This window comes from Urocitellus parryii, chromosome 4, assembly GCF_045843805.1.
Source record: "Urocitellus parryii isolate mUroPar1 chromosome 4, mUroPar1.hap1, whole genome shotgun sequence".
Lineage (NCBI taxonomy): Eukaryota > Metazoa > Chordata > Mammalia > Rodentia > Sciuridae > Urocitellus > Urocitellus parryii.
In genome coordinates, this window is record NC_135534.1 from 49,256,068 (window position 1) to 49,400,246 (window position 144,179).

Genomic DNA, 144,179 nt, shown 5'->3' on the forward strand with positions numbered 1-144,179 from the left:
TCTCTTGAAAAGCAGTCATTTGCCTTCAACACGTTCTCAACAAACTGGAAAGTTTATTTTGTTGGTACAGCCTAATGCCAGATCTTAGAAGGTAAATAAGAATAGGTAAAATGAATGGATAACAGATTCTCCCATATGAGGAAGAGGATTGTTTGTATAAAGCTAGCAGAAATGATGCTGAGCATGAAACTGAGTCATTATCACTGAAGTCATCAAAGGGGAACAAAAATATGGAAAATACAATCAAATCCTTATTTTTGCAACTGTAAAAGTACTTCAATTTTAAAATTGTTACTCTGCGTTATTTTCTTTTTTAAAGAAAATGTCATGGAAGTTTTTAAAAACAGATTGGTTAGGTCTTTTTTCAAAATTTATGAAATGATCAATAGATAAATAATTTGCATTTTTAGAAGATTTAGCATCAAGTTTTATAAGCCATTTGATCATTGTCTGTTGCACTGCAATTCTTCCTAGGATCTATTTCTACACAGTAGAATAATGATGATGATAATATGTATGTTTGGAAAATATATGTTTACAAAAGTTCCATTAAATATGGAGTTTTTAAAAGACCATGGGATAGTTCCAGAAAAGATAGCATGGTCTCCTGAGGTTTATGAACTAGCTACTCTAATGCATAGACCATACTCACTTCTACATTTGCTCACAAATTTTCCAAGCCATGTGTTGACATCCTTTTAAATTAATAGTCCATCCTTTTTATGAGTGGAGATGGGGAGGCAGATCCTAAGAGAACCCAAAGTCAAGAGTCCCACTTTTCTCTCCCTTGTGCTTATTTCTCAGGTTTTTCCCTGTTCCAAGAGGTACCAACACTGTGGGGAAGAAGAGGAGCAAGGGCAGTGAAGAAGCAGAGTCACAGCTTATGAGCCCTGCCAATTAGTTAAAGGTCAGCTCGGAAGGAACTGTCAGTGAAAGGACAAGGAAGCTGAACAGCTCGCTAGCCAGCTGAGCTGGCTGGCAGCCAATCTCTATCTCCTTATTGGGCCAGAGAGGAGCTCTCCACAGTTCTGTGTATCCCTGTACCAGTGCAAAAACACTTTGTAGAAACAAGGTCATTTTACCTTTTTAGGTGAAAAAACTGAGCCAGGTTTCAGCAAGGGGTTGAGGGACAGAGGACAGAAAGGACCAAACTGGTATGTGTTTTGTCAGAAACTTACTAGTTTATTTGGAATGACTAAAATTAAATAAAATCTTCTTATTAATATAGGAGCTGAGTTGTGAAATCTGGTCAAAGGGTTGTATGCAAGGATGCCATATATATTATTGTCTCATGGTGATGGAGAAAGTTGAGAAAAAAACAGTTGTCGTTGCTGTTTTTAATTTGGTATCAGGGATTGAGCCAAAGTGCTCAACTACTGAGCCACATCCCCAGCCCTTTTTAAAATTTTTATTTTATTTTTGAGACAAGGTCTCACTAGGATGCTTACATCCTTGCTAAGTTGCTGAGACTGGCTTTGAACCTGTGATTCTCCTGCTTCAGCTTTCTGAGGGAGGAAACTTGTTATATACTAAGTCGTAACTCTTCTCATACCAGCATTTTTTTTTCTTTTACACAATAACAAGGGAATGATGTATACTGTTTTGACACCCTTCCTCACAATGGGGGAAAAAAGTAAATTTATTTTCACAGAAATAAAGTGTACTTTTAAAAAAAAGAAAGAAAGAAAAGAAAAATATCAGTAAACCAATATTGGATGACTTATTCTAAAACAGTTTTCCTCTTTAACTGGGCTTTTCTTCAGATTTTCTAACAGGAAAAGTTGACGTCTAACTCTAAGTATTAGTTCCTTTTTTGCTTTCGTAAATTTTTTTATCACATGTTCTTTCTGGTGGGAATAGTATTTTATTGTTCTGTGAAAATCCAAAAGCAATCCATCAGGTATCAGTTATTAGTTAGAAAGTATGTGTCAAACTGAAAAACTTTTACATCCAGAAATGACACACGTTTTTGTTCTTTCTGCATTTGAGTGATCTCAGCTTGTTTTCTGGAAATGTGCATTGAACCATTAAGTGATATCATATCTCTCCTGAGAACATAATCTTTCCTAAATGCCTGTCTAGTTCACTGTTTTTCACAGAGGAAAGAATCCTGAGGACCGGGTCCAGCTGGGAGGAATGCTACCCCAAGTGGCCTGAAATACAATGTCTGGATGCACAGTCCCAATTTTCATAGCTGCAAGAAGACAAGGTCACAGCACAGAAGGCAATTCTGTGCACTTATGAATGAGGGGGAAAGCAGGGAAACACGTAGGGAGGCTGAAAACAAGGGAGTGAAGAGCTGATCAGAGCTGGGTAGGTGGAGAGGGTCAAGGGAAACGCGTCAGTTCTGAAGCCACAAATGAAGCCCGTGGCAGAGTGCCCCTTTAATGTTGGCCATTGAGAGAGGTTCAGCTGCTTAGCCTAGATGCCTGTCAATGACTCCAGGCTAAATGGTACAAGTCCATACATAGATCAGATTTTTATTTTTATTTTTTTGTATGTATTTCCTTTTTTTCTTTATCTTAGTGCTATATATATTTTTTATCCTTTAATTCTTCCTTCAATGGGTCTTGTTTTTAAGCCCTTCCTCACAGTTTTAGCTTCCTTTGGATTTTTCTTTCTTTTTTTCTTGTTCTTCAAGATCTCTCTAAAAGCTAGTACTTCATAGGGTTTTCTCTCTTTTGTTCACATAGTCTATAAAGCATCTGGATGCAGGAAAGGTCTTAGCCTGGATTTTTCAGGTCTCTAATCAACTCTGTAGGACGTAAAACAGCTTGGCAACAGGAATAATAATAATAATTAAAAATAACAGCGAGCACAGAAAAGTAAGAGAGAAAGTGACATGAAGTCAGGTTTTCAATTGGAAATTACCTATTCTGCTCAACTAAAATGCACCCTTGGAAATCAGTTACTAACATCTGTCTAGGAGGAGGAAAAAAAGCCATAAGAAAATTGTGCCTTCAAGTGTTAAGTTGATTTTTGTGGATTACCTTCTGTTGAAATTCCCACATAAAAACAAACTTTGAAAATAAAACTAAAAACAATGGCTGCCACTAATACGATTTCCTAGGGTACCTTTTACACAGAGCAGATTTGTTTTCTTATCACAACTGCTTCAGAGCAGTTCGCACTTGAATACATGTATGGCTATTTTATATCTGCCATTATGCATTTTTATTTGCTTAACCTAAGTCTTGTCAATGAGTTATTTTAAAAAAATACTTTTTGAAATTACCTACACCCCAAACAGCAGAAATGCTCTGTGTATACAAATGCTCTGGAAAGGCAAAGCCAGGTATTGGGTGTAGGCACAGGACAAACCGCATGGTCTGCTTGGCAGCCCTGTCCTCACCTGCAAGCTGCCCACACACACTCTCTTCCAAACGGTGCTTCTCTGATGCCAACTGGCTGAGCTACTGAGAGGAAGTCTACAGAGGGTGGGGGAGGTGACATGGATAAATATTTTATAAACTTAACTTCAAGCTTAAAACTTGATTTACCCTTTCAACCAAATTCACATTAGAAGTTACACCTCTTAAAAAATCTAGGACATTCAAGAGTTAAAGGGGTATGGAAACTGGTGCAGCCTGGGGCTGTCATCCAAGGCCAGCTGAACATGCAGCAGGAAGGGTTTGGTTCTGGCTAGGCTACAGACAAGACATCTGGATACAGGAAAGGTCTAGAACGCCAGAAGCAGCTTTGCTTTTTGGTGTTAGGCTTCATTGAGTCCAGCCTGGGAGAATATTTGGTTTAAGAACCAAACCAGAGATTCTTCTTTGAAGAGGGATTTGATATTTTGAGTTTTATATAAAACAAACATCCACTATATTTATATATATATATATATAATATATATGTATATATTCTTCTTGGTCAAGAAGGTTACAGGGAGCAACATATACACAATTAAATATATTTAGAAAAGGATACAGACTTCAAGCTTAAAACTTGATTTACACTTGGAGAGGTGGGGTGGATCGGGTGGGGATTTGTTAGACTTATAAGAAGCTATTGTTATCCTTAAATAATTTCGCTAGGAATCTGGTTGTCTGAAAAAAAAAAAAAGAGTTTGGTTTTTATATTGTACTTCTCATTACTCTTATGAAGAATTATTTTTTTTCCCTACAGGTCACTTTAAAAAGCAATTCTGCCACAATAAAATTGCTATTAGGTCTTTAAAATTATTTTCATTCTTCATTTTCATTTTATATTTAATTATATTTATAATTAGTTGTATTAGGCATAATGTTGGGCCAGTTATAATGCCTTTCACAAAAAATTTTTCTTTATTAAAACTAGAAAAAAAATTCAGGAAAATTATACCAACTTCCTTCTTTATATCACTCCTGAACATACACTCTGGAAACCATCCACATTAAAAGATAGGATCTATTCTTCTTTAGCTATAGCAGTCTATTTTTTATTTATACATGTAATTCTTAACAATTAAAGGAAAAGGCAAATGTAAATTCACTTAGACAAAACAAAGTAGAAAAAAAAAGAATATTATCCTTTAAAGAAAAGAAAATGCACATATCTTTCTGGGTGTGAAAATCATCAGTAAGGGAAGTGTTTTTTGGTTGTTGCTCCCGTCTCCACAACATCCCCCTCCCGCCCTACCCCACCTCTCCAAGGCATTAATTGCCACCTAGCAGCAAAGAAGGGAATTGCATACTTAGCTTTGGACAGAAATTCTAGAAAACATTAGTTAGCTGTAAAAAGGCACATTACTTTTAGTGTGAAGAATGTCTTAGAAATTATTAGCCTACTGGTAGACTAGGGATTAAATATTTTTTCTCTCATTTAAAAAAATTTTTTTTAATTCTAGATGGACACAATACCTTGATTTTATTTGTTTAATTTTTATGTGGTACCGGGGATAGAACCCAGTGCCTCACGCAAGCACTCTACCACTGACCACAACCCTAGCCTCTTTTTCTCTCATTTTGAGAAAATAAAAGGAAATAAAACAAATAAAAGTATTTGGCTTATGCATAAGAATACTTTCCACCACAAAATGTCTTCTCTTTTGTTACTTTTGCCACCTCAGCAACAGGCCAATGAAAAAGAAATTCTGAAGTCATCCTTGATGCTAAAAAAAATGCTGGTTGTGGCCCATTAGAGGAATAAATACTTGCTTTTAGTACAGAAAGCAGTTTTCCAAATAATCTCAGAATAGATTTCTATAAAAATGAAAGCAAAATATATTTTGTTGTGTAAGTACAGTAAGAGGTTTATTTTTTTAATGAGAAGATATTTTATAAAGAATAATTTCTAGACAAAATTATTATTCAAACTTATTAAACAAAGGTGTCCTTGTATTAAACTCCACCAACCATATTTTTATTTTTGGATCAGTCAGCCAACTTGAATGTTAACACTTTAAAGGGTATCTTCTATTATTGTGCTTCATAGATTGTGGCAGCTGACTAAAACTAAATAAAACTTGTCAAAAAATATTAAATCAAAATTAAATATTTAGGAAGATTTCAAAAGGTAGCAAGAGTAAAAGGTGGGTTTAGCTAAAAGTGTAACATTTAAGAGATGAGATTTGAAGGGGAAAATACACTTCCAGTTTGTCACTCTTTTATCTAAATAATAGGCATTGCTACTATTGTGATTGTATGAATATGCAATACCACTAAGGCAACCAGCAACATTTTGGAAGACAAATGCTTGTTCAAAAAGTAGCAACCATAACAGCTAATATTTATGGAGTATTTACCACATGCCAGGTAGTATACTAAGCACTGTAAATGAGAAATTCTCCCATTTATCACAATAATCATAGAACATACTTGCCAATGTTATTTCCATTTTACAGGTTTCATCACCACCACCACTACCACAAAGAATCAAAGAGGTAAACTAAGTCATCAAAGGCCTCAGAGCTTCTAAGTAAGTAAGCTCAAATATAAACCAAATTCTTCTTTAATATTGGAATGTCCCAGCAATCAATACTTGAAACTCTTTTCTATCTATTCTCATGGATCTAAATAATTTCTCTATGAAGGTGACCCCAATTCTGGATCTCTAGCCTAGATCACTCCACCAAACTCCAATTCATATGCCAATCAACTACTCCATATCTCCACCTGGATGTTTAATAATCATCTCAAGCTTGAAATGTAAAAGCCATATTCACCATCTTTTCCTAAAAAATCTGTTCCTCCTGTCACTTCAGTTATTGCAAACTCTATTCTTCATTTGCTCAGACCAAAACACTGGAATTTGAATTTTCTTTCTTTTTCACACCACATGCAATCCATTATCAAAAGACTGTTGGCCTTCAAAATATATCCAGAATCCAACTATTTTCTACCTCCCCACCATTACATCTCTGACCCAGGATATCACCAACTTTCACTTGGATTTCAGTAAGAGCCCTGATCTCCTTATGCCTGACCCCTAGTCTGTTCTTTAAAAAGTGTCAGGCATGACATTCCTCTGTTCAAAATCCTCTGTTAACTTTATATTTCAGTCTTTATTACAGCCTAAAGATCTACAACATCTGTAATACATAACCCATCTCCTCTCTGATTTCATCCTTTTTCTTGGGAATATTTGTCGGTTTGGTTTACACAGATATTCTTGGCATCTTGCTAATAATGTCTAGCATAAAGTAATCAAAAAATATTTGTTGGATAAATGAGAAATATGTTTCCAAATCCTACCCTTTTCAATACTTCTTATGCATATTTTGGAGGCACATGAGGAAAAGGCAGTGGGCTGGACTCTTCAGAGTGGCTCTTATATAAAAGCTCACTTGGGGACCAGCAAAAGAGACATTTGGTCTCTTGGGGTTTTAATGGCTTTCAGCTCCTCTAAGCATGACTTAGGAATTTTGGCTCAGGATACACCCTGATTCCACCAGTAGTTGCAAAATTGATCAATAGGGATATTTTATAGGAAGAATAATCCAGAAAAACACACTTCTTTTCCAAATTAGAGATCACTGTTAGCTATTTCAGGATTTTTTTTAAATTTAAAAAAAAAAAATCCTAATAAGAGCCAAGCTGAAAATCTCCCATGGACATGTTTTATTGTTACTCAACTATCAAGATGACATTCTGTAATAATTGCTTAATTTCTGGAAAAAAAAATTTCTAAACAACTCAAGTATGCCAATGGCTTTTGTACAGGCCTCACTTGGTCACACATACAGGGAAGGAAATTATACAACTTAGATACAACTCTAAATTATTATTCTTCCTAAGTATGTCTGTTAATTCTGATTTGCCCAGTTCTAAACGTTGCCTCCTACCAACGGAGACCATTAGCATCTGAATAACTGAGACCATTAGCATCTGAATAGCCAAGAAAAAAAAAGGCAGGAGTGGATACAGACAAGGTTAGTTTAGAGTGAGCTATGTAAGAGCTATCAAAGATTGGCCAGATAAATTATGAAAGTCATATGATGGAAAATCTTATAGATAGACATTTAAAAGTATGGGACATTGAAGAAATGCTTTTCGTACAATGTTATTAAATTAAGTTTGGCCTTAAGCTGCTTTTATAACTTTGGCCTAATGGTTTCATATGTATATAGTGAATTATTATTTAACCTGTAACCAGGTTGTAGCCTAACCTGAGAGTATTCTTTTAAATAGCAGACAAGTCTCAGCTAATCATAGCTGTTAAACCTCAAGCCAATCAGAGGCTGAAAGCTGCCAAAAACTGTGACCATATAAAGCAAATACCAACTACAACCAATCAGGCTGCTTTTTCTCTAGCTATAAATATAGTCTTTATATGTGGTGGGGTGGAGCATTGTGAACCATTTTTGATCCAGACTGCTGCCCAATTCATGAAGTCTTTGCTTAAATTCTGCTAAATTTAAAATTTTCCTTCAAATATGTAAAAGCAGGTTAAAAAATAATCATATGTCACTTGATAACAAGATTTTTTTGGTGGAAGTCTGTTTTATTGAGATGTTAATTCTGTTTATCCTAGCCTGTAGCCACTTTGCCCCATTCAAACAAGTATCCAGGCTTCAGATTTTTGTAAGACAAAAAGCAAAATCTGCTTATAGATAATAAGCTCTCCTCATTTTTTGAAATGAAAAGGGTGAAGTGGAAGAAAGATTTCTCAAAGTTTAGAAGTCTGAAACCTATAGTTTGAGCAAACAGCTAAAACTCCCATCTTGCTCTGTGACAGAGCCCATGATGACAGCAAAATTCTTGGGAAGCTATATCTATGTGCAGGGGCTGGCAGATTCACTCATTTGATTCCTAATTTTTCCCCTTTTTGTAATTCCTGATTCTTGAGTGCCAAGGGTAGTAAAGAAATAACAGTCACAAGATCATATAGGAAGATGGCACAGAAAGATAATCAAATAATTTGAGGTAGTTACTGGTATTTCCACAACAACTAAAACCTTAGAAATTTTGTACAACCCTGAATGGAAAGGAAATGCTCAATGATAATTGAGATTGAATTCCCTACCTGCATAGCAAAATGGGAAGTCACCATTAGATTCAAGTTAATCTAAAGAAATGAAATATTTCCATGGAATAAGAATCATACCCACAATATGTGCATGAGTATGCACCCAAACATACACACAAACAGAAAATATACTCTGAGGATAATTTTCCTTCCTTCTCTAGATTGATATTGGAGGGGGCAGGAATCATTAATATTTTAACAGTGATTTTTCTCTACCTCATGGATTATAGAGATATTTCATACTGTCTTTATTTGCAAAATATATGTATATGTATATATAAAAATAAAAAATATTTTAATCACAAAAAATATAATGCCAACTGTAAGCTGAATTTTTTTTCTTCTGAATATTTGAACAGGTAGAAAACATGGAAGGATATATGCCATTAACTTAGGCTCTGTCTTCTAGCTATTTCAAACCTACTCCTATTTTTTCCTAAAAATATAATATAATAAAGATATAATATCAATTCAACTTTAAGATAAAAGAGTATTATATACCTTCTGTATCCTGAGAAAATAAATAAGTGTATTAGTCCTTGTCCAAGAAAGAAATAGTACACTCAAAAAGGGAGCCTGAAGAAAGTATAATAAGAACATGGGCAGGCAAACAAGAAATGGCAATAGCCCTGCCAACCTGTGGCCAACATAGAAGGAGTACGGGTAAATAAATAATACTGATCTCTCTTTCCTATTCTCCGATTTCCTGCTGCTGCCTTCATTTGTTAAGCTTAACTGAAAGCCAGAGTGGAAGAGACTCTGCTGATGCAATCCCTAAAGAGTAAAGTACATCTTCAGGTGCAAGCAGGATTATTGAGTACAATAACTTTAAAGTGCAAACAACTCCATAATTTTGCTATAAATATTTCCAAATTTAAAAAAAATCTGCTAGAAGAGTACTAGAAACAAAGTTTTGCACTTTAATCTTTGGTACTATGTACCAAAACAGTAGTTTTTAAAATTATTACTACAAACTACTAAAGTACTTCTATCTATCCACTAACTCTTTTAACTAAAATTCACTGAGTACCAAGTTTGACCCATTCGACGTATACACAAAGGGAAATGTGATACAGTTCCTGTCTTCCTGTGCAGATAATATGTATATGTGGAGACACCATGCAAATAAATAAGCACAATTAAGTATTCTATATATGTAGAATAGTAGGATATTAAAATGGGACTCTGTCTCCCTTTTGCCAGTTATTCCCACATTCCACAGTAAAATGGAAAACCAAGGAATAGAAATTGTTAATAAAGGGGAAAGGGGGCTTCTTTTGCAACTTTAACTGTCCACTTTTAAGTCAGAAAAAAAGTTGGAATTTATAAGATTTTGAGTTTTTAATGTGCTGAGTGGTCATTGCTTTTGCCAAACCTCATGCTTAGGGAAAGAAGCTTTTTTCACCTCCTGGTGTTGCAGATTGAATCCAGGGCCTTGCACCTGCTATGCAGGTGCTCTACAACTGAGAGCCACTCCAACCCCAGAAAGAAGCTTTCAGGCTTTAATGGAACTTTCATGGTCCCTGGAGCTGGGGTTTGAGGGTCACAGTTGGACTCATCTACTAATCTGGCTCAAAACTGAGGAACTCATTCATTTGGTACTTATATAGTGAGGTCCTAGTATATGCCAGGCTTTGTTCCAGATACTAAGAATATTTCAGTAAAATTTTTTTAAAGTAAAAAATTCCTATATTTGGATATTTATGTGATTCCCCATTATGTATTTACAGCCACTTCCAGCTTTTACTCCAGCTAGCTTTGCTAGGTGGCTTTTCTTTATATTCAAAGAGTTCCTTCTACGTAACAACAATAAGAGATTACCATCCCTTTTGGCAGGGAACTCTTATAAAATGATAGAATGAGTAAAACAATAAAAAATTAAGAAAGGAAAATGACAATCCACTAAAGTAACAAAAACTCAATAAAAACATGAAAAACTTTTTTTTACTAGTAATCAAAAAATAAAATTAGTGGGCTTTTTCTTTTTCTACCAACTTAACAAAGGTTAAGAAGTACTTAATGTTCAATATTGGTGAAGGTATAATGAAAGTGAATTGTCAGGTACAGTTGAATATAAATTGATGTAAAACTTTTTTTGCATCTTAGATATATTTGTCATAATTACAAATATGATCCTTTTGACTCATTGTACTTCTATGAATTCATCAGAAGGTGGTAATCAGGAAAATACATAAAAAGTATACATGTACAAGAATAATCATTACATTTTTTAATAACTTTATTTTGTTTATTTATTTATTTTTTAATATGGTGTTGAGGATCAACCTAGTGCCTCCCACATGCCAGGCAAGCGCTATACCACTAAGCCAGAACCCCAGTCCTACATTATTTTTTTAACAGCAAAAATTTGGAGATATTTAATTTTTTTTATCAATAAGTAAACTGTTGTATTTTCACAGAATTGGCCACTATGAAAGTATTGAAAATAATATAGATCATTATTTGTAAACATAAGATGGCTATAACTTTTTAAATGTATTAGTTAAGATTGAGTACGTTCTTACTTATAAAAAATTTATTATACATATGTGTGATACACATAACTAAAGAAACATATGGGAAAGGTTTGTAAAGATATTCACATTACATGACAATTTTAAAATAAGCATTTAACCATTCATTCAATAGTCGTTTTCATTCATTCAGCAATATTCATTAAGCACATAATATGTGCTAGATGTGGGACAAACAAAAGAGAAAGTCTGTTTAATCTATTAATTTAATCCACTAAATTATCAGTATTTTTTTAAGTGGTAATAACCAGTGTTGGTGAATTTAAAGATAAGGGCAGTTTTATATACTATTGAAAGTCTAAACTGGTTAAAAAAATTTTTCTGAAAGGCAATTAAGCACTTTTTATCAAAAGCTTTTGAAATATTCATGTACTTTGACACAACAACTCCATTTTTAGGAATTTATTCTTTAAAAAATGAGTGTGAATTACACAAAAATATAAAGTAGTTCAGAAATGAATTTTTTTGGGGGAACCTAATATTAAACAATAGGGATCTGGATAGATGTCATATATTCATACTGCAGACAACTATGGAGTAGTATTTCCCCTGGAAACTGTTTAACACGGAAAAATATGTCCCAAATATAAACATGAAAGTTTTAAAAGATACTAATTTACTGTGGATTTGAGCAAATCACCCAAGTGATCTATTTCACTTACAAAGCTCAGAATCCTTAAGAACCCTTACCTTACCTGAGTCTAGGTACTCTTCTTCTTAACAGAAAATTAGCAGTCAGTAGATGTTAGATCAGCAGCTGTTTGCAGAGCTGTCTTAAGGTAGTTCACTTAAGGATTTACCAGATGCTCCCAAAAGAGAAAACAGATAATTCATAAGAAAATGTCAGTTTTTTTTTCTTCAGTGGCCTAATCTACCAGATATAGTGCGTGGTTTTGTGGACAGACTGTGCCCTTGAAGCTTGAACTCTGGCGGAAGAAACTAATAATCAGTGATCAACGCCAACAAAGCCTTGAAAGATCAGATCTCCCGGGAGTATAAAGAGGTGTATTCCAAAGTAAGGGAGGGAAAAAGCATGTACAGAAACAAGATACTCGAGGAAAGGTATGGTTGACATACACAAACAGACCATTATTTTGTGGCCTTTCTGAGCCTAGTTCTTTTTCCAAATCTCTGTGAAAAGTGAGATGCTGAGCGGTCCGTTCGTATCACCCAGAATTGCAGCTGTTGTCTGCAGTAATTTCAGGTTCATTCAGCCGGTAGGGTAAGAAACTGATGGGAATCTACAATAGACAGTGAATGTCGCTGAGGATCCAACAAGGGCGACGCGACAGGTCGAACCAGCAGCGGGAACTCCCGGACTAGGGTTTCCCGCCAATCTCAGTTCCTCGATCTTCAAGGCCTCGCCCACTCCCGCCGAGCGCGCCGGGAATTTTAAGGGCGGGGAAGTGTTGAAAGCCTATCGATATCTCTGGAATAGACAGCCCTACCCTGCGCCGCCGCCGTCAAAACGCCGCAGCCTTCTCTGTCGATCGCCGAGCGGTGATTTCGGCAGCGCTGCTTGATTCGCAAGCTTTGAGGGAGCTCACAAGCGAGGTCCGCGCCGGAACTATGGTGCGTTGAATCTCTAACTTCGGAAGGTTTAGGGCAAAGGTCCGGTGACTCGGGGAAGAGAATCTGCCGCTCTTGGGCGGTCTGAGGCCACGGGGCATGGGAGCCTTAACCACGGGGAGGGCTCCGGCCGTGATTCAGCATCTCCGGCCTGTCTGAAGGAGTGGCGGTCGGTAGTCCGTGAGGCCTTTTCGCCGAGGCTTGTTTCACTTTCCAGGGAGTCTCTTGCACTTCTTCCTCCATCAGTTAGCCGAGTTCGCCTGAAATTCCTTCAATAAAATAGATTCCGAGAGGTCGTGAGTGGCCCCTGGTGCTCTGTATGGGAGGAGAAGAGGGACTTCACTTGGAGGCCTCCCAGCACGGACTTGACTCTAGCATTTGTGGTTCTGGACCACGTTCACTTTCCTGGCGTGTCTTGCTTTACCAGTCATCTAGAGCTTCATTAGAAAAGGCCCGTTTCAATCACTTGGTCCAGTCACCTGGTTACAGATGAGGAAAGCTAGGCTGATAGAGAAGTGATGGAATCAGGGTTACAGTACAGGTCTCTGAGCTTCTACTGAACCTGTCGTTCCTGCACTCGACCTTCCTATCCCCACAGTTATTCTCCCAAGTATTGATAGACTTGCTTTTATAATGTCATTATGGGTAGTAATGGTTCAATCACTGTAGCTATTTGTATCCACCGCTAACTTCCTGAGAACATTTTTGTGTTCATTCAGTATGAATATTTAGATGTACATAGTGAGATTTCAAAGATAAGTCAGACAAGTGTGTAATCATAATGAGAGGTGTGTAAAGAACTGTGGGACTACGTGTTGGGGGAGTTTGGGTAGAAAACACAGGGAACACTTCAAGAGATAGACATTTGAGCTAATTTAAAGAAAAGAAATGCTTTTTGACCATTAGTGCCCTATGTAAGCATAAGCAAAGACAGGAGGAAAAATTGATGCATATGAACTTTAGTAATTACCCACCCAGAGGGAATGCTATGGAGAATGGCAGAGTAGGAAATTGGGAAGATAGGACCTGTCTAACTAATCTGTTCTTCCCTCCCTCACCAATTAAGGGTGAATGTAGTATTGGCTTTAACAGTATAGTAACAAAATTCCAGCCATGTTGTGTTAACAGAATTGCTTTAATGCTGAATGGAAACACAGGCAAGCACATTTCTTACTCTTAATTAAGATTAGGGGTTTATAAAGTTCCTAATAGGTCTTTTTTCTTTTACTTTCAGTTTCGCAACCAGTATGACAATGATGTCACTGTTTGGAGTCCTCAGGTAAAATCATGTTTTATGCCATTTCTATGAAGAGGCTTTTCATGGCTGCAGTAGGTTTAGAAACTTGTAAGATTGTAGACTGAAAAAATGGAATATCATTTTGGACATTCCTAGAACTTGAATTTATAATTAAAATAACTTTCCTGGTTTTCAGAACATCATTGGAGGAGCTAGGGCTGTAGTTCAGTGGCAGAGCACTTGCCTAGCATGTGTGAGGAACTGGGTTCAATCCTTACCACCACATAAAAATAAATAAAGGCATGCTATCCATCTACAACTACAAAAAAAAATTTTTTTTAATCATTTGAAATGTAACTATACTTGCTTGAGGTTTGAGAACTCTTGATTTTCAATTTGTAAAGGAACTTCTGAGATGACTCCAAGATATGTTCTTTTTTCCCTTTAGGGGAGGATTCATCAAATTGAGTATGCAATGGAAGCTGTTAAACAGGGTTCAGCCACAGTTGGTCTGAAATCAAAAACCCATGCAGTGTTGGTTGCACTGAAGGTAAGTAAAGCCAGACATGTATCTTCCTCGTTTAGAAAACAGAACTACCAAATGTAAATTTCACTGTATAAACAGTAAAGTTGTAAACTTATTTTTACATCTTATAATGTCTCTATTTAGAGGGCACAGTCAGAGCTTGCAGCTCATCAGAAAAAAATTCTTCATGTTGACAACCATATTGGTATCTCAATTGCTGGGCTTACTGCTGATGCTAGACTGTTATGGTAAGTAGAATCATGAAAAACAAAAGTATCTCTTGATCCATAATTTATTACTTTTCCAGAAAAATTCAGGTAAGGTATACTAACACTTGAGAAGCCGCTGAATAATGTGATACTTGTTAACATAATGTATTGTTTGAAGCCATGTATGTCTAAGAAGATCTTGACATTTTTATCTAATTTTTAGAAAGAGGTGAACCACCCTTACTTTCTTTAATACTTCAGTATTTATTAGATTTTTTTTTTCAAAGCTCAGTAGTGGATAATATAGGGTATAGAAAGGTGATTCAGACATGGATCATGTCTTCAAAGAACTTTAAATTTAACTAATCTTGGAAGGAAGTAGAGAGTAACAGGTAAATTTCTGTGAGCAATAGGAGGAGATAGAGATTGTGGATGAGAAGCAATGAGTAAATGAAGAAGTGGGGCTTTGAGATCAGACAGTTAACAAATTCTTATTTAATTACTAATTTCTGAGATTGGGCTAATTACTTATCACTCAGATTTTTCAGTATTTTTTTTTTCTCCAAGGGTGTTTTGAAGTAGGCACTTAAAACAGTGCCTTTCAGAAAGCATGTGAGTGTTTATATGTTGAGGGTAGGATGCAGTTAGCCAAAGCTAAACTTTTACTTATTTATATATAAGCTGTAGGTGGAAACAGTACCTTTACCAGTGCCTTCTCATGCATGCTAGCCAAGTGCTGTATCACTGAACCACAGCCCCAGCCCCCAAAGCTTAACTTTTAAATTTATGGTTTTATTAGTGAAGAAAGAATATAAATAGTAAAGGTAAATGGTAATGACTTTTGTTTAAGAGTTTTGAGTTATCCAGCCAGTCCCTTGCTATGTCAACAGTATACTGACAGTAATACGGGTTTCTGTTTGCTCCTAAAAATGTAGAATGTGCAATGTTGTCAAACATTTAACCCATTAATATCTAAAATATTGCTGTGCCAACATACATTTAATATAAAAACTTTATTAATGAGATATTAAATTTTTGAAATTTTGATGTGCATTGTATATGTACATCTCAATAAAGTGGCTTAATACCACATATCATTAGTGCCTGCCATATTGGAGAGTATGGTTTTAGACACCTTGAGAAATTTACTTTTAAAAAGTACTAAACAAATGGCTTGGTTCCTCTAATATACGTTTGATTATCAGGGACTAATTAAGTAGATCAGTGGTAGTGTACTTGCTCTAACATGCACAAGGCCCTGGGTTTGAGCTTTAGCACTGCAATAAATAAATAAATTTGACCATCAGATGTGACAAACACATACTGGACTAAGCAACGTGGAAAGAATGAGCATGTCTATTTCTTTCTATTTAATTCTCTAATAGGCATGAGTTCCTTTTTCCCCAATGTTAACCTTGCTCAAATCTTCACAAGTTGAGACTCAGCTGCCTAGTGTCTAATATCTAATGCAGTTTATGATGAGAAGTAACATTTGCAGAACATGTGAAAACATCCCCTGGATTCCATTTCTTGCCATTGCTCTATTAGGGAGATTTTAATCTGTTTTCAAGGAAAAAACAAAAAAGAGTAGGTACTTTTTTTTCTGGATCAAGACTTAGAATTAAAGACAAACTGTTGCTGGCTGGGTACAGTGTTACATGCATGTAATTCCAACTATTCTGGAGGCTGACGCAGGAGGATTGTGAGTTCAAGACTATCCTGGGCAACATCAAAAGACCCTGTCTCAAAATAAGGACAGACTGTTGCTCATAAAGATAAGAGAAGAGATGGCTATTTTCTCTTCAGTCAGCCTTCTGTATTCTGTAAGGGCTCTGAGACATAAAATTTTCAAGAGCTAAAGAATAGTTAGTTTTTTTTTTTTTTTTTTTCACTGAAGCAAAAGAAGTAAATTTATTGAAAATCGAGGAAAAATCAAACGGAAAAATAACCTCAAACAAGTAACAAAGCAAAGACTAAAAGGAAATAAGAGGGAAAAAATACCTAAATTAAGACAAAGCTCCAAACTATTTCAAAATGATGAAATTGTATTGGAGATGGAAACTAAAAGATGCAGGTGGGGGATGGGGATCTGATGTGGGTGTGGCTGTCAGCAGGGGACTATAGGAAAATCCTTGTGGGAAAGCAGAGGTCCTTCATTCCTGGAGATACAGGCAGCCGCTGCACTGGTCTACAGATGAAGATGCCCATAAATTAGGAAAGATAGTGATAAAATTGTCAAGGGGTGGGGGCAGCATCAAGGGAAGGAAGTGCTCCCAGGAACACCATTCCACTCCTAGACTAGAAACCCAGACACTCCCAGCTGACTCAAATGACAGGTGAGGACAACAATTAGATGGAATAGTAGCCAGAGTGAGGACCTATGGGACCTCTGGAATGAGGCAGGTGCCGAACCCTCATCCACTTAGAAATCTCCTGGACCTGATTTGTCTGCATCTTCAAGATCACCTTCTTCAGGCTCTACAGTGGAGAGTCTCTTCAAGGAGGCTTCTAGTTCCTCATCCTCTCCCCTGAGGGGCCAGGTTCCCACAGGTCTAGGCCTGAATAGAGAAGCTTCTGGGTCTTCTTGGGCTGGGGTAGTGGACATTTTTGCAGGATGGGCATGTACAACAGAAGCTAGACCAGGATGGGCCCGCCCAAGTTGAGTGTGCCCAGGATGAGCACAAGGGCTGGCCAAGGCATCATGCAAATGGGTGATAGCCTCGTCCAGAGTTTGGGTATATCTTCTGTTGCACAGTAAACCAATTCTGCACCATTTGCTCCTCTAGGCTGAGGCTAGAGGCCAGAGCCACCAGAGTACCATGGGATAGAAAGGGGTCCTTCAGGAAGTGTGCTTCCAGCTCCTGCATCTGCTGCTTTCCAGCATATTTCAAAGGCTTTCAATATCCATGGCAATAGTGCTCAGTTCAGAGGAATGGGTAGTTAGTCAGTTTTACGACCTCATATGGCCTTACAGTTTAGCACCAAAATGTGTCTTCTTACCTTACTGGTTTCCTTATATGAATATGATCCATGAAAATGTTTGGAAGTGAAATGAAACTGCTTTATTTGGATTAGCTCTCTATAATTTGAAATTACTAACTTTTCTTGTTTCTTTTTTAGTAATTTTATGCGCCAGGAGTGTCTGGATTCTAGATTTGTATTTGACAGACCACTTCCTGTGTCTCGGCTTGTATCTCTAATTGGAAGCAGTATCCTTTTTATGTTAACATTTATAAATGTGAACTTTAAAGGGCTTGGGTACTTAATCCCTATGGTATTCGGAATATGACTATAAAACATAGGTATGATTATAAAACTTTTAAGGTATTGGGTTGCTCTTTCATTAGCCATTATAAGCAATTTATATTTTCGAGACATACATAAACCCAGCTTTATGAAAACTATCCCAGCATCATTTTTGAGAAATTTAAAGTTTCTTATTAATTCTAGATATCCCCACAAGTCCTGCACCCCTTATATCCAAAACAAATGAAATTCTATATGGAAAGAGATTATTTTGCTAGTATGTATTCTTGGGTTTGATGGAAAGTCAAACAGGTAATATTGAGTCAAAGTAGTACTGTTCTATTTTATGTTCTTCCTACAGATTATGCAGTGATTAAGGAAGAAGTTAGAGGTCTTTGTTAATAATATTTTGTTTGAAAATAAAGATAGTACTTTAAGCCAGGTGCAGTGATGCATCCCTATAATCCTAGCAGCTCAAGAGGCTGAGACAGGAGAATTGCAAGTTCAAAGCCAGCCTCAGCAACTTAATGAGGCCCTCTAAATAATATATTAAAAGGGACTGGGGATGTGGCTCAGTGGTTAAATGTCCCTGGGTTCAATCCCTGGTACCAAAAATAAAGATAATACTTTATTCCTTGGTAGAATAAGCTCTTTAACTAGTTTAAGAGACCCAGATACCAACACAGAGGTATGGCCGGAGACCCTACGGTGTTGGGTTGCTTATTGCTGGATATGATGTAAGTTGATAGGGTATTGTTATATTTTAATGATTTTTTAAAACTAGAAACTTTTGTAATTTTTAGCTTAACCAAAGTCAGTAATTATGGGTTTTGTTTTTGTATTGTAGGATATGGGCCCTCATATTTTCCAGACCTGTCCATCTGCTAATTATTTTGACTGCAGAGCTATGTCCATTGGAGCCCGTTCTCAATCAGCTCGTACTTACTTAGAGAGACATATGTCTGAGTTTATGGAGTGTAAGTGACAGCTTTTTTTAGTTTGGTTTGGTTTTGCCTCCTCCAGTCTTTGTATAGTGAACAAAAGTAGTATCCTAAATAAGGAAAACTATCAGTCTTATAGAAAGAGTTTTTTTTTTTTTTTTGAAAAATTAAGCCTACGAAGTATTTATTATTTCTGTATACATCTACATTTTACTCCTGTTTACCACAGTCATTTCAATCACTAGAAAACTCTTTCAGGATATAAATGTGTCCCTACCCTTAAAAATTCTTGATTCACTGGATCTGAAATATGTCCCAGCCAAAGTTGGGAAACCCTGTACAAGTTGCTATTTGTAAGTTCTCTGTTTACAACTTTTCAGTTTTCTGTGATTCTGTTCCTGTTTTAAGCCATGTAGACATTTCTGCATTAAGTAGTTCACAAACAAGAAATAAAAGACAGTGTAGCAATGGCAAAGGAAGGTAAAAGATGTAAGATGATAGAGAAGGTTTTCAAGTGCTTTTCTTCATATTGGAAGGAGTGTTTGTCAGGGTTTTTAACATTTCTCTTGGTTGTCTTATAAGTTTTCTTGTGGCAGTAGTCTATGAAGGAAATATTTGGGGCTCAGTGAAATATAGAGGAAAATAATTAACACTCTGAAAGCAAGCTATTGTGAGATACAGGAGTTCTAGGGCCATATAAGCTTGAGAAGCACTGATTAAAGTTTAACATTTCAAAATATGATAATTGAGTTGTGAGTTCCTAAGATAGCCCTTAACATTTGGAGATTTTCTAGGGCTCAAAGGACTTAGTGTGTAGTTGTACTCATAGCTAAGGCTTACAGCAATATGATAAGGATATACAGCTGAATCATTAAAGAAAGAGTCAAGAGGAATCTGTGAGGAAGTTTCCTTATGTTCTCTCCCTTCTCAGAAGAGTTACAGACCATGTGTGTGATATTTTTGAACAGAGAAGCTCATTAGAAACTTGGGTGTCCAAAGTTTGAGATCTGGTCACATAAACATGCTCAGCATAACACATTCCAATCTGGATAAAAAGTTAATAAGGATTGCATTGAATCTATAGATCATTTGGGGACATACTGCTATTGTTATAATCCAGATGGTCTACCACTGAAATATATTCAGTACAAACTGAACTTTAGATTTTGAATTTTGATCTTTTTCTGGGCTAGCAATGTGCAGTAAGATGCTCATGATAAAATATCAGTGAGCCATAGGACTCAGTCAGCCACACAATTCTAAGGGTAAACAACTGATATCTATAGAGTACTATGTTGCTAAGCTATGAAATTTGGTAGGTTAGGTATATTAAATGGATTTTTTCTTACATTTCAATTTAAAATGTGTTTATCAGGTTGTACTTTGATCATAAGTAGCATCTATGCAAATCTGCTGACATCTGAGCATGGGTGTCTTTCCATTTACTTAGGTCTTCTTTAATTTCTATGATGTTTTATAGTTTTAAGTATTCAAGTCTTATATTCTTTTACATTTATTCATAAGTATGTTATTCTTTTTGGTGTTACTATGAACAGAATTTTTAGATTCTTGAGATCCATGTCATGTCACCTGGGATTGGAGAGTTTTACTTTTTCCTTTCCAATATGGATTGTTGGTGGACTTTTATTTATTTTTATATGGTGCTGAGAATCAAACCCAGTGCCTCACACATGCTAGGTAAGCCCTCCACCACTGAGCCACAGCCACAGCCACAGCCAATATGGATGCTTTTTATTTCTTTTTCTTACCTGATGTTCTTGCTAGACCCTCCAGTGCAATGATGAGTAGACATGGTAAGAGCAGACATCTTTGATTTGTTCCTGATTTTAAGGGGAAAGATTTATTTATTTATTTTTGGTTCTGGGGATTGAACCCAGGGGTGCTTATCCACTGAGCCACATGCCCAGTCCTTTTTTTTTTATTTTGAGACAAGTTCCTGCTAAATTGATGTGGGTCTCACTAAATTGCTGAGTCTGGCTTTGAACTTACAATCCTCCTGCCTCAGCTTCCTCAGCTGCTGGGATTATAGGAGTGGGCCACCACATCTGTCAAGGGAAAAGTTTTTTTTAAATATACTCAATATATTAGCTATGAGTTTTTGTAAATATTCCCTTCAATTATTATTATTATGCAAGCATTTGGGGTTTTATCATATGCTTTTCATGTATCTGTTGAGATGATCGTGCTGCATTTTTCTCTTCAGTCTTTGGTGTAGTGTTAAATTAATTGACTTTTCAAATATTAAACCAACTTTGCATTCTTGAGGGGGAAAAATCCTTTTTTGTCGTGACAAATATTGGGGTGGAGCCCAAACATCCAAGATAACCTTTTGTCTTCTTTAGTCACTTTCTAGGTGTGTTAAGAGAAGCTAGAATGCTGGGTCCTCTGCCACAATCTTTTCAATGTTGCTGGATTCCATTGGAATTATTTTGTTAATTTTTGTACCTGTATTCATAAGAAATATTGTTTTGTGGTTTTGTTATCAGAGTAATACTGGCCACATAAAATGAGTTGAATACTACTTTTATATAGAGCAAATGTAGCATCTAGCATTCCACAGAATACACTCTACAAAATTGTGAATGACATTTTTCAAATCATAATTTTGATTTAGCTTATCAAAATAACAGGTCATCTCATTAAATAAAATAATAGCAATAGTATTGCTATTCAAAGATTATATGATGAGCATTAGACACTTGGTTGTTATTGTTGTAATAACAATATTGCATAACTAACACCATGATTTCAGACTGTAAGCTTGATAAAAGAAGCCTAGTATGGTAATGAAACGAAGAAATAACTATTAATTTATTACATACAGGCAACTTAAATGAACTGGTTAAACATGGTCTTCGTGCCTTAAGAGAGACACTTCCTGCAGAGCAGGACCTAACTACAAAGGTAAATATTATGTTTTCCAATTGTAGATAATAATATTATAGTTTAATATTGTATAAATAGGTAATTAAAGTGTGTATGCTTATTTAATTTAGGAGACGGTTGCCTTGGTTCACACTTTCCCTTTAAGCTGTTCAGAAAGTGATCAGATTTTGAATGCTATTTTTTAATATTTCTTTTTGATATAAAGCAATAAAATCAGGAAGTCCAATGTAGACTGCCCTTTATTTAGTAAATAGTTATATCTTTGTATTATTCATGTAGTTAACAAATTTGTACACTTACCATATGCAGATACCTTCTAAGCATTTTAAATATAGTAAAGACAACAAATAGCTGGACGTTTATTGAACATTCTAGTGAGGAGATAAATCATATACATATACAAATCATACAGGATATTAAAAGATAATAAGCGCTGTAGGTTAAAAAAAATGTTTAAAAAGAGAAAGAATGTCTAACTGGGTGCAGGAAGATAGTGTGGTAGATATAACTTAAAGTAGGGTGATCATCTGGCACACACCTGTAATCCCAGCTACTTGGAGGCTTAGGCAGGAGAATTGTGCATTCCAGGCCAGCCTAGGCAATTCAGCAAAACCCCTTCTCAAAAATATAAATAATTATCGTATAATTCTCATTTAATATCTATGTGAAAACTTTATTGCCTGCATAATCTTTTTAAATCAAGTGTTTCCAGATGATAGACCTTTAAGATTAATCAAATAACAGTGAATATTAAATCTAGCAAGTGCCTACTAGTTTTCTTCACCCTACATATAAGTAGTTTTTAAAGTCTTAAATTCAAGTACTATATTTTTATTCTGATTTTTTTTCACCTAACATTTTATGATAAGAATTTTTCTGGCCTCAATGTACTCTATTTACTTATTTTTTTGTTCTCACCCCTCCCGCCCTTAGAATGTTTCCATTGGAATTGTTGGTAAAGACTTGGAGTTTACAATCTATGACGACGATGATGTATCTCCATTCCTGGAAGGTCTTGAAGAACGACCTCAGAGGAAGGCACAGGTATCCAATTAGTTGTAAGAAAAGAGGCTTTCATTTTGTCATAAACTGCTGTTCTTATCAACTGTGTAAATCCATCATTTTTCCCTTTAATTATAGAGATAGGCTCCCAATTCATATAGCAACAGAAAAATTAAGAACTAAGGAAAGTAAAATATTCAGGGGCAGAACTCTGTAAACACAAAAAGAGAAAAGATTTAATGATTTAGTTATCTATTGCTATGTAATAAGTTACCACCAAACTTATAAATTTAAAACAGCAAACATTACTTCTCACAATTTGGTTGACTGGGCCTCATCAATGATGGTTCTTTTGCTTGTGTCTCTTGGAATCTCATATGTGCTACAGTCAAATGTTGGGGTGGAGCCCAAACATCCAAGATAACCTTACTTTTGCCTTCTTTAGTCACTTTCTAGGTGTGGTAAGAGGAACTAGAATGCTGGGTCCTCTGCCAGAATGACTGCCTCTATCCCTGTAGTTTCCAGGCCTCTCCTTCAGCAGGACCTTTCTAGCAGGGTGGCAACCCAGAGCTTGCTAAAGGTCAAAAAAGTGCAAACTGCCATCATTCTTAATGCTGAGACCCAGACTAGCATGGCATCATTTATGCACATTCCGTTGTTTAAAGCAAGTCATGGGGCCAGCCTGGATTCATTGGGAGTAGATACTAGGAGAAGTGTTCATTGGAGACCAGCTTTGAACACTAGTTTGACTTTTCATAAATAGTGACAAAAACCAAATGCAGTGGCACACACCCGTGATCCCAGTGACTTGGGAGGCTGAGGCAAGAGGATTGCAAGTTTGAGGCTAGCCTAGGCAACTTTTGTCTCTTAAACAAACAAACAAAAAAAAGCTACTGGAATGTAGCTCAGTAGTATTGTGCCTCTGGATTCCATCCCCAGTACTGCAAAAAATTAAATATAAATGTAAATAAATAAGTGACAAACGCATCAAGAAGTGTTTGTAGGGGGGAAAAACTTTAATATGGATCTTGTTGCTGGATGTTTAGAATACACATTTGCTTTAATAGATGCTTATTTAATAACTGTGTACCTGAAGATATAGTGTCTGGTACATAAATTTCTTCAAACTTGAACTGTTGTGAAATTTGGGGGAGCAAGAATTGCATTATGTAAGTTGCGATAGCACTATTAAGAAGAATGCAGTGGAGTGCCATGCAGCTGGTTGGTTTTTATTTTTGCTTTGTTAGTTTAGGGGAAAAGGATCTCAAAAAAGGTCTGATTGTATCTTAAGCTTAATAGTAATAATATATGAAAGGCTTTTAATTCTTGAGCAAGACAGTATGATAAAATAGTGGAATTGTTCAATGATTTTTAGGCATTCAGAACTGAAATCAAATATATTCTTTAAAAGCTCTTAGAAATTTAGTATTCAAAATATCCCTTAACCCTTTTTTCATTAAGTTTTTATAATGTAACATTTGTAATTAGGAGTACATATTGACCAGATGTTCATTTTTCATCTTCTCTTTTTTTCTTCCCTATTAAGCCTGCACAACCTGCTGATGAACCTGCAGAAAAGGCTGATGAACCAATGGAACATTAAGTGATAAACTTAACTATATGTGTATTATTGAATATTTGAGAATGCAGAAACACATACTGATGACAGTAATCTATACTTTGAACCAAAAGACGCAATGGTGGAATGGTATAAGTCCAAATACTGATTTTAGGAATCAGTCCAAATGTGTTTTTTCCAAATAACTTCCCCGAACCATATAATGGGGTACATTTTTCTTTGAGAGGGTCTATATAATCATTTTCTAGAAAGTATAGGTATACCAGTGTTTTTATATAAAGAAAATAGTGTCTTTGGGGTTTTAAAGACAACTGTGAAATAAAATTGTTTCACCTCCTGGTGTATTGGGTTTTTGTTTTTTAAGTAACTTCAACTACGAATAGTAATTTGGGATTGCAATTACTTATTTGCCACATTTGCAAGATTATATTGCCTTGTTTTTAATGATATATAAAAATGCCTCATCTACCACAGGCTTGTAACAGTTTCTAGTTATGGGCTGGCTTCATGAAAATCCATGGAGATTTGGCTCCAAATGCAAATATCAGGATATAGATTATTCTGATTAAAATCAAAGAAACTGCTGGGTGCAGTTGCACACACCTGTAATCCTAGCTACTCAGAAAGCAGATGCAGGATTGAAAACTCAAGGCCAGGCTCAGCAATTTAGTGATAGCCTGTTCTCAAAATAAATAAATAGATAAAAGGGGTTGGTGCTCATTTGTATGAGCACTCCTGGGTTCAATCCCCATTACTGCAAAAAAGAAAAAGCCTACCTAAGAAACACCACTTCCCAACTAAAATAGTGAGATTGGACTGGGGCTATATAACTCCATGGTAGAATTCAGGCTTGCCCCACTCTAGGCCCTGGGTTAATCTCTAGCACATTTTTACCAAAAAAAAGCCAAGATTCTTAATGTCTGAACAGTTTTTCTATCCAATCAGCAGATGGCAATAGAGCTCTGGATTTTCTTGGGAATTTTTGCAAATAATCTCAAACCTCTAATCCTACACAAACCAACTCCAGCATAATTTGTATATTACCTTCTATTCCCTGGGTTATATACTCAGATGTTGCAGAAATTTTTAGCTTAGATCATACAAAATTAAATTAGGAAATCATTAAAAAAATCCAAAATTTCACTGCTCAAAAGCCTAGGTGTATTTTATTTTCTGAGATAGTACGTATTTTTAGAGAAGTTTTATTTGTGGATACTAACAAAAATTTTTAATCTAATTCTACTAATTAGCTGCTATTGGCTTTGGGCAAGTTACTTAGCCCTATTCTAAGGAAACCCATTGGAGAATTATTTTAAGAATAAATGAGGGCTGGGGCTGGGGCTCAGTGGTAGAGCGCTCGCTTAGCATGCATGAGGCATTGGGTTCGATCCTCACCACCAAATAAAAATAAAATGAAGATATTGTGTCCACCTAAAACTAAAATAAATATTTTGAAAAAAAGAATAAATGAGAAGGGGCTGGAGATGTGGCTCAAGCGGTAGCGCGCTCGCCTGGCATGCATGTGGCCCGGGTTCGATCCTCAGCACCACATACAAACAAAGATGTGTCCACCAAAAACTAAAAAATAAATATTAAAAAAATTCTCTCTTAAAAAAAAAAGAATAAATGAGAGAATTTATAATATCTCCTAAATTGAAAATGTTAGTTTTTTTTTTTCCTTTAGGTTTCCCAAAACTTAAAAAGTATCAGTTTAAATCTCTTTGTGACTTCTTTTGGTAAAGTAATGGTAAAAGAAACTGGCAACTCTGTTGAAGGAAAGTTCTCTAAGCATTGGAACCTGTAAGGAGTGAGGGACTCCTGCTCTGGAAGTAGCCTGAAAGTTCTGTCTGCCTTATTTAAGTTTGGTAACAGGCCACAGGAACCATGTGGCTATCTGAATCACAATGGCATTGCATCAAGTACCTGTAACTTTCATATATAAATAAAGTGAACAGAGGGATGCTAACCACCTACCTCCACCCTCAATGCATGTATAGTCTGGGGAGGGAACATAAGTGGGCAGTTTGATAAGCTGTTCTTTGCTTAGAAAAGTCTTTCTTCTACCCCCTGTGCCTTTCATTGGGTGAGTTGTCTGCTGAGTGATTCTGTTTAAATATAAAGATACTGTGTATGGGTTTTTTTTTTTTTTTTTTTGGACCTACCCCTTAAATGCAAACAACTAATAGTTGACTGGAACTCAGCAAAAAAAAAAAACAAAAAACAGTGGTCTTTATTTTACTTTGGGGACAATATCAGTTTTTTCAATAAGTGATTTTTTTAGTCTAGTACGCTGACTTTAGAACTTAAAATTCTCCACACCCCAATAAAACTTACCCCACTATATTACAAAGTTAATCATTATATCCTTTTGCTTTGTCTGGTCTATTGTACTCAATTATTCCATTTAGTGTGTGTCATATAATGACAAGCCATAAGATTCCTAATGTCTTGTAAGTCCTGTCACTTTGATATAAAGATAACAGTTTACCTAGTATTTATTAAGCATCTATATGTATAGCTCTTAAGAACTGGCATGGTTAAAGGCCACAAATCATAGATTACAGGATTCGGGTTCTAATTCTTTTTAGTATTTGACAATTACGTGATTCAGGGCAAATTTCATCATTAGGTCTTTATTTCCTAGACTTTTAAGTATTGGATTCTTAATACATAGCAAGGTCTTCACTCTCAAATTAGTTATAATTTGAAAGCATTCAAAATTATATAATTACATGATACAGTAAAAGATCCAAAGTTGCATTTTATACCAGTAGGGAAGAATTGGTGAGGCCATAAATTGTCTTTACATCTCTTCAGAAGTTCTTCCTTTAAAAATACATAACTAGATACTACTAGTGACACTCAGAGGCAAACTAAAATGCCTTCTTTTCATGTTTTAATAGTTTCCTTAACTCAGGGTCATAATAAACCCTGAAGTTTTAACACAACGTCTGGGATAACTCAAGTGGATATAACCATTAGACTTAGGACCATACTGTGTGGTCCTAAAGTATAATCTTTATATCTTGTTTGGCCTCATTTCTTGCTAACACATTTCACTTTTTGATAAGGCTTGGAAATAAGATAACTGCATTTGTAAAGATTCCATGAAAAGTATATCCAAAAGAAACAAACTGTTGAAGACATATCTTGGATTGATTTGGGAGAATTATGCTGAGTAAGCCAATCTTGAAAGACTACATTGTTTAATTCCATTTACACAACATCATTGACAATAAAACAAATTAGTGGTTTCCAGGGGCTAATGATGAAGGTGCTATGATTTGAAAAAGATGGCATTAGGGATCCTTGCAATGGAACAATTTGTATCTTTTTAAAGATGTAAATGGACACAATACCTTTATTTTATTTATTCTTATGTGATGCTGAGAATCAAACCCAGTACTTCACACATGCTAGGCAAGCTCTCTTCCATTGAACTACAACCCTACCCCCAGTTCTGTATCTTGACTGTGCTGTTGATTATACAAATCAGCTGTCTAGAGCTAGACATTGGTGAAATCTTGAGTAAGGATGGGTGAATTGTATTTTAGTTTCATGGATTTTATAGTGTACTATAAATACACAAGTTATTACCATTGGGAGAAACTAGATGAACAGTATATGGGACCTCTATATGTTCATGTCACTTCAATTATCGTGATAAAAGCTTTTTAAAATTGAGTGCAGAGGGGGCTGGGGTTATGGCGCAGTGGTAAAGCACTTGCCTAGCACTGGTTTCAATTCTCAGCACCACACAAAAATAAATAAAAACAAAGATTCGTCCACCGCTAAAAAAATTATATACATATATAAATATGTGAGTGCACCCGAGGAGGGCCTTCTTCAAGTGCTAAGCATGTGACTTAAAAATAAATTGTGGGAGCTCGAATTTGGTTCGATGGTTTCAAAATAAAACCTCAAAATAGCTGGATTCTATGTAGATGAAGTTCTATTTGTGTTATAGCCCCCTAAGTGAGGTGGCCCTATTAATAGCAACAGATTCTGTCAGATTCTGTCTTTTTTTTTGTTGTTTGTTTTCCTGGTGGGGAGCAGCAAGTGAGTTCTGGGACCTCGAATGGGCAAAACCTAAGGTACTAACTATAGCTATAACAAGTTTTCGGAGATAGATAAAATCCTTAAGAGGGACTGTCTCCCTTTATTCATTTTTTAAAAGTTTAATTTACTGGGTACTCATAAAGGATAACAAAGGAAATCATTACTAAATAGCAGAAATTACACCAATGCAACTTTAGATATTCAAGCAGCTCCAGTTCAATTGCAAAGAGGGAGATTTAGACTACTGGAGATGTTAACAGAAATGGGTCTTGATGTAATCCAGTGGGTTTATTTAGAGAACTGAAATTACTTTCCCAATGGTAAGTAGTTACTTCCTCAATTTATCAGTGGGAAAGCAAGAAAAGGGACTCCAGGTTCCAGTCCTGGGTTCCTCCACCGGATACAACTGGGCAGAATTGTTTGCCTTCTGTTCAAGCCCTTCCTCCCTTTGACGGTTTGCGTCCCTGGAAAAAGAATAATTTCCACGTAACCAATAAATGACTACAGAACTTAGGTTAGCGGTTGGCTTACAGGAAAAAATTTCACAAATACGTATTTCCACTCTTCTTTGCGGCCTATACCAACCTGGGATGGGAGAGAAGGAAAAAACCGGACGTGCTTGCAACGCGCAACAGCAGGACGGAGAAGACATGTCCTCTCTGAGTCGCCGTAGAGCTAGGTGGCTGTGGCTACGAACGTCTCCCCACCCCCTTCCACGTCAGCCAAGGACTCTGGAGCTTTCACTGCTGCCTCTGGTTGGAGCCGGGGTATACGGTCCCGCGGTTCACTCAACCGCTGCCCCTCGGAGCCAGGTAGCTGGCCAAAAGCCCCTAGCCTTGGAGGCGTGATGGGCTGCGCAGAGTCGGAAGAACTGGTTCTCTAGCGGGGAGACGCGGAGCGGGAGCAACTAGGCCGCTGGCGTCGGGGCCTGGCAAAGGGGAACGGTGGGGGTGGGCCCGAGAGCTCAGGGCCGGACGCCCCGTCCAGGCCTGCGTGCTGGCCAGGGGTCTTCTTTCTCGCTAGAGCCCCGGCCTCGCGCTGTGAAGTCCGGGCCTGCTTGGCTGGAGGAAGGGAAGGGGCCAGTGGGTGGGGCGAGGTGGGGTGCGGCGCTGGGTACCGGCTTTGAGGTACCTACTGCCGACCGCGGCCAAGCGCTCCAAGATTTTGACAAGAGTATTTGTGCATGGGACCTCTTACTCGAGCAGTTTTGTGAGAAATCACTGTTCTGTTAAAGGTGGGGGACTGTCACTGTTTTACAAAATATTCCCAACCCTCGGCCCGGGAAGAGGTATGAGGAGGTGAGAGATTTTAGACCTTAAACTGGAGTTGACAAGTGTGTTTTTTATTGGAATTTACTTTTATGGGAACGCAATATATATAGATTGACCTTCCCTTTATAAGACTTTAAAACTTATAGGCCGAACTGAATGAACTTTATATAAGAAGGATTACTCATTTGTGGGATTAAAAATTTTTTTTAATGATATCGCTATATTTGTTTTTATAGATTTTCTGGCATCTGCATTCCTTAAATCTTGTATTGGGGGTTGATTATAACCAGAAACCATGACGGCTGCTGAGAACGTGTGCTATACTTTAATCAACGTGCCAATGGATTCAGAACCACCATCTGAAATTAGCTTAAAAAATGATCTAGGTAAACTTTATAAAGCTTAAGTTAAACTTGATTTTTAGCGGATAAAAACAAATTTGCACATTAACGGAGTACCTGTTAACATTGTGTAATGTTTAAATAAGGTTAAATGTATCTCAGATATTAAGCATTTCTTTAGGGTGAAAGAAAACATTTCAAATTCTTTCATCTAGTTTTTTTTTTTTTTAAATCCAGTACTGGGGGTTGTGGATGTGGCACAGGGAGGCAGGGGGGGCCACTCCCCAGCACTGCAGTCAATCAATAAAATATGTAGTATTTTATGGACTACAGTTGTCACCCTGCTGTGCAATATAACATGTCTGAACTTCTTACCACTGTAAGGTATTACCCACTGATCCACTTTTCCCAGCCTCTGGGACTCAACTTTCTACTCTCAACTTTGTAAACACTGATAATATTTTGAGAATGAAATGGAGAAAAAAAAGCTCATTTACATTTCATTTTCCTTTATAATTAGAAATGCTTAATTTTTATCTAAATACTTTTTCTATAATGTCTTCAATAGTTCTTGAGAAATTGAAAACTTGCTACCTTTAGACTTCCAGTAATGGTTTATGGAAATAGAATAACATCTCAGTTTAGCTTAGGAAAGCTAAAGAAATGTAGTCATCTTTAAAAAAAAAAAAAAAAAAAAAATATATATATATATATATATATATACACACACACACACACACACATACACATATACATATATAATAGTTCAATTGTTAGATATTCTTCAAAATCAAGTAATTGCTTGTGCATTTTAATGTATTATACTTAAAGATAGCTGACAATTCTCCTTAGGTAGCAGGTTGAGAATGTGTGGTGGAATGTCACTTTGTTCAGGTAACTTCATATACTTACTTAGCTTGTAAAATCAAAAGAACTTTGTTCTTTTGTTTCTCTCCCAATCAGTGACGTCAACAGTGGAATAAACATGTATTTTTCCTAAAAGTTTAAGCTTTTCATTTTGAAAGCATTTTTTAAAAAATATTTATTCTTAAGTTTTAGGTGGACACAGTATCTTTATTTTACATTTATATATTGCTGAGGCTCGAACCCAGTGCCTCATGCATGCTAGGCGAACGCTCTACCACTGAGCCACAAACCCAGCCCCTTGAAAACATTTTTGCAAGAAGAAAACAAGAACTGTATTTCTGAAATTTAAAAATTGTATACTGTAACTACTTTAAAAGTGCATACTTATGTAAGTGATTCTGTCAAGGGAAAAAAAAAGTTTCCCCACAGTGCTGGGGATAAAATTCAGGGCCTTACACATGTTAGATAAGCACTCTACCACTGAGTAGCCACACACACACCCTTTTTTAAGTAATACACTTCCAAAGTAATGCTTCTTATTTAATTGAACTAAGAAAAAAATATAAGTTGAACTGATAGTTTTAAACAGAAAATTATTCTTACATTGTAAATATCTTTTAGAAGCCATTTATAATGAGACAGTGTTTTGCTTGCCTGTTCCCACCTCTTAATTAGCATAAATGGAATACCTCCTAATCTTACATTACTTAATATTAGATGCCTGTTGAAATCTAGTTTTACTTTTTACTTTTTGTTAGTAATGTGATCCAACCCTCTTGCATGCCATACAGATACTGAGCTATATACCTCTGCCTGAAAAGATATTTTTAGAGAAGGGAAAAGAAACCCTCTTTTATGGCATTTAATTGAAATTATTAGAACAAAAGCCATGTATATTTCACCCTTCACCCCTTTTCCCCCATATTCACATAAGATAATTGAATGGAATACAAATTAATAAATATACTCTTATTACTATTTTTTTCATAATAAATGATTTTTATTATTAGATCCCTAAAATGCTTATAATTATAGTTGGAAGGTACAGAACTAACTCTGTCATAATTGGAACATTACCCTTGTCTTAATTACAGTTGCCTTGACTGCCCTCTAACAATAAATAAACAGTGTCCAATTCTGTGTATATTTTTGCCTTTAAGAAAAGTTAAGAGAAAAAATAACTAGTTTCTAATTTTGAGTAACAACTTTTTTGTTTGGCTAAATACTGTGTTACTTCCACAATTTACTTTTTTTTTTTTTTTTTTTTGAACCTTTAGTTACTGAATCTGAACTCTGAGGACTGTATATTCCCCAGATTAGGAAGCGTTTAGTCTATTATTGTGAATTGAATTGATAGGTGAAATTTTGCATATGTTTTATACTGTTTATAGAGAGGAAAAGTTCTAAAAATTATGAAGATATGGAAAGAAACATATCCTTGTTTTATCTTTTTTTAATATTTATTTTTTAGTTGTAGTTGAACACAATATCTTTATTTTTATATGGTGCTGAGGACCGAACCCAGGGCCTTGCATGTGCTAGGCGAGTGGTCTACCGCTGAGTCACAATCCCAGCCCTCCTTGTTTCATCTTAACTTGGATTATTGAAATAAATGAAAATTGGGGTGGAGTTTCATAAGTTTACTGTTAAACTTTTTTAAAAATTTTTTGAAGTATTGTTACAAGTTGAATTTAACCTACTAAATTATATTTAGAAATTTTCTAATTTGTGAAGAATAAAAACACTGGAGCATAATTAGCCATGAAGATTATAACAAGGGGCTGGGGTTGTAGCTCAGTAGTAGGGGGCTTGCCTAGCACATGTAAGGCACTAGGTTTGATCCTTGGCACCACATAAAAATAAATGAATAAAATAGATGTGTCTATCTACAACTAAAAAGATACTTTTAAAAAGATATAGCAATATAGTTTTATGGCTTTTGGATTTTGTGTCCTTAATGTTATGAAACAGGATATGGAAAAAAAATTTTTTTAAATCAGGATGTTTGGAACAAAGAGGAAAAAAACTGCTTACACCCAGTGAATACAGCTCTAGCCACTTGAACTTTGCCTAATTAATTCAAATACCTGACAGTATTCTCTATTCTTAATTTGTGAAAATATCATATGAACTGGCAATAATTTTAAATAGCCTTTAAGAGCTTAGAAAGTCTTTGGTTCACCTAGTTCATTTCTTCTGGAGTTTACTTCCTTACTTTAACCCATCAAGTGGTCATGTATAGTTTCTGCCCCTTTGGCAATAGGAACTCTTTATTTAATAGCCACTTAGCGCTAGTTGTTAGAAATTTCTCACCAGGCATGGTGGTACATGCCTATAATACAAGCAACTCTGGAGGCTAAGGCAGAAGAACTGCAAATTCAAGGCCGCCCTCGGCAAGTTAGCAAAACTGGGGAAATGGAGCTCATAAATAGAGCACCCCTGGGTTCAGTCTCTAGTACAACAAAATAAAGAAAGAAAAGGAATAGATTTCTATCTCATATTTAGGCCCAAATCTGCTTCCCACTAATTTCCACCAATTTCTTCTTTTCTTTTTCTTTTTATTCTTTGGTACTGGGGATTGAACCCAGGGGCATTTAACCACTGAACCACATCCCTAGCCCTATTTTTTTTTTTTAAGAGAGAGGGAGAGAGAGAGAGAGAATTTTAATATTTATTATTTATCGGCAGACACAACATCTTTGTATGTGGTGCTGAGAATCGAACCCGGGCCGCACGCATGCCAGGCGAGCGCGCTACCGCTTGAGCCACATCCCCAGCCCCCCAGCCCCCCCAGCCCTATTTTTAATTTTTTTTCCCCAGAGAGTAGGACCTCACTGAGTTGCTGAGGCTAGTTTTAAACTCTTGCTCCTCCTGCCTTAGCTTCCCAAGCTCCTGGGATTACAGGCATGTGCCACTACACCCAGCTCTACTAGTTTCTTCTGATTATTTTCCTCATGATAGCTTTAGGCGTATTGATGTTTCACTGGACAATCTTCATCATCTCCTCTCCCATATATTTATTTATTTTTTATGATCTAGACAAGTATAGGACTGGGAATGTAGCTCAGTGGTAGAGTGCTTGCCTACCATGTATAAGGCCCTGGGTTCAGTCCCCACCCCCAAAAAAGTACAGTATACTAGTGACAATGTGTTTGTCTTATATTTCTGCCTTTGAATTTTGAATCGAAAAGATTTTTAGTACTATAAAATTTTTAGCATGCAATGGTAATGATGTGAAATTATAGATTGTTTTGTATAGAATATTTTATATTCCACAGTTTTTAGCCTAAGTAACAGTAAATGTATTTTATCCAAAATGTCATCCTTAATTCTAAACAGTTGTTACTAAATGGGACATTCTAATTCTCTTCTAGTTTTTCAGATGCTATCTTAAGAGTCTAAAATTGTGTTGTCTATAGAAATATGATAGGAGTGGAATTATTTACTCTGTTAGTTCTCAGACTTAATTTTGAATATTCAAGAACTCTCCTCCTAATATTTATAAACAGATCACTGTATTCACTCCATTTCGCATAGTAGTGGCTGTAACTTTGAGAAAATGCGCACAAAATGAGCTGCTTTGAATTCTGAAGCACATATCCTAACAATATCTGTTTATGTATTGAAAAATAGTTACATGTATGTTTGAAACACACCAAGTAGCCAAGAAGATTCATGAACTCTTACATTAACTCAGTTGATTAGGGACTAGAAATCTAATCCCTGGATTAGATATTATCATCATATAATATATTCATGATATATATAAAGAATTCACAATTCAAAGATAAATTAATTGTGCAAAAGTACCCAGTTTGGCCGGGTGCAGTGTCATACCCCAATAATCCCAGTGGATCAGAAGGCTGAGGCAGGAAGATCAGAAATTCAAACCCAGCCTCAGCAAATGCGAGGTGCTAAGCACTCAGTGAGACCCTGTCTTAAAATAAAATACAAAACAGGGTTGGGATGTGGCTCAGTGGTACTGTACCCCTGAGTTCAATCCCTAATACTCCCCCCACCCCACCCCCCAAAAAAGTACACAGCTTGTTTGTGATACAGCTAAGTAAAGAAACCTTGTCAGTTGGATTTGTGCCTTTATTACTATTGCAGCTAATAAAGTATATTTATTTTGTTAATTTGTTTTTAAAATTAGGAAACCTGGCACAGTGGTGCATGCCTGATATCCCAGTGACTCTGGAGGCTGAGGCAGGAGGATTACAAATTCAAAACCAGCCTCAGCAACTTAGGTCCTAAGCAACTTAGTGAGACCTTGTCTCAAAATTAAAAATAAGGGCTGGGAATCCTCAAATAAACTGGGTTCAAGCCCTGGTACCAAAAAAAAAAAAAAAAAATTAAGGAATTTTCTTTTGAAATAATTGTGCTTTTTTTTTTTTTAATGACTCAGAAAAAGGAGATGTGAAGTCAAAGACTGAAGCTTTAAAGAAAGTAATCATCATGATTCTTAATGGTGAAAAGCTTCCTGGACTTCTGATGACCATCATTCGTTTTGTGCTGCCTCTTCAGGATCACACCATCAAAAAATTACTTCTGGTATTTTGGGAAATTGTTCCTAAAACAACTCCAGATGGGAGACTTTTGCATGAAATGATTCTCGTATGTGATGCATACAGAAAGGTAAACCAAACTATAAGTATTTCTGAATATTGCTTTGATTTTTAAATAATTGTAAAGTTAGTGGAATGGGCCTCATTGATTTTTAAAATTAAATCTTTGATGTCAGTTGTAATATGTGGAATTGAAATTTTGAAGTGTTACAAAAAGTTCTGTTGTTACTTTTTTAGACGTTTTCTATGCATTTTATGTGTGTGTTGTTAATTTAAAGTGTATATATATATATATATATATATAAATTGCTCTTATCAAAAGAAATCTGATAGAAATTGTCTGATAAGCTAGGACTCTTAAACTAACTTCGACTTTTTCTGTTGAAAAATTTCACATTTAAAATTAATGTTTGTAAAAAAGCTGAAACTCAGCATTTCATTTTTTAAAATTTTTATACCAGGATCTTCAGCATCCTAATGAGTTTATTCGAGGATCTACTCTACGTTTTCTTTGCAAACTGAAGGAAGCAGAATTGCTAGAACCTTTAATGCCAGCTATCCGTGCTTGTTTGGAACATCGACATAGCTATGTTAGAAGGAATGCTGTTTTGGCCATCTATACTATCTATAGGTAAATAAAGATACTACTTTGGCTTAGTTCGGGGACAAGCTTTTAGTTTTTCATACTGGAGGTTTTTAAGTGTTTGCTTATAGGTTATATATAGCTTTTGCATTGACTAGCAAAATATTTTTTTCTTTATTAAGTTCAGCATTGGAAAGTCAAAAAGAAGGTGGCCACACTTGGCCCTGGTTTCTCCCTGACAATAATCTGCTGAAACTGAATGACACTGGCCCCCCCTTTAAAAAGATTATAGCGTAGCCCAGTGGTGGAGCACTTGCCTAATATGAAGGAGGCCCCAAGTTCATTCCCCACACAACCAAAAAATAAAGTAAAACAAATGTATACACTTTAGGGCTAAGGGATATAGCTCAGTTGGTAGAGTGCTTGTCTCAAATGCACAAGGCTCTGGGTTTAATCCCTAGCACCACCAAAAAAAACAAAAACAAAAAAATTTACAAACTTTCCAATTTAAGGCAGTGCCTCTCATTCTCAATTGTATTATTTCTGTTCACTTTTGATTGAAATATGTATTTGATTATCCCCTAAAGATTTTGAGCTGTAACTTGTTCACCACCATCACCTACCTGTGACTGAGGGTCAAACCTAGAACTTCATGTATGCTAGGCAAGTACTCTACCACTCAGCTACCTCTTCAGCCACCACTATCCCCCTTTTTTTAAACTTCATTTTGAGACAGGGTCTCACTAAGTTTCCAAGGCTGGCCTCCAGCTTGCTTCTGAGCCCAGCTTGAGTTTTTAACCTTGTTTTAGAATTCTCTTTTTGTGGCTGTGGGTCTTATCTTTTTATCCTTAGAGGCTTTGATGAGTGAACTTTTTTAATGAGAAGGGCTGCAGTTCTTAAGTGATTCCTATTGTTAGAAAGCTAAAGATATTGGACTTTTTTTTTAAAGAAACAATTGAAAGAGAGGTAGTTGGATAAAGCTGCAGTACTTGGTTTTTATAATCAACTGGTGTCACTTTATTTAGAATTAGAATATAATTTTATAAACATCTTTGTACTTTTGATATCTTACTTGATTGAGACATAATTTCACAGTTACCATAATATTGTAGTAGATTTTATCTGTTAAAAAAAGTGGTATTCTGATTAATAATATAATTTAATTCTTAGAATGTGAACATACAAACCATATAAAGTTCAGGATTTAAATTATAGGGCACACAAAAATGATGACATTTATAAGGCAATATTGGAAATTTGAATAATGACTGGCTATTTAATGGTATTAAGGAATTCATGATTTTTATGACAGTAGAATAATAATCATCTTTAAATTTTAGAGAAACATACCAATGTATTTACAGAAAAAAATAAATAAGTTGGGATTTGTTTCAGAATAACAGAAGGAGAGGTAGACAGGATAGGTAAAATAAAACTGGCTGAAAATTAATTGTTGAAACTAGGTGGCATTTTTGTTAATCTAGTGTTTATCATTCTGTGTGACTATAATACTTCTAAAATAGGAGGCAAGTTAGTAAATACAGTATATAGCCAATAAAATTCCAGATAATATTTTTTTCACTAGTAATTTTTTTTAATATTTATTTTTTAGTTGTAGTTGGACACAATACCTTTATTTTATTTATTTTTATGTGGTACTGAGGACCAAACCCAGGGCCTTGCATGTGCCAGGCAAGTGCTCTACCACTGAGCCACAACAGCAGCCCTCTAATCATTCTTAATGAAGGATTGTTCATTTATTAAGGAAAGATTTTTACTTTATCTTAATATATATTCCTGAAGTGTATGAAAGTTAATTATTAGAGACATCAATTAATAAAATATATATTGAATAAATCCATTCTTTCTACATTGAACTAGAAAACAAAATTTGATAACTTCATAGATGAAGGTATGACCTTTTGATTTCTTCCCCCAATTCTAATTGATTTAAACTTTGAGAAATTTGAAGAATCAGTAGTGCTATAAAGTTTAATTTTAATTTTGGTATGATCCAGAAAGCTGTTAAGTTAGTAGAGTATGTTTTTATTAAATATGTTAATGTTTTATTTAAAGAAATTTTGAACATCTTATTCCTGATGCTCCTGAGCTGATACATGATTTTCTGGTAAATGAGAAGGATGCAAGTTGCAAAAGGAATGCCTTTATGATGCTGATTCATGCAGATCAGGTGAGTATTTTTTTTTTAAATTCTTTTATGACTGTATTTAAATGAGAATAAAAGTTATATAAGTCTGATCATGTTTTCATTTAGTAATTTTGTTTCTATTACTTGAGATTTGAGTATTTTGATTTTTTTAGATTTTTGATTCAATTTATATAAATTTTTTTTCTTAACCCTTCTCTAAAATACTACTTATGTACTGTATATATTATTATTTTTTCTTTTTTTGCAATACTAGGGATTGAACCTAGGGATGATCTACCAACTGAGCTGTATCCTCAGCTCTTTTAATTTTTTTGAGACAGGGTCTCACTAAGTTACTAATGGTCTTGTTAAGTTGCACAGGCAGGACTCAAACTCGGAATCCTCCTTCCTCAGCTCTCCAAGTAACTAGGATTACAAACATGCACCACTGTCCCTGATTTATATTCTTTTTTTTTAGAAAGTAATAAAATAGCCACTTTACAGTTTTGGGTTATGGTCATTGAACTCACAACCTTGCACAGTTTAACATGTATTCTGTGTTTGAGTTATGCCATCAATCCCCACTTAATAGATTTTTCCAGATTGAAGTTGTTATGGCTATATTTCATGGCACACTATTCTAGAACTTGGCTGCCTATTTTTCTTTATATTATTGTAATCTAAAAATGTTTAAAGAGAAATAGTCATAGCTAGTATAGGTCCACCCTTGGCCATGTCTGTGGAAGTAGGGTGGTCTGCTATTTGATAAGAGTATACCAATTCCATATCCAGCTCTGCTAGTGGTGAAAGTATATGGATCTACATTTGATTAACAGTGATTCTGCATACCTTGGTGGCATATAATTTGGACAGTTTGATATCCAGTATTGGTTATCAAAATGTAGTAAATAATACACATGAAGACTGAAAAATATAAAGTCTGTCCATTTCCTCTGAAATCTGTATACTGTCATTTTCCCCCTAGGTCTTCCTTTATTTTTTCCCAGTTATTTTTACTGTGATGAAATGCATATAAAATTTACCATCTTGACCATTTTTAAGTGTGCAGTTTAATGGTATTAAATATATTCATGATGTTGCACAACCATCATCATCATCCATCTCCATAACTTTTTTTATGTTGTGAAACTGACCCATTAAATGATAACTTCTATTCCCATTTCTCCCTGCCCCTAATAATCACCATTCTTTTTGTCTCTATAATTTTTACTATTCTAAGTACTTCATATAAATGGAATCATTTAGCATGTGCCCTTTTGTGACCGACTTATTTCACTTTACATAATGCTTTGAAGTTCATCCATGTTGTAGCATGTGTCAGAATATCCTTCCTTTTAAGGCTAAATAATATTCCACTCTAAGTATATACACATTTTATTTACTCATCTATCAATGAACATTTGAGTCACTGCTTTTATTATGAGTTTATATTCAGAAGTGAAATTGCTAGATTATATGACAATTCTTTTAATTATTTGAGGAACAACCATAATGTTTTTCATGTCCATTGTATCATTTTACATCCCCACTAGCAGTACAAAATGGTTCTAGTTTCTCCATGTCTTTGCCAACCCTAGTTATTTTCATTTGTTTGATAGAAGCCATCCTAATAGGTATGTGGTGATATTAGATACTGTCATTTTATCTTCCTAAACAAAATTTTGAGAAAGCCACTTATATGAACCATAATATTTTGTTTTCTTATAGAATTGGTTTAACTAATCTGTACTTTTTATATTATAATGTTTACGTACATACATTATAAGGGATGTAATCAGAACTAGTTCAATTAAATTTATTGGTATTTTTACTGGAGAGAGATTGTCAAGGCCCTAGTTCCCCAAATCACATTATATATATATGAGGATCCACATGAAATTTTTCTTTTAGGTCTCAGTAATAAGAATAACTATGTTCGTAAATAGCTAGTTTGTTTTGATTGCATAAATACACTGAATCAGATAATGAACAGCATTTTTCTTCGTTTAGCTGCTAAAAAATTCAGACCCTAGATTTGTGGCCTACAAAAATGTATTTGACTTTCTGTCTTGTATTTTATGTTAACTTCTTTGTTGTTGTTGCTGATGATGATGGACACAATACCTTTGTTTTATTTATTTTTATGTGGTGGTAAATATCAAACCCAGTTCCTCACACATGCTAGACAGGCGCCCTACCACTGAGCCACAATCCCAGTCCTAAGTGTTAACTTCTTACTTGGTTTTTCATTTTATTTTATTTTTCAAATTATTTTCTCTATACTCTGATTTCTTCATCTGTTTTATATTTGAGCATAATATGTGTATTTTAAAAAGTTCCATCAAATAATTTTATCAAATGAGGTAGGGTATGATAAATACATTCTTTATTTCTTTAGGATCGAGCTTTGGATTACCTAAGTACTTGTATTGATCAAGTTCAAACATTTGGAGACATTCTACAATTGGTTATTGTTGAGCTAATTTATAAGGTAAGAATTATAGTTTGTGATGGATAAATAAACTCAACAGTTTATTTACCTTTAGCTTTTTTCTGGACACTATTAATTGCTAGGAGATTATGTTGTAATAATAACTATGTACAGTATACCCATATATGTATTTTTTTTCTTTTTCTGTTGGCTTATTGTATTTTTCAAGTGTGTGCATCCATCCTTTCTATACTTTTGTAAGGGATTCTATAAAAATTTATGGGTTGAGTCAGTAAAGTTGAGAAGAAATTATTGTGTATGATCCAACCACTGAATAGCTTTGAAATAAAATTCAAGATTTTTCTTGAATAAATACCAGATTACTTTGGATATCTAAAAAGACTCCCCCTCCCCTAAAAAAAAAGCCATAAGTGCTTTTTATGCTCTTTGTTTATGAAAGAGGGTAGAGAAACTTTAAATGCAGGCATACCTCTTTTATTGGACTTTGCAGATATTGTGTTTTTTTGTCATTTAAGGTTTTATGGCAACCCTGTGTTGAACAAGACTATCAACATTATTTTTCCAACAATATGTATTCTATATCTCTGTCACATTTTGGTAATTCTTGTAATATTTCATACTTTTTCATTATATCTATTTTAGTGATCTGAGATATTTGATATTACTATTATAATTATTTTGGGGTGCACTGAACCACACCCATATAAGACTGAAGACTTAACTGATAAATGTTAGGTGTGTTTTGAGTGCTTCACCAACCAGCCCTTCTACCACCTCTTTCCCTCTCCTTGGATCTCCCCAACCACTGAGATAATGATATTGAAATTAGGCCAGTTAATAATCCTATAGTGGCCTTTAAGTTTTCATGTGCAGGAAGGAGAGACATCTCTCACTGTAAATCAAAAGCAAGAAATGATTAAGCTTTGTACTATGGTTTGGATGTAGTTTGAGTGTGTCCCCAAAAGTTCACATATTAGAGAAGACTCATTCTATAAAGGTGGTGGTAACTTTAAGAGAGAGAGCTTAGTAGGAGGTTACTGGGGACACTCAGAAAGAACTAAGGTAATTCTAACAGTACATTGAATTAATTCTCCCACAAGGATTGTTATAAAAAGAGTAAAGCCTGACCTAATCCAGAGCAAGGTCCTCCTAACTGCAATTCTGTAAAGGTTGAGAGAGGTAAGCTTCAGAAGAAACTTTTGAAACTAGCAAAAGTTGCTTTTTAAGGTTTAAGGAAAGAGACTGTTTCCATAATACAAGGTGAAGCAGCAAGTGCTGATAAAGAATTGTAGCAAGTTACACAGAAATTTAGCAGAAAAGCTAATTAAGATAATTGATGAAGGTAGCTTAACTAAACAACTAATTTTCTGTGTAGATGAAATAGCCTGATTTTTGGAAGAAGATGTCATTTAGGATTTTCATATTACAGAGGTGGAGTCAATGCCTGGCTTGAGAGGTCAGACTATCTCTCTTGTTAGAGGCTAATACAGCTGGTGACTTTTTTTAAGTTGAAGCCAGTGCCCATGTACTATTCTGAAAATCCTAGGGCCCTTGAGAATTATGCTAAATTATACTGCTCTACGTGTGCTCTAAAAATGAAATAGCAAATACATCTGTTTACAACATGTTTCACTGAATATTTTAACACTAGTCCTCAGAAAAAAGATTACTATCAAAATATCGATTTTTATTGACAGTGCATCAGTCCTCAACACCTTGAATGGGAATGTATAGTGAGATTAATATTTTCATGCCTTCCAACATAACATCCATTTTCCAGCCTGTGGATCAAGGCATATTTAACTTTTATTATTTCAAGATTTATTCTTTAAGAAAACATTTTATCAGACTATAACTGTAGCTACCATAGATAGTGATTCTTCTGATGGATCTAGGCAAAGTGAATTGAAAACTTTCTGGAAAGGATTCATTAAGAACCCTTGTGATTTAGCCAGTGTGGTGCACCCTGTAATCCCAGCAGCTCGGAAGGCTGAGGCAGAGGCAGGAGAATCACAGTTCAAAGCCAGCCTCAGTAACAGTGAGCACTAAGCAACTCAGTGAGACCCTGTCTCTAAATAAAATACAAAATACAGCTGGGGATGTGGCTCAGTGGTTGAGTGCCCCTGAGTTCAATCCTTTGTGCCCCGCCTCAAAAAAAAAAAAAAAAAAAAAAAAAAAAAAAAAAAAAAAAAAAAAACCTCATGATGCATGGTTGGAGGTCAAAATAAACAACATTAATAGGATTTTGGAAGAAGTTGATCCAGCCTTCATGGATGACTATAAGGGATTCAAGACTTAAGTGGAGGAAGTAATGGCAGATGTGAAGGGAAATAAGAAAACTAGAATTAGAAGTAGGGCCTGAAAAGGTGGTTGAATTACTAAAGTCTCATGCTAAAACTTTAATGGAAGAAGAGTTGCTTCATATGAATGAGCAAAGAAAGTTTTCTTCAGATAGAATGTACTCCTGGTAAAGTTGCCATGAGTATTGTTGAAATGAGAACAGAAAATATAAATTATGGAAGAATGAATAAAAGAATGAGTAGTTGTAATAGATATTCAAAATAAAATTCTTTCTGAAATTACCCATGTTGTGTCGTATTATCTCACTCCATGTTAGCCAACATTTCTTTATGTCCTCGTAAGAATATTTTATAGTTTTCGCTGGGCATGGTGGCATATGCATGTAATCTCAGTGACTTGGGAGGCTAAAATAGGTACATCACAAGTATGTTTTCTTTTCCAGGTCTGTCATGCTAATCCATCTGAAAGGGCTCGTTTCATTCGTTGCATTTATAACTTATTACAGTCATCTAGCCCTGCTGTAAAATATGAAGCTGCTGGGACATTAGTAACACTGTCAAGTGCACCAACTGCAATCAAGGTACTGCTTATTTCTTTGGGACCAGATTAGATGATAGATATGCTGTCTTATTACTCATGACTTAGTAACCTTGCAATTCACTGTGTGTTTACATGGCAAAGAAAACAAATACAAATTTATAAAATTATTTGCCTTTTTACAGAATTCAATCTTCTTTTTTCCTGCTGTCATATACATATAAAGGATTATTAATCTTATATACTAAATTATTTTAATGACTCACACTGAACTTTAAATTCCTGTGTTTTTTTTTTAATGTGTTATAAAGTGAAATTTGCTTAATAGCTATACTTCTTGGGATTCTCTGCTTTTTTTCTTAGTTTCCACCCTTAATTTTTGGGATGTTAAAAGTATTAAAAAGTATTTCTGAGCCTGCCCTGATGGTGCACACTTATGTGCCTAACCACTCAAGAGGCTGATGCGGGAGGATCACAAGTTTGAGGCCAAGCCTAGGCAACTTAACAGACCCTGTCTCAGAATTAAAAATAAAAAGGACTGGGGGTGTAATTCAGTGTGATAGTGCATTACTGGGTTTAGTCACTACTTAAATTTAAGTACTTAAATTTAAATTTAAGTATTTCTGCCTGTAGCAGCCCCTTTCAGTCCACATGCCCTTTGAACAAAATGCATAATAAACTTGTGTAGGGGTTAATGAGTGTATTTTGGCTTCTTAGAGGTTTTTCAGATTCTATGATTTCTTAAAATGTATTTCTTTCTTTTTTTTTTTTTTTTTGTATAGGCTGCTGCTCAGTGTTACATTGATTTAATTATTAAAGAGAGTGACAACAATGTAAAGCTCATAGTTCTGGATCGATTAGTAGAATTAAAAGAGCATCCTGCTCATGAACGAGTCCTTCAGGTAAACACTGTCTCAAAGAGAGAAATTCTAAATATGCTATTTTTCAAATTTTAATCATTCCCTACCCTTGGTGTCTTAGATTACTTAAAACTTTGAAGACTGGGCAATTTAAGTTTGTTCAAATAAAGTGAAACTCTCAAATCGCCATATAACCTTCTAGGTTATTGTCTTTGCCATCACAATTTCTAAAATAAAGGCTCACTAAATGCATTGCTGATGTTTGATCAGAACAAGAAGAATGAAAAATTGCCATAAAGGATATTATTGGAAGAATTTGAGAAATGTGAATATAGCCTGTATTTTAGTTAAGAGTCTGAATAAGCGTTAAATTCTCTGAATGTGGTATTTATGTTTATATAAGAAATTATCCAGGAGTGAGTATTTAACTCAGTGGTAGATGGTTGCCTGTAATATGTGAAGCCTTGGGTTCAATCCCTAGCACCACCAAAAACTAAAGAACTTATCCTGTACTCTTAGGAGATGTACACTGAAATCCTAAGAGAGGAAATTTAAGAATTCGGGAGAAAATCCTAAAGGTAGTCAGATCCCTAGTGGTTCTTGTAGTGATGCTTATAGTGGCAACAGATTATATAATTAAATTACAATGGACAGCATTTTTTTAAGTTGTTGATAGATCTTTATTTTTTATTTATTTATATGCGGTGCTGAGAACCAAACCCAGTGCCTCACAGGTGCCAGGCAAGTGCACTATCGCTGAGCCCCAGCCCAAGCACCATAAGCAGCATTTTTCGAAGAGCTGTTTAAAAATCTATTTGGGAGCCAGGCACTGTGGCTCACATCTGTAATCCCAGCAGCTCAAGAGGCTAAGACAGTAGGATTGTGAGTTCAAAGCCAACCTCAGCAACAGTGAGGCACTAAGCAACTTAGTGAGACCCTGACTCTAAAACACAAAATAGGGCTGGGGATGTGGCTCAGTGGTCGAGTGTCCTTGAGTTCAATCCCCAGTACCAAAACAACAAAAGTATTTGGGAAAAAAGAGATGCAGATTCTTATGGTGGGTTTGGATGCAGCTGGAAAGACCATCATCTTTTATAAATTGAAACTGGAAGAGATTGTGACCACCCTTCCTACAATAGGTTTCAATGTGAAGATAGTAGAATATGGAAATAACAGCTTCACAGTCTGGGATGTTGGTTGCCAGGACAAAATCAGACCTTTGTGGCAACATTATTTCAAGAACACTCAAGGTCTGATTTTTGTGGTTTTGGTAATGACAGAGAAAGAGTCAGTGAGACCAAGAAAAAACTAACTAGAATGTTAGTGAAGATGAATTCAGAGATAGTTTGTTAGTGTTTGTAAATAAACAGAATCTTCCCAGTGCTGTGAATATAGCAGATATAATAGACAAGCTTGGCTTACATTCCCTTCACCAGAGAAACACATTCAGGTTACTTGTGCTATCAGCATAGATAGGCTTTACAAAGATTTGGACTGGCTCTCCAACCAGCTCAAAAACTAGAAGTGACCAAAGCAGTCCATCCCCTGCACATTGTGGCAAAGCCAGCTGGCCTCTGAGTGCATGTGTGAGGAACCTTGATGCTTGTGTGGCTGGGAGTGGGGGCAGCTTTCTCACTCTGCCTTATACACTCCACCCAGGATCTCACATGCTAGGCAAGTGCTTTACCATTGCACTTATCTTTCTTATAATACAAGAAAACCAGTATTACATTTTAAGTTTTAAAAAAAAAGGAATTTTTGAAACTTTTTTAACATCTTGAAAAAATTTTTAAACATAAAGCTTTAAAGAAGTAAAATCATTTGTAAATTAGATTTGTGCTATTTAAAATATTTATCAGGGCTGGGGATGTGGCTCAAGCGGTAGCGCGCTCGCCTGGCATGCGTGCGGCCCGGGTTCGATCCTCAGCACCACATACCAACAAAGATGTTGTGTCCGCCGAGAACTAAAAAATAAATATTTAAAAAAAAAAAAATTCTCTCTCTCTCTCTCTCTCTCTCTCTCTCTCTCTCTCTCTCTCTCTCTCCCCCCTCTCTCACTCTGTCTTTAAAAAAAAAAAAAATATTTATCATAGTTTTTTTGAAGTATGCATCTTTTAAATATTACATTTTCCTACAGAGCCAAGTTAGTAATATCACACTTAACACAGTTAATAGTTTCTTAATACTATTTGATACTAAGTATTGATTCAGATTTTTATAGTTGTCCCAAAAGTGCCCTTTTTATTTAATTTGTCCAGTTCATAATGATATATTATTCTGGTTATTATGTCCTTTCAGTCTCTTAATTTTGAACAGTATCTTTTTGCTTGATACTAATTTGTTGAAGTGACAAGACCAATTCTCCTTCCTATAAAATGCCCTTCCTGAATCTGGCTGGTTATTCTTGTGGTGTCATTTAACTTGTTCCTCTGACTCCCTGTTTCCTAAAAACTGTAAATTAGATGTAAAGTTTGATAGAGTAAACTTTGTCAGTTTGAATGCAACATCTGTGATATTAGTTCTATTACATTACATCAGGAGACTCAAAATGTCTAGTTCTTTTACCACTAGTAAATTTATTATTAATCAAAGAATTAAGTTGATGATAGAACCATTCTGCAGTTAAGCTTTTCTTCTTATAACCAGAAAAATTGGTGTTAATTCTTGATTGTTTGCTCTTTTAGGATCTGGTAATGGACATCCTAAGAGTATTGAGCACACCAGACTTGGAAGTACGCAAGAAAACTCTGCAGTTAGCGTTGGATCTTGTTTCTTCTAGGAATGTTGAAGAGGTAAAAAAAAAAAAAAAAAATGATGCCACTTTGTAAGTGGTCAGGCCAAACACAATGTAATTCTTACTTATTTCTACTTTGTTCGTAGTTGGTTATTGTCTTGAAGAAGGAAGTGATTAAAACAAATAATGTTTCTGAGCATGAAGACACTGACAAATACAGACAGCTCCTTGTACGAACATTGCATTCCTGCTCTGTCCGATTTCCAGATATGGCTGCAAATGTTATTCCTGTGGTATGTAATTCTGATGACCTTAATTTTTAAATTCTCTAGAAGGAATTTTTTAAAATTTTTAATTATTCAACAGTTAATCTTAAATGTCAACTTTCCGGAACCACAAAATTTCAAAGTAAAACCCCAGTCCTTTTTATGATAAAACCACAAGTTTTATCTCTAAAAGTTGAAAAAATCAGTTATGGGAAAAATTTACAGAACTAGAATATTTTGAGGTAGGTTAGTATAGTTGAAGATTTGCCTCTGAGTTTTACATTTTCTCTAAAATGATTTTTCTTATAATGGGATTTGTAGTGGGTTTTGTTGTTGTTGTTTTGTTTGTTTTTTGGTGGTACTGAGGTTTGAACCCAGGATCTCACATGCTAGGCAAGTGCTTTACCATTGCACTTATCTACATCCTCAACTCTTCATTTTATTTTGAGATAGTCTGATTCAGTTGCTGAGGCTAGCTTTGAACTTGCAAGTTTCCTGCCTCAGCTGAGTAGCTTGGATTATAAATGTGTGATACCAAGCCTACCTTGACTTGATTTCTAAATTCTCTTTGTATAGTGATTTTTATAATAAATTTAAGTGCATATAGAGAAACCATTGTGATTTTTTTTCATAATAGTACTTGTCTCTCTACTTACATTTTGTTTTGTATTTTAAAAGTTACATTCTTTTGAAATTTCTTAATTTTTTTTTTTTTTTTTTTTGATGGGAGGGTACTAAGGATTGAAAACAGGGGTGCTTTACCATTGAGCTATATCCCAGTCCTTTTTTATTTTTTATTTTGAAATGGAGTCTCACTAAGTTGCTGAGGCTAGCCTCAAACTTGGAATCCTCCTGTCTCAGCCTCCTAAGTCTGGGATTATAGGTGTGCACCACTGTTCCTGGATCTTAATTTACTTCTTTTCTTAGATCATTTTCTTCCTGAAAATCATATAATTGCTAATCTTATTCCCCTGCCTCTTTTTTTCCCCATTTAGTTAATGGAATTTCTCAGTGACAGTAATGAAGCAGCAGCTGCTGATGTCTTGGAGTTTGTTCGTGAAGCCATTCAGCGCTTTGATAGTTTGAGAATGCTGATTGTTGAGAAGATGCTTGAAGTCTTTCATGCTATTAAATCTGTCAAGTAGGTTTAAAATATATTTTGGTATAATGTCAAGTGAGCATTTTATCAATTTCTATCTTCAAAGAGCTAATTGATAGAAAGTATAATGGAGAGAGATGGGCTTAGTGGGGCACACCTGTAATCTCAGCTACTTTGAAAGCTGAATTAAAAGGCTCATAATTTGAGGTCAGTCTGAGCAACTTTGAGAAGCTATCTCAAAGTAAAAAATAAAAAGAGTTGGGGATATAGCTCAATGGTAGTGCTCCTAGATTCAGTTCCTACTTCTGGATAAAACATTATATAGAATGGAGAGGAGCTAAATTTATTTTATAGATTTAGCTAGATTTTTCTTTCTGATTTCTTCTAAAACAGTATGAATTCTAAAGTGACTAAGAAGCATATTTTTATATATTTTTAAATGGTGTATTTTTGAAATATTGTTGTTATTTATATCCCCATTTAGCATTTGTTGAAGAGAAAGATAGGAAATGCAACCCAAATCTGATGTGTGTTTCTCTTCAGATGGCCCTTACTAATGAGAAAGGATTATTTGTTTTTTATTGTTTGTTTGTGGTAGTTACTCAAACCTGGGACCTTGATGGTGTTGGGCAAATACTTTACCACCAGACTGTATCCCCAATACCAAGAAAGAATTGTTGAATGCAAATTCGGCTTCATTTTAAGAATCTGATGGCTGGCCAGGTGTCAGCACACATATAATTCCAGCTACCCAGGAGGATGAAGCAGTAGGATGGCAAATTTGAGGGTAGTTTTGGTAACTTAGTAAAACTCATCTCAAAAATAAAAAATAAAAAGGGCTAGGAATATGGGAATATAGATCAATGATAGAATGCTTGCCCAGCATGTGCAAGGCCCTATGTGCAATACCCAATACCCACCCCAACACACACACACACAAGAATCTGATGAGTACCCTATGACAGACTTGAGTTATATCTGCTTAGATAAGAAGGAAGGGACCCATACAAAATTGTCTTTATAATATGAAGTATTACATGGAAGTGAGTAAGATTTGTTTCCTTCCTGAGAGGAAAAAAAAATCATATCATTGAAAGCCATAAACTCTTAAAACTTCAGTTTCTAAATTGATTTTTTTTCTAAGTAAATTTAAAATCTTAGGGAAAAGAAGAGTGAAGACTTTAGCCACTTTAACATTTTTTTTCTTTTTTTCTTTTTTATATATGATAGCAAAATGCATTATAATTCTTATTACACATATAGAACACAATTTTTCATGTCTCTGGTTGTATACAAAGTATATTCACACCAATTCGTGTCTTTATACATGTGCTTTGTATAATAATGATCATCATATTCTACCATCATTTATAACCCCAAGGCCCCTCCCTTCCCCACTTTAACATTTTAAATCAGAGAATTTTTGCTATTTTTTCCCCCACTGAGGATTGAACGTAACTACGTTCAATGCTAAGCAAGCGCTGTACCACTGATCTGCCATTCCCAGCTCTTTTTACTTCACTCTAAAACAGGTCTCACTACATTGCCCAGGCTGGCTTTCAACTAGAGTTCCTCCTGCCTCAACCTTCCTGGTGGATAGGATTATAGTCATCATTGCTGTGTTTAGGTTTTGTTTTGCTGTATTTTGTTTAGTTTTTTCCTGTGCTTGGGATTGAACCCATGATCTCTCACATGCCAAAGAAATGTTTCACTACTGAGCTACACACCCTAGCATGTATGTTCTTGCACCTCTGTATATATTGTTCTGTTTGTCTCTTCAGTGACTACAGATAAGTAAATTAGTTTTTCATTAAAATAATACATATCTTATAGTAGAAAGTGGTAAAGCCAAATTTACCTTAACTGCCATAAGGGACACTTTCCTGGGAAGTGTTTTGGCATTTTATTTTTAATACTGGGTTTGTCAACTTTAGAAGCTTCCCATTAATGAAAAATGAGAAGAGTAATTTTTCTTGTGATTTCTGGAAAGAATAAAAACTTATTGTTACATTCTATATGAAACATTCTTCCATACTTCCTTGGAACTGCAGAATCTTATTTTTTTCACTTGAGCTTAAATTCACAAAGAAAGATTTCTGCTTCAGGATTTCTTTTTGAGGTCTGTGTTTCAGATTTTGTATTCTTATCCTAGGATTTATCGAGGTGCATTATGGATCCTGGGAGAATACTGTAGTACCAAGGAAGACATTCAAAGTGTGATGACGGAAGTCCGTAGGTCCCTTGGAGAGGTATGTTTTACTTTAGTAAATCCTGCTTGCTTATCTTTGGTACTGGAACTTGATTTCAGAGGTACTTTACCGCTGAGTTACATCAGTAGTCCTTTTTCTTTTGAGATAGGTTTTTGTTAAGTTGCTGAGGGTCTCCAGGAGTTACTGAGACTGACCTTGAACTTGTGATCCTCCTGCCTCAGACTTCCAAATTGCAGAGATTACAAACATGCACCGCCACAGTCAGTGTAAATCTTGCTTTATATGGTGATTAATGCTTCTGAAAAATCTAGTGGTCTAAGGACATAGTTCAGTGGTAGAGTGCTTGCCTAGCATGTGAGAGGCCCTGGGTTCAATCCCCAGCATCACCAAAAAAGAAAAAAAATCTTTTATGTGATGATTTACATTTGTGTTTTTATTTAGTAGTGACCAGATTGAAAAATATATTTAAATTAGCCAGATAATTGAGCCTTAAAGGCTACTTTGTATTTATTCCTTAAAATTAGGGGTGCCTTCTTTTGGTTCTGCCAATAATTAGCTCTGGAACCTTGAATTTAAGTTTCTGAACTGGATTTTAGTTTTTTCCTCTATAAAATAGAAAGTGTTGAAATTGGTAATGATTAAAGACTCTTGAGCACTCATCCCTCCCCCCTACCACCAGGGATTGAACCTGGGTGCACTTAACCACTGAGCTACATTCCCCAGCACTTTTTACTTTTTTATTTTGAGACAGGGTATCGATAAGTTACCTAGGACCTCACTAAGTTTCTGAGAGTGGCTTTGAACTTTCAATCCTCCTGTCTCAGCCTTTCAAGTTGCTGGGACTACAGAAGTGCCACCACAGTGCCCAATGAGAACTCTTAAATTAGACTAGTATTAAATAAATACAAAGTAGCCCTTGGTTAATTAAAAAGGATGGTTGATGAAGTGATTGGTACAAATGAGTCAAATTTATTTCTTTTTATAGAAAGATGAGTGCTGGTTTAGGTTAATTTTTCAAGAGAACGGATGAAGAATAAAGCCAATGCATTTTTCTTGAAAATAACTTGGTATGGAAGTGATTTCCACTTAACAAATTAAGAAACTGGGGCTCAAAGTAGTTTAATTAACTTTCCAGAACCATATACTAGTATAGTGGCAAAGAGAGAAATTTAAAGCCAAGAATGTCCAACTCCAGAGCCCCTGTTCTTCCCATTGCATTTCCTAAGAAGGAAGGAAAAATATGATTTTGTAGCTTGTTGTAGTGCCTACCTATTATCCCAGCAACTTGGGAGGCTGAGGCAGGAGGATTGCAAGTTTGAGACCAGCCTCAATTGTGAGAGCAAGATCCTATCTCAAAATTTTAAAAAGGATTGAGGATGAAATTCAGGGGTAATAAAGTTAAGGGGAAAAAAATCTATAGTATTGCAGATAATAAATAAACAAAGAAACATGATTTTGCTTGTTTTTCATATTACTATTAAATTGATTTTTCTAATTGATTTTTTAGATCCCAATTGTAGAGTCAGAAATAAAGAAAGAAGCTGGTGAATTAAAGCCTGAAGAAGAAATAACTGTGGGGCCAGTTCAAAAATTGGTTACTGAAATGGGTACTTATGCAACTCAGAGTGCCCTCAGCAGTTCTAGACCCACCAAGAAAGAGGAAGACAGGTAATTTATGGTCCCTGTGCCCTGCCAGCTGAACTATTTTTATTATAATTCTCATGTATAAAACAGTCACATGATTTCTTTTATTCATTTGTTTTTGTAACCAAAATGAAAGTCTTTGCCCTTTAAAGTACTTGAAAGGAGGAAGGTGTTTACTTTTTCCCCCATGAATTGTGTTGATGGTATTAATCCTCTGCTCTTCTGTTTTCACTGAAATGACTGTTTAAAATCATTTTTCTCACATGGAAAATGTGAAGTGGAGGTAAATATGATATTTGAGTTTGGTTGCCCATTAGTATCTGAAGAGATATTTTGGAGATTTCCATTTCTTCTTGTTTTTTTCCCCCCAGTTGATGGAATAACATTTTTAATGTTTTCTCCTTTATTTTACTCTCCTTTTTTGTAATGAAGATGATGAAAATTATGCCTAAAATTTATTGAATACTTACCATGTGCAAAGCATTGTGCTAAGTGGTTTGTCTCATATGGTCTTGACAAAAACCTTTTGAGATAGATTGGTTATATCACCTCCATTTTACAGAAGAGAAATTTGACTTAGAGAAGTTTGTAACCTACCCAATAAATAAATAGATAAACTGGGATTTGAAAGTCATTAGCTCCAGTACATACACCCTTTTCTTTTCTTTTTTTGTACCAGGAATTGAATCCAAGTATGCTTATTCACTGAATGACATCCTTAGTTCTTTTTATTTTTTATTTTAAGTCAGGGACTCATTAAATTGCTTAGGGTCTTGCTAAGTTGCTGAGGCTGGCTTTGAACTTGGCAATCCTCTTGCCTCAGCCTCCTTAACTAAACTTTTTTTTTACTTTCATTCATTTGACTCTTGAGTGATTTGAAGACAAGTATTAACATCATGTATTCTTTTTCTTTTTGAGAGCCAAAGAAGGATTTAACTGAAGGTTGGGAGTGAGGGTGATTTATGTAAATCATTTGTACAAAAGCTGCAGCTGCTTAAGAAGTTAGTGGTTTTCATTTTCCTTCATTGGATTGCAGACCTCCCCTGAGAGGATTCCTTCTGGATGGAGATTTCTTTGTTGCTGCCTCCCTTGCCACCACTCTGACCAAGATTGCATTGCGCTATGTAGCTTTGGTTCCAGAGAAGAAAAAACAAAATGTAAGTTAATTTATTCTACATGTACTCACCAATTTATTATTGAGCACCAATTATATGTATTGAACAGTGAGAACCCCATAAGATAATCCTATAATGAAAGAGCTCATGGTTTAATAGGAAAAATGGATTTATAATAGTACAATCTGAGTGAAAAATAGATGGAGCAATACAGTAATGATAACGTGTGTAGACTAGTGGAGGAGACAAGAGGGTTTATGAAGTTACTTCTGTTTGCTGGGATTAATCAAGGACCAGTAAAGGAAATGCCCCTCTCTCTCCAGAATCTTCATCCAAAAAAAATAAATCTATTATTTTTTCCCAGAATGTCTCTTGGATAATTCATATCTTTATCATAGTTTCTGACCATTGTCCTACATTCATACTCACATGTCAGGTTATGAACTCTATGATACATTGTTGTTTTTTTCTTTAAATAGTTATTCCTTTTTTTTTCTTTCTTTCATAATTTTTCCCCCATTTTCTTCTTCTTTTTTTTTTTTTTAAAGAGAGAGAGAGAGAGAATTTTTTAATATTTATTTTTTAGTTTTTGGCGGATACAACATCTTTGTTTGTATGTGGTGCTGAGGATCGAACCCGGGCCGCACACATGCCAGGCGAGCGCGCTACCGCTTGAGCCACATCCCCAGCCCCCCCATTTTCTTCTTTTGCCAGTGACTGGACCAACGTGGGGAGGGACAGCTGTTGAGAGTTGGGAACAGGGCAAAGTTCAAGAACCTTCCCGAGGGGGGTGGTGCTTCTTTTTTCCTTAATTTTTATTTTATTTTATTATTTATTTATTTTTTTGTAGTTGTGGATGGACAGCATGCTTTTATTTTATTTGTTTGCTTTTAATGTGGTGCTAAGGTTGAACCCAGTGCCTCACATGTGCTAGGCAAGTGCTCTGCCACTGAGCTACAGCCCCAGCCCTTTGCTTCATTTTTTTATTCTGATAAAATACATGTAACATAAAATGTTATAACCACTTTAAGTGTTTTAACCACTTTAAGTGTACAGTTGAGTGGCATTAAATTCATTCACATTATTGTGCAGCCATCCCTCTCCAGGGCTTACTCATCATCCCAAACTGACACTTTGTATCCAGTAAACAGTAACTCTCCATTCTTTCATGCCCCCTTTCTGTCTATATAAATTTGCCTAATTCTAGGTACCTCATATTAGAGGAATCATAAAGTGTTTGTTCTTTTGTATCTAATTTATTTCACTTAGCATAATGTCTTCAAGGTTCATCCATGTTGTAGTTTATATCAGAATTGCCTTGCTTTTTAATGCTGAATAATACTGCATTTTGTGTATATGTTTTTTTATCCATTTGTCTGTCATAGTCAGTTTTCTTTGAAAGATTTTCTGCTACTTTTTTTTTTTTTTTTTTTTTTTATCTTCTTTGCACTGCTGGGAATCAAACCCAGAGCCTAAAACTCCAACTCCTCAGCCCTTTTAATTTTTGAGATAGGGTCTTGTTAAGTTGCCAAAACTGGCTTTGAAGATCCTCCTGCCACCTGAGTAGCTGATGGTAACTGGGATTATAGACATGCACTGCCCTGCCAAAAGATTTTTTTTTTTTTAAGGGAGGAAAAGTCTTATATTTACCATTTATAGTGCTTTTCTTTCCTTTGTGTCAAAAAATTCAAATTTTCATCAGTCTTTTTTCTGCCTAAACAACTGGATCATTCTTATAATACAAATGTGCTGGTGAAAAACCTCTCAACTTTTATTTTTCTTAAACTCTTTGCTTTCATTTTTAAAATCTTTCCATGGAACAGGCATATTGGTGCATTTTCTTTAATCCTAATGATTCAGGAGGCTCAGGCAGGAGAATTGCAAATTTGAGGCCAGCCTCAGCAACTTAGTGAGTCCCTAAACAACTTAATGAGACTCTGTCTCAAAGTAAAAAATATAAAGGACTCAGTGGTTAAGCATCCCTAGGTTCAATTCCTGGTACCAAAAAGGGGGAAAAAAAAAAAAAAACTTTCATTAGTAAATTTATGGATGTTTTTATTTTATTTTTGTTCATTTCTTTTTTTTTACTTTATTGCTAAAATAATCAAAGAATGATATAATCAAAACTATGAAAGGGGCTGGGGATGTAGCTCAGTGGAAGAGTGCTTGCCTCACACATGTGAGGCTCTGGGTTCAATCCTCAGCACCACATAAAAATAAATAAAATAAAGGTATTATATCCAGGCAGTTTGGCAAGGGCATAGAGCATCTATGTCAGGATGATGCTACATGAAACTGAAAAAAATAATCTAGAATTCACTTGTGGAAGACTTTGAATGGCAGGCCAAGTAATGTGGACTTCAGTATGAAGGTCAGGGGAAATCACTGAAGGTATTTACATCCAGAGTAAAATGCTTGTGCCGTATAAAAATTAAGATAGCAATAGGTGATCACACTTAGCATCACTAGTAGTGGAACAACCAATACATGCTTCCTGATACATTGTATTTAGAAATATAAAATATAATGTATCTGGTATTTTAGCCATAATAATGAAACGTTCTATTAAAAAAAAAATAAGTTGGTCTGGCTTCTTTAAGAAAGTCACTGTAATTAAAAACAAACAGGAAACTGGTCTAGATTAAAAGGGACTAAACAGAATAATAGCCAAATTAAATGCATGAAGCTGATCTTGGATTTAAAAAGTAAAAACATTTTGAAACAATATAGGAAGATTTGATTTCAAAATATAGTAGATATAATTTGGGATTGTTAAATTTCTCTGGTAAGAAAATAATATTGTGGTTTGATTGGAAATTGTCCTAATTCTTAGATGATAGATGCTAATGAAGTTATGAGATAAAGAATCTTACTTTCATATATGAATAAAAAAATAAATGTATGTGTATGAGCAAATAAGAAAGCATATATAGCAAAATGTCAACAATTAGTGAAGTGTATCATTCTTTTAATTTTTCTATAGTTAGGATGAAAGCAGAAACCATTAAAAAGGCATTGCTGTTTTTCAATATATGATAAGGCCATATTTGAGGCTATTAATGGAAATCTCAAAAGGTGGCAGTTAGAATTTAAAAGGAGAAGTATACAAAAAGGATACTGTAGAGATAATGTAAAGGATTTGAAGTCTTATTCAAGTGAAATAAAAAATTAGATTTATTCTTGAGTTATGAGTTATTTCTTGAATTATGAAGTAACAGTACTGCAATTTGGGGATTCATGACATAATGACCAGTTTCTCTGTTTTTCTAGTCTTTTGTTGCTGAGGCTATGTTGCTCATGGCAACTATCCTTCATTTGGGAAAATCCTCTCTTCCTAAGAAGCCAATTACTGATGATGATGTAGACAGAATTTCCCTGTGCCTCAAGGTCTTATCTGAATGTTCACCTTTAATGAACGACATTTTTAATAAGGAATGCAGACAGTCCCTTTCTCAGATGCTATCTGCTAAACTTGAAGAAGAGAAACTATCTCAAAAGGTAAATAAATATAAGGTTATAAAAGTACTTTCTGGGTTTTTAATGTTGATTTTTCAGTCCCCATGTGATGAGGCTGTTCCTATTAAAGGCCTGTAAAAACTCTTTCCATATAAAGTCATGTGTCTTGTTTTCTCAACACAGAAAGAATCTGAAAAGAGAAATGTGACAGTACAGCCTGATGACCCCATTTCCTTCATGCAACTAACTGCTAAGAATGAAATGAACTGCAAGGAAGATCAGTTTCAGCTGAGTTTGTTGGCAGCAATGGGTAACACACAGAGGAAAGAAGCAGCAGATCCCCTAGCATCTAAACTTAACAAGGTAACAAAATATCAAATATACTGTAAATTGTTTAAAATAACTACTTAAGAAAGTAGTAATCAAGAGTTGGGGTGCGTGTGCACACACCTGTAATCTCAGTGGCTTGAGAGGCTGAGGCAGGAGGATTACAAGTTTGAGGCCAGCCTCGGCAACTTAGCAAGGCTCTAAGCAACTTAATGAGACCCTGTCTCAAAATAAAAAACAAAAAGGGTTGGGGGTGTAGCTCAGGGTAAGCATCCTTGCCTTAAATCTCCAGTACCCCCCCCAAAAAAAAGAAAGAAAAGAAAAAAGTAGTAATTAGCACATGCCTGTGATTCTAATGGCTTAGGAAGCTGAAACAGGAGGATCATAAGTTTGAGGCCAACTGTTTTGTTTTGTTTTTACAGTGCTGGGGGCAGGGTTGAACCCAAAGTCTCAAGTCCTAGGCAAGTACTCTAACACTGAGCTACATCACCAGCCCTGTCCTGCTGTTTTTTGGGTTTTGTTTTTTTTTTTGTTTTTTGTTTTTTTTTTTTAAATATTTGTTTTTCAGCTGTAGGTGGATACAAAATCTTTATTTTATTTTTATGTGGTGCTGAGGATCAAACCCAGTGTGTCACGCATGCGAGGCAAGTGCTCTACCTCTGAGCCACAACCCCACCTGCAGTTGTTTTTTTTTTTTTAATACTTTATTTTATTTATTTATATGTGGTGCTGAGGATTGAACCCAGGACCTCACACATGTTAGGTGAGCACTTTACCGCTGAGCCACAACCCCAGCTCCCACCAGGAGTTTAAAAAAAAAAACTATTCATGTGTTTATTGGCTATTTGTATAACTTCTTTAGAGGATTGTCTCTTCAAATCCTTCAAGTTCTAATTAATCTGTTTTCTCTTTTGTTGCCTATGCTTTTGATGACTATATGACTTTTTTTTTTTATATTTATTTTTTAGTTGTAGTAGGACACAATACCTTTATTTTTATGTGGTGCTGAGGATTGAACCCAGGGCACGCACATGCCAAGTGAGTGCTCTACTGTTGAGCCACAGCCCCAGCCCGAATATTACATTTTTTAAGTGCTATATCTTGGGAGTTTTTTAAATTTTGGAGAGGCATTTTAAATTTTATTTTGATGACATTACAAGTATCTCTTGCTGTTATGATCTGTTTACTTCATAGAGTTGAGTAGAAGAGACTACCACATTATCTTAATTTTATTTGGCTCCTGAGTTTCAGAGGGCAAATTTTGAGTTTAGATACTTAATTAAGAAATTTAAATGAAAATATATACAAATGTATACAGTTGTTGAGTTAGGACAATGTTTAATGTATTTGCCAAACATTGAACATCTTTCTGCCGCTGAACTACTAACTACTAATCAGCATTTATAAAATACCTTATATGAAGTCAGCTTAAAAAATAGATGGATTGGAGTTGTAGATCAGTGGTAGGGTTCATGCTTAGCATGTACAAGGCTCTGGGTTCAGTCTCCAACACTAAAACAAAACAAAAAAACCAATACATGCCTGGATATCATCTTTTAAATTAGAATTTTAAATTCTGTATTGTTTGGGTAACTTTTTAAGCTTTAGGACCTATTATTTCTAATTTTCCCTGTTTCAGTTTCCATTTCTGCATTATAGAACCATTTTATTACATCTGTCTCAAAATATCTTTTCTAATCTAAGCACATCTGTTAATCAAACTTAATCATTTGATTAAGGTATGTTTGGTTAAATTGTGTCATTTCCTTGATTATGATTACATTTATTTTTGTTTTGACAGGTCACCCAGTTGACAGGTTTCTCAGATCCTGTATATGCAGAAGCTTATGTTCATGTCAATCAGTATGATATCGTCCTGGATGTACTTGTCGTGAACCAAACCAGTGATACTTTGCAGAACTGCACATTAGAGTTAGCTACTCTAGGTAAGGAAATTTATCATAAGTGCACAGGTTTCAGTATAAGAATTCTTTTTTTTTTAAACTAGTTATACATGACAGTAGATTACATTTTGATAAAGTTATACAAGCATGGAATATATCTTATTCTAATTAGGAGCCCATTCTTATGGGTGGACACAAAGGTAGGATTCACGTAGGTATTTTCATATGTGTACATAGGAAAATTACATTTAGATTTATTCTATTGTCTTTCCTATTCTTATCTCTTTCCCTTCCCTTCATTGCCCTTTGTTTAATCTACCAAACTTCTAGTCTTGTCCTCCCTGCCTTTATTATGGTTTAACTTCCACATATCAGCAAAAACATTCAACCTTTGGTGTTTGGGGATTGGCTTATTTCATTTAGCATTATAGTCTTCAGACCTATCCATTTACTGGCAAATGTCATAAAGTCATTATTCTTTATGGCTGAGTAATATTCCATTGCTATAGTTATAGTATACATACTACAAATTCTTTATCCATTCATCTGTTGATGGGCATCAGGATGGTTCCATAGCTTAGCTTTTATAAATTGTGCTGCTATAAACATTGATGTGGCTGCATCACTGTAGTATGTTGATTTTAAATCCTTTGGATATATGCCATGGAGTGGGATAACTAGTGGGTCAAATAGTCACTTGACCCACATTTATTTTTTTGAGGAATCTCCATACTGTTTTCCAGAGGGGTTGCACTAATTTGCAGTCCACCAACAATATATGAGTGTTCCCTTTCCCCTCACATCTCACCAACATTTGTTGTTACTTGTAATCTTAATAATTGCCATTCTGAGTATGGTGGGATGGAATCTTAGTGTAGTTTTAATTTTCATTTCTCTAATTACTAGAGATGTTGAACATTTTTTTCATATATTTATTGACCATTTGTATTTCTTGTTTTAAGAAGGGTCTCTTCAGTTCCTTTGCTCATTTATTGATTGGGTTATTTATTTTTTTGGTGTTAAGCTTTTTGAGTTCTTTGTATATCCTGGAAATTATTTGAGGTACAGGTGGCAAAGATTTTCTCCCATTCTGTAGATTCTCTTTTCACACCTGTTTGCCCTGCTGTGAAGAAGCCTTTTAGTTTGATACCTTCCCATTTATTGATTTTTTATTTTACTTCTTATGCTTTAGGAGTTTTGTTAAGGAAGTCAGTTCCTGAGTCAATGTGTTGAGGTGTTCAGCCTATATTTTCTTCTAGTATGTACAGGGTTTCTGGTCTAATTCCTAGGTCTTTGATCCAGTTTTAGTTGAAGTTCTGGTATTATGATGCCTCCTGCTTCATTTTTCTAAGGATTGCTTTACCTTTTCTGGACCTCTTGTTTCTCCAAATGAATTTTGTGACAGTTTTTTGTATTTCTATGAATAATGTCATTGGAATTTTGATGGAAATTGCATTTGATGGGAATCTGGTAGTACTGTCATTCTGACAGTATTGAATTTGCCTATCCAAGAACACAGAGGTCTTTCCATCTTCTAAGGTCTTCCTCAATTTCTTTCTTAATGGTTCTGTAGTTTTCATTGTAAAGATCCTTTACAAAAGCCCTTTGTGATTTTTTTGAACTTTAATTTAAAATTTTGTCTTCAACTTCAATTTTCTGAACCTTTGTCATACTTAACCATGATTATGCTATTAACTCATTAAATAGGTTCAATTCTGAGTTTTATCTAGCAAATGTCAGTTTTTCTAGATATAATAAGAGCTGTTTAAGTGTATGTGGAGAAGTACTTTAAATATATTTAATTTCAGTGAATGAATACCTGTATCTCTCCACACACACACACTCCAAGTAGCTCACTTAATTTTAATTGTCTTAGTTCAGAATTAGGTATTTTATAAATCCTGTTAGTACACAAGCAGCTAAAATAGTGCATCATTATTGCAGTTAGCAACATGTGATGTCTTAATTTCTTCTTAATAAAGATACATGAGTCAAACTTGCTCTCACCACTTATACATCTGGTTTTGAAAATGTGAATTATATACAGGAACAGGGCACTGTCCCCGGCAAATTCCATTTGGCTTCTGTAACAGTTAGGGTTTTAAGGTATTGAGGGAACCATAATTTTGCCCTGTCTTCCTCAGCAAGCTTGATACCTATATACAAGGAACTCTGTCTCTAAGAATTTAAGTCTTTTTACAGATTGTTTTGTCTTTCATTGTAAAGGAGTATATACTTAGGACCTAAGCTTTTTGAGAAGTTTGTATTCTTTTACTGAAATCAAATGGTATATTTAAAGTACCTCTCCACATACACATATAATTAAATGGACTTAATCCTGAGATGCCTGTTACCTTTTAAAACAAAATGTGCAGATTGGTATGAATAATAAGAATATTAACTGATTTCTTTTTTTTTTTAAAGAATTTTTTAATATTTATTTTTTAGTTTTTGGCGGACACAACATCTTTGTTTTTGTACGTGGTGCTGAGGATTGAACCTGTGCCGCATGCATGCCAGGCGAGCGCACTACCGCTTGAGCCACATCCCCAGCCCTTAAATGATTTCTTTATTTTGTCCTAATATTTCAATCATAATTCTTCTCATGTTAGAAACATAAGTTTTATATATTTTAATGTTTTGTGGTTAATATATATACATATATATGTAATTTTTAAAAAAATGTTCAAACTCTTTCTCCCCCAGGGGATCTGAAACTTGTGGAAAAGCCATCTCCTTTGACTCTTGCTCCTCATGATTTTGCAAATATTAAAGCTAATGTCAAGGTAGCATCAACAGAAAATGGAATAATTTTTGGCAATATAGGTAAGAAACTGTTTTATGGCATGTGATGTTTGAATATTTTTATTAAAGAATTTCTGTAGGGAATAGCTGTGTACATGGCTTGAAGTTAGGACTTGACTCTATTTATGTATCACTTATGAGGTACTTTCCTCTTGTATGTATTGTATTCTAGATGTGCAGAAATGAACTGGATAGTGTCACTTTCCTCAAGAAACCACCAGACAAATGAACAAGATAGATAGAAAAATGTATAACTGGGATAATAGTATGATAAGCCTTAGTTGATATACTAAATGCTTTAGGTTCATATAGGAAAAAATTGCAAACAATGGAGAAAGCTTTATAAAGAAAGAGGGTGTTTTTTCAAAGGATAACATTTGAATTGAGTCTGAAACTTCATATAAGCACTTATAACCAAGCACATAGGTATTTCAAACCTAGTGGTTAGTTTGTACAGGAGCATTCATTTAGGAAGCATATTTTTTTTAAAACAATTTTAAAAGATCAGTGTTCTACAGATAGATAAGGAGCCAGCTAGAACAGATGCAAGTAACTTGATACACCTAGAGTTTAGTAACCATCTCCTTAACACCTGTTATTTTCGGTCCTTCTTTCCCTTTCAGCCATTTAACTCCCTTGGCTTAAGCCTTCTATCATTTCTCACCGAGGTTTCTGCAAAGCCATGCAGGAAAACAGTAATATTAAAAGTTTGGTCAGAGGAGGAGGAGGAGCCTATAAAGGATTCTCAAGTGTGGTTAGAAAAGTAAAGAAAAATCTTTCAGAAATATCTAAACCATAAGAGATTAAGTAACATGAAGTCAGAAAAGAGGGGTCCTTTGGATTTATCCATCTGTGACCTTTTTTTTTTTTTTAGTATTTATTTTTTAGTTGTAGGTGGACACAATATCTTTATTTCATTTTTATGTGGTGCTGAGGTTTGAACCCAGTGCCTCAGAGTGTAGGCCCTTGGCTTTGATAGGATTAAAAGAGAGCAATAACCAGAAAAGAATGCAAGGATGGAGTAGGTTTTTTTTTTTTTTTTAAATAATGAAAAGAGATCCTTGGATATATGAATATATGTATATAATGTAGGGGAAAATGTTGATAGAGAATGGGAAGGTAAAGACCAAGCCTGAAAGAGATAACAATTAAATGAGTAAAGTCCTGAACCAAAACAACGATCATAAATGATAGGTAGACTAATCTTGAAAAGAGGCAGCACTTCTGATATGAAAAGGAAGGATGTGAAAGTGTATTCCTTGAGAGGGAGATTTAGTTTTAGGAGGTTTTTCTTGGTACCTTTACTTTTTTCTGAATATAGAAAAAGTGGGGGAATGTTGACAGAAGAGTTCAAAAGAGAAAAGGTAGATTCCAATTAGATTATAACTTTCTACTATGGAAGAGGCAGTCATAGAAGCAAATAATCTTGTTTTAAATGCTATGGTTCAACAGTTTTCATTCAAAAATTTTAATTGGGACCTACTGTAGGTACTCTGTCCTACTCATGTATCCACTGTAGTGCCTTTTACATCTGCACAGTTAATTGAATTTTTTTTTAGTAGCAACCCCAAAAAAGCATGCTTGAATCCTGGCCTCACCACTGATCAGTTGGATGACCTTGAGCAACATATTTCTTCTGTGTTTTTATTTACTCATCTGTAGGATTGAAAACAATACTGTCAGGATTGTTTGTTAAACAGATAGTGTTTGTAAAGCACTTAGAATAGAGCCCAATATATGGTATTATATATATATATATATATGTGTGTGTGATTATGGTTCTTTTTATATATGTATATTACAGTTTATGATGTCTCTGGAGCAGCAAGTGACAGAAATTGTGTGGTCCTCAGTGATATCCACATTGACATCATGGACTATATCCAGCCTGCAACTTGCACTGATGCTGAATTCCGTCAGATGTGGGCCGAATTTGAATGGGAAAACAAAGTTAGTCTTTGGGAGATCTTTTGCCTCTTAATCTTTCTTTTGAGTAGTGCTAAAAGATTCTCTGATTAAATTAATTCCACTTAAAAAATGTCAAACATGAAAAACAAATAGTTCTTTATTAGCTGTTCTTATAAATTAGCTTTAATTAGAAATCATGTATGTAGTTTAGTATTTGCTGTTATAAATTGATTAATAATTCTATAATTAATAATAAATCTCATTGATTAAAACATTAAATATTCCATCCCTTCCATGTATGAATGATAAATTGAATCTGTTATCCAAAGGGGCTTGCAAAAAGTCTGTTGCCTGTAAGGAACTTTGCTTCTTTGAGCCTTGATACTTTTTTTAAAGTTTTTTTGGTAGGTTTTTGTTTTTGTTCAAGTGGTTATTAAACCAGGATACTTTACCACTGGGCTGCATCACCAGTTCTTTCTTTTTTCTTTTGAGGCAGGGTCTTGTGCATTTACTAAGGGTCTCACCAACTGCTGAGGCTGGATTCAAACTTGCATGCCTCCTGCCTCAGCCTCTCAAGTCACTGGGATTGCAGGAGTGCCACCATAACCAGCTCAGCCTCAATTTTTTTTTAATTAGAACTAGTCTATATACCTCATTGATCTTCTGTGAAGTTATCTATATCTAAAAGTACTAATACCAACCTGCAAGTTGTTAGATTTTGTAGATGTCATTTACTTTTTTGTTGTACCCTCTTCTCCTAAAGAGTTGAAGGAGGTTCTAAAAATACCAGTGATTCACAACTTTCTTATTATAGGATTTTGATCTCCTTAACTTTTTTCTCCTCTGTAGGTGACAGTTAACACCAATATGATTGATTTAAATGACTACCTACAACACATATTAAAGTCAACCAACATGAAGTGCCTCACTCCAGAGAAGGTAAAATTTGATTAGGAAACTTCAAAATTTGACAGAGTAGTAACAGTGAATTCCTGGTTATCTTATATTTCCTTTAATGTGTTTTTGTTATAATTCAGTTTGGTAAAAATAGTGTTGTTCTGGAGTATCTGAAACAAGTTACCTATATAATGTTTGAATCCACTTACCTGTTTCTTTTTAAATATATCATCCTACTTGTTCCTGGTGCAGTTACCCAACTGAATAGTCAGAATAGTCAAATTATTTTTTTCAGTTTTCTTCCCTTTTCAGATAGAGGCTTATTCCAAAATAATTTATTTGTATTACTGGATTAGAAAGTATCCATGACTTCCCCAGTGGACTCTGACTATAGGTCAGAATATATCTGCTTAAATTCAGGGTTCTTTTATTCCCCCCCCCCACAAGTTCAGAATTCTTATTATACTATGACTCTCTGTTCTATTTGTGAGTATATGAAAAAAGACTAGAAAAGAAAGGCAGAAATGGAGCCAGCACTCTAAGGAATTTTTTTTCTGTATAAAATTTGTGTTAATGTTACAATATTTATTTTATCAATAAAAGAATGTCTGCTGTCAAACTCTAAACTCAGTTTAGAGTGCTTACATAGCATGCAAAAAGCCCTGGGTTCCATCCCCAATACTGCAAAGACAGTAAAGAATGTCTGCTCCCAAGCAGGTAGGTTTTAATTCATGTAACAGTTTATTCAACACATACTGAGTCCAATAATATTCTCTTCCTTCATGGAGCTTAAGGTCCTGTGAAGGAAGCAAATGAATAAGGCAGAGATACATAAATACATATTGTAATGAGTACTATTTCTTTAAGTCAGGTTTGTTGACTAATAATGCACAGACAGTAAAATTCACACTTTTCATATGTATAGTTGTATGAATTTTGGCAAACGCATGGTCCTGTAACCACTACCACATAAGTACTACTTTAAATAATTCACTTATGTTGTCTGGTTTTGCCAGTATGTAGTTCTCTAGTAAACTACTGAATTTATCACAAATCTCCCCCAGGCCCTTTCTGGTTACTGTGGCTTCATGGCAGCCAATCTTTATGCTCGTTCCATATTTGGAGAAGATGCACTTGCAAATGTCAGCATTGAGAAGCCAATTCACCAGGGACCAGATGCTGCTGTTACTGGCCACATAAGAATTCGTGCAAAGAGTCAGGTAACAATTCCTTTTTATGAGAGCATCTCTGAACTAAATGGGAGGAAGAATTTGTTTTATTATTTCTCTAGATAATATCTTCTGTTATACTCATGTTTTATGCCTATTCACACATATATAAGGATAGTATTTGATGAATAGAAATGTAACTTTTGCTTCATTTAAAAGGCCCACCTTTTAGGTCTATCACTTTTGGATATTTGCTTAAAACAACTGATTTCTGTGGTGTATTTGTGAAATGGATTCTAGAGAGGATTTTGTTTGTTTTGAAAGTCAAGGTATAAATGTAGTGACTTGTAGATCTAGAACTGTAATATACTCAACACAGTAAAATTTTGGTGAGTCTGTTTTTATACTTTTGGTTTTATTTTTGATGTGGTATCATCAAATGGAGGCTTAATTCAGCTGGAATAACCTGCTGGTTGTACAGTTTCAATAATAATAAACATCTTTATTCTTCTTTTCAGGGGATGGCCTTATCTCTTGGAGATAAAATCAACTTGTCTCAGAAGAAAACTAGTATATAAGAATAATCAAAAAGTCCTGGAAGCTTTATAGTTTAAAATTTAGTTATGGGCTTATTGGACTTCAATATCTTTTGTACTCTTTCATGCTTTATGTTATGTAGAATCTGAGTTCATGCTGAATGCATTCCAGCCAATAATTTATAGCCTTCCCTTAAATCAAGATTGAGTTTAAAATTATGGTTTGTCTTTTGTCTTAACAGTTGAATGCTGTCCTCAAAGTATGTGTTTCTCACATGTACCAAGACCATTTTCATAGTACAATAAACAGATTTATTCATAAATTTTTTTGTTATTTTATAAATAAATAATTACATAATTTCAGTTATGTAGCAATGAATTTTTTTTAGTTGGGTTATAGATTTTCATTATAAATTAAAATTACTCTTTGAACTGTTGGTATATGCAACTTTACAAACACAGTGATATAAAATGAAACAAGCCTTTGGCTTACTTGATTCTTTTTTATTTATTTAGTATTCCAACATTGACATCTCTAAAATGCCTTATCATGTTCTAAAGGTCTTTTCTCAAACTTAGCGCCAGGGAGAGAGTATCAAAATAACTTGAGAAAAAAGATCCATCTTCAGTTTAAAGGAGTTATTATAGATCCTGAATGAAACAGACATACTGTTCTTAATTATTCTAAATTATAATGAAAAGTAGATAATCAAAAATGGATTGTTTAATCAGTTACATTTAACTTTGGGTATTCTATATTAGGAATTAAATTGGTTCTAGTCATTGACTGAAGTTTTACTAGGAAGATTAACTCTACAGGATTCAAAAAGCTATTCTAGGACCAGGTGCTAGGGCACATGCCTGTAATCCTGGCTATTCAGGAGGCTGAGGCAGGAGGATCATAAGGTGAAGAGCAGCCTCAGTGACTTAGTGAGACCATGTCTCAAAATAAAAATTAGAACATAAAAGAACTGTGATAAAGTTCCCCTGGGTTCAATCAGCAGTACCAAAAAAATCAAAAGCTATTCTATTCCCAAATTACCTCTGTTCCTTACCTTTTTGTCACTTTGCATTAATTAGGTTTTGGCCTTCATTGTGGATGATTGAGGAATTCTGGTCTTTTAGGTAAACTATTATCCTTTTTATTCCATCAAGGTCTTGAGTCTGTTACCTGTGAGTGCATAGATAAGGTCTGTGAAAGAGGGAAAGCAGGGACTGAAGGTGTAGCTCAATGGTAGAACACTTGCCTAACATGCGTAAGACTTGGGATTTGATCCTCAGCACTGCAAAAGGGAAAAAAAAAAGTGGCATCTTCTTATTCAGTAAAAATGGAATGATTTGCTTGTCATATAAGGAGATGAATACCTTGTATGATATCATAAACTTTAAAGCTGCTTTCTTTTTTCAATCATTAAGCCAGAAAATTACAGGGTATTTGCCATTCCAGAGCACTGAGGTCCAAAAGCCAGTAGCTTCCAGATGGGAAAGACACAGGGAATATAGGAAAGGGGTCAGTTTGATGGATTGAATTGAGGAGTGGAGATTTGTAATGAAAGCAGAGGAACTTAACTGTTCTATTGACTATTAGTCATTAGATATACTGGGGGAAAAAAAGGATTCCATAGTCAGGTAATTTGGGGAAAAGCTGCACACTGTCCTGTATTAGGCAATCATAGTGCACATTAGCATATTGAACATTCTGAGAAGTCCATCAGTAAAGATGCAGATTAAATTTGGTTAGCCCAGAATATTTTAATCTTATCTTAAACTGGAAATTCATTCTTAGAATACCTATTGACTTAGCATATTTACAGTCAGGTAATTTAAAATTTCAAGGAGAGTTGAAGGTAGAGCACTTGCCTAGCATGCCCAAGGCCCTGGCTTCCATCTCTAACACCACCAAAAAACAAACAAGGAATTATGCTTCTGTATATGCTAAAATAGATCTCTCTGAATAATCTTGGGAAGCTTCCTGCCTAACATTTTCAGACTATTTTTGTTGGAATCACATAATTTTGTTTACCTCACTTTGCCATTTTCTCAAAATTCTTAAAGAAAATAAGTTAATTTGGTTGTCAGAAGTTAATTGCAGTTGAAGCTGTTTACTTCATTAGGTATCTGTTTACTTACATTTTATTTTTCTAGTACTGAGGATTGAACCCAAGGGTGTTCTACCACCGAGCTATATCCTCAGCCCTTTTTGAGACAGAGTACCACTAAGTTGTCAAGGCTATCCTCAAACTTGCAATCCTCCTACATCACCCTCCTGAGTAGATGGGATTACAAGCATGCACTAATGCACCTCACTTATTTTTTTGTGGTATTAGGGATCAAACCTGCAGCCTGGCACATGCTGGGCAAGCATTCTACCACTGAGCCCCTTTATTAGCTTTTCAATGGTTTTGTGCATGTAATGATTGCGAATGGAAATGGATAGAAGCACTTTTAGAGAAGCTGTTTACACAGTATCCTCTCAGTTTGGATATACTGTACATGAGTGGATACTTGTACTAGAATATACCATGTAATTAGGACCAGGATGTCTTGTAAGAAAATAAATATATTATCTAAAACTAAGTGAGGGCTTAATGTATTCATGTACTAAAGGGATAAACCTGTAAATCTTATAACAAAATTAAATGGCCCTTAATATTTCATTAATGTCATGACACTAGAGGGAGCTCTATGCAGCTATTTCATTTGGAGAGTAGATGTGATTGGTCTTTTAAGGTTGTTTTTAGAAAAACCAAGGTAATTTTTTATTTTACTAGCAAGATAACATAAGGAGAACAAATAGAAAGACGTTTATGCAGTTTTTAAAATATAATAAGCTATTTACTTACCTTGCTAATAGGAAAAGTACCTACCTTACTTTTTCTTATATAAAAACAACTTTAGACAGATAGGTGGCACATGACTATAATCCCAAAAACTTGGAAAGTGGAAGCAAGACTATTACAAGTTCAAGACCAGCCTCAACAACTTTAAAAGATCCTCAGCAATGAATGAGAAATTGTTTCAAAAAAAAAAAAAAAAACAAAAACTGGAGATATAGCTTAGTGTTAAAGTGCCTCTGAGTTCTATCCCTAGTACAAAGTAAACACATACATACAACTTTGAATGCCAAGATTGATAGTGATATCACTATCACTTCTAATGATTTAGAAATAGTATAGGAGACATATCACTTCAGGATGTGAAAAAGTAAGTGAACCAAAATATCTTCAGAAACTCAATATCAAATGTGGAAAATCTCTGCTATATATTGGGTAAAATAAGTAGTTTTACTGGTGAATTGTTCCTTCCATATTGACAAATATTCTGGTCAATGAATAATTTATAGCCTTCCTCTTAAGATTAACTTTATAGTTTGCCTTTTATTCTGAATGCTGACCTCAAAGTAATAGTTACACCAGCTTCTTTCTTTATTGCCCAATTCTAGATTCTCAATACACCATCAGTGTTCTCTCTCCTTCTCCATGAGCTCCATTATGTACCTCTAGGTTCTCAGGAGCCTAAAGTAACCAGCTGTAGAGCAGAAGGAAAGGATAATTTGCCACTTACTTGCCACATGATCTTACATGATAGAGAACCAAATTATTAGCTGGGCAAGGTGGTGCAGGCCTATGATCCCGGTTACTCAGGAAATTAAAGCAAGAGAATCACAAGTTCAAGGCCATCTTGGGCAATTTAGGATAGATCCTGTCTCAAAAGGAAAAGAGCTGGAGATATAGCTCAGTGGTAGAGCATTTGCCTGGTGTGTGGAAGCCCTCAGTTCAATCCCTTACTACCCAAAACAAAACAAAGCACTGTGTCCAGTATTAATTCTCGGTGCTTTTTTCATGACATTTACAATCCTCACAATGACTCTCTGAAGCAAAAACTAGCAATACCATCATTTATAGGTGATAGTTACAGTCTTTGAAGAGATGAAGGTTTTGTTCAAGGCTTAACAGAGATAAACACAGGTATAAGGCCAGGTCCTTGCAATTGGTCACACATTGCTACAACTACCTAATCTTATGCTTCAGTTTCCTCATTTATAGGGTGCTTATAATGAGTACTTCACAAAGTTGTTATGAAGATGCAATGATATAATGTATTATGAATATTTGACACAGCAGATATTCATCAATAAGTGTTTGTTCCATTTTTCCCCATTCACCTGTATTACCTTGCAGAAAATACTGAAACCTATTCCCTCTATCTTTATAACTCCCTCAGAATTTAGTTCTTTTTATACTCTACTTGAATGCTTTTGTTTTTAACACCCGTAACTCACTTAAAAAGAAGCTTCATGGGGCTGAGGTTATGGCTCAAATAGTAGTGCACTTGTCTGGCATGCATGAGGCACTGGGTTCGATCCTCAGCACCACATAAAAATAAAATAAGGATATTGTGTCCACCTAAAAGCTAAAAAAATAAATAAATAAATATATATATATATATATATATATATATATATATATATATATATATATAAAAGAAACTTCAGGGCTGGGGAAATAGCTCAGTTGGTAGAATGCTTGCCTTGCATGTACAAGGCCCTGGGTTTAATCCTCAGCACCACAAAAAAAAAGAAAAAAAAAAGAAGAAGAAGCTTTGTTTCTTGAGAATTCTTTGGTTAAGGTATGAGTAGTTCTCAACTGTTGTCTTATTAAAATAAGATAATGAGTACTTGGCACTTTGCCTATTGACTTTTTACCTCTGCTAAATGTGGTTGTTATAATCTATATTCCCCATGTGATTATTTATGATGAACATACTGGTTTTGTTTACTTTCATAATGATATTCAAATGACTGATTCTTTAAAATTGAGCACCAGAGGACTGGAAATAAGGCTAGGTGGTAGAGTACTTGCTTAGCATGTGTGAGGCCCTGAGTTTGAACTCCAGTCCTGGGGAAAAAAAAAAAAAATTGAGCACCAGAGATATGTGTTTGGTTACAGTACCAGTGTGATGTTTTAGGGTTGCTCACTGTGATCAGAAGTCACTTCTAATCTGACCGCATCCTCTTTATTTTCTCCAGCTAGCAATGGCAGGATCTCTTTGAGAAGTCAATTTTGCAGTGACAAAAGAATGTGAGCAGGATTTGTGCCTTTTATCAGAGGTTCTATATATTTTTGGGGAATTCTGAGAAAACTTCTCACTGTATATATTCTGGAATAATTGTAATACCTCCTAGATAGACAAATGGAATATAGCATGGTGGACTGAAGTAGTCCTGAATGAGTCTTCCTAAATCTAATCCCAATTCTCTAAGAAGCTTTCAAAAATAGGTATATCTATCTGGGCCTACCTTATTTGTAAAATGAAACAATTCAGTTAGTTAACCTCCAGAGTTTCTAGCTAAAAGATTCATACCCCCAAAAAACTTTTACAGCTACCTCTACTGGATATCACCACCTGTATATTACCCACAGGCACCTCAAAATCAGCATGAAATGGGACTGTGGTCCTAATTCAGAGGTAAAGCATCTGCCTAGCATGTATAAGGTCATAGGTTCAGTTCCCAGCAATATAAAAAACAAAAACAAAAACAAACAAAAAAAATGAAATGGAACTTATCTTACCCCCAAACCTGTTCCCGTACCATGTTCTTTGGTCACTTAAGCTAGAAACTTGGTAAGTCACCCTTAATTGTACCCTCACTCCTATATTTCATCAGATACCAAAACCTATTTTCTCTCTTCTACATTTTTCTAATCATCTTTTTTCCCATACACCCACTGCCATTGTCCTGGTTTATAGTATTGTCATCTTTACTGTGGTCTATTACAGTGGCCTAGCCATACATTCCACCTATAATTTTAAAATGAAAGCCTATGCTTTAAAATAGTAACTATTTCATCAACTTGCTCAAACATCACTGCCAAACTATTTTGAGAGACATACCAAAGGAAAAAAAGTCTATAAAGATTTTAATAATTGTATTTTTAATTATAAAAATTAGGCTATTTGGGAGAATGACACAAGAGGATCTCAAATTGGAAGCCAGCCTCAGCAGATTAGAGAGACCCTGTCTCAAAAAAAAAGGGGGGGGGGGATGGGGATGTAGCTCAGAGGTAGCACATCTGGGTTCAACCTCCAGTATTGCAAAAATAAAAAATCACAAAGGATTAAGACTCACCAAAATCTGGGGCTGGGCCCAGTGGTGCATACCTATAATCCCAAGGACTTCATGGCTGAGATAGGATTACAAATTCAAGGCCAGCCTTGGTGACTTAGACCCTGTCTCCAAACAAAAAATTAAAAGGACTAAAGAAGTAGCACAGTGGTAGAGTGTCCCTGGACTCAATCCCCAGTACTCACCAAAATGAATATTAACAATCATATGGTGTACTCTACAGTGTACCTAGAGTACATAGTAGACAATAAATACGGAATACATATTTATTGAGTGACCAAATGAATGAAGCATGTAGCCATAAAGATAACAAGGGGACTGAAGTTACAGCTCAGTGGTAGAACACTTAAATGCCTAGCGTGCACAAGGGCCTGGGTTGGGTCCCTTGCACCACACCAAAAAAAAAAAAAGGTAAAAGGGACATTGGGGGTATATATATAGCTCAGTGGTAGAGCACATAGTAAAGGCCATAGTCTCAATCCCAGCACCTAAAATAAATAAGGCTATGGATTTAATTAATCCCTGGACATGTGCCTATGATATGTTAGTGAGAATAACACCACTCTGTAAGAATGTGTCTCCTACATTAAAAAGAATACACTGCCAGTCTTTCCAACTGTCTAGAAATCAAAATATCACATCAGTCATATCACTAGGATAGCTTGAAAATAAATGCTATATACCCACCCCAGTTACTAGGTTTAGCTAAAATATTTCATTGCTGTAATCTCTGATTGCAGCTCTTGTGATTTTTTAGATCTGTGATCTTGATCTCTTGGGCTTCAAAGTAGCTGAAACCTCAGCCTATTCTGGGCCCACCCAGAGAGCTGGCATCCCCTTGTGAGAAAGCATTGCATTCTCTGAAAAGGGTGGGGACTGACCAACTTCACAGGACTTCACCAGCCTGGGTGTGGAGAAAATGCCCATCTGACTCAAGGAGCCAGTCTGGGAAAATTACTGAATTTTTCTAAGCTGTGCAAATTATTTTTTGAAGACAAACAACATAAAAAAGTGAATTTAATGAATTATAATCAAAATTTTCTCTTTCTACAAAGTTATTTAAGGTCGTACTTTTTTTTTCATGAGCCCTTTATTTGAGTAAAGGTTTGACTGTTTTCTGTTAGGCTAAGAGTATGGTTTTCAAAACTGTCTCTGCTAGTATTCCACAAGCTAGACCAATATATTCCCACAGCTAAAATCAGAGAATGATGGTCTTTTTCCCCAAGTCCAGAATACACAGGTCAGAAAAAAAAGAATTTTGTCAATTCTGTTTCTTCTCTATAAATATTTTAACATTTTAATACCTGGTACCAAATTTTAAAAGTATTAAAGAAACATATTTGGCTAGTTGCGTATTTGTGGCTGTGTACACTCCTGGTGATTTTTTATTCCATACATGTACTTTCTTTTTTTTTTAATATTTATTTTTTAGTTTTCGGCGGACACAACATCTTTGTTTGTATGTGGTGCTGAGGATCGAATCCGGGCTGCACGCATGCCAGGCGAGCGCGCTACCGCTTGAGCCACCTCCCCAGCCCCATACATGTATTTTCTGCTAGTAAATCATTCCTTATTCATCATATTGAATTAAATGTGTCACTATTTCAAGGACAACTTGACTTGTAGGTACTCCATCCTGTACTAGGTTTCTGTGTGAAACAGAATTTGTAAAATCCAAATGTTTACCTTATTCATACAGATCATGTGCTTATGGGCTCTGTTTAATGAAAAGGCCATGGTAATGGAAGTATAGATCTAAGTTCAGGTAGTCTCTGGCTTATATCTTCAATATAGAGAACTGTAGCAAAGTCCTGGGAGAGTGTGCCCTGGTTTTTGTAGGTATGATTTTTCTCTCATCCCCTAAGTGAAAATACAAGCTGGGAACTTACTAAGATCCTTGGGTTTTGACTTGGGTTTTGACTGATAATGTCTATTACATGTGTAGTGTTATGCTATGATCCTGACATTACTTAAATTCAGATAGAGTCAGGTGAATATTTTAGGGGAAAAAAAACCCAGCTAATCAGAGCACTGTTTAAGTCTTACAATAGAAAAGTCTTACACCAACTGCTGTGAGAACACAGAAAACTGGTGGCTCTCAGAAGTCAGGCATGGATTCATAAGGAAATGACATTGAATTAAGCCTTGAAAAGTATAAACTGGCCTGCTGAATGTCAGATAAGGGATAGGGAAAGGGTGAGAAAGGCATTCCAACCACAGCACAGTTTGGGTGAAGTCACTGAGGTATGAGGACAGAGAGGTGAGTTCCACTAAACAGAGGGTTTGCTGGGAGATCATCAATGGTGAGACTGGAGATGGCAGCCAAGTATTAGATCAGAAGGATCTAATTATAGGCATTTGAACTTCATCTTGCAAGGAATGAAGAAAAACTACTAAGGGTTTTAAGAAGATAAGTGACAGATTTGCATTTAGAAAAAAAACTCTTTGGAGAATAGATCAGAAGTGTGGGATACCAGTTAAGAGCCTGTTGTAAAAATCACATCAAAGCTGATTTTGACAGAATATGATATGGAGAGTGGGACATGGTTGAACAGGGAGTAGGGAACAATAGGAGCCTTAAAAAAGGTTACATCTCCCTAAAGGCAAATGCTACTCTGATAAATAGGTGGGGTTGCCAAATCTACTTTGCTCATATAAAATGAAACTATCTTTAACCTTCCTGTCTTAAAGGGTTATAGAAATAACAATGAAATATAATCGGTAAAGATGTACACAAATGCACAATGAATTAGTTATTAATAGTATTGTCAGAATGATCTTCATCTACCCATGAGATGAATGAATTGGAATTGCCTCTTTTATGGGCTAAAAAAGTCATATATCAGCAATTTTATATGGATTACTTAATTTTCTTATTTCAGCTTACTTAAGGCCATATCATTATTTTTTTTAAGATAAGCAATATATTTCATCAAGGGATTTCCAGGAATGCTGGGGAGGCAAGTGTGGTAGAGAGAAAGTGTGCAGGCTTAGGAATCAAATAAACCTAGGATTAGATTTTTCTCTAATTTATCAACAATGACTTAGGCAAGTCTATCTCTTTCAGCCTTATATATATTTTTTTAATCTGGAAAAAGGAAGGAAATAATATCTACTTTGTTAGACTTATTAAATGAGAAAATTCCTGGCCTGTTAGTATGTGGTATATAAAAGGCATTTAATAAAAGTCAGTCTTCACTGCTCCATATGCCCCCTCTCCCTCATTTTTCCTACTTGGCATAGAAGTCAGAGTTATCTATTTCCTGTGTCCCAGAAAAAAACAGAGTTACGCTGGGGATTTTGGTGTATGTAAGAAATGTTCAGCTATCCTAACTTCAAGCCAAAATCTAGAATATTGAAACTAGAATATTCTACGGAATGGCTTTGGGCACAATTTATGTCAAGTTTTTCCGGAATGCCACAAGTCTCATCACATTTCACATCATTCAGGAAATTACTCATTTAGCTCAGACGTCCAATAAGCTCATACATATATACTGTGTCATTTTCCCCTAGAAATGTCATCACCGTTTTCTTTTTTAATGTGATAACTGCTTTTGAAGGGGGATAGGAACAGTTAAAATGGTACTTATGTTCTTAAAGTCCTTACTCTGAAACCAAGCCCAAAAGGTGAACTCACAGTTACTGATTCTCCACACTCCTGGGTCCCAGTAGCACAGCAGATTTCTGATTTTTGCTTCATTTTCCTTGCTTAGCATTCTTTTACCCTTGTTTGTTTGCTTTTGGTACTGCTGGGCACCAAATCCAGGGCTTTGTACATTCTAGGCAAGTGCTCTACCACTGAGCTACACTCCCACCCCTTTACTTGCTTAACATTTTTGTTCCCTAATGAGGAATTCTGATTTTGAATTAATTCAGTCTTTTTTTATGGAGCTTCTGCTTTGTGCAAGAATTGCTTTGTCACAATATGTAAATTGTAAAAAGACAGACAAAATCTTTGCACTTATGAACTTACATTTTTTTAATATTTATTTTTTAGTTTTAGGTGGACACAATATCTTTATTTTACATTTATGTGGTGCTGAGGATCGAACCCAGTGCTTTGTGCGTGCTAGGCGAGCACTCTACCACTGAGTCACGGCCCCAGCCCATGAGCATACATTCTTATGGCAACAACCAAATAAGGTATTTTCAGAGTGGATGAGTACAAGGAAGGAAATAAGCAGACTAATGGAATAATGGGAAATATAGTGACTGGTAGAAAGGGAGGTAAGGGCAGAAAGACATTAACTTCATTTTTCTTGCTTAGCATTCTTCCTAAAGTGGAAATTAGTTCTGAATGGGTTTTTTTTGTTTGTTTGTTTGTTTGTTTGTTTTTATTTTTTTTTGGTACTGAGGATTGAAACTAGGGACCCTTTACCACTGAACTACCCTCACAGTTCTTTTTATTTATTTTTATTTTATTTTATGTATTTATATATTTATTTATTTATTGAGACAGTCTTGTAAAGTAATCAAAGCTGTCCTCAAACTTGTAATCCTCCTGCCTCAGCCTCCTGTGTATCTGGAATTACAGGCTATCTTGTAATGCCATCTTGTCTAAAAGCAGTAACCTTTTCTAACTTAAAAATTAATTGCTGTGTGAGTATGCATATGTGTCTGTGTGTAGTGTTGGGAATTGAACCCAGGGCATCACTCATGCTTGGTTAATGCTCTACCACTAACCTACATTCCCAACCCTTTTTATTTTATTTTGAGACAGGGTCTCACTAAGTTGCCTAGGTTGGCCTCAAACTTGTGATCCTCCTGCCTCAGCTTTCAGAGCAGGTAAGATTACAGGCATACAATACCATACCCAGCTTAAAAAATTACTAAATAATGTCTGTTCACTGAAGATAGAAAATGAAGAAAGGCAAAAATAAAACAAAAGAAATAAATACTAGTTAATATTTTGAGATATGCCATTTCAGATGTACATTTATATTTTAATCAAAGTATGATCATAATATCTTAGTGATATAAATAAGTTCTAATGTCAATAAATTAATGTCTGCTTCTGTAGCACTTTATTTTTTATTTTTTGAGGTACTGGGGATTGAACCAGTACTCTACCAGTGCTCTACCACTGAGCTATACCCCAGACTTTTTTTTTTTTTTAGTTTAAAAGATACAAATTTATGTTTATGATCTGTAAAGTACAGGAGATCATAAACTTAAAAACGGTTTGGCAGAGTTGTGTTCCTTCTAGAAGCTCTAGGAGAAATTTCACTTCCTTGCTTCCAATGCCTTCTAGAGGCTGCCTGAATTCCTGGGCTTTTAGTCACATCACTTCAACCTCTGCTTCCAGTGTGTCACATCTTTGACTCTGACCCTCTTGCCTCCCTCTTAGAAAGACCTGGTGATTATACTAGGCTAACTTGGGTAATTCGGGAGCATCTCAAGATCTGAAATTTAATCACATCTACAAAGCCTGTCTGCCATGTGAAATAGCGTTTCACAGGTTCCAGACACCCCTGACCTTTTTATTTTTTTTTTATTTGGAGACAGGGTCTCACTAAGTTGCCCAAGATGACTTCAAACTTGCTGTCCTCCTGCTTTAGGCTTTCAGAGTGGCTAAAATTATGGGTATGCACTATCCAGCTGGGCAAATTACTGTCTTACCTCTGTAGGACTTTAAATAGTTTCTGATATGCTAAAAATGATAGACCATTCACTGTTTGGAGGACAAAAGAACAATCATAGCAGTTAGTAACCACCAAGCACTCAATACATGTTAGAAACACTGGTAATTTTACACACAGTGTTTCTGAGGCAAGAAATGTTCTATGACCCACCTAATAGTACACTGATAGTAACAGACAGTACCGAGCACTGAGCATCCGTGCTGAGTAACCGACATTTGCTAAGCATTGTAGGCTAGGTACTATGCTGGCGTCAGCAGACAGACTTCTCCTATTTCCCTTAAACCTCACAGGTCAGAATTCTGTAGCCCTTCAATAATCTATAGTGTCCACTCCCACCAGACTGCACATAAAGTAGACAGAAATTAGAAGGAGGAAATGAATACTGAAGAGCCAAACATGGACAGACGCCTTTATTCCATAGCCTTAGGCTTTATTCCTTCCTCCTGACTGGTGTCCCTCCAAGACGGCTTCCCCACCCTGAGTCTCTCACCTCTTGCACTGAGTGCAAGACCTTTCTTCTATAAAATAGATATAGCATAGTTATTATTTTTGGTTATTAAAGAGCAACAGAGCCTGACCCTGGGTAAACAAGATTTCAGGAATAGGCTAGATTACTGAGTTCCCATCAATGCCCTTTGAAAAAGCATGAAAGGAACAGTTGAGAGTATAGGAACCTGAGAAATTGGGAAAGAAGAAAACTGGATAGAATATGGCTTTTCCCCAAGATTATTGAAAGAAAACGAGAGGGGAAAAGGGTGGGAGTTGGGGGAACCTCCAGCAACCTCATTCAGGTGTAGAATAATCAGTATGTATGACAAGTCAAAATTCCTTTAAAACCCTGCAGGTTTCCTGGAAGAGTTGTTCACAAGTTGACCCACTGGCCACCCATTAGTTCACAAATAAGGCATGCATTCAGCCAACAGAAAGCACCACCCAACAGTTGGGGAGAGGTTAGGAGGTAGAAAAAGCACGATGCCTCATATCTGGTAGGATCTGAGCTGTGCATTTACACCCTGACAGGAAGCTGTTGACAGTCAATTGCAAAGAGATTAATCAACAATGTGGTGTTGCTATGGCAGCCAGCCCTTTAGCAGAAATAGGGAGAAGATGCTTCCATGTGGGACCAAAGAGACTTCTCTTCTTTTAGGCCAGATAGACTAGGGAAGCAACACTTAACAGCACATCTGTGGCCCTGGGTTCTAGTTGGGTCTTTACCACTCAGTACTTGGACTAAATAGCTCTCCTCTTCTCTGGATTGACATTCAAGGCCTAGTTCACCTGGAGCTTCCACTGTAAAGTTCACTCAAGTTTGAAATTGTTCTTTTTTCAGTGCTTACACAGTGTTCTCCAGGGTACCACTGTACCATGTGGCAAAACCACATAGCATCCCACTGTATTTCCCAGTGAACACCAAAGTTATGGCTGGTGTCCAATTCATCTCTCTCTTTTTTTTTTAATTTTAATATTTATTTTTCAGTTTTCGGCAGACACAACATCTTTGTTTGTATGTGGTGCTGAGGATTGAACCCGGGCCGCACGCATGCCAGGCAAGCGCACTATTGCTTGAGCCACATTCCCAGCCCTCCAATTCATCTCTTGACCAGCTCAGTTACTGACAAAAAGTAGCACTCAATAAATGCCTTTTTAATTTATTTTTATTTTTTCTGTTGTTTATTTTATTCATATATACATTTAGTTATATATACATATAAGAGTATATTTTTTGGTACCAGGGATTAAACCCAGGAGCACTTAATTACTGAGCCACATCCCCAGCCCTTTTTATTTTTTATTTTGAGACAGGGTCTTGCTAAGTTGCTCAGAGCCTCACTAAGTTGCTGAGGCTGGCTTTGAACTTACGATCTTCCTGCCTCAGCCTTGTTGTTTTTAATAATTGAATCTACCTTTGTTTTCCCACTTATAACGTAGAGATGGTATTTTTCCTGTCTTCTTCCTGAGACCATTCTAAATTTAGAGTCAAAAATCAAGAACTTTGGTCCAGGCCCATCATAGTGGTGTAGGCCTGTAATCCCAGTGACTAGGGAGGCTGAGGCAGGGAAATCACAAGTTCCAGGCCAGCCTGGGTAGCATAGTGAGATCCTATCTCAAAAATTTAAAAAAGGTCTGGGGATGTAGCTCAGTAGTAGAGTGCCTATAGGTTTAATCCCCAGTGCCACACCTTCCTGCAATCTTTCCTCTAAATGCTACTGTGAACTCATGTGGCAATAATAACAATAACTTGTGTGGGCATTATTTTATAGTTTACAGTGCAATTTTGCACCCATTATTTTATTTGATCCACATAATAATCCAGTCATTATTATTTCACAGATGGGAAAACTGAGCTCAGAGAGGTTCAGTAATTGGCTAAGATTGTTCAGCAAGTAAGTGATAGACCCTGACATTTGACCAGGGACTGTCCTCTCTATTACGTGTTGTTACTTTTAATGCTGGAACAATCTATTGAAAAGCAAGCAAATATACAAAAACCTCTCCTACAAGCTTTCTTTAAATTCATGAAAGATTATTATCCCCACCTCCAGTTTAATGGAAATTGGGCTTTCTCTCAAGGTCGTATCTCCTTCATATTTTTTTCTAATCTCTTGATTAGAAGCTGCCTATTTTGCTAGCATAGGTGGTGCATGCCTGTAATCCCAACAGCTCAGGAGGCTGATACAGGAAGATGGAGAGTTCAAAGCCAGCCTCAGCAAAAGCGAGGTGCTAACTAAGCAACTCAGTGAGACCCTGTTTCTAAATAAAATACAAAAAAAAAAAAAAAAGGGCTGGCTGCCTATTCTTACATATCCTATATACCACCAGGGCCTCTGTTGGCAGTCTTGTCTTTTTTCATTAACATTAATCCACCATTACATTTCTACCACATGCAAATTTGCTCCTTTTGAGGTTTACACCATCAAGCTCAGCCCATGAGACTCTGTTCTGAAACTCTGACTCTTGAATGGCCAATCCAGGAACAGAATGATGGGAGATAACTGTGTTTTGAGGCTCATGTCATCCTCTCTGTTAACTTTACAATGGTCATCTTCTGTCCATAAATATTTTGGTGCCTGATTCATAGTCTTCACTTCAAGTCTTGCTGTCACTCAGGTAACTTCACTACATGGAACCATTCAACACCTCAACCTCAATCCTTACTACTGGTAAAAAATAAATAAATTAATAATAATAATAATAATAACAACCACCACCTCAGAGACATTCTAGTTCTCCTTTCCATGGTTTTATATTCTGGACTTGTCAAGACTTAAATTGTGCTTTACTTTAGAGACCTTAAGGTCTGATATACTAAATATCTGTCTGCCACCTCCTGGCTACTACGTCTCTTACTCTTATTGCCACCATAAATACTCCTTAAAAACCTGGATACCATAGCTGGGCACAGTGGTGGTGACTGTGGTCCTACCTACTCATGGCCAAGGAGGTTCTTTGGGCCTATGAGTTCAAGACCAGCCTGGACAACATAGTAAGGCCCTGCTTCAGGGCAAAAAAAAATCTGGATACCACCCAAGTCCATCACTCCCCTCAGTATCTCTTTTCTTCCTCCCCTACTCTGCCTAGAACTTAGTGCAGTATGAAGACAAGCATTGATTGTCTTTTTGTTTCCACACTCTGAAGTCTCAACCATGCATCAGTCCAACCTTCCACCCCTATATGAGCTGCTAAGCACAACTATGCAGATTGACTGTGAAGTAATTCTGTAGTCTCCATCATTCACCAGACTGTTATAGAAATTGTAACCCTGGTCATCTCTTTACAATAGACTATATTAATTAACAAAATTGATTAATCCATTCATCCATGTGACAAATATTTCTTTCTCACATGTTATACACCAGGTAATGTGCGATATATTTAACACACAATTGTAGACAACACACAGTGACTACCTTCATAGAATTACAGTCTAGAGAAGATAGCCCTTGACCATTATATACAAATATATAATTGCAAAGAGTGCTAAGGAAGGGGGCTGGGGATATAGCTCAAGCGGTAGAGTACTCGCCTGGCATGCGCAGGGTGCTGGGTTCGATCCTCAGCACCACATACAAATAAAAATGTTAAAATAAAAACTAAAAAAAAAAATGCTAAGGAAGGAAACACTCCAAGATTCATAAGAGCATACAGTAGGAAGACCTAACCTCGTCTGAAGGTCAGGGAAGGTTTCTCTGAGAAAGTGACCCTTTATTTGAGACCTAAAGGGTTTGATTAGCTAAGTGAAAGGAGTAAGGTGGAATGGAAGTGCTTTGCAGCTGGAGGGAAGAGTGTATGAAAGCCTTGAGGCAGGAAGGAGGAAGGATGAAAAGGGGCCACATGGTAGAGCACTTAGCTGACATGGGTCAGACCCTGGATTCAATTGCCAGTTACTGCAAACATGGGGGAAGGGGATCATGCAAAAATGCACAGAGAGGGTTGAGGGCAAGGCTGAGAAGATATTGTGAACCAGATTTGTCTGTTTTAGGATTTTGAACAAAAAGTAGAGGACTTTATGCACAGGGTGTCATGACTTGATGTGTCCTCTTTCAAAAACTGTCCACTGGTTTGGAGTATTTAAAAAGGTTAAATGCATGTAAGCAAACCATATAAGAAGCTATTACAGTTGTCCCTTTAAAGGCTGATGGCTTAGTGGAGACAGATTTGAGAACTTCCTTCAAACTCCTAAAAGCCTGTTACTTAACTCTGGCCCCTCCCCCACCGCATCACCACTACTACCACTTTTGGAAATTGACTTGCTTCCTACTTCTTAGGAAATTAAAAATATCAGGTGTGAACTTCCTCAATTTCCTGCCTTCACACCCACAGATTTAGCTAACTGTATTTCCCTCACTTCCTTCCTACTAATCTCAGAAAGAGGGTCAGGTCTCCTTTCTGAGGCTCATCATTATTCCTTCCATCTTCTCCAAGACCAATACCATAGTCCATTGCTTAGCCACTCCCTAGCCTCTAAACATGCTCAATTCTCTTCTAATTAGAAAAGCAAAACTCAAAATCCACTCATCTGCTGTCACCCTAGCTGCTACCTTATCACTCTCCTTACCCTAATAATAAAAAAAAAGTATTATATTGTCTACACTCCCAGTTTCAGAGAGAATGATGCTCATCAAATAATCCCTCTGCTCCCCATATTTCCCAGTAACTTTGCAGTTAGGCTGGGCAAGGTGACTCATAACTCACTCTGAACCAAAGCAGGGAAGAGGTGGCATGATCTCGTGCTGAGCCAAAAGTGAAGCAGGCTTTGTCTTCCAAGAGTTGCAACTTCAAGATGATGGAACTTCCATCTCTGAGTTCATCAGTGACTGAGGTGCAGACCCACCCGTCCCACCTTTGACTCAGTATAAGAAAGCAAACTTTGTTGTGTTAAGACACAAAATTTGGGGGTTAAGCTAAAGTGTAGCCTAGCTTAAAAATAAATAAACTTCCTCACCTCCTATGTACTTTTTTTTTTAAAGAATACATTATTTCTGGGCAGGGGGTGTAGCTCAGTTGTAGAGCACTTGCCTAGCACATGTACAGCACTGGGTTGGATCCTCAGCACCACATAATAAATAGATAGATAGATAGATAGATAGATAGATAGATAGATAGACAGATAATTTCCTTAAAAAAGAATATATTATTTCTGATGTAATAATGTAATATCATTTCTCCTCTCCATTGACCTTACTCAGATAAATCCACCACAATTCTTTTGGGGGGGGGTATATAACAAGGATTGAACTCAGGGGCACTCAACCACTGAGCCACATCCCCAGCCCTATTTTGTATTTTATTTAGAGATAGCGTCTCACTGAGTTGCTTAGCACCTCGCTTTTGCTGAGGCTGGCTTTGAACTTGTGATCTTCCTGTCTCACCCTCCTGATCCTCTGGGATTACGGGCGTGTGCCACTGCGCCTGGCTACTCTCTGCATCATTTGACCCAGTAGACTGTTCTCTTGCAGAAGCTTATTTTTCCTCTGGTTACTATGACTCTTCATCTCTCAGTTTTCCTCCTACTTCTCTAGAACATGGGTTTAGGAGGTTGAACAGAACTTTTTCCTCATTTTATCAAAGAGGAATCACATGGCTTTTATCAAGCCAAGCCCCCATTAAAAAAAAAAAAATTCTGTGGCTTTCCAAATCTAAGCTTATTAACCTGAGAGTTTTGAGACTTTATATTTAGCCCCACCTTTTTTATCCAGCTTATTTTCTACTCTTCTCCATTACGCAGCTTACTTTTCATCCAATATGGGCTTGATGAGCTCTTCCTTCTCTTTGACCTTCCTCATGCTGTTCCCCACCTCTGTCACGTGCTTCAGTCCTCGTTTCTCCATAATGTAACTTAGATGTGAACAAAGACGTTCAAATAAGGATTGCTTACAATAGCAAAATACTGGGAATAATCTAAATGTTCATTTCTAGGTAACTGCTTAACTAGATAACAGTGAATTCATGCAATAATGGGTATAGTTATGGAAGTTATTCACAATTTATTAAGTAAATAAAGCAGAAAGTATATACATCATCTTATATTTGTTAAAAAAAACAGAAAACATCTGGAGGAATAAATCAAAATATTAATGGTCATGAGTTAAAAAAACAGATAAATTGAATTTTATCAAAATTTTAAAAAGAAAGGTGGCTGGGCTGGGTATGGTAGTACTAGAGACTATAATGCCAGCAACTCAGGAGACTGAGGCAGGAGGATCCCAAGTTGAAGGCCAGCCCAGGTAATTTAGCCAGATCTTATCTCAAAATAAAAATAAAATAAAAAGGGCTGGGGATGTAGCTCAGGTGTAGAGTGCCCCTGGGTTCAATCCCCAATATCAAACCAAAATAGAAGAAAAAAGGATGAAAAGGCAACCCTTAAAATGCAAGAAAATATTTGCAAATCATATATCTGCTAAGGGACTTTATCCAAGATATATGGGGAAAAAAATCTCTTGCAACTCGATAATAAAAAGATAACCCAATTTAAAAATAGGAAAAGAATATGAATATATATCTCTTCAAAACCTACATACAAATGAAAAGATGCTCATCATCATTAGGCATGAGAGAAAAGCAAATCAAAACCAAACCTACTAGCTAGGACAACTATGATAAAAAAGACAGATGTCTTGATCAACAAGTGTTGATGAGGATATAGAGAACTATAGTGCTGATAAGAATAGAATGGTCATACATACCTAATTAGGATTAAATAATTAATTTTAAAAAAGAATATAGAGTGGTGCTGCTGCTTTAGAGAACATAAAATTAATAATTGTAGACTCACCATTGATTCACCACTGATACAGCATTGCACTCCTAGGTGTAAACACAGAAGAACTGAAAATACCTCCAGTCAAAAACTTGTACAGGCATGTTAATAGACATATTCATAACTGCCAAAAAGTAGAAACAACCCAAATGTCCATCAACATGGATAATCAAAATATTATACATACAATAGAATATAATTTGGCAATAAAAAGAAAAAAAATTCTGATACATGATACAACTTAGATGGACCTTGAAAACATCATACTAATTGAAAGAAGTAATTCACAAAAGATTCCATATTGTATCTGAGTGAGGTAACACATACCTGTGATCAGGAGGCTGAGGCAAGAGGATCTCAAGTTTGAGGCCAGCCTGAGCAATTTACCAGAACCCTATCTCAAAAGGAAAAAAAGGTGGGGGGTGGTGCTGGTAATGTAGTTTAATGGTAGAGGGTACCTGGGTTCAATCTCCAGTACTGAAAAAATAAATAAATAAACAAACAAATCCTCTGAGGACCAAGCAAAAATCTCTATGAATTGCATCTGCCTGCAGGTTTTCAGTTTGCCACTTCTAATGTCTGTATCTGTACAGAAATCAAAAGTGTTTAAACCGACAAAAGTTTATACTGGCTTTGTGTTCTTGGAAAGGTTATTTCCCCTCAAATATTTAAAATGGAGATGATAATTCCAACCCTTAGGGTTACATCTGTGAATTAACATATAGAAAGTGTTCAAGAGCTTTAAGTTAAAGATGGTGGATTGAATGCACCCATCTAATTTTGTTTCCTTCTAAAAACCCATTAAAATCACAGTAAAGTGGCTTAGAGGGGGGAAAGGAGAAAAAAAATAATGGGAATAAAATTTCAGAATCTGGAAAGCAGGTAGACAAGTAACTCTGATAAGGTAGATCCAAGAAACTACCTCCTAAACCCAGGAGAGAAAAGCAGCAAAACAGACTGATCTATGCTACAGAATTCCTGAAAATCTCAGGAACTGAGGGCAAAGGAGGTAGAAACTAAATTTAGGAAAACTATATGAATAGATAATGCTTTAGAAACAGAGTCTTATTCTCCCCACTGCTTATTCCCCTGAATGACAGTTCCTAGCCGCCCTCCAGCAGAAGACTGAAGGTTTATTTTTTGGAAACATAAAATTAATAAAAAATTTTAAAAGTCCTTAGAGTAAGGGCTGCCTGACCCCGTTTTAGAGTATTAAATGGATGTCTACTGAGGCTACAGGCTGACACTGCCCAGCTTGCCTCCCCTTCCTGGATGCCAGAACTCAAGATTCCAGGAACCCATGCTCCAGACAATGATTTAAACATTTCCTAAAGAATCCATGTAGTCAAAAGGAAGATAAATAGAACATCATAACATCGGAGGGTCCCTGACAAATGGCCTACATTCACACAGTGAATTGCTATATCGACAAACTTCATTGACATGCTCATAGATCTCAATCAATTTTTAGTGTCCCTTCTCAAATAAGAGCAGATATCAAAGGATGACAAACATCAGAGTAAAACCTCTAGCAGGAAAGGTAACGACCAAAACAAACAAGCAGAAAAAAGTAACTCAGAGGAAACGAAGATGATGCACGCAAAGTGAAACCTCTAAATCACCACCATTGCTATGCTCAAAAAGATAAAAGAAGAACTCTCTGCCATTTTGAAATAAAGAAACATACAGAGAACCAAAGAGAGCCCTTGGAAATTAAAACCATCATAGCAAAAATTAAAAAAATGAAAAAATGGAAATGAAAGTTAAGGAAATCTCCCAGAAAGTAAGGAGGGAAATTAGAGATGAAAGCCATGCAGAAAAGAGAAGATTAAAGAACCAGTCCATAGTTTCAACATTCACATAAACAGGAAATATAGGAAAAATTGAGGGAAGGAAATCATCAAAGAAATCAAACTGAAGATCATTGAGGTGTTGTTGTTGTTTTGTTTTTCAGATTGGAAGAGCCAACAGAATGCCCAGCACATGGAATGACAACTGACCCATACCTCAACACTTGGTGAAAATCAGAACAATTATTGTGTGGTTTCAGAACACCAAGGACAAGAGATGATTTTTAAAAATTTCAAAAGAAACAACAGTTCATCTACAATCATGAATCAGAATGTCAGTAGGAATGTGTGTGTGGCGGGGGTGGGGGTTGCTAGGGATCCAACCCAGGGCCTTGTGTATATGAGGCAAGTACTCTACCAACTGAGCTACATCTCCAGGCTATCTTTAGGAGTCTTAAGAACTTAGAAGCAAGAAAGAAAGGGGAGCAGTTCCTTAAAAATTCTGAAAGGTAAGGTTGAGGATGTAGCTTGGTGGTAGAGCACTTGCCTAACATGTTGCGCTCCTGGGTTGGATCCCCAGCACCAGGGGGAAAAAATCTGTAGGTAAGTCATTTCCGACGAATACCTCAATACGTTGCTCAACTGTAATGAAGTGTAAACACAGAACGAGGAAATTTGCAAATGTTCAATATCTGATATGCACCCTCTCTCACTACAATATGGGAAGAAAGCAAGACAACAGAAGATCCAGTAAGGAAAAAGACAAAATGCCCCTGAAGCATGATGAATGATGATAATGAGAAATCTGAGGATCACAACTTTGTACTAGGCAGAAAGCATTACCAGGCCTGATGACAGCAAGGTGACTGAAGACAGGTATGCTGAGGATTATCCTCAGCTTAAACTTGAGAAAGCTACAGGAATATGTGGTCTCCCACAGGGTGCAAACTGAGGAAGAGGCACATACAAATTGGAGGCCACAAGGACTCCAACCCAATAAAAGGCTAAAAAGAATTCCCAGGATAACACAGAAGGAAAGTGCCAGGAAGAGAGTTGAGCAGAGAGCTCGAGTGCAAACACTGAAGACAGGAAAAAGGAAGGTCCCCAGGAGCAGCGTCTTCAAGAGAAAGACTGGAACTGACAAATTAACTTATGTCATTGACCAAGAGAAAACCTGTAGTTAAAGATTACTAGAAGATGTCAGAATAATCAGCTATAGGTAATAATTACAAAGGAAATTAAACAAGTGAAAAAACAAGACAATTACTAACTTCAGGAAAACAAAACTGAAAAACAAATATAATTTTGACATACTTGTAATAGTATAATAAATAAATTTGGCAAGTAGAACTTACTTAGCCATAATAACATAAACACTGAATACTGATTTAACCAAAATTTATCATTCTTTTGGGAGAATGGGGAGAAGTAGAAGAAATAAGGGTATAATAAAGCTAAATCCTAGCCAGGTATGGTGGCATACACCTGTGATCCTACCTGCTCATGAGGCTAAGGCAAAAGGGTTGTACCTTCAAGGCCAACCGGCGCAATTTAGTGAGAGCTTTTTTAGACAAGGAAATGTAGCTCAGTAGTACAGTGCTTGAGCATGTGCAAAAAGTCCTGGGTTTGATGCCCAGGTCTATAAATTAAGTAAGTAAATAAACTTTTTAAAAAATGAAAATAAAAAATAAGCCCAGCACAGTTGTATACACCCATAATCCCAACTAGTGGAGAGGCGGAGACAGGAGGATTGTAAGTTTGAGACCAACCTGAGCAACTCAGTGAGACTGTCTCAAAATAAAAAAGACAGGGGTGGAGGGGATAGGGTAGTGTAGCTCAGTGATGTTCATTCCCCGGTACTATAAAAAACAAACCACTTTTAAAATGCCTGGGCATGTAATAATTTGAGAAACATTAAATAGAGTGAAAGTGAAGGTTGTAGGTGTGACTCATGGGAGAATTCATGTTTAGCATGCAGGAAGGCCTGGGTTCATTCCTAGCATTAAAAAAAAAAAAGTATAAGTGTATAGAAATATATACAAGAAACTGGTTACATCAGGTATCTCCAAAGAATAGGATTGGTAGGAAGAAGATTTTTATTTACCACTTTATAGCCTCTGTACTGTTTATTTTTATAATTAACAGATGTTAGTTTTATAGTTATAATTAAAAAAAACAGTAAAACCAATGTAATATCTCTCTTTTCTGACTTCTTGGGAATGTTCATCTACAAGCTATTGAGATGCCTGACAACATTTTCATCATTACTTGTCTGAAGCCCTGTCAGTAAGTTTGTCTCCTTTAATTTTGAATTACAATGGGCCACTGTGGGTTCTGCTACCTCTATCACAGTATTTAGTGGACTCCTATCTTTGTGTCATCTGCAAAGAGCAGGAAGTGCTGGCTCTTATGCCAAGTTAGCAATCAACTTGCACACCAAAGAACCTCTATTAGACCAGGTACTGCTGTGCAGTATATTTCTCTTTTGCAAAGTTCTCTCCTCCAACCCTCACCCCATTCCTACTAGACTGTCTTTTCTATCTTTTTTTGAGGCTGTAGACCAACTTGCCAACCTTCATCCCAGACAGACATTACCTTTATTAGATGGGCCAGGGAAATCAGTCTGCCTTCTACCCTGGAGATAGTCACTTTCCCCATCTTCCAAGATATACAAACATCCTTGTAAAAAAATATCATTTAAAAGGTGATATAGGAACATATAAATGGCATGGAGAATTGTCTACCAAGACTGATACATAGAAACCGAGATAATAAATGTGAGTTGTTTAATAAGTTATTATATAGCAATAAATAACTAACATACCCGTATATTTTTTTAGAATATTTTTTTAGTTGTAAATGGATCTTTTATTTTATTTATTTATTTATATGCAGTGCTGAGGATCGAACCCAGGGCCTCACATATGTTAGGCAAGTGCTCTACCACTGAGTCACAACCTCAGCCTCCATATCCATATATTTTTATGCCTAGTGTTCTTTATTCCATTATGTACATCTAGATTTCTAATTTCCCTTTTGCCTAGTGTCCTTTTTTTTTTTTTCTTTTTGGTATTGGTAATCCACACCAGTGCCTTGTTCTTGCTAAGCACATGCTCTACCACTGAGCTACATCCCTATCCCCTCCTGGAATAGATCTTTAACCTTTATTTTTTTTTTCAGCATTTTTTTAAGGATCTGAAAGTCTTTCTCTCTCCCTCCTTTTTTTTTTTTTTTTTTTTTTTTGGCATTACTGGGGATTGAACCTAGGGCCTCATACATGCTAGGCAAGCACTCTATCACTAAGCTACACCCCCAGCCCTTTTAATTTTGAGACAGGAATACACTACCATGTCTGACTCTTCTGTGCTTTCTTTTAAACAGTTTTATTGAAGTCTAATTTACACACCATAAAATCCAACCATTATAAATGTATAAATTCAGTGATTTGGTAAATTAATAGAACTGTGCAACTCTCACCACAATCTGGTGTTAGAACAGTTCCATAGTCCAAAGAATTCCCTGGTGCCCATTTAGTAGTTAATCTTCACTCCTGTCTCAACCCAGACAACCACTTAATCTGCTTTCTGCTTCTTTAAATGTGCCTTTTCTAAATATTTCACATAAACAGAATGATACCTGTAGTTTTTGTTGTTGTTGTTTCTGGTTTCTTTTACTCAGTATCATGTTTTTAGATTCATCCATGTTGTAGTACATACTAGTAGTTTATCCTTGTAAGTTATGCAATGATATTCCATTATGTGGATATATCACAATGTGTTCATCCATTCCCCAGCTGGTGAACATTTAGATTGTTTCCCTTTTTAATATTGCGAATAATAGTAAAATCTTTTGAATACATGTCTTCCTGTGGACATATGATGGGTAGATTCATAGAAAATGAATTTCTGGATTGTATCATTGAGTTTATGCTCAGCTTTTCAGGAGACTGACAAACTGTTATCCAGAGTGTTATACCATTTTATACTCCCTGAAGCAATACATGAGGGCTCCAATATCTCCACACCCTCACCAACATGTGATACTGTTTTTATTATTATTATTATTATTATTATTATTATTTCCCTTCTGGTGAGTATATTGTGGCATTTCATTGAGGTTTTAATTTTCAAGTTGTTCTGTTTTCTTTTAGAAATCTTCTAGTGCCAGGAGTGGTGGGGCACGCCTGTAATCTCAGCTACTTGGGAGGCTGAGATAAGAGGATCAAAAGTTAGAAGTCAGCCTGGGCAATTTGATGAAACCAAGTCTCAAAGATAAAAAAGCTGGAGATGTTTGTAGCTCCATGGCAGACTGCTTGCCCAGCATGCACTAAGCTCTGGGTTCAATTCCTAGTACTAGAAAAAAAAAACATCTTATAGTATTAGCTCTTAAAATTTATTTTTATTTTATTTTTTAAAAAATTTTTAGTTATAGATAGACACAATATCTTTATTTGTTTATTTTTATGTGGTGCTGGGGATCGAACCCAAGGTCTCACGCATGCAAGGCAAGAGCTCTACTACTGAGCTACAGCCCCAACCCAGCTCTTAAAATTTATAATCATGTTGAAATAATTTTTGCACATGGTATAGGTAAGAGTCTGAGTTCATTTGTGTGTATATATGTATGTGTGTGTGTATTCAATTTTCCAAGTATCATTTGTTGAAGAAACTGTCTTTTCCATCAATCAGTTTTCCTTGCTCCTTTGTCAAAAATCAAACAACTGTTTTATTTCTGGATTATTATAGTCCATTGATTTATATGCAAATCTTTGTACTAATACCATACTCTGTTGATTACTATGTCTCCTAAGTTTGACTTCCTTTATTTTATTTATTTTTGGTACTGAGAATTGAACCCAAGGATACTCTACCACTGAACCACATCCCGAGTCCTTTCCTTTCCTTCCTTTCCTTCCTTCCTCCTTTCCTCCTTCCCTTCCTCCCTTTCCTTTCCTTCCCTTCCCTCCTTCCTTTTCTTTCTTTCTTTAGATACCTGGGATTGAACTCAGGGGCACTTGACCACGGAGCCACATCCCCAGCCTTATTTTGTATTTTTTTTAGAGACAGGGTCTCACTGATTTACAGCACCTCACTTTTGCTGAGGCTGGCTTTGAACTCGCTATCCTCCTGCCTCAGTCTTCTGAGCCACTGGGATTACAGGTGTTCACCACCAGGCCTGGTTTCATTTTTTATTTTGAGGCAGGGTCTCGCTAAGTTGCTGAGGCTGGTCTTGAATTTGCAATTTTTCTGCTGAGTTATTGAGAGGATCAAAATTTAAAAAAAATAAATAAAAAGGGTTAGGGGTGTTTCTCAGTGAGTGAGGCCCTAGGTTTAATCCCCAGGACTAAAAAATAAAAATAAAAATAAATAAATTCAAGTGTTTCATTACTCTTTTGTAGCTTGCTGAATTTATTTTAATTTTTAATTTTTTTGTCTTTGCACATTTTTATTGGTGCATTATAGTTGTACATAATGATGGGATTTGTTGTTACATATTTGTACACGCACACAGTATAGCATTATAATTGAGCCAATATCACTCCCTAGCACTTGCCTCCTCCCTTCCATCTCCCCTTCCCCTGGTGCCTTTCCTCTACTGATCTTCCTTTGATTTTCATGAGATCCCCACCCTCCCGACTTCCTTTTCCTTTTTCCTCTCTAGTTTCCATGAAAGAAAACATATAACCTTTGACCTTTTGAGTTTGGCTTATTTTGCTCAGTATAACGGTCTCTAATTCCATCCATTTTTCTGCAAATGACATCATTTTATTTTTATTTATAGCTGAATAAAACTCCATATACCACATTTTCTTTACCCATTCATCTCTTGATGAATACCTAGGCTGGTCCCATAGTTTAGTATTGTGAATTGTGCTGTTATAAACATGGACGTGCATATGTCCCTGTAGTATGTTGATTTTAATTCTTTTTTTTTTTAATTTAACATTTTTATTTAAATAATTCTCATCCAGTACAACGGTATATGTGATGTACTAATTTGATCTTTCGTGCTATCTTAAACACACAACTGTTAAAATTAAAAATTTAGAAACCTCTTGTCTACTTTAAATCTTCTCATGTTCTGCCATGGGTATAAGTCTTGTGCTTTGGGGGAGACTAGGCTAAATAACAGGGAAATGTCACTCACATATTGTAGAGAGGACCTGTCTAACAGGCACCAGGGAAAGGGATATTAGGGCTCTATCTGAAGTGTGAGGGGTAAAAATTTGTTCCCAGGATGTAGGCTCTCTATTCACCTCTCTTATTGTTTCTCTTGCTGAGAAAAAACTTTTTAGTTTAAGTAAGTCCCATTTATTTATCCTTGTTATTAACTCTTGGGCTATGGGAATTTGGAGCCTAACCCCACAGTATGTAGATCGTAGCCAACTTTTTCTTCTATCAGACGCAGTGTCTCTGATTTGATATCTAGCTCCTTGATCTATTTTGAGTTAACTTTTGTGCATGGAGAGAGAAAGGGATTCAGTTTCATTTTGTTGCATATGGATTTCCAGTTTTCCCAGCACCATTTGTTGAAGATGCTATCCTTACTCCATTGCATGCTTTTAGCCCCTTTATCAAATATAAGAAAGTTGTAATTTTGTGGATTGGTTTCTGTGTCCTCTATTATGTACCATTGGTCCACCTGCCTGTTTTGGTACCAGTACCACGCTGTTTTTGTTACTATTGCTTTGTAGTACAGTTTGAACTCTGGTATCGCTATACCTCCAGATTCACACTTCCTGCTTAGAATTGCTTTTGCTATTCTGAGTCTTTTGTTTTTCCATATGAATTTCATGATTGCTTTATCTATTTCTACAAGAAATGCCGTTGGGATTTTAATTGGCATCGCATTAAACCTGTAGAGAACTTTGGGTAGTATCGCCATTTTGATGATGTTAGTTCGGCCTATCCATGAACAGGGTACATTTTTCCATCTTCTAAGATCTTCTTCTATCTCTCTCTTTAGGGTTCTGCAGTTTTCATTGTATAAATCTTTCACCTCTTTTGTTAGGTTGATTCACAAGTATTTTATTTTCTTTGAGGATATTGTGAATGGAGTGGTTTTCCTCATTTCCATTTCAGAAGTTTTGTTGCTGATATACAGGAATGCCTTTGATTTATGCGTGTTGATTTTATATCCTGCCACTTTGCTGAATTCATTTATTAACTCTAGAAGTTTCTTTGTAGACCCTTTTGGGTCTGTTAAATATATTATCATGTCATCCGCAAATAGCGATAATTTAAGTTCTTCTTTTCATATTTTTATGCCTTTAATTTCTTTTGTCTGTCTAATTGCTCTGGCTAGTGTTTCAAGGACTAAATTGAATAGAAGTGGTGATAGAGGGCATCCCTGTCTTGTTCCAGATTTTAGAGGGAATGCCTTCAGTTTTTCTCCATTTAGGATGATGCTAGCCTGAGGTTTAGCATATATAGCTTTTACAATGTTGAGGTAAGTTCCTGTTATCCCTAGTTTTTCTAGTATTTTGAAGATAAAGGGATGCTGTACTTTGTCAAATGCTTTTTCTGCATCTATTGAGATGATCATATGGTTCTTGTCTTTAAGTCTATTGATGTGGTGAATAGTATTTATTGATTTCCATATATTGAACCAGCCTTGCATCCCAGGGATGAATCTTACTTGATCATGGTATACAATTTTTTGGATATGCTTTTGTATTTGATTTGCCAGGATTTTATTGAGAATTTTTGCATCCAAGTTCATTAGAGATATTGGTCTGTAGTTTTCTTTCTTTGAAGTGCCTTTGTCTGGTTTCTGGATCAGGGTGATGTTGGCCTCATAAAATGAATTTGGAAGAGCTCCTTCTTTTTCTATTTCTTGAAATAGCTTGAAAAGTATTGGTATTAATTCTTCTTTGAAGGTTTTGTAAAACTCCGCTGTATACCCATCCAGTCCAGGACTTTTTTTGGTTGGTAGTCTTTTGATGGCTTCTTCAATTTCTTCCTTTGTTATTGGTCTGTTTAAATTGTGTGTGTCTTCCTGACTCAATCTGGGCAGATCGTATGACTTAAGAAATTTATTGATATCTTCACTATTTTCTATTTTATTGGAATATAGGGTTTCAAAATACTTTCTAATTATCTTCTGTATTTCTTAGTGTCTGTTGTGATATTGCCTTTTTCATCCCGTATGTTAGTAATTTGAGTTCTCTCTCTTCTTCTCTTCGTTAGCATGGCTAAGGGCCTGTCGATCATATTTATTGTTTCAAAGAACCAACTTTTAGTTTTTTCAATGTTTTTTTTTGTTTCAATTTCGTTGATTTCTGCTCTAATTTTAATTATTTCTTGTCTTCTACTACATTTGCTGTTGTTTTGTTCTTCCTTTTCTAGGTTTTTGAGGTGTAGTGTGAGTTCATTTATTTGTTGGTTTTTTCTTTTTTTGAGGAAAGAACTCCAAGAAATGAATTTCCCTCTTAAAACTGCTTTCATTGTGTCCCATAGATTCTGGTGTGTTGTGTCTGTATTTGTCATTTGTCTCTATGAATTTTTTTATCTCCTCCTTTATGTCTTCTGTAACCCATTGATCATTCAGTAACATATTGTTCATTTTCCATGTGATGTAGGATTTTTCCTTCCTTCTTTTATCATTGATTTCCAGTTTCATTCCATTATGATCAAATATGGTGCATGGTATTATCTCCACGCCTTTATATTTACTAAGAGTTGCCCTATGGCATAATATATAGTCTATCTTTGAGTAGGATCCATGTGCTGCTGAGAAGAATGTGTATCCACTTGATGATGGTTGATATATTCTATATATGTCAGTTAAGTCTAGGTTACTGATTGTGCTATTGAGTTCAATAGTTTCTTTATTCAGCTTTTGTCTAGAGGATCTGTCTAATGGTGAGAGCAGTGTGTTGAAGTCACCCATAATTATTGTGTTGTGGTCTATTTGACTCTTGAACTTGAGGAGAGTTTGTTTTATGAACGTTGCAGCTCCATTGTTTGGTGCATACAAATTGATAACTGTTATGTCTTGTTAGTGGATGGTTCCTTTTAACAGTATATAGTGTCCTTCTTCATCCCTTTTGATTAACTTAGGTTTGAAGTTGATTTTATTCGATATGAGTATGGCCACTCCTGCTTGCTTCCGAGGGCCATGTGAGTGATATGTTTTTTCCCAACCTTTTACCTTCAGCCTGTGTATGTCTTTTCCTATCATATGAGTCTCCTGAAGGCAGCATATTGTTGGATTTGTTTTTTTGATCCAGGTTACTAGCCTATGTCTCTTGATTGGTGACTTTAGGCCATTAACATTTAAGGTGACAATTGAAATATGATTTGTACTTCCAGTCATGTTTATTTACTTATTTGTTTTAGTTTGGCTAGTTTTTACTTTTTGGTTATTTTCCTCCCCCTTTACTGAGATACCTCCTGCTGTTAGTTTTGGGCACTATTTTTCAATTCCTCCTCTTGTAGTATTTTGCTCAAAATGCTTTGCAGTGCTAGTTTTCTGGCTTCAAATTCTTTTAGCTTTTGTTTATCATGAAAGATTTTAATTTCATTGTCAAATCGGAAGCTTAATTTTGCTGGATACAGTATTCTTAGTTGGAAACCATTATTTTTCAGCGTTTGAAATACATTGTTCCAGGATCTTCTCGCTTTTAAAGTCTGTGATGAAAAATCAGTCGTTAACCTGATTGGTTTACCCCTGAATGTAATCTGCCTCCTTTCTCTTGTAGCTTTTAATATTCTCTCCTTGTTCTGTATGTTGGCTATCTTCATAATTATATGTCTTGGAGTTGGTCTATTACGGTTTTGAATGTTTGGGGTCCTGTAGGCTTCCAGGATTTGGTAATCCATTCCATCTTTCATCTCTGGGAAGTTTTCTAGAATTATTTTATTTAATAGGTTGTCCATTCCTTTGGTTTGATTCTCTATGCCTTCTTCTATCCCGATGACTCTCAAATTTGTTTTTTTATGACATCCCATATTTCTTGAATAGACTGCTCATGGGATTTAAGCATCTTTTCTGTGTTCACTATATTCTTTTCAAGTTGATAAACTTTGTCTTCATTATCTGATGTTCTGACTTCTACTTGATCCAGTCTATTTGTAATATTCTCGTTTGAGTTCTTAATTTGGTTTATAGTTTCCTGCATTTCTAGGATTACTGTTTGATTTTTTTTAAGATCTCTATCTCCTGGTAAAGCTCGTTCTTTGCCATTTGAATTTGTTTGTTTAATTCATTTTCAAAATATACTTTTATTGCTTGGACTTGCTGTCTCATGTCTTCTCTAATATTCCTTTCCATCTGAGTTAGGTATGCCTTGAGTTCTTTCCCTATCCCTGTTTCTGATGCTTCTAGGTCCTCCTGTAGAATTAAGTTGTCCTGCATTGTTTGTACTCCTTTTTTCCCTTGTTTTTTCATGATGTTCACGCTACTTTCCAGCTCTATTTGATTGCTGTGTTTCTGCTCTCTTCTATAAATTTGTTTTGGTTTTTTATATCTCTGTTGTCTCTCCTTTGTGTTGGTAGACTATGCTTGCTAAAGTGGATTCCGCTGGGAAGGAATTCCGACTGCCGAGCTCCTGTGACGTCACCTCTCTGCTATGGCAGGCCCCAGGCTCCTTACTGGGGTGTCCGAATGGAGGGGTGGGACTGGACTGTCTCTGGTTGGTTTCAACTCCTGGACACCGGCAGCCGGGTGGTCTCCAGCGGCCCAGTCGCAGGTCGTAGGCGGGCGGGTGGTCCCCAGCTGCCCAGTCGCGCGGGCAACCGGCGGGCGATTGGTCGCCGTTGGGTGTGCGGTTTCCAGCTGCTCAGTCGCAGGGGCAATGGGCCGGATGTTTCTGGTGGGCGGGCAATCTCTAGCTGCCCAGTCGTGCGGTTGGTTGCCGGAGTTTTGCAGGCGTGCGTGCGTTTTCCAGACACGAGGGCCTGGCCTCTAGTCCCCTGGTTTCTCCTGCTAGTCCTGGTTTCTCCTGCTAGACCAGATTTCCCCTGAGTGATGCCTCTCGGCAGTTCAAACTGTACTCTGGGCCTGCCATTTGTTGGGGCGTGGAGGGTGGCTATTGAGACCCCCCCCCCCCCGCACTCTATTGTTTTTTGTTTTTCCGCTTGCCCCTCCCCCCGCGCTGGCAATACAGGTTTCGTTTTCCCTGCTCATGGGAGGGGGAGTGAAGGTCTGGTGTCTCTAGTCCCCCCCCCCCCCCCGTGTCTTTATGCAGGCTTGCTCTGATAATCCCTCCCCCGGAGAGCCTAGGAGACATTTTATGCGAATTCCCCACTGTATGGGAGATGAGCTGAGTAACACGCACCTGTTTTATTGTTGCAATCTGTCAGAGAGTGGCGGTGGTTACTTCAGCTCTCCAAGATAGTGGCCGCTGGTTTCCTTGGTGGAGTTTCCGTTGTGGGGGATAGAACTGTCCCGTTTCCTTCCCCGTCTGAAATCCCGAACTCAGCCCGGGGCTCTGTGAGTGCTCAGGCGGCAGGATTCCACAGAATCTGCAGCAATCTCCCTGCTTGCTGGTCGCTTCGCGGCAGCTCCCCGCCGTCTGTAGCCGCGGGGCGGGCCGCAGGGATCAGTCAGCCCGGATCTCCAGTCGCACAGTTGGCTCATGTATGAGACTCAATTACCGAACCTCGGTGCTGGAAATCCTTCCTCTAGGTTTCGGTGCACCCCCATTTTGCTGTAAGTTCCTAACAAGATAGTTTTTTGTCGTTCTAACTTGTTATTCACCCGTGCAGTGGCGTGGTACACGGGGTGTGATGCACTCTATTCGTGGCCATCTTGGGGATATATCGATTTTAAATTCTTCAGAATAAATACCTGATATAGCTAGGTCATATGATAAAATTCCATGCCTCATATTTTTTTTAGTTGTTGATGGACATTTCTTTTATTCATTTATTTATATGTGGTGCTGAGAATTAAACCCTGTGCCTCACACATATTAGGCAAGTGCTCTGACCACAACCCCAGTCCATGCCTAGCCTTTTGAAATCACACTGATCATACTGATTTCCATAGTGGTTGTACTAATTTTCAATCCCACCAACCACGCAAATGTGTTCTTTATACTCCATATCCTCTTCAACATTTATTACTGTTTGTATTCTTGATGATTACCATTCTAACTACTGTGAGATGAAATCTTAGGATAGTTTTGATTTGCATTTCCCTAATTGCTAATGACATTGGACATTTTTTCATACATTTGTTGGATATTTGTATTTCTTCTTTTCAGGAATATTTGTTTAATTCATTTTCCCATTTACTAACTGAGTTATTTGGGTCTTTTTGTTGTTGTTTTGGGTGTCAAGTTTTTTTTGAGTTTTCTACATATTCTAGATATTAATCCTGTATCAGAAGAATAGCTGGTGAAGATTTTCTCCCATTCTGTAGCTTCTTTCTTCACATTCTTAATTATTTCCTTTGCTGTGCAAAAACTTTTAAATTTGATGCCATCCCATGTATCACCTCTTGACATTATTTCCTGAGCTTTGAAGGTCCTATTGAGAAAGTCACTGCCTGTGCCTATATGCTGGAGTGTTGACCCTACATTTTCTTCTAGGAGTTGCCTAGTTTCTGGCCTAATTCCGAGGTCTTTGACCCATTTGGTGTTGATTTTTCTGCAGGCTGAGAGATAAGGGTCTACTTTTATTCTTCTACATATGGATAACCAGTTTTCCCAGCATCATTTGTTAAAAAGACTGTCTTTTCTCCAATGTATGTTGTCAGCACCTTTGTCAAGGATCAGATGACTGCAGTTGTGTGGGTTTCTCTGCGTGTCTTCTATTCTATACCATTGGTCTCTGTGTCTGTTTTTATGCTAGTACCAGGCTTGCATAATTTCACCTGAGAAGTCTGATGTTATTTTCTATGTTCTTCTCTATGTAATACCTTTTCGTCTTTATCACTGGTTTTAAGTAAATTAATTAAGATGTGCCTTGATTGTCTACATGCTCTTCTGCTTGGGCTACATCAAGATTCTTGGGTTTGCTTTTCATCAAATTTGGAAATTTGGGGTTCTTTGTTTATTTATATATTTTTTTTCTGCCCCCTCCCTATCCTATCCATCAGGATTTCCTATTATATATAATTGGAAATTGTTCAATGATGCCCCATTCTTCTTTTTTTTAAGTTTTACTTTGGATATTTTTTATTACTGTCTCTTCAAATTCCCCTTCTATGGTATCTAATCTATTAGTCCCATTTGTTTTTTTTTTTATTTGTTTGGGTTTTTTGTTGTTGATGTTTTTAATCTCAATATTGCATTTTTCATTTTTAGGTTTGATTTAAGTCTTTTTATATCTTTTATGTTCCATCTCTCTCCTGGATAAGCTTATGTTTTCTTCTGTCTTCCAAACCATATAAGTATATTTGTAATGTCTTATTTTGTTCTTATCTTCTAATTCTATCATCTGTGTCATTATGGGTCTGTTTCTATTGATTGTTTTTTCTCCTCACTGTGCATCTTTTCATATCTGGTAAAGTTAATCCAGTGCCAACAGTGTGAATTTCACATTGTTGTTGTATTGTACTTTTTCCCCCTTGTTTTCAGTTTTGTTCCAGGGTGTAGTTAACTTACTTGGAAACAATTTGATTATTTTGAAGTTGGTGTTTTGGGAACAAAATCTATTCTAGGAATAATTTGGCTCTATTGTGAGACAATATCCTTTTGAGTATCTACCCCATGCTTAATATGAGTTTCTTCATTCTATGTTGTTGGTAATATAAACTATTTCCAAACTTATGTAATCTCCAAATCTTTTTATTTCCTCGGCTTCTAGTAACTTCCTCTTGGCATACAGTCATCATAGTTGGGTAAAAATTTAAAGGGAGCCCTCTGGAGTTTGTACTCTTCCCTTAGCCATCCTGGCCTCCCTAAGTGACTAGTTGTCTCCTCAACTCAAAGAATGTGCCAGCCCTGCCTAGGTTCCCCCTCTATTCACTAAGTCTGGAAATGGTCTCCAGGCAGCAAGCTGGTATAGTATTAGGACTCTTATTTTTACTCCCTCTTTCAGGGATCAGTGTTCTTCATGACCTGTTGTCCAATGTCTGAAACGTTTATTGCATATATTTTGTCTGGTTTTATAATTAGTTTGTCAGGAAGTTAAATCAAGTACCTATTACTCCATCTTGACTAAAAGTAAAAGTCCTTGATGCCAACAGCCTCCTAAAATCTCCCCAGGTGTTCTTATTGTTCAAATTTGATGTATATGGGTGTGGTCCAAAATATTGAGATAAAGAGAGTTTACAAACACCCATAATCTCCCTGTGGTAACAACTTGGATTCATACTTTAGGTATTTCACATTTCCTTCCATTATTCTTTATATGTTTTTTTCTATGCTGTGTGGTTTTTACATCAGTCTTCTGCTTACTTGACCTCTTTCTAGCCTTTGACACTAGTGATCACTTCCTCATTCTTAAAATTTTGTACGTTGTTAGATTTCCTGATTTTACTCTAGTTCTTCTACATCCTAGGAATCCTCTCTCAAAGTCTCCTTAATGAATTCCTCTTCTTCCATGTGTCCTTAAATATTGACTTATTTCTTATTCCTCTTCTCATTCAATATCTACACTCTCCCTCAGGAATCTCATCTATTACCCATGACTTCAATTATCATCCATCTGCTCAGGACTCACAAATTTGTATTTCCATATCTCCTTTCCCAATGCTCCAGATCTGCATAGCCAATTGTCTAAGGCACACCTCTACTTGGATGTTTCACATATGTCCCAAATGGGACTCACCACCTTCCCTAAGAACTTTAAAGCATCATGGTTCCATCTCAATGAAAGGCTCTAACATTTACCCTTCTTCCCAAACTAGAAATATAGAAGCCATGCGCAACAATTCCTTCTTGCTTCTTAACCCCCAGACATTTAATGGGGAACCCATTTTTCACTAGTTTATCTTATAAATAGTTTTCTGCAAACCCATGCTCTAGTTTCTCCATATTCTTGTCATTCACACTTCTCTCACGTGATCTATTGCAACAACCTCTTATTTGGTCTCTGAATAAATGGTGGATGCATTGTGGTCTTTGCAAAACACCAATTAGTTCATATCACTCCCCTGTTTAAAGAGCTCCAACCATTACAGGATAAAATCCAAAATATTTAGCTTAGTATGTATAAGACCCTTCAGGGTCCTCCTCCCAAACTCCCCTTTCAGCCTTACTCCCTGCTCCTCCCACTTGCCTTGCTCCTTGATCACAGCATCCCTTCTGCTTTTGTACACTCTTCCTTCTGCCTAAAAAGTCTTTTCCCATTCTGTTTGCCAAATGCCTTCTTATATTTCAGTATCTAGCATAAATATACACCTCTTTGGTGAATCCATTCTTGGAACCCCTCAAGAAATGCACCTCTCATTCCTCCTAACCATTACTGCACTTGTGACAGTGGCCTGTAATTATGGATTCATATCTGTTTCTCCTATACATTCTTCAAAAACAGTGGACATCTTATTCCTCTGTGTATGTATCTCTCTAACCAGGGCTCAGTATAATAGGCACCCAATAAGTATATAATTCTTGATTTTCTAACTCAAGCTCCATGCATAGTCTTTGGAAGGCATCCTGAGCTCCATGATATTTCAGGGTATTTTTATATATATTTATATTTATTTCAGGGTTTTGAGGGTATTTTCCTGGAAAGACACACTCTGGTCATCAGATTTTCAGAGAAGCCTAGATTTACAAGCAGTTAAGTATGCCTACCTTAGGGGAAAACTATGGCCAGGAAATTGGCTTTAGAAATCTGAAGCTCAGCCAGAGCCTAAACTTTACTTGGGAGTGGGATGACTTCATGCTGCTGCTGCTGTCTGTCAATCCTGTGATGAGGTGAGAACTGTAAGAAGGGGATGCAGCAGCTCTTACTGCAGGTAGGAACGTTCAAAATGTTGAGTCCTCAAAGCCCAGGACCCTTCTCTCTCCACCCTCTTCTACTTTCTTTGTCTATCTCTTTTCTGCTTATGAGCATACATACCAGGATGAATACAAGCTCAAAAACACACACACACACACACACACACACACACAGACGTGTGCGCGCGCGCGCGAGCGCACGCAAGAGAGGCAGGCAGGCACATATACATTCATCTGCAGACCTACAGATAAACATGAACAAACTGGCCACATACAAATGTGCATCTGGATCACACACAACTCACTCCTGCATATGTACATATGTACATATGTTCCTTATGTTCCCACACACATACACACATCTATGCATGTGAAACTCACATGACCTGGCTCCCGCCTCTCTCTCTCCTGCTGAGAGTGAGCTCTGCCCCTGGCATTAGGCCCATGGAGACAGCCGACTGGAGCCATCTGTCAGGCTGAGGTTCCTGAGCACCGCCCATCCTGCCTGAGCTCAGACAGTCGGCATGCTGGGCATGCAGCCTCCCTATTCTCTCTGGCTGAATCATGCTGAGTGAGCTGGCCTGGCTAGAGTTTATCAAATCGGAACAGAATTTTGGCAAAACAGATGACTTCTGAGTTTGGCATTTGTGGGCTTGGGAAGTGGGGACCTGGGATGGAGGGGGCAGAGTGGAAGAGGGAGGAAAATTGGTTTAGCTATACTGAGAGATGCCAAAGAACTGAATTCAAGAAGCAGTGTGACAGAGGGACTTAGATGCCAGAAAAAATGTAAAAAAAGAAACCTGATTCAAATTCTAGCTCAGCCACTTAAAAGCCATGTGACTTTGAACATGGGAACTTATCTCTTTAAACCTCAGTTTCTTCTATAAAATTTACCTAATAAAATCACCTAACTCATAGGCTTGATCACAAAATTTTATGACATGGTAATTATCATTTAGCACAGTGCACTGGCATATAGCAAGAACTTAAAGGTGGTATCTATTATAGTCAAAGAACACAAAGTCCAAAGAGAACATGTAGCCCAGCTAGCCCAGCTGGACCACTCCTTTTAACCCACCAATCCATCCCCATTGCTCACACACTTGGTACCCTAACATGGTAGCTGTCTCCATCTGAAAACCATATGCCCTTTCCCACCCTACACTTCATGGCCATTTGTTGGATTCCTGACTACCATTCCTCACACTCAACTTTTAAATCACTGCCCCCATGGACATCAACCTTCATCTCTGCACAGCCTCTCAGATTACCTCTGCCTCTGGCTGCTCACCTATGCAGCTCCCACTACCCCCATTAACATTAACTGGTCTGAAATAATAATAATAATAATAATAATAAAAATAATAGGAAAAACTGGAGTTTATTAAGCTTTTATTATGTGCCAGAAACTTGCAAAGCAAATCTAATTTAGTCTTCCCAACAAGTTTATAAAATACATACTTTTCTTTTTTTTGTGGCACAGAGGATTGAACCCAGGGCCACTCTACTGCTAAGTTAAATTTCCAGACATTTTTATTTAATTTTATTTTTTTTATTTTTGAGAAAGGGTCTTGCTATGTTGCTGAGGCTGGTCTTGAACTTGTAATCCTCCTGCCTCAGCTTTCCAAGTCACTGGGATAACAGGTGTGCACCAATATAACCAATATAAAGTAGATACTATTAATATCCCCATTTTACAACTGAAGAAACTGAAAGGTACCAAAGGACTAAGCAACTTGCCTAATAAAAGACACTGATTGTAAAGATACACTATTATCTCATATACTGTTAGAAGATACTGGCACAGTTTCATATGCCTGTAATCTCAGCTACTCGGGAGGCTGAGGCAGAAGGATGGCAAGTTCAAAGTCAGTCTTCAGCAACTTTGAGACCCTGTCTCAAAATACAAATTTTAAAAAGGGCTGGGAATATAGCTCAGTGATAGAGCATGTGCCTAGCAAGCAGGAGGCCCTGGGTTTGATTTCCAGCACCACGAAGAAAAAGGATAAAAAGAGACACTGGCAATAAAACCACATTACAATGCTAAGGAGCACCCTAACTTCACAGATGTTTAAAATAAAGGGGTGGGCAGTGAGAAAAGTACATTGCAGAATTAATGTAATGCAATAATTGTGATGGAACCAGAATTTGTAAGTCTGTACTGTCCTCAAAATCACATTTATTCATCATCTCTATGGAAAGACATTGCACTGCCTTCTTAATATTCACTGCCTCATTCAGACCTCTTTACCCATCCAGCGAGGTAGGTATTGTTCTCCACTTTGTTAAACTAATGAGGAAACTTAAGGCTCAGAGAAGTATATAATTTGTTCAAGATAACATGTTAAGTCACAAAACAGATTCAAAACCAAGGCTGTCTGACTCCAGAGTCTCTGCTCTTAACCATTATGCAAGGCTCTCTGCCTAGATGATTGCTTCTACAGTTTCGCCCAAAGTTCTCTTTAGGTTGGTCCTGAGGCTCTGCTACAGCTGCTGCCTGGTGATCTCTAGCCTCAGACCTCTTATTTGCTGTGGGTGGGAAGAGGAGTGCACAGTCCTGGAGGGCAGAGCGCTGGGCTTCTCAGTCTCTGGGTGAGTGACTCTTAACAGGTGTCTCATTTTTTTTTTTCTCTCCCTGTGGTACTGGGTATTGAACCCAGGGATCTTCTACCAATGAGCACCATTCCAAGCCCTTTTTATTTTTTACTTTGAGACAGGTTCTCATTAAGTTGCCCAGGCTGACCTAAATCTTGTGATCCTCCTCTCTCAGCCTCCCAAATTACTGGGGTTCCCTAAAATTCCCTTTCTACATATCTGAAAGTCACCTTTGCCTACCATAATCCTATCCATCCAAAAGAACTAGAGCATATGTGTTCTGAATGGCTGGCCTTGTCATCCTAATCTTTGACTGTAAGCTCTTAAGACACACATTGCTCAGAACCTTGCCATATAATTGATGTACAGGACATCTCTGTGGAGGACATGCACTGGTTTTTGCTTGACTAACATTCTTTCCCCCCTTTGGTAAGACCATCTTGATTTGGCTCTGGTGACCTACCTTTCCTCATTCATAGTCCATATTACTTGGATGGGATTGACCCCATCCCCCAAATCCAGAGAGAGGCCTCTTCAATCAGTCATTGTGATTGGTTCAGGGAATGACAGGTCACTTAATTTAACCATTGAGAATTACTCCTGGGGCTTTTCTGGAATTGTTGTTAGGGGCGGGTGTCTTTTCTCTTTCCTTTTTTTTAATGGTGATTGGTATAAACATGAAGCTGTTAGGTTTTTCACATGGGAAATGAATTCCTCCTTAGGAATTAAAGCCATCTAGAATCAAATTATAGAAAGACAGCTAATTTTTTAAATTTTTACTTATTTATTTATTTTGTATGGTAGAAAGAAGGCAGTACTAGGGATTGAACCCAGAGACAGAGTTTCACTAAATTACAGAGGCTGGCTTCAAACTTGTGATCCTCCTGTCTCAGCTTTCTGAGTCACTGGAATTACAGGCTTGTACCACAGCAAAGGAGAACTAATTTTGAGGATAATAATCTTGGAAGCTGTGGAATCTTAAATGAAGCTATTACTGTAGTGAGAAGTAATCTGCCAGGGACAAATGCTTCTTACCTATACTTATTTTTTTTTCTTTTAAGTTAGTTTGAATTGGGATTCCATAAAAGATACCAAGATATCCTCAATTTGTTTATGAACTTCAAGAAGACAAGGCCTGGACTTTATAGTTTTTCATTTCTGCAAGGCCTTGCACAGTACCTGGTAAGACAGAGTGTCGTCAAGAAAGTGTGATGCTTAATGAATGCGTTCATACTTCATTCAATCCCACTTTTCCTGATCCTGGACTCCCACTGACCATGAGCTAAGCTCAGCCCTGGAACCACAAGGAAGAATTAGATGTAGTCCTTGTCCTCAAGGAGTTCTGAGTTTAGGAGAGAGAGAGAGAGAGAGAGAGACAGAGAGAGAGAGAGAGAGAGAGAGAGAGAGAGAGAGAGAGAGGTGGAAACAAGCATATACAATATAACCCTGGGATCTAATAGAAATCTAAACAATTTTTTTGTGAGATCTCAAAGGACTAGAGGTTTAGGGATATTGGATGTCAGAAGCCTTCTCAGAGGAGGTGACATCTAAGTAAGTTTCTTAAAAAACAAACAGAAGTTTCTAGAAGTGGACATGGGAAAAGATATCCCAGGAAGAAGGTGTTCCAGGCAGAGAGAACAAACCTACATATAATTATAAAATTAATAAGAGTATCACCAGCTTCTCTTCTGGCTTCTCATGCTCCTTCCTCTTCTTTTGCCTCTGCTTTACATGGCAATAGAAACATTATCCTGGTTGGGAGCACAGGCTCTGAGCTTTGAAATATTTGATTCTGCCACTTAATATCTATGTGACCTGGAGCAAAATCCCTTACATTTTACAAACAAGGACACAGTTGTATTTGCCTCATGAGGTTGTTGAAAACAAACGAAATTAGAAATATAAACAGCGTGCCTGGCACAAGGTAATTCTTCTGAAATTTAGCTGTTACTGTTTTTATTGTCATAGTTGAGAACCTTATAGCACCAAGAAACAGAAAACCTAAGCAGAACTGATGTAGACAGTAGGGAGCTTGTTCATGGCAAATAATGGGGAGACTTGAAGGGAAGCAGGCTCCAGGCATAGAATAATCAGGGCTCTGACTCTATTACTCTGCAGTTGTCCCCAGTCTGCCCTCTTCTTTATGTTGGCTCTATCTGCAGGCTGGCTTCCTGCATTGTCCAGAGATGGCTGTGTCACCATGTCCTGAGTAACTGTGACAACATGCTTCCTTGTTCACATCCATCACAAAAGAATAAACCAACCAACCAACCAACAACAATAACTCCTCCCCCAAACAAATCTAAATTCCTTCTTTTAAACTGTTTAGGGTAACTTAGGTTATCTGCCTACTCCTGCCTACTTAGAGTGACCAGGAGGACTCTGTGTATTACCTGGCTTAAGGTTGACTTCCTGAACCTGTCACTAGTAAGTGAGGTTAGGTTGCCATGATTGGCTTAAACAGCTTGGGATCTAATTGGGAGCTCCCCTGGGGTTACAGATGGAGTCCAGCTTTCTCCTGATCACATGGCTGCATCCTGGCCTGTGGGGTGGGGTTCTGTTAGACACAAGAAAGAAATAACTGGATGTTGACTGGACAACCAATAGCACCCTCAAGAGATGATAACTTTCATTTTTCTCATGCTAGCGTATTTTACTGCATATTTGTTGTCACCGCATAATTACATCACTCTGTTTTTCCAGTTCAAAAATTGACTTATAACCTTTCATTGCATAATCATCACATGGTATAACTCTGTTTGTCAGGCCACTTAAAAGGTAAATAGAGCAACAATGTATTTACCAGTGGTGTCTGGATACACGTTTGTTTTCTTGTGCACTGCAAACCCCAAGCTTAGAATTCTCAACACACTGCGTGTCATTAGTGTATTTTTGAAAGTCAAGTTGACTGGATGGTTTGTTTAGAGCACTGCAGGTCTAACAGTAAGCACATCTTATATGAGTGGTGCTGAGGAGGACACGTCAGATGACGAAACCAATGACAGTAGCACAGATGCAGAAGGTTAAATTTTGTTAAGTCTATACTTAGCAATACTGCAGTAAATTTTCTCAAGTGTAATATTTTGACTATAATGCACAAATTAACAGCAATAATGTGTTAACTTTTTTAGATTAAAAAATATTCACTAAACTATCATGAAAAAAATGATGTGGGTGGATTTGGACCTATTCAATTTTAACGTATTCTATGCATCCTGATCTTGCACCAAAGACAGTTTAATAGTAAATGATTCATTTATTTATTTATGTATCTTTTGTTTTAGGTGGATATATTAGTTTGTTTTTATGTGGTGTCGAGGATCGAACCCAGTGCCTCATGCATGCTAGGCGAGCCCTCTACCACTAAGCCACCAACCCAGCCCCAATAGTAAATGATTTGAAAGTAATAATTGTTCATTTTTTAAAAAGCAAATCTTCCCATAATGGTTGCACCTCACTATTTTCCAAAATAATTTAGCATAAAATCTGCAACAATTATGTGGTGAAATACAGTAAGTAGTTCACATGGGTTTCCTAAGGCCTTGGCTCAAATGGCTCTTTACCTACATGTTCTTCCTTGGCCAGGTGACCAGCTACAGGAAATAACACACACACTCCCATCTCTCTTCCCTACCCGTTCCCTTGCATGTCCTAGGGCCCTTACTCTGTATTATTATTATTATTTTTTTAATATAAAGCACTTATCATCATCTACCATGTCATATACTTTTAGTTTTGCTTGTTTATCATGTCTCCTGCCTGTAGAATATGAATTCCATGAGGGTAGAGGTTTTGATTTGTTCAAGGCTCTACTTGTAGTACCTAGAAGAGTCCTAGCCTATAGTAGGCACATGGTAACAATTTGTCTAATGAACATATGATTCTGACCAGAGCCAGACTCTGAGATTCTTCTCAAGACTGTCACCCTGCTCTGGGCCAAGGAGCCACCAGCCGTCACAGCTCCTCCTCTCCTCTCCCTGTTCTCTATTGCCCTTTGTCTGTCTCCGTGTCTCTCTAATATACATCTGCTGAGTAGGCCAGAATTTGCAATTTTGCTTCTTCATACATAGTGTTGCTTATAAATCTTTTCATGCTGATTCCCTCTTATTCTCTACTTGCAAAATATTAAATATTTTGTGTTCAAATACAATTAGAAAGCTGGAGTACTCCTTATGTCTTGCAAAGATGTAAGGCATGGATTTTTTTTTTTAGAACTACATTGGTGTTTTTGCATTATGTTTGAGATATGCATATGGAGTGTTTCATTATGGGTGCTTCTAAGTCTGCCATTCCAGAATTTGTATCCTCTTGGAAGCCTTCTTTGGTATGAATATTTCTTAAAATTTTAAGGAAAAAAAAATCCCTCTGCTTCCTCCCATACCACCCCACCCTAAAACCTGTTTGTTATTAGTGAAGGACAAGGGAAAGGGCATTCTTTTCTAGGATGATATTTTCTTTCTGTTTTTGATATTGGGGAATGAATCCAGAGGTACTTTACCACTGAGTTATATCCTAATGTTTTTTTTGTTTGTTTGTTTGTATGTTTTTTAAATTTTGGGACAGGGTCTTGCTAAGTTGCTAATGCTGGCCTTGAATTTGCCATCTTCCTGCCTCAGCCTCCCAAGTCATGGGGGGTTATAGGCGGGAGTCACTGCATGGCTTGGATGATATTTTATGACGACAGGTATGGACAAAAGAATAATGATAAGGAGCTGGGGGTTTGACTTGTGGTAGAACAAATGCTTATCTTGTCTGAGGCCCTGAGTTCAATCCCTAGCACACGTGCGTAGGCACACAAGATAAAAATCACAGCTAATATGTATTTGCCCAGTTCCTTACAACGGACCATACCCATTTCTGTCTTCTCAGTTTTAAAAATAAATATGGGCTTATAGAGTATGCTCGTTCCAAATACAAAGTGAAAGTCTATCTTCCCTATTCTTACTCCTCAAGAATAACCACCATTAATACATTGGTGTGTGCGCTCTGGGTTTTTCTTTGCATATGTGGCATAACCACCAGCATCTCAATTTCCCCTGTGGTACAAGTTGTTGTTTGGAAACAGTGACTGAGGCAGGGCTTGTATTTCCAGCCTCTCTTGCCTCCAGGTGTGGCCATGTGTATAGTTTTTGCCAGTGGAATATAAGCGGAAATATGTATCATTTTAGTGCTCAAGTTTTCAGGAAGTGAGCATGACTTCTCCAAGCCCTCTTTCTCCTTCTGCCTGTTGAAGCCCTGGGGGATGGCAGAACCACAAAATGAAAGGGCCCTGGGTCTTTGAATAGCTGAGGAGAAAGGAGCCACCTGCCAAACAACTTTGAGCTCAATATGAGTAAGAAATCATCTCCATTTCTGTTTGAATCTTGAAACACTTGGGGAATTGTTATAACAGCTACCACTACCATAATTAATAAAGCATATACAGATGCACACTATTTTGTATGACAGTATATTCACCCACACAAATTATTTTTAAAAGAGGGGAACCACATGGCACCGCTATGTTATTTGGTTATCACAGCCTGAGTGAGTTTATCTCAAAAATATGGCCATGAGGTTAAAGAGCCAGAACCAGAAGCTGGGTCTGGTAGCCCCAAAGCCCATGCTCTTTCAATGCCCCCATTCCAGGTACTAAGCACCTCTTTGATGGTGTGAACATGTAAGAAAGTGTTATTTGTTCGGCATCTTCAATGACTCAGAGCAGCTGCATTCCCCTCTGAGGTGTGGGTAACCCCAGGTAGGCTCTGCCCACCCAGTAGTCTGTGGCTTCCTGCTTCCTTCAGTTCAAGGGTTTCTCAGACAAGGAGGAACCTGAAAAATACTCATATTTCCCAGAAGAGTTCGATTCGACAAGCACAAGCTAGCAAGGCTGGCCGAGGGTGGGAGGTGCTGGGTTGTAAATAGCAGTGGCGATGGAAGAGACCAGAGCTAAATGTCTCCTCCAGCCCTACCCTGACTCCCACCAGGGCCTCAAAGTTTACAACTAGTAAACTTATGTCCCCAGAGGGGGCTCCCTCCTGCAAGTCCCACACACCACCAGAAAGTAAGATTTAGAAAACCAGGTGGTCTCAACTCTTACAGGCTTCCAGGAAACTTCGACAGTTCTAAGAAGCCCCCATTTCCTGCTTTGCACCCACAGCGTGGGCCCTTGGTGGGGAAAGGCAAGGAGGCCCCTACCCTCTGCTCTCTCCACCTCCAGGCCTCACCCTGGGGACCCCTCTGTGTACACAGCTACTCACAGAAGCACCACAGGCAGCAGGAACACGTGGGGAGGGAGATCCCTCTGCCAGTCCAGACTCTGGGATCCTCCTCCTCTCTAGGACACACTTTACACTCATTTGTCCTAACTCAGCACCCTTCCATCACCCTCTGAGCCATTGATAGGCCCAGGAGTAAGCCAAAGCCTAACTCATAATCCAAAAGGCATTTCACTGTGGTGGTGAAATTTGACAAATCAATGTTTCTTAGTGTGAGAGTCGTATAGTATGGGTGGGACATAAAATGGGTTTCCAACAAACACCAACATTAAATAATATTTAATTACTACCTTTTTCATTCCTTTTCAGTATTTTTTATTACATCAGAAAGTGTCATCAAAAAAAGAATATCTCTATTCAGTGCTAGTAGATCTTTAGCACTTCTTAAATAACACTGACTCACCAGAAAGAAACAAATAATAGAAATAAAAATGGGGTCATAAAAAACATTCTCTAATGTAATATAATTGTTTTGAGAGATGCCCTTCACAAAAGCAACATAATTTTATACATCTAGAAATAAATCTAATAAAAGATGTTTCCCTGCTGGGCACAGTGGTGCACACCTGTAATCCCAGCAGCTTGAGAGGCTGAGACAGGAGAATCACAAGTTCAAGGCTAACCTCAGCAATTCAGCAAGGTCCTAAGCAATTTAGCAAGATCCTTTCTCAAAATTTAAAAAATAAAAAGGGCTAGGGATATGACCTGGTGGTTAAGAGCCCCTGGGTTTAATCGCTAATACCAAAAGAAAAAAAATAAAGAAAGAAAAAGATGTGTTTCTGGTTTTTATCAAGAACAACATGCCAGGGCGGTGATGTGTGCCTGAAATCTCAGCTACTCAGGAGGCCAAGACAGGAGGATGGCAAGTTCTAGGCCAACTTCAACAACTTAAGGAGACCCTATCTCAAAATTTTAAAAAAAAGACAAGAAAAGGGTTGGGGGTGGTAGGTATGGCTTGGTAGTAAAGTGTTCCTGGGTTCAATCTCCTGTACCCACCCCTACACCCACAAATTGTAACATTTTAATGAAAAACAAAATAAAACCTAAACAAATGAAGAGTTAAAGCATAAACTGAAAGAAGATTTACTATTATAAAACTATCATTTGTCTCAAATTATTCTAAAGATATAGTGTGGGCCCAGTTAATATTCTGAGTGTGAACATTTTCAAGATGATGGTAAAAGTTATTTGGAAGAACAAAGAGGGTTGCTATTTTATATAGGGTGTTTAGGAAAGTCCTCTCTGAGGAATGATGTGTCAGGAGTGAAGCATTCCAGCAGGTTGAGCCAAGACTCTGAGGCAGCAGCTTGCTTGGAATGTTGCAAGAGTGTGTGTGTGTGGGGGGGGGGGGGGGTCAGTGTGGCTGGAGAGGACTGAATGAACAGCAGAAACCAAGTCAGAGAAGTAAGTAGCCAAGGGCCTGATCATGTAGGACCTTGCAGGCTGTGGTAGGAGCTTTGAAGTTCACTAGATAAGAAATCGATGGAGTTTTGGTTTTGTTTTTAGCAAGGAGTGACTCAATCTAATTTAAACCTTTTGGAAAGGTTTGAAAATGTTAAGTAAACATGTTTTCAGGTGGTATGGAAATGAGGTACAAGCCACGAAGGAGACACATGCATAACTGCAATTTTGGAAATTCTGCAGTAAGTAATTACTTGGGCCACAGATTGGATCTTTTTAATTCAGTTCACTCCAAACAGCATGGGAAAAGAATCATAGTTCTTGAAGCCAACACTGACAAATGTGCAGCAGGGACAGCCAGGCCCGTCTTCTTCCTGCCACTCTGACTTGTGACTGATGTCCCAGGAAATCTCTCCCATGGCTGGGCTTCTACTTACAGTGGGTTCAAAAAGCAGTTATTCTGACCAGCTTCTGAAAAACATCACTACCCTCAAAACCAATGAAGTTTAAAGGAGGCCAGTGATGAAAGGGACTCCACAGAGAATAATCAAAATAATTATACGAAAACTAGCATGTCTCTAAGGAAGATCATCATCTTCTCTCTCAAAAACAGTTTCTGCCCTATCATTCCCGATGCCAGTAAATGGTAAGCCATTATTCATTTAGTGAGTCAACAAAAATTCATTATTATGCACTACCTGTCTGTGTTGAATTCACTGTGATGAACTAAATTGGGGAGAAGACAATGAACAATAGTGATGCTATTATAGGAAGACACTTACTGCTATGCAGGAAACACAATAGGGTCATGTGACAGAGCCACGGTCAGCACACTGAAGTAGTGGGCAGGTCAAATTTGATCCAGTGCTTTTTTTTTTTTTTTAAGTTTCAAAAATAAATTTCACTGGAAACAGCCATGCTCATTTACTATGTGTTGTCTGTGCTTGCTTTCATAGAACAGCAGTGAGTTTAAATAGTTGTGGCAGAGACCTACCTATGGCTTTCAAAACCTAAAATATTTACTGTTTGGCCATTTAGAGAATAAATTTGCCTCCTGCTATTTACTACTGAGGAAACAGGGGAAGCTCTGTCCCAGCAATGTCCAATAGAACTTCTGAAATGATAGTAATATTCTATATCTGTGCTAATATTGCAGCCATTAACCACATGTGGCTATTAAGCACTTAAAATGTGATAGTCACTGAGAGTCTAAAATCGTACCTTCTTTAATCTTAATTATTTTAAAAACAAATTTGAATAACCACATGTAGCTAGCAGGTACAGTGCGGGGTACAACATAGTTCTATACAATCATTCAAACGTGGGGGTCTCCCAGAATCCTTTCTTCCTCATCCTTCTATATACCTCTATCAAGTTCCAGTAAAATGTATGTTCACCATAATTGCGATTGTGTACAAATATGTACAGGGTGCACAGAAGTATGTGCTTCTCAATATCCTGGAGGGACTGGTTCTGCAACACCCTACAGGTACCAATACATGGGGGTGTTCAAGTCCCTTATGCAAAATAGCATAGTATTTGCATATAACCAACACACAGCCTCATGTATATTTTAAATCATTTTTAGATTACTTACAATAATAAGAATAATACCTAATATATTGTAAAAGCTATAGAAATAGTTACTGAATTGTTTAGAGAATAATGACAAGGAAAAAAGTCTATAAATGTTCAGACACAATGTTTACAATGGATGTAGAGGGATGGTTGATATGCAGTATCATTATCTTGCTGAATGAGGAAGCATGGTGGGTGACTTTCTTTTCCTCTTTCAACACCGTCATTACTACTAAATCACATTTATTAAAATCTGAGATAAGGGTATGCTTGATTCTTTTGTTGTTAGGGAGAAAGTATCATTCAGTTTACCTCAAATAATACACGGGGAGAGAAAAGAGAGATAAGGGAGACAGACTTCTCACTGAATCTAAGGAGAGGGCTCCTACTGTAGTATGGCTGAGAGATCACACTGGATCTAAGGAGGACCAAGGAACCACACCTCAGGGTTTCTGTGGACCTTCACTGCCCTGGACTATTCATGTGACTCTGTTTCTCATTCTACACATCCACATGTCTGCTCCATGTTCTCAATACAAGCCCCACTAATATGCTGGCTCCTGGTAATCTCTGATACCTTATAAACTATTTGGGCTCACAGTTAATCATGGTTGCCCCACTTTCCTTCAAATCATATTCCTTGAATGTCTGCTCCCACTACTAAACATTACATTCTCTCAGTGTTTCTCTTTTTAAATTCCCAAGTGAAAAAAAAAAATATGGCTATCCTAGATCTTCTTGTGCTAATTCATACTGTAGGTCCTTGATGAGCCTATGAATTTGTTACACTTGGGCTTAGCTTTCCACTTCCACCTGTCCAGTTAGTTGTGACCAAGGGGAGATAGGGCCACATGGTAAAAACAGGGATGCCCTTAGTAGCCTCTAGCCTCTAGAGATGACGAACAGAGAATTTTCCCTTGGGAGGGACTGTGGGTATAATCGTTAACTAACATATTGAATACCAACTTACAATATCTTCACTAGCTGGGACCATCTCTAATATGCCCATATCTGTGATCCTACGGTTAGCCTCTGGGACTTTGGCCCTTGAGGGGCCTGAATCTGGGACTTTGAATTGACTGTACAGCTAGAAGTTCCCAAATGGTTATGGTTGATTGGTTGGGGGAAACCCACTATTCTTCCCTCAACCCCTTCAGATTCCCCCATCCTTTCCCCCAATTCAGAGACATGAACAAGAAAGGGAAGGACATCATTTCCCGCACTTGGGTCTCAGAGCCACAAAAACAGTGCAGTCCCTTGAGAGGAAGCCTGTTGCTGAGGCCGCTGGAGTATTTCTGATTTTCTGCTTTATGCCTTAGTAATTCAGGGGTGATGTGGTTGGAGCCTGAAGGGATACTTTTGCAATTTCACCCCTGACAGCATTGGCTTGGGCTTCGACACTTGGACCACCTCTGACTCAGAGCTGAGTTAAAGAATTAAGTCTGCTACCTCCCAGTTCTGGCAGGGATGAGGATGGGTGTTGGCTGTGTGGGCCCTGGGAATCTCCTAGGCAGGCAGAATAGGCTTCACTGGGCCATGTGGCAGGACAGGAGAAATTGGAAATCTTCCATTCCCAACATGCCTTCCCCAGATGCTCTGAATATCTAAAATAAGCCCACAGACCCTTCTCTTACCTGGAGGCTTTGTTCTCCATTAAAATGCAACTCTTGAGACTGTCCAAGACTATCCTCAAAGGTAACATCAGTCCTGTAAGCTTTGTGGAAGACTGAATTTCAGTTTCTTTCCTCCTACTGTGTGGAGGGGTAGCAGTGGAATCCCAAGGGTGAGTGTGTGTATGTGTGTTTGTGTGTGTGGTGGTGGGAGTGGTGTATATGTGTGTATGTGTTGGGGTAGATGTGGGAGGTGAGATTGAAAGAATAAGCATGCTCAGAATTGGGGCTGAGATGCTACCGAGTGCAGAGCTATACTTCTAATAAAGACCTTCATCTTACTCTGGCCTGGCTGTGCCACTCATTCTCTGTGTCCTTGTTGGAGCAAGTTACTTGGTTTTCTCATATGTAAAGTAAAGCGATGGTTCAAAGGGCTTTCTAGTTCTGCATCAAGGGACCTGAAATAAATTCCTCCTGGAGGAGAATGAGTGAGAAGCAGCAGCTTACCCTGGAATCTCCCTATTCAGGCTTTTCAAGTCAAAGCAGTAGCTGTCACACACACTTTGGAGAAGTATAGAAGGTCTCGCAACTAAGATCAGACTTCCGCAGCTCACAGCCCCAAATTCCAGTCCCTGCCAGTCTCATCCCCAATCCAATTAGATAACTGTGGCCCTTCAAGTCACTTGACTGCTGCCTGCCAGAAAACTGTCTTAATAATTGTCCAAATTGCAATTTGTGCAATGTGAAGGGCAGGCACACCATGGAGTGGAGCAAAGCACACCTGCACAGCCCTTAGCAGTGGCCTGATGTACTACAGTGTTCTGCAGGGCAGAACGTGGGCTCAGGAGGCACCGGACACCTCAAAGACCATACCGTAGGGCAACAGTTTGCAAGCTGCTTGGCCCCACCTCAGAGTTTCTGAGTCAGTAGGTCTGAGGTGGACTTTAAAGATAAGCATTTCCAACAATTTCTCAGGTGAAGCTGATGGTTCCTGACTGGAGACCAGACGTTGAAAATCACTACCATCAAGTTTCAGAGGAGAAAAGTGTCTTAGAGGTCATCTAGTCCCCTCCCCAACTCAGAATCCTTTCTTATAGATAAGGAACTTGAAGGGAAGTGAGTTGTCTATATCACAGAGTTGTGACCCAATTTCTTAGCCAGTCTTCCTTCTACTCCATCATCTTGCTATTTATTCCCTGGATAGAGATACTGATGGAAAATCCAGCATCTTCCTCTGTCTCTCTGGAAATCTTTGAGAGGTGAGTTTGAGTCAGGGCTCCCTGGAAGCAGGGGAAGAACCTACAAGCCTCTAGCAAACTGGGAATTTCTTCCTTAAACTCAGGCTATATCAGTGCTGTGAAACCTAGACTCGTTAAAATGAGACCTTGATGGAGCACATGGCAACAGCTCCCTCCTTACCCTGGAGAGGAGAAGGCCTCAGCAAGGACAGCCAGTTCAGGAGTCAATGTGGCCAGGTGCACACCTGTAATTCCAGCAGCTCAGGAGGCTGAGGCAGGAGGATCATGAGTTCAAACCAGCCTCAGCAACTTTGCAAGGCCCTAAGCAACTCAGCAAGACCCTGTCTCTAAATAAACTATAAAAAAGGACTGGGGATGTGGCTCAGTGGTTAAACATTTATGGATTCAATCCCTGGAACCAAAAAAAGAAGAAGATGAAGGAGGAGCAGGAGGAGGAGGAGGAGGAGGAGGAGGAGGAGAAGAAGAAGATGACGACGACGACGACGTCGTCGTCAATGTGTAGAGCTACAGTTTCCTATTCAACTCTGCCAACTTTGCTGACCTTCTACTCTAACGAAAGAAAAGAAGGAGAGATTTCCTGACCTTACTTGGCAGACTCTTACTTATCTCCCTAAAGTGTGTGTGTGTGTGTGTGTGTGTGTGTATAACATCCACCATATATATATATATATATATATATATGGTGGATGTTAGGATAATGGCTAAGATGCTATAACAAAAGGGCTCCAAATATGATGACTTAAAGAAAACATGAATTCAGCACTGGGGATGTTGCTCAGTGGTAGAGTGCTTACTTAGCATGTATGAGGATCAATTCCCAGTACTTGGAAAGAAACAAACAAAATTAATTCTGGACCCCAAGTACAGAATGGCAGAGTCCATCTGATCCACACAGTCGTTAAAAGGCCCGAGTCTCTGCAGGGTATTGTTCTGCCATTGCCAAGGCCACTAATTTCATCTGCCTGGTCAAGGATGGACCACAGACTCTATGTGTTTCAGTTTTAAGAAAGGAATATAGTAGAAGTCCAGGGAAAGTTATTTTTTTTAAGCATCTGAAGCAAAGTTGTATCCTTTACTTCCACTCACAGCTCATTGGTGATAATTAGACACAAGACCACAGCTTTGCCTGTTGCCTATTGAGAACTTCGATTACTATAAAAGAAGGGAAGAATGGATTTAGGGTGATAACTGACAGTCCTGTCATGAGGGGTTCTATGATAATAAACATTACTCTGGAAATTTAAACTTAACCCAACCCAAAAAGCAAGTTCTACCCATTACTTACCTGAAATCAATTTTCTTCATGGATTCCCTGGCCAGCCATTTATGGGAACATTTCGGACTGTGAAACCTGGACTCATTAAGAGACTTTTCCAAAGGTGTTTAAGAAGAGGTCCTAGGTGGGCACAGTGGCACATGCCTGTAATCCCAGAAACTCTGGAGGCTGAGGCAGGAGGATCATTAGGCCAGCCTCAGCAACTCAGAGAGACTCTGTCTCAAAATAAAAAGAAAAAAGAAAAAGAACTACAGGCATAGCTCAGCAGTAGAGCATCCCTGAATTAAATCCCCAATACCAAAAAAAAAAAAAAAGAATAGATTCACACTTTGAGATGGTAATATGTATCAAGGGGTGGGAGGGGAAGGGAGGGGACATGGGAGTAGAAAAGATGGTGGAATGAGCTGGACATCATTACCCTAAGTACCTGTATGAAGACATGAATGGTGTGAATATACTTTGTATACATCCAGAGATATGAAAAATTGTATTCTATATGTGTAATATAAATTGTAAAGCATTTTGCTGTCATATATAACAAATTAGAATAAAAAATAAATTTAAAAAAGAAAAAAATTACAAACGCTCATACCCTTTGACCTTGTAAGTCCATGTTTGGGAATTTCCTCAATGGATACATTTGCTCACAGTGGAAATGAAATACACACTGTTGATAAAAGGAAAGATTGAATAAGATATGATATCCCCATAGAACAAAATAACATCTAGTCATTTTTTTTTAATGAGGAAACTTTTTATGGACCATGATGCAAAGATCTCCAAACTATACTGTTAAGTGAATAAAAAAGGTATAGAGCAGTATGTAGAATATGCTTCTATTTTCATAGAATAGAGTTAAAATAATATATCTACTATATCAATATATTAAAACACTTTTGATGAATAAAAATAAATCTATTTGTGTATTCATAAGATCATCCTGGAAGAATTCAAAAGAAACTCAGTGACAGAGTAAGAAGGTGAGGGAATTGGGCAATTAGATATATGGAGTACATATTTTTATACTTTTAAAATTTTAGACCGTGTGAATATATTGTCTCTTTAAAAAGAAGGGACGGGGGCTGGAGGTGTAGCTCGATGGTAGACAGTTTGCTTAGCATGTGTGAGGCCCTGGGTTCAATCCTCAGTACCCAGTTAAAAAATTAGTAAATAAAAAGGAAGGAAGAAAGAGAGAAAAGGAAGGAGGGAGGGAGGGAGAGAGGGGAGGAGGGAAGAAGAAGGCCTCCCCACCATGCAGCCACATCCTGCCTTGGCTACAATGACCCCTGAGGTTGCTGCTCCCAGGGCCTACCTGTCCTCTGCTGGCAACTACAGTGGACACTGTGAGTGTGACTGGGGCAGGGGGCACTGCTCTTCTCTTGGTTTCTATGGCACAAGTGTGAGATGAAAACCTTCCCTTTGGTTTCCTCTATTCTAGCAGAAACCAGCCCATAATGTGTAAATAGTGATGACTGATGATTCAAGAACAAAGAAAGGAAAGAAAAATAACAGATGCTAACTTCCAATGACTGTACAAATTCAGATCCTCTCCCAAGATCCCCCACTGACCTATCTCCTGCTGTGTTCCAGGCCTGGCGCAGTAGCAGGAGCCAATATTCATCACCACCAGGAGCTCTCCAGGAACGTTCCCACTGTAGAGTCCAAGCCAAACAGGCCCCAGGCTCTGGAGAGAGAAAGAAGTGTTCCCTTACTTCAGTCATGAGGTAGCTCCTCAGACCTTATTTATAGCCCCAGGACTGAACTCTCTCCAGGATGATTAGCAATAGGCATATCTATTCCCTTTGAGAAGCATCTTCTGCAGGCCCACAGGGTGTATTTTGGCCTGTGGTCCTCAAAAAATAATCGGACACAAATGCATTCATTATGTCCAGTCAGTAAACATTTAGATAACAAAATCAAATTAAAACATGTGATCTGCAATATCAGTTGCTGACCCAGGGGGAAATGTGCCAAACTAAGTCCAGTTTCTTTTGGTCTCTCATGGAGGGATCTGGGATCCGGACTTTCCCAGCAGCGGCTTATTACATAAAGAAACAATATTAGACAAACAGATATTAGACAAACTTTTGGAGAAAGGAGAAACATAGCGGTACCAAGAGCCTGGGATGAGATCATCATAGCTATTGAGCACTATATATAGCTCTGAGTTTCACGGCTGCGAGAAAGAGTGATTATGGATTGTGCAATTGTCCTTGTTTGGTGAGAGGATATTTGTCCAAAGATACAAACTTGTAATTCAAGAAGAAATTCATCATAGATTCTTAGATAAGGGATATGAGCAAAAGCCCAAACAGTGTCTTCCCTGGTGGTATAGCAAAGACTCCAGGTAAAACCCAGCCATGCCTGAGGGGCCGATTCCAGAACTCAACAGGAAGGTGAATAAAAACAGAGGAGAAAGGTTTTGAGGAAGATGTCAGCATCAGAAGGAAGGATAGCAAGGACAATCCAGTGTCCCTTACAGAGATCACTGGCTGTCCCAGACCAACAGATCTGAATGTCATATGAAGAGTTGTACCATGTGTGAACCTGCAGTAGACACTCTGTATAGCCTCCAAAAATTCCATTCTGACAGAATCAGGATTTTGGAAAGCTGTACGCTTCTCCCTCAGGCAGCCATGAGCATCAGGGGAAGCAGACCAACAGGAGACTTGACTGAGGAAGTCGAGAGTTAATCTTGTCACCTTGTCCATGATTAGTCCAGGAATATACAAGTCTGAAGGAGAATTCTGGGAAGTTTCTTCATTTCAAAGAAAGAACAAGGCGAGATTCTCTCTGTTCTTCTTGTAGATTTTGTGTGGTACCTGGAACTCTTACAGTCATCTTGCAGCTTGGGAATGACATCAACACCAAAAATAGCATATAGAGAGTTGGAAGAATCTGGATTCCCTCTCTATCAGTACTGGGGATTGAATCTAGGAGGACTCTACCACTGAGCTACATTCCCAGCCCTTTTATCTCGTTTTATTTTAATATTTTGGGACAGGATCTCTTGCTAAGTTGCCCAGCCTGGCCTGGACCTTGTAATCCTCCTGCTTCAGCCTTCTGAGTCAATGGGATTATGGGCATGTACCACTGCACCTGTGAAACCTGAATTTCAGGGGGGTGTTGGGGTGGTGCTGGGGATAGAACCCTGGGTCTTGTACACACTAAGCAAGCACTCTACCAACTGAACTATATCCCCAGCCATTCAGAACCTGAATTCTTTTTTTAAATATTTACATTTTTCATACCTTTATTTTATTTATTTTTATATGGTGCTGAGACTCAAACCCAGCCTCACATGTGCTAGGCAAGTGCCAGAACCTGAATTATTGATGACATTGTCTAGTTGCTGAATCAACAAATCTACCCTACACCTAACCTTCCTCTTATGTAAAACATTCTTTAAACCAAATTTCAGATGGAATTGATCACTTGCAGCTAAAAGCACACACTGTACAAATATAAATTTTTGGAATATAACTCTTTATTAGGTGCTGAGGGAAGTAGTTTTACATGATTACACATTTCTATTCCCATAGGGCTTAGCTTACTTATAGTGGAAGAGGGCTAACCATTAAACAACTGATTTCACAATTAATTATTTAATCATAATAGTATAAAGAGCGACGAAGGAGAAAGTGCATAAGAGAGGATCTGATCTTGTCTGAGAGTGGCAGATTCTTTCTCAGTCTCTCTTAACTGGGCTTTTAAATTTCAACGGTGCTTCTTGTAAAAAGTCAATTTGTATTCAGTTCCAAATTTTACTTCTTGGCAAGGCCTTGTGACATCCATTTGATGACTAAAGATAGGCTTTAAATATAAGACCCATAGGCACCAAAGCTGTCAAGCTACTTTGAGAACTGTAGAGCCTGAATCGCTTTCCTTCTTGATGGAAGGAGTCCAACCTGTGATTTGCCTAGGAGGAGCAAATCCCACTTCACTAATTGGCAAAGCCAAAGAAATCCTGGGAAATGAGACAACCTGGGAAATGAAGAGCTGGGGACAGAGTTTGGGGACTGTTCACAGCAGTGTAGCCAAGTATCAAATACATTACAAATAAGTACTATATTAGTCATCAATTTGTGGACTTCAAATGACAAGATAGCAAAATCAAGGTCTTCCCCCACCCCCGGCTTTTTTTTTTTTTTTGTACCAGGAATTGAACCAAGGGGTGCTTAACCACTGAGCCCCAGCCCAGCCCTTTTTATTTTTTATTTTGAAACAGAGTCTAAGTTGCTTAGGATCTCACAAAGTTGCTGAGGCTGGCCTGGAATTTGTGATCCTCCTGCCTCAGACTCAGAGTAGCTGGGATTACTGGCGTTTTAGTCAGCTTTTTCGCTGCTGTGACTAAAGAACCTGACCACCACAATTGTAGAGGAGAAAAAGTTTATTCAGGGGCTCATGGTTTCAGAGGTCTCAGTCCACAAGCAGCAGGTTCCATTCCTCGGGGTTCAAGGTGGGACAGGACATCATGGAGGAAGAGTGTGGCAAAAGGAAGCAGCTCACATGATGATCCGGAAGCAGAGAGAGAGAGACTCCACCCTCTAAATACAAAATATATACACCATAGCTACACCCCCAATGAACTGCTTCCTCCAGCCACACCCCACCTGCCTCCAGTTACCACTCAGTTAATCCCCTAAGGGATTAATGCACTGATTAGGTTAAGGCTATGGCCCAATCATTTCTCCTCTGAACCTTCTTATAACCTCTCATGCATGAGCTTTTGGAGGACACCTCACATTTAAACCATAACAACAGGCATGTGACACCCTGCTTGGCTTTCCTCTCCTTCTTTACCCAGAAATCAGCCTATACTAACAAGGAGACTAATAAAAATGCAAACTCTATCTTTGAAGGCACAAGGAGAAATCAAGCTGTAGTGACAGATATGTCTAGTGCCCAATTTATATCTCCCCAGCCCACACTGGACTTTGGCCACAACTCAAATACACTTGTACTGACAGCATCTTGCTTCAAGCATATAGCCCATACCTTTTCTCTTTTAGTCTTGGATCTTCTTCGATATTATGGAAACTCTGGCTCATGTGCAAGAGAAAAATGCATTTAATGCTACTGGGATTAGTCTCAACTAAAGGGGATCATAGGAAGAGTAGATAAAAATCTCCAGTGTACAGTGCTTTGGCAAGGAAAAAAAATTTTTTTTTGATTCTAAGAATTGAACCCATGTCTTCATATATACTAAGCATGCTCTCTACAATTGAGCTACAACCTCCTAGCATCCCCCCAATTATTACTTTTTGTTTTGGTTTTGATAGTGGGGATTGAACCCAGGAGTGCTTTACCTCTAAGCTACATCCCATTCCTTTGATTTTTATTATTTTTATTTCATTTATTTTGAGACAGAGTCTCACTAAGTTGCTGAGGGTCTCACTAACTTACTGAGTCTGGTCTCAAACTTTCAATCCTCATATTTCAGCTTCCCCAGGTGCTGGGATGACAGGCACATTCCACCACACCAGCCTCTCCGATTGTTTTTGAGATGAGATCTCCAAGATGTTGCTAAGTCTGGCCTCACACTCCTGGGCTGCAGCCATCCTCTGGCCTTGGACTCCCAAGTAGCTGGGTGTACAGGCGCACACCAGCATACCAGGCTCTAGAAGACAATTCTGAGGCATGCTTTACACTGTTTAGCCCCCACTGCCACAGTGACAGCCTTAATAACGCACCCTTATATTGCCTTTTCCTTCTTTCATTGGCTTGCTTTTTTCTATTTCTCTAACCCTACTTCTGAGATCTTCTCCCAAATAACAGCTTCACCTAAATTCTCTCAGATTTTTACTTTCAGGTGAAACCAAACTAGTGTGGAGATATTGGAGGAAGAGTGTGGCAAAAAGCAAGTCAATTTTCCTGCACTTCACTGGACAGGCTCAGGAATTTAAAGTACCAGATTCCTTGGAAGGATGTTACAAGAGCCTCCAGTGAAAAAGCCGTTAGGCTACGAATGGAGGTATCTATATCAATGGAATACTTGCCTAGCATGCCTGAAGCCATGGGCTTTTGTGTGTGTGTGTGTGTTGTGTGGTGTGTGTGTGGTGTGTGTGTGTGTGTGTGTGTGTGTGTATGGGAGGGGGGAACTAGGAATTGAACCCAGGGCCTTGCACTTACTAGGCAAGTGTTCTACCACAGAGCTACGTCCCCAGCCCTTATTATTTTTCATTTTGAGACAGGGGCTTATTAAGTTACCCAGCCTGGCCTCAAGCTTATGATTCTCCTACAGCTATGGCATGTATTAGATCTCCAGCATCACCATGAAAAAAAAAAGAAAAGAAAGAAAGAAAGAAAGAAAGAAAGAAAGAAAGAAAGAAAGAAAGAAAGAAAAGAAAAGAAAGGTCAGCCCTCTCCCTAAGCAAGCAACAAAGAATCTTTGGAGTCAGTAAGTCTGGCTTATGCACATATTACAATCAGTGTTTTAGTGATTTACTTTTTTTCTTCTTCGAAAAGATTGCCAATTTTTTTTAAAAAAATCAAACCTATTTTTTAAAACATCACAAAACAGTACAAAGAACTGTTCTCATCTTTTTGAGAATAAGGAACCGACATGATTACCCATCTCCATAGACTACTTTGTGTGTATTTCCAAAGCACAAGGGCATTCTCTTGCATAACCACTACAATACAACCATCAAAATCAGAAAATTGATCTCCACAGGTTATAATCATCTAATCTTCAGACTTCATGCAAGTTTCACCAATTATCCTGATGAGGTCTCTTTCAGCCAAGGAGCCAGTTGTGCATCACACGTTGCTTTTAGTTGCAACATCTCTGTAGTCTCCTTTAATCTGATACAGTTCTTCAGTCTTTCCTTGATATTTATAACCTTGACACATTTGACTATTACAGTTGTAGTTATTTTACAGAATGTCTCTCAATTTAGGTTTGTCTAATGTTTTCTCATAATGAGATTCAGGTTATGAATTTCAGAACTCATGTTTTATTCTCACTGACGCCTATCACGTGGGACATGGTTTTAATTTGTACCATTACTAATTATGTCCACTTTGATCATTTGATTAAGATGATATATCTCAGATTTCTCTACTAAAAACTTACTCTCTTCCTCCTTTGTAATTCGTAAGTATTATGTGGCAAAAGTTTTGAAACCATGCAAATAAACCTCTCTTTATTTAACTTCCAACTTATTTATATCAGTATGAATTCATGTTTTCCTATTTTATTCAGTAGTGTATTAGTTTGAATTTTCCATAGAAGCAGAGCACACACACACACACACACACACACACACGTATTTTTTTTCCTATTGGATATATGACACATGCCAGCAAGCTCAGCTACTTGGGAGGTGAGGCAGGAGGACCACAAGTTCAAGGCTACCCTCAGCCATTTAAAAAAAAAATCTGTCTCAAAATAAAATTATTTATATAATCATGGCATATATGATTTATTTTAAGGAATTTGCCAACATAAGTATGGAGGCTGCCAAAGTCCCAAATCATGCACTTGACAAACTAAAGGCCCAACAGAGCTGATGTATAAGTACTAGTTCAAGTCCAGTCCAAATGATATCAAAATAGTCAGAATGAATTCTATCTTACCAAGCTTTTTGTTCTATACAAGATTTGAACAGACTGGATGAGGTCTCTTCACATTGGGGAAAGCAATCTGATTTACTCAGTCTGCCAATACAATATTAATGTCATCCAGAAACCCCCTCATAGATATACCCATACTACTAGTAACCAAATTTCAGGGCACCCTGTATCCCAATCAGGTTAACACAGAAAATTAATTATCACAAGTGGATTGTAATCCATTATTACCATTGTTTCTTTTGATGTGCAAATTGTTTTAGATTTGGACAGAGGAAGTCCTCACAAGTTGGCTTCTATGTGTTCTTGACATGTCTATCAATTTTGGAGCCCTCTTTTGCTTTCTGGGGCAAAAAGATATAATTCCAGGCTCATCTTGCAGTTTCCCTGACTGAGACCCTATCCAGCATTTCTCCAGGAAGCTCTGGCTTCTTTAATGAAGAATACTTTTTAGAAACCAAGGACTCAGTGTAAGCTATTTGAGATAACAGTTTCCACACTCTAAGAATGGCAAGAACTAGAAAATATATCTATGTACTACCATGGGAAGTACAAGTGTGTGTGTGTGTGTGTGTGTGTGTGTGTGTGTGTGTGTGTATACTTACATACAGATACTTATATTTATTTCTAAATCTACCAATACATATTGAAATACATGTTTCCATCAGTACTTTACTAATCCAATTCTGGAAGATTAAATCTAGTTTTTGTCCTTTTACATTTTTAACTTTATCATCTGACAGTAAAAAACCTTATGGATAACTAGGATATTTTGTTAGTGGACAAAGGAGGTTACAAATTAGTATATATATTACAAGCTCCCCCTTTTTTAAAGTTAATAGATGCATAAAAAATGTCTAGAGGAACTCAATCCACTTTCTCACACTGCTTTCTCCTATCCACAATGCTGAGGTTATGGGAGCTTTTCAGTTTCTTTATTATATCTATATTTACGGTATTGTAAGTTTTTTGACCCAGAGCAAAAGTTACTTTTTTGGTTTTGTTTTCAGCAAGGTGGGAGGGATCAAATCCAGAGCCTTATGCATGCTAGGCAAGCACTCTACCTCTTAGCTAGGTCCTGACCCCTTAATAGAATACTGATAACTCTTTTCCTATCACCCTATGATTGATACTATAGTTGAAAAAACACACACTAATATCTCACCTCCTAAAAAGAATAGCTTATAGGGTGGGATAGAACTTCTCCTACTCATCAATCTTCTCTTGGGTGCAGACTACCAAGAGGGTGAATATTGGTCCTGCTGTCATCAGCTACCACCTCTCTATCACCATTACCTTCCCTTCTGAAATATATTAAAATATAGGGAAGAGAGGTAGGGGAGACTTCTCGAGAGCAGTGAACTTGGTTTGTTCATTGTGAATAGGTGCATTTTTCTCTACCTGAATTCTAGAACTGGGGAGTGGGAAAAATCACTTGTAGAAATTAGAATGAGACCATAATTAGGAGGAAACCATAATTCTATTCCACAGTCTGAAATCTGCTCAAGGCAGTGGATTACCAAACTATCTCATGTCTAACTGAGGAGAGAAAAAAAAACTGGAGGGATATGACCTTTCCTTTTTTCCCACTTGACTAAAAAATTTAGGCTTCAAGCAGGAAAAAAAGGGTGCTAGAGTCTCTGATGTTCTCCACTCAGAGAACTCCTGTCAACTGTATGCATTCTAATCAAATTGAGAAACCCTGACTGAGAGTAATGTAGATAGCATTCAAACGCAGAAAACAAAACAAAAAACTCCCCTTTTTGGTGATATCAGTTAAATTGAGCCAAATGAATCAGCTGATGAACTCCAGAATCAGGCATATTTACCATCCAATCAAGATAGCATTAGATCCTGCAGCCTCCCGATATGGGGCCTCCTCAGGTAAGACTTAAAACCAACAGGAGCAGAGCCCACTGGCCTGCAGCTGTAGTCTCATATACTCCAGAGACTGAGGCAGGAAGATTGCTTATGCCCAGAAGATCAAGGTCAGACTAGTCAACAGAGCAAGACCCCTCTCAAACTGTTAATCCCAGATACTGGTGGGCAAGGCTGAAATAGAAGGATCACAAATTCCAGCCCAGTCTGGCCAACTTAGCAAGACTTTGTCTCAAAATAAAATTTAAAAGTGTGGGGCTGTAGCTCAGTGGTAGAGTGCTTAACTAACATGTTCAAGGACCTATGTTTAAACCCCAGTAATGTAGAAAACAAACAAACTAAACTAACCAACAATGAAAAACCAACAAGGAAGAGCAGAGAATTCTTGTTCCCTGTGGGCAGGCTCTATTTCAAGAACAAAAAGAAAAGAAATTTAAAAGGAGGTTTATAGTCAAGCACAGGTGCACAGCCTATAATCCCAATTACTGAGAAGGCTGAGGCAGGAGGATCATAAGATCAAGGCCAGCCTGAGTAAATTAGAAAAAAAAAACTGTCAAAAAAAACCAAAAGAGGGGTGGTACGTAGCTCAGTGGTAAAATAACCCAGAGTTCAATCTCCAGACTCTGACTCTCTCTCTCTCTCTCTCTCTCTCTCTCTCTCTCTCTCTCTCTCTCACACACACACACACACACACACACACACACACACACAAAGTAAACAATACAAATGTCCACTAACTGATGAATGGATAGATAAAAATGTGGCATATCCATACCAAAAAAATATTATTTGGTAATCAAAAGGAATGAAATACTGATACATGCTATGACATGAGTTAACCTTGAAACATTCCGTTAAGTAAAAGAGGTAGAACACTTCTATTTCTATCACTAGCTCATCTATGTATCTGTGTATCTATGTATCTATTTGTACAGAGGCCAACATAGTGGATGAACAAAAAATATCTGCAATACAGAGTGTAAAGTTCTACCTCGGTGATAAACCCTGAAAGCTTCAGAACAAACTGGAGGCATAGAATCACTCAGAGTCAGTGATGTTTTAAGTCAGTTTTGATGGATAAGTAAGAATTAGCTAAGGAGTAAGGATGGAAAAAAAAAAGCATTCCTCATAAAGCAAACAGCAGGCAGCGAATGCAAAGATAAAAACCTTATATCTAAGAAATATTTATGGAAGGCTGGGGATAGAATGCTTGCTATCATGTGGAACTCCCTGGGTTTCATCCCTAGTACTGCCTCTGCCCCACCCCCTCCAAAAAAAAAATTACCAGGCTTGGAGTATAGCTCAGTAGTAGGGCACTAATGTCCTGGGTTTGATCTCTAAAACCATAAAAGAAAGGAAAAGGAAATAAAGGAAAGAAAAGAAAAAGAGGAAGATTGATTGATTTAGCAAGTACATACTATGTGCTAGACACAGTGGTGAGTTCTGGCATTCTATATTGAAAAAGATTGAGGGAAAAATTTGGGGGCCAGATATCCACTGTGGACCAGTTAGCCAATGGTGGGGACAAGAAAGAGGGAGTTGCAGCAGCAACCTGGCTTCTGGAAGTAAATTCTGGGGGTGAGGCACTCAGTTTCTATGTACCTCCATAGGTGTCCCACTGAGACTATGAGGGTAAGTGCTGCATGTCCCAGGCTCTGTGGGGATCTGTGAGTGTTGACAGCTTTTCCTGGGTCTCCTTCATCCTATCAGGTTACACAGTGCTTACCATCAAGAGGTGTGACTGTACTCTTTGATCCTGATTGCAATTGTGCCACCAAGAGATGGAAAGTGAGTGACTAGCCAGGACAAAAAGGTATTATGAGTCTGAAGGAAACAGGGATAATGAGGATGCAACCAGCCCCTAGAAGTCTGGCTTGGGGACAATTGGTCCAGCTCAATTTTGCCTCAGAGTCATTTCCATGAGATTACCATATTGAGGCACTAATAAGGTGAGCCTAGAGACAGTAAGTATTTTGTATAATTCCCAAGAACTAAGTAGAGACCAGGATGGATCCCCTCATATAGTCTAAGAATAATAAAGGCATTTGGATGAATGTGACATTATAGTAAGAGCAGAGATCAAGGGACACCTGGTGACTTCTGCTTAGGGATCATCCCGAGGGATCCTTTGGAATGGCCCAGGAGAAAGAAAGAACTCCAACTCTTGGAGTTTTGCTTCAAAATTGAACTATATCTAGGACAGACAGTGTAATTATCCCACCTTCCTGTCTCTGGGCTCCTTCCTTGGTCTACAGACATGCTCAAGCACCATTTGGCATTTATAAAATTCTACCTCACGTTCCTCAGTCATTTCATCATCTCTCTACCCTCTTCACTGACAGACTTCTAGAAAGAGGTATCCTGTGAGCTGTGTTCACTGTGTTACCTCAAAGTCATTAAAGCTGAAGCTAATCCTTATCTTCCTTGGCATCTGGTCTGTTCTCTATGGAAATCCTCTCCTGATGCTCTATATCTCTGTGATTTCTCTGAATTCAACTTTTTCACAGAATTCTCATGAATACCTCATTCCTTAAATACTGTTCACTCAGGGATCCGTCCTTGACACCCCTCCCTTCTTGCTGTGGGTGATCTCATTCATTCCTTTGGCTTTAACCAATCTCTCCTAGGCCGACAACTCCCAGCTCCAGATCTCACTCCTGAACTTCCAGTCTTCATATTGTCCAACAATTTGGATATGCCATGGTCCCCAAAATCAATAGTTACCCAATTGAGCCAATCATCAGTTCCTTCAAATTTGCTTCTGTGATGGTCTTCAATTTCATTAGTATCAAAACTCTTTTACTCAGACACAAAATCAAGAAATCCAAGTAGATTTCTAGTCCATCAATCTCTGTTAATTCCAGTGACAATTTAACATGTCCAATTCACTCTGTCTTTCCTAATTCTACCCTCAATGCCTGTTATCACTACTGCGGTTCAGATCTCATCATTTCTCATGTGGATTTGGCAGCAGTGTGCTAACAGCTTTCCCTGCATCTCATCTTTCCCTCCCTCTATCCCATCCTCCATATTGCTCTCCAAATGATCTACTGAAACCAGAAATTTATGACTCTTAACCATGAGGAAAAACTCTGCAGATATGACAAAGATAGAAGAGCAGAAAGATGGAAAGTGTTTGAGTCCTGTTGATACCCCTGACCCACTGAGTTAACCAGCCCTGGGATGATTTACCTCCAGATTTTCTGGAGCATGAGATAATAATTGTCTTAATTACAGATGTTCCTTGGCTTACAATGGTGTTATACCCCAGCATTCCCACCATAAACTGAAAATATTGTAAGTTGGAAATTCATTTAATACACCTCATCTACTGAAGATCACACTTAGCAACAAAGTCTACTGTAGGGTATTAGTTGTTTACCTATTGATCAGGTCTAAGAACTGTGACCCACTGCTAACTGCCCAGCATCACAAAGGAGCATCAGACCACATATCAGAGGCAAAGAAAAGATCAAAATTCAAACTTCAATTTTTATTACATGTGAATTACTTTCACACCATGTAAAGATGAAAAATTGCAAATCAAACCATTATGAGTCAAGGATAGTCTGTATTTAAGCCAATTTAGTCAGGTTTCCTGTTACTTGCAACTGAAAGTACCTAATACATTTATAGTATATTTCCTTTTTAAAAAATAGAAAAAAATACCAAAGATTTTATAAAAATGAAGTTTTCTGTGATCCTCTTGGAACTGAATTCTCATATTGTCCACATACAGTAGGTACCTTCCTCTGTTGTGGCATTTAGACCTGAAGTTTTATTTGTTTTTAAACTTCTTTTGAATTACAGCCAAAAGTCAAAAGTTGAGCACAGTGGCACACTCCTGTAATCCCTGGAACTCAGGGGGCTGAGGCAGGAGGATCACAAGTTCAAGGCCAACCTCAGCAACTTAGCAAGACCTTATCTCAAAATAAGAAATAAAAAGGGCTGGGAGTGTAGCTCAGTTATAAAGCACCCTGGGTTCAATCCCCAGAATCTGAATAAATAAATAATAGCCAAAACAGTTTCTGCTGCAATGAATATAGCCAAGTGCGTTCTCAAATCTGGTCTCCTTCTTGTGTAGACATAGACTTCCCCACCCCTTTGGGCCACATCCAGCCTGTTTTAGTCCTCAGGCCAGTGCAAGGAAGATAATAATAGCTAGTCAGCTATGTTCTTTGGAGAGCTGGGTGTCACAGCTCCTCTCTGCTGAAACATCTAGTTGTACTGGGCTGGTTGTCATGGAAACACAGCTGATGCTGTGAGCATATGGGCTAGAGCCTCTCTCTGTCTTTCACATTCCCAGTGAGGGAAAGGAGCTGGTACTTGAGAACAACAGGACAATGTCCTATATTATCTGTTGTGCTTGTTGAGTGAAGGAGGAGAATAGATCACTGTGGAGAGGACTGGATTGGAAGAATTGTGAGAAATGAGAACTCAGAGAGCTGTGGTTCCTCTGTGAACAGTCCCTGAATAAGGGCCTATGCACCTAAAATGTGTGCAAATGAACCTGGGGAGGCTGGAGAAGGTATGGAAGAGGGAGAAGAATCAGCATTTAATAAACACTCACTGTGTGCCAGATGCTGTATTATGCATAACAACAACATGTACAATAATTAGCATCTTGCAAACCTAGTAAGCAAGATACTTTACATCATTATTTCATTTAATCTCCACAATGATCCCATGAGGTGGATTCCATTATTCTCTCAGTTTTTCAGAAATGGAAACAGTAAATAATTCCCACAAGTCATGCAGCTAGAAAATGGTAACAAACTTGTTGAATTTATTTTGTTCAAATAAATTGTATTGATATTAGGCTTCTGTCTTAGTCCATTCAAGATGTTACAATGAAACAACATAGGCTGAGTGCTTCTAAACAACAGAAATATATTGTTCACAGTTCCAAAGGCTGGGATGTCCAAGAACAAGATGCCAGCATGGTTGGGTTCTGTGTAACTCAGCTTTTTGGCTGCAAGAATGATTAATGGAATTTTATTTTGGGGACTCACAGTTTCAGAGGTCTTAGTTCACAGATGGCCAGCTCCACTGCTCTGTGTTGGGGGGTGTGGCAGAACATTATGGTAGAAGGGTACCGCAGAAGAAAGCAGCTTGGATACGGCAGCAGGAAGCACAGAGAAAGACTCCCCTCACCACATACAAATTATATGCCCCAGGGCTGGGGATGTGGCTCAAGCAGTGGCGCGCCGCCTGGCATGCGTGCGGCCCGGGTTCGATCCTCAGCACCACATACAAAGATGTTGTGTCCGCCGAAAACTAAAAAATGAACATTGAAAAGGGAAATCTCTCTCTCTCTCTCTCTCTCTCTCTCTCTCTCTCTCTCTCTCTCTCTCGGAAAAAAAAAATTATATGCCCCAAAGGCAAGCTCCCAAGGACCCACCTCCTCTGTCCACATCCTACCTGCCTGCAGTGACCACCCAGTTAATCTTTTTCAGGGGATTAATGCACTGACTGGGTTAAGCTGCTCATAACCCAATCAATTCACCTCTAAACTTTCTTGCATTGTCTAATACATGAGACTTAGGGAATACTTCACATGTAAACCATATAGGTTCTAATAAGGGTCATCTTCCGTCCTTAAGACACTAATCTTTTCATTCTAGCCTCACAAGGTAGAAGGAGTAAGATCTCTTAGGGTCTTTTTTGTCAGGCCATCAACCCCATTTATAAGGACTCTGCCCTCATTACCCAATTAGCTCCCAAAGGCCTTGCATCCCAGGGCCTTTAGAGGTAAGGCCCTTTAGAGGTAAGAATGTTAGGGCACACAAACGTTCAGACCATAGTAATTTCACACCAAGCCTATAAAATATACTTCAAAGTGCTTCTCTGGAATATCCTTATGTACAGTAGATGAGTCTTTTGAGCTATTAATTGAAACATCGTATAACTGTCAAAGCAATTTGGTGAGGTAGGAATTGTCATTTCCATTTTACAAATGAGGAGAGTGGTTGGAGTGATTGAGCAACTTGCCAAGGTCAAATGGGTGGTGGTGAAGGAGGCACAGAAGCCAGTGAGTGCCATTGCAAAGCCTGATCTCTACTTACTCCCTATTGTGCTTCAGGGCCAGAGAGGCCGCCTTTGCCTTCCCTTTAACTTCAGTTGCCAAATGCCATTGCTTCCAAAGCCCAAAACTCTCTTTGACCAAGAAACCCTCAACTGCTTTCTCAAACTTCAAAGGCAAACTCGATCTTGAAACTAAACGAAACCCAAACACAACCACTACAACTAGAAAACCCGGTATGTTCAAAATTGAACTAAAGATCTTCCCTACGAAAGCTGCTTCTCTTGCAGTACCCTGATGTCATGAAATGTCACCATCAGTTACCCTGTTTCTCATTCCAGCCACATGGGACTTGTCTTTAACGTGACCTTCTACCTTCCTTTTTTCACACCTAATCCATCATGGAGTGCTGATGGATCTACTCCATTGGTCAAGTTTCCCAACTGCCCCAGTCCACATCATTTCCATCCCTTATCTGGATTATTGCAAAAGCCACTTAACAAGCCTCCATGTCTCCACTCTTACATCCTTCCAATCTGCTCTTCATTGCAACATACTCTCACCATCCCTCTTTTGCTTAGAAAATTTCCTGTTTTTTTTTTTTTTTTTTTTTTTTAAGAGAGAGAGAGAGAGAGAGAGAGAGAGAGAGAGAGAGAGAGAGGGAGAGGGAGGGAATTTTTTTAATATTTATTTTTTAGTTCTCGGCGGACACAACATCTTTGTTGGTATGTGGTGCCTAGGATCGAACCCGGGCCACACGCATGCCAGGCGAGCGCGCTACCGCTTGAGCCACATCCCCAGCCCGAAAATTTCCTGTTATTCTTAGAGAACATAAAAAATCTTTACCAAAGTTTATATGTCACGTTTGCCTAGCATCCTCTACTTTTCTTTTGCAGGACCTATCACATTTATGCTTAGCTCTTGAATTAATTATTTATATGATTATTTGTTTGTTGGTCCCTTCATTAAAGACTGAGCTTTGCATTCTAGTCCCCACTCTTCCACTCATTGTTCTTGCTGGCTGGGGTAAGAAGCAAGATCATTACTTCTGTGCCAGCCTCTCTTATAAATCTTTGTTTATGTGTCTGTGTCCTCCACTGAACTCTGAGTCCTTTGGGAAGAACTGGGCTAGAAACCAAGTCGGTCTAACCTCAGAACCTAAATTTCCTCATTTTTGCAGCAGGACAAGAATTAGGAAAATAATTGTGTAGATGAGGAAACTGAAGCCTGGAGTGGCAAAGTGACTTGCCCAAGTTATAGAGAGCCAGAGCAAAAACACTAGCTGCATTCAGTTGGCAACACAACAACTCTATTTTGTAGAGTAGCTGCACTCCCCATCCCAACCTGATATTTGATGAGGCCACTCTGTGTGAGGGAGACACATTCCTATCTGTCCTAGAGGATCCATCTGGGTTTCACATTATGGAAGCTTTCAGTCTTTGACTGCCATAACTTTCTTTTTCTTTTTCTCTTCTTTCTTTTCTTTTCTCTTCTTTCTTTCTTTCCTTCCTTCCTTCCTTCCTTCGCATTAAACCAAGGGGCACTTAATCACCAAGCCACATATCCAGTCCTTTTAAATATTTTATTTACTAACAGGGTCTCATTGAGTTGCTTAGGGCCTTGTTTGTCGCGACCCCTCGCCGGCAAGGGAAAAAACGACACAGGATTCTTCTTTCAGCAGTTTACTCAGGACCTTTGAATCATGATGAGAAAACAGGTACAAGAGAAGAAAGCGCGCGCGAGCGGTCGGTCTGCCCTTGCTTAAGTACCCAGCCCTGCCAATGAACCAGCACTACATGGAGGAGTCTAATAGGTGCAGCGCAGCGGAAGCAGGCCAGAGCCCAGCCCACAGCCCAACAAGGAGTTGTTTAACAACTCTAACCGCTGAGTCATCAGAAGCAGGAAGCCAGCGCCATTTTCAGGGTGCGGTCGTCGGCTCTCAACACTTGTTAAATTGCTGAGGCTGGTTTTGAACTTATGATCCTCCTGCCTCAGCTTCTCAAGCTGCTGGGATTATAGGCATGCTTTAATTTTCCTTAGGGCCTATGTGGATCTCTGCCACTCATACAGTACCTTTAGGTATGTTACACGCAGACATTTCCTCTAGTGGACAAACTATGGAAGGGAATACCTTTGGGATCCCAGTTAAAATGTCTGCCCTTCCTCTGATTGATTGTCTCAGTCTAAGGTGGGGGATCTGGGCCACCTCCCGTGCAGGTTGTCTTCCCTCAGAGCACAAATTTCCCTCACTAGAAACTGCTTCCTGCCAAAAGTTCTAAGCCTTGAAGATTCTTCCCTTCCTCTTGTCTATTTATCTTTATCCTGTGCAATTTTCCTAAGGCTCATTCACCACCTATTTGTTAAAACAAGGTCCATTAAACTCCACCTCCATATTTTTTGTTCGACACCAACCTCTTAAATTATACCTGTTCTAGGGCTGGGGCTATAGCTCAGTAGCAGAGCATTTGCCTAGCATGTGTGAGGCACTGGGTTCAATCCTTAGCACCACATAAAAATAAACAAATAAAATAAAGCCATGCTGTCTATCTACAACTGCAAAAAAAATTTTTTTAAATTATATCTGTTTCTTTCCTGGAGTTAATAATCTAGGGAAAGAGACCATAAAAACATCTAAAGTCACTTGGGGAGCACCTACATTGTATCAACTTACCTTCTTAAGAATTGGATTTTGGCATGCTATGGGATTCTGTGCGCATACACCCTGACTGAGGGGTCAACAGGATGGGGGAGGGTACCCAGAAATAGGGAGTAGGTAAAATGTAGCCAAGGATTTTGGATTGGAAGTCAGAGGACACAGTCCCTCCCATGATGTGTGACCTTAGGCAGGTCTGATCCCTTTTCTCAGCTTCCATTTCAGTGAGTGTTGGCTGTGAAGGGAGTTGGGATCTCTGTCAGTGTGACATACTATAATGGGCTCTGTAAGGGTTTCATCAAATAGGGAGGGCACATTTTTCCCAAAGTGTACATATTATGTACACATAAACTTCCTATGGCATATGATCTCAGGTGGTTGGGGATGAATATTTTCTAACTTAATGGCTATTTTTTTTTTTAATTAGAGTACTCTAGGAGAAATGTATAACAAATGCTTTAAGGAGTGATATATATTTCTTCTTAGGAAATAATTTTTGTTAGACTGTTTTAAAAAAGTCATCATTAACTAAAAGTACATGTGCATATAAATACAGCAAAAACATGTGAGTAGTACTTAAATGACTCCAGCAATACAGATTTAGAAAATATTCCATTTCCTCTGCGGGCATTTAACCAGTTTAACTTTCTCCTCTGTACTAATCTTCTTTTCCAATAATGAGTACAACATACCTGACGGTGGCTCCTTCTACATCTTGTCTGGTTTGAAACTCAGAACTAAATTCAAAACTCAAGCTCAGAGATCCCTCAAAAAACTAGAAATGAAACCATCATATTACCCAGCTATCCCACTCCTTGGTATTTATCCAAAAGGGCTAATATCAATATACTATAGTGATGCAGCCACACCAATGTTTATAGCAGGACAATTCACAATAATCAAATTATAGAATCAGCTCAGATGTCCATCGATAGATGACTGGATTAAGAAAATGTGGTCTCTATAGACGATGTAGTTTTACTCCACCATAAAGAATAACATTTGCTGGTGAATGAATGGAACTGGAGAACATCATACTAAGTGAAATAAGTCAGATCAGAAAGTCAAGGGCTGAATGTTTTCTCTCATATGCAGAACCTAGAGCGAGGTAAGGGGGAAGGTGGGGAGAATCAGATATCACAAAGATATAAGAAAGATCAGTAGAAGAGTAGAAGAATGAGATCAGAAGAGGGGAGGAGGAATGGGAAAGGGAAGGAAACGCAGAATGAATTTTAAAAGTCACATTATGTACGTGTATAAATATACCATGGTGAATTCCACCTTTATGTATATGGAGAAGGCATCAACCAAAAATAAATAAATTAACATGTAAAAGGAAGACCAATAGAGTATAGGAAGGAAAATAGGGGAAGGGAAGAGAGGAGGGAAATGTGGGAGGGAGGAAATGGGGACTGAAATGGAGTAAATCAAATTCCATGCATGTCTAATTTTGTCAAACTGAATCCAACTATTATGTAAATTCAAAACTCAAGCTCAGAGATCCCTCAAAAAACTAGAAATGAAACCATCATATTACCCAGCTATCCCACTCCTTGGTATTTATTCAAAAGAGCTAATATCAAAAATAAAATAAAATAAATATACTATTTTTTTAAAGAGAGAGAGAGAGAGAATTTTTTAATATTTATTTCTCAGTTTTCGGTGGACACAACATCTTTTTATTTCATTTTTATGTGGTTCTGAGGATTGAATTACAGGTGTGCACCACCATAAAAAAAAAAAAAAAACAAAAGATCTTGATCTCAGAAATTTTATAGGTCTTTAAATGTTGTCAGATCTGTGATTTCCTTGCATTAGACCTGATTTTCTTCTAGCTCCTAAATTATTATTTCACTTCATACTTCCATTGAAAGCTGTGGAAAGTAGAAATTGGTGGGATACCAGTATATACAAATAACATCCAAAAATTAAAGAATATTAAGTCCTTAAAAACATGCATCTGGAGCTGGGGTTGTAACTCAGTGGTAGAGCACCTGCTGAGCACATGTGAGGCACCAGGTTCAATCCTCAGCACCACATAAAAATAAATAAATAAATAAAGGCATTGTGTCCAATTACAACTAAAAATATTTTTTAAAAAATGTATCTGGCTGGTGGTGGTGGTGGTGCATACCTGTAATTCTAGCAACTTAGGAGGTTGAAGCAGGAGAATGGCAAGTTCCAGGCCAGCTGGGGCATCTTAGCCAGACTCTGTATCAAAATAAAAAATTAAAAGGGTTGAGAATACAGCTCAGTGATAGAGTGATTGCTCTGTGTGCACAAATCCTGGGTTGGTAAAGTATAGACGTGAGGGGCAAGGTCAGACCCCAGCACAGTCCTTCATAATTTACAAAGTATTTTTCACCCGTCTTTTCTTATTTCATTCTTGTATCCATTAATAAGACTCATAGCTGCCTATTGGGATGATGATGATGATGATGATTCTTGTCACAGATGGGGAAATTGAGGCTTATAGAAGCAAGATGTCCTGCTTATGGTCACATGGATTGAAAATCAAAGCTGGGTCCTCTAACACCCACTTCCATATTCCTCAGTGTCGCTATTTGTGGTTTTTGACTTTTTAAAAATAAACCTAGCAGCCCCTGGGTGGATGCAAAGGGGAGAACTGAAGCCTGCGAGGAATGCCAAGGGCTCCTACGCATGAAGCACATGATCTCCGCCTGCCCTGATTACCCTGGCCAGCAGGCCATGTGGGCTGGCTGCCCGAGCGGCCTTGCCAGCGATCCACTTGGTTCATGCTCTTTGGCAGCAGCACTCAGCAGGTCAGGGCCGCCTGGGTTGAGGCTCTTGCAGAGTTGCTTCTGCGTGGTTGGCTTGGCTTTTCACTTGCTGAGAGCTTCCCACCTCCGTGAGCGCAGTCACTTGAGTCCCTAGCACGTTCTGGTTCAGTGCCCTTTCAGGGTTACATCCAAGCGTGTAGTCCAGGGGTGGGCCGAGGGCAGGGATTGGGGGAGAGCTCAGGCAGGCAGAGGGCCAATAGGGAAGTCAGCCTGTCCTTCTTCAGCTCTGTTCAACTCCTCTTTTGTCCTCCAGTCTTCTCTCCTTACCATTACCTCGGTGCTTGGCTCTCAGAGCACAAGTCCTTTATTTTATTTTATTTTATTTTTTTTAGGGGGTGGTGAATGGAGATTGAACGCAGGGGCACTCAACCACTGAGCCACATCCCCAGCCCTATTTTGTATTTTATTTAGAGACAGGGTCTCAGTGAGTTGCTTAGTGACTCTCTTTTGCTGAGGTTGGCTTTGAACTTGTGATCCTCCTGTCTCAGTCTCCTGAGCTGCTGGAATTACAGATGTATCCTACAGCAACCAGCTACAAGTCTTTGACTTAGTTTCTCCAGGCATCTCAAAGCTCAAGGGCTATTTTAGGTACCGCTTTGTTATTCAATGGACTCCTGCAGCCTATTTTTCCTTAAAAAAAAATGAAATTAGAGGGGAAATGCTTTCTCTCCCCAACACCAAATTACATAAACAAGATATTTAAGATAAAAAAATACTAAAACAGCAGAAAAGTATAAAGGAAAAATGCAAAAACTCTAAGCATCATTCTCCCCACCCAAGAACAACTATTATTAATATGATAGTGTTTGTTCTAGTTCTTGTTTATTCCTGGTGCTGGGGGTTTGAACCCAGGGTGTCAGACATGCAAGACAAACACTCTACCACTGAGCTGTATCAGTCTCCAGAGGAGCTGGGATTACAGGCTTGCACCATTACACATGGTTCTTCTAAGTGTTTTTTTATGCCTTTGATAGCTTGCATTGTTGTCTATACCTAAATACAGGCATTGCATTGTAGTTACTATTTTTGTATGAGATGTGTGTGTGTGTGTGTGTTGTTGTCTTTGTTTATCAGTAAATCATGAGCATTTTATGTGACAACCAATATTCTTCCACAATAATGGTTAATAATTAATGGTTGTACAGCATCCTATTATATGGAAATATCATAATTTATTTAGTCAATACTTTGTTGTTTAGCATTTAAGCGGTTTTTTTCTTTTTTTCCTACTGCAATGCTGTGTGTTCTTGAATATATTCAAAAACATATATTTTCATACATTCTCTGATTGTATTCTTAAATTCTTGAGGGGCTGGGGCTGAAGCTCAGTGGTAAAGCATGTGCTTAGTATTCATGATGCCCTGGATTCAATCCAGCACCAAAAATATAAATAAATAAATAGAAAAAGTATTGTAGGATCAAACAGTATATAAACATTTAAGGCTTTACCCTAGCAGTTTCACCATGGTTTTAAAACATCATAGTTATTAAAGGTAAAATGACATTATAAGGGGCTATGGTAGAGTAGCTTAATGGTAGAGTATTTGTATGGTATACGAGAGATCCTGGGTTCAATTCCCCAGTCCTAAAAAGCAAAAAAGGACATCAGAACAGCAATAATGAATTATTCAAAATAATTATTAAAAAAAAAGAGGAACTATCATCCACAAACTCCCTTCTCTAACAAATTGATTGTTTTTATTTGTTTACATTCTTGTCTGTATGCAAATTGGTCTCTTTTTATACTGGGGATTGAATCCAGGGGTGCTCTACTACTGAACTATATCCCGAGCATTTTATTTATTTATTTTTATTTTGAGACAAGGTCTTGTTAATTGCCCAGGCTAGCCTTAAACTAGCAATTCTCCTGCCTCAGCCTCCTGAATTGCTGGAATCGCAGGCATGCGCCACCTCACTTGGCTGCAAAGAGAATTTTTACATAGTGGTGTTCACTACTATATTAGGCTACTATAGTTTCTAAGAATTCATACATACTTTACTACTGGGTCTACTTGAAATTATTTAGCCAAGAGAAAAAAAGTCATACTGAAATTCAGTACATCTAGTGGAGTCCAGGTAGGCCTATAGGACTAAACCTAGAATGTTATTCTGGATGTAAGGCTACTTTCCAGACCTTATTAGCAGAACTCTTGAACTTTATTCTAACATTCTGAGATTTACATATGTCAACTGCTATTTGTGTTTTCACTTCTTTCTGTGTCTACCTCTTTCTCTCCATTCACCTGGATGTCTTCCTCAAGTCTTCTCTCGAGGGGCTGGGGATATGGCTCAAGCAGTAGCTCGCCCGTCTGGCATGCGTACGGCCTGGGTTTGATCCTCAGCACCACATACAAACAAAGATGTTGTGTCTGCCGGAAACTAAGAAATAAAATATTAAAATTCTCTCTCTCTCTCTCTCCTCACTCTTTCTTTAAAAAAAAAAAAAAAAGTCTTCTCTCGACTTAATATTTTCTGGTTCCTTATAATATGTGTTATAGCTGCTTATAACCCTTGCTTGAATACATGATCTATGTGTTGTTTAAACAATAATAGCTCCTCATGTAATTTTTCTGATTCTCTAAGTATTCCCTTATTCTGATTCTGAAGGATAATAGACTTATTTATCCAATTTATACCTGTTTGAATAGAGTTTTGAGCAAAACATCTGAAAGGATCTTGGCTATTTTGGATCACTTGCCCAACCCTGAGCCAATCAGCTTCATGGATGGTGAGGGTGGGGTCATAAAGCTACATGGTATTGAACATGGTTGTTTAGGGAATGCTTTGCTTAGCAGATGCTGTGGGTGAGTCAGTTACTTAAAAGTGATACTGGCTTTTACAGGTAACTATGCTTTTATATATATTATATAACATAGATATTATTGTGTATATTAGTTTTAATTATTGTTATGTCATGTGCATGTAAAGACTTCAGAAGCATGAACATGTGGTCCTGGCTACTTAGAAGGTTGAGGCAGGAGAATTACTTTGAAGCCAGGAGTTTAGGACCAGACTGTTCAAAATAGTGGGATGCTATCTCAAGAAAGAAAGGAAAAGGGAAAGAAAGGAAGGAAGAAAATGGAAGGAAGGAAGGGAGGGAGGGAGGGAAAGGGAAGAGAAGAAAGAGCTGTGTGTGGTGGAACACACCTGTGATCCTAGTGAAATGGGTGTGGGGGACACTAGGGCAGGAGGATCACAAGTTCAAGATCAATCTTGGGAACTTAATGAGACGCTGTCTCAAAGTGAAAAGGCTGGATGGCGCTGGGGATGTGGCTCAGCGGTAGCGCGCTTGCCTGGCATGCGTGCGGCCCGGGTTCGATCCTCAGCACCATATACCAATAAAGATGTTGTGTCTGCCGAGAACTAAAAAAAGTATAAATATTAAAAAATTAAAAAAAAAAAAGTGAAAAGGCTGGAAATGTAGTTCAGTGGTAGAATGCCCCTGGGTTCAATCCTTAGTACTGGCGAGAGAGAGAGAGAGAGAGAGAGAGAGAGAGAGAGAGAGAGAGAGAGAGAGAGGGGGGGGGGAGAGAGAGAGAGAGAGAGAGAGAGAGAGAGAGAGAGAGACTCTGACTTTATGCAGCCTAATCTAGACATAATAGACAATCCAGTGACTAGATTGAATAGGTTGTAATTTATTTAAGCAATTTTCTATAAGCATTTAGATTTAGCTTTTTTAATTTTTTAAACCAGTTTGGAAAGTTCAGTTATATTAGGAAATATAATTTATCAATATGTATTTTTTGCTTTCTTTTTTTTGTATTTTTCTCTTAGCAATGTGCCAATAAATTAATGATTTTAGTTGTAAGAAACAGAAAGCTTCTATAAATTGTTTTAAAAATAAGGCGCACAGGGCACAGTGTCACATGACTGTAATCCCAGTAATTTGGGAGACTGAGACTGGAGAATCAAAATTTTGAGGCCAGTCCCAATAAATCAGAGAGATCCAGTCCCAAAAAGTGGGGGGCTGAGGTTTTAGCTCAGTGGTTTCAATCTTGAGTACTGAAAAAAAAAAATAAGTGGGACATATTTTTCTCATATAACAAGATTTTTAGAAGTGGATAGTTGCTGGTTTGGTTCTCTTGGTCTTTTTCTCATTTTTATGTTCTCAAAATGGCTGCTAGATTTCCAGTTATGAATGACAGCAGATTTCAAGGTGGAAAAGAAGAAGAGGGAATAGTAGTGAAGTATGCTTTATTTATTTGTGTGTTTGCTTTTATGGTTCTGGAGAATGAACACATAGCTTTGCATGTATTAGGCATGCCTTTTGTTTTTATGATCCCTGAACCACCCCAATAGACATAGACTTATATCTCTTTTAACTAGATTTTTTGTTTTAATAACAGGGCCACCCTATCTCTTA

At 37.4% G+C, this 144,179-nt stretch overlaps 2 protein-coding genes, 2 long non-coding RNA genes and 1 pseudogene across 4 annotated transcripts; 3 read left to right on the top strand and 2 right to left on the bottom strand.

Moving 5' to 3' along the window:
• The first annotated feature begins 12,440 nt into the window (after positions 1–12,440).
• Psma1 (proteasome 20S subunit alpha 1) lies at positions 12,441–24,538 on the top strand. The gene is made up of 10 exons (XM_026398978.2): positions 12,441–12,554; positions 13,786–13,830; positions 14,237–14,338; positions 14,459–14,562; positions 17,644–17,732; positions 18,436–18,506; positions 18,617–18,746; positions 21,556–21,635; positions 22,551–22,661; positions 24,166–24,538. The coding sequence occupies exons 1-10, from the start codon at positions 12,552–12,554 to the stop codon at positions 24,220–24,222; spliced, it is 792 nt and encodes a 263-aa protein (XP_026254763.1). The 5' UTR covers positions 12,441–12,551; the 3' UTR covers positions 24,223–24,538.
• Positions 24,539–28,979: 4,441 nt separating this feature from the next.
• Positions 28,980–66,556, top strand: Copb1 (coat protein complex I subunit beta 1). The gene is made up of 22 exons (XM_077797531.1): positions 28,980–29,069; positions 29,765–29,914; positions 35,142–35,371; positions 35,763–35,932; positions 37,961–38,075; positions 40,432–40,524; positions 43,229–43,366; positions 44,106–44,225; positions 46,868–46,975; positions 47,064–47,210; positions 48,179–48,324; positions 50,435–50,531; positions 52,000–52,160; positions 53,173–53,293; positions 56,522–56,749; positions 56,891–57,070; positions 58,836–58,980; positions 61,645–61,764; positions 63,548–63,693; positions 64,501–64,590; positions 65,613–65,768; positions 66,236–66,556. Exons 2-22 carry the CDS (start codon positions 29,824–29,826, stop codon positions 66,293–66,295), a joined length of 2,862 nt encoding a protein of 953 aa, XP_077653657.1. The 5' UTR covers positions 28,980–29,069; positions 29,765–29,823; the 3' UTR covers positions 66,296–66,556.
• LOC113189930 (ADP-ribosylation factor 2 pseudogene) lies at positions 45,151–45,705 on the top strand (annotated as a pseudogene).
• Positions 65,313–85,384, bottom strand: LOC144254388 (uncharacterized). Its single transcript, XR_013343482.1, has 4 exons — positions 85,299–85,384; positions 84,257–84,361; positions 67,309–67,424; positions 65,313–65,345 (listed from the first exon to the last, which is right to left on the bottom strand). It is a non-coding gene; the product is annotated as an uncharacterized LOC144254388 (long non-coding RNA).
• A 33,648-nt stretch (positions 85,385–119,032) lies between these two features.
• LOC144254389 (uncharacterized) lies at positions 119,033–120,579 on the bottom strand. Its single transcript, XR_013343483.1, has 3 exons — positions 120,457–120,579; positions 119,480–119,554; positions 119,033–119,102 (listed from the first exon to the last, which is right to left on the bottom strand). It is a non-coding gene; the product is annotated as an uncharacterized LOC144254389 (long non-coding RNA).
• Between the last annotated feature and the right edge of the window lie 23,600 nt (positions 120,580–144,179).

Bases quoted from the DNA above. Each gene is read 5' to 3' on its own strand.
- Copb1 (XM_077797531.1), top strand. From the start codon at position 29,824: ATGACGGCTGCTGAGAACGTGTGCTATACTTTAATCAACGTGCCAATG. The intron at 50,532-51,999 runs GTATGTTTTACT...TTGATTTTTTAG, and splicing joins TCCGTAGGTCCCTTGGAGAG to ATCCCAATTGTAGAGTCAGA. The intron at 63,694-64,500 runs GTTAGTCTTTGG...TCTCCTCTGTAG, and splicing joins AATTTGAATGGGAAAACAAA to GTGACAGTTAACACCAATAT.
- Psma1 (XM_026398978.2), top strand. The intron at 14,339-14,458 runs GTAAGTAAAGCC...GTCTCTATTTAG, and splicing joins CAGTGTTGGTTGCACTGAAG to AGGGCACAGTCAGAGCTTGC. The intron at 17,733-18,435 runs GTATCCTTTTTA...AACTAGTTTAAG, and splicing joins TGTATCTCTAATTGGAAGCA to AGACCCAGATACCAACACAG.